Consider the following 120,516-nt stretch of genomic DNA (forward strand, 5'->3'; position numbering starts at 1 on the left):
TCAAAGGCAGGAGAGAAACTCTAGGGCGGTTAATATAAAGAATATATAGGGCTGGCCTGTGTGACAAGTCCCACTAGACGTCTCATGGGAAAACATGCCTTTTTTTTCCCAGGGAGGTTTAGTTTATTCTAGGGCTGCCCACCTCACTGAAAACACAAAACAGGACACCTTCCCATCTGCACTGGCCTTAGTTTGTTGTCATCCCCAGAGGTCCTGACGGCTCAACACAAAATTGATTACTGAAAAAGGAATTTGGTTTGTAAGTACCTGTTACCATTCTCGTATACCGTGTTCACTGTTTTCTCCCCGTCATAATTTGGGCTTCCAGGAACAATGACCATCTTCTTATGAGGGACTACGCTGTACAAGTAACTTTAGCCAATATGATTAATCATCAAATCAAAAGCATTTATGGATTAAAACTATAAACTCCATAAACAGAATATGACGCTTAATTCTTAATTCTTGGCATTTCCTAGTTTTAAAAATTCAAATTGATGAAGTCTGGGTCGCTTTAGATTGCCTTTTCTCATTAGCTAATTAGAGCAAAAAGAGAAAAACTGGACGTTATACAATAATACCTGTCAGGTAAGTATTTATGGTTTATATGACTTGCAATAACCCCTTAATCTTTCTGAGCCCTGTCAGGAAAATCTCTGTAAGGCTTAGAGATTAAATGGTTTGTCCATTTTCACATAGCTGGTATGTGGCTGAACTGGTGCTGAAATCCGGTCTCCTGATTCAAAAATCCACCTCTGTCTCTATTACAAGTTGATTCACAGTCATAGAATATTAGTATTCAAAGGATCTTTAGGAATCTTTTGGCTCAATCCTCTCTCTTTCTCTCTTTTTAATAGATGAAGTTTTTTGGAGTTTAACCTAAGGACCAACAATTAATTACTGACGGAATTGGCTCTAAACCTCAGTTCTCATGCCAGTGTCTTTTCCACTCACCACACTGCTCTCACCTTCTGTGGACACTTGTAAAGGGGGGTTATATTTGTGGTTGTTCAGTCGCTCAGTTGTGTTCCACTCTGGGACCCCATGGACTATAGCACACCCAGGCTTCGCTGTCCTTCTCTGTCTCCTGGGGTTTGCTAGAGCTCATATGAGTTGATGACGCCGTCCAACCATCTCATTCTCTGTCACCCTCTTCTCATGTCCTCAGTCTTTCCCAGCATCAAGGTCTTTTCCAATAAGTCTGCTCTTGGCATCAGGTGGCCAAAGTATTGGAGCTTCAGCTTCAGCATCCATCCTTCCAATTACTATTCCAGGTTGATTTCCTTTAGGATTGACTGGATTGATCTCCTAGCAGTCCAAGGGACTCTCAAGAGTCTTCTCCAACACCACGGTTCAAAAGCATCAATTCTTTGGTGCTCAGCTTTCTTTATAGTCTGTCACATCCATACATGACTACTGGAAAAACCATAGCTTTGATTAGACAGACTTTTGTCTGCAAAGTGATATTTCTGGTTTTTAATACACTCTCTAGGCTATTTTTAACCCAAAGATCATGTTATCTGTTGAATAAATGAGTTATTGTCTTTTAAAAAATCTGATAGTGGAGTTATTTTAAAATGGAGACCTGTACTTTCTGATCTGAATCACTTGAGGACACATCACCTGCCAAATTGTCAAGAATGTTTAACTTCATCATGAGAAAACAATCAGACAATCTAGCAGTAGAACATTGCACAAAATAACTGTTCTGAATTCTTAAACAAAGCAGTGCAGTTGTCTGTTGGTATCAGTGGGAGATTGGCTCCAGGAACTCCTCAGATACTCAAATCTGCAGATGCTCAAATCCTTTATATAAAATGGTGTCATGTTGGGCTTAGTCACGTCTGACTCTTTGTGACCCCATGGACTGTAGCCTGCCAGGGTCCTCTGTCCATGGGGATTCTCCAGGCAAGAATACTGGAGTGGGTTGCCATTCACTTCTCCAGAGGATCTTCCCAACCCAGGGATCAAACCCAGGTCTCCCACATTGCAGGCAGAGTCTTTACTGTCTGAGCCACGAGGGAAGCCCAAGCATACTGGAGTGGGTAGCCTATCCCTTCACCGGAGGATCTTCCCAACCCAGGAACTGAACCCGTGTTGCCTGCATTTGAAGCAGATTCTTTACCATTTGAGCTGTATTTGCATATTTGTGCTTTCTAGGTGACTCAGTGGTAAAGAATCTGCCTGCCAATACAGGCAGGAGGAGCCACAGGAGACATCAGTTCGATCCCTGGGTAGGGAAAATCCCCTCAAGCAGGGAATGGCTATCCATCCCAGTATTCTTGCCTGGGAAATCCCATGGAAAGAGGAGCCTGGCAGGCTACAGTCTATGGGGCCACAAAGAGTCAGACTCAACTTAACACACACACATTTGCATATAACCTGTGCACATCCTCCTGCATATCTTACATCATCTCTAGATTACTTATAATATCTACTACAATGCAAATGATGTATACATAATTTTAATTACAATGTGAATGCTATATAAAAACTTATCAGTGCATGTAAAGTTCAGGTTTTGCTTTTTGCAAATTTCTGGAATTTGGGGGGGGAATATTTTTGATCCAGCATTGGTTGAATCCATGGCTATGGAGGTCCTGACTGTATCATGAAAGTAAAAATACTAGGGCACTTCTTGAATAAAGATGGCTAAAGAAATGTGGTAACTAAATTTTGTCTATCACTGTTGTTTGGATCCTGGATCAAAGACTGAAAAAGCTGCTAAATGCACAACTGGGAAATTTGGTTTTGTGTTAGATTGTGTTATTGTATCAATGTTAAATATCTGGAGTGTTATATCATGGTTATTTTTTAGAATGTCCAAGGTCCAAAAAAAAAAAAAAAAGAATGTCCAAGTTCTTAGGAGATACTCACTAAAGTTCTTAGAAGTGTAGTTCTGTCTGCAATTTATTTTCAAATGGAAAAGAGGGGGGAGTACAGTGTGAGAGAGAAAAAGAGAGAGAACATACAAATCAGCTATAATAACTGTGGCAAGATGTTAATAATTGGGGAGATGAATGTGACAAAATTAGGCAAAATTAACAATTAGGAAATCTAGATGCAGGGCATAAGGTTGTTCACTATATACTGTTTATATTTTTTTTTATAAGTTTGAAGTAATTCAAATTAAGTTGGGGGAAACCCATATTGTTGTTATTCAGTCGCTAAGTCACATCCAACTCTTTGTGACTCCGTGGACTGCATGCAGCACACCAGGCTTCCCTGTCCTTCACTATCTCCAGGAGTTTGCTCAGATTCATGTCCCATTGCTTTGGTGATGCTAACTAACCATCTCATCCTCTGTTGCCCCTTTCTCTTCCTTCCCTCACTCTTTCCCAGCATCAGGGTCCTTTTCAATTCACTCTTCACATCAGGTGGCCACAGTCTTGGAGCTTCAGCTTCAGCATCACTCCTTCCAGTGATTATTCAGGGTTGATTTCCTTTAGGATTGACTGGTTTGATCTCCTTGCTGTCCAAGGGACTCTCAAGAGTCTTCTCCAGGACCACAATTCGAAAGCATCCATTCTTTGGCACTCAGCCTTTTAAGGCATAATCTTTTATTGATTATGTCTTTTTAAGACATAATCTATTGTGAAAACACATGCAAAATTGCAAATGTAGCTAGGAGGACGAAAGAGAAATATACAGTGTTCTGAGAGCCGATAATAGAATGATCCTTATATTATGAAAGAGAAACCTGAGATTCAAATATGTTAATAAGGGACTTCTCTGTTGGTCCAATGGTTAAAACTCCAGCTTCCAATGCAGCAGGCCTGGGTTTGTTCCCTAGTCAGGGAACTAATATCCCACATGCTGCGCAGTCGAAAAAATTTTTTTAATTAAAAGAAAAATGTCAGTAAGTAGTCTAAAACATAGAGTTAGTAAATAGAAAATCTAGGATGATTCCAAACCTATTGCAATTTTTTCTGTAACATCTTGTTTTCCATCCAAGTTTATCTGCATTCCCGGAAAAGAGTTTTTTTCCTTCCTCCTAATGCTTAGCCCCAATTTTTTTTTTTTTTTTTTTTGCCCCAATTTATACTATTCACTCTTTTTTATTTTTGAGACATCTTACTCTCTGTTTACCATCTTCCTGCCCAAAGTCAATTGTTCCTTACTCCTACTTTCAGGTAGGCCTTAGTGGTGGTGGTTTAGTTGCTAAGTCATGCCCAAGTCTTCTTGACACCATGGGCTGTCTCCTACCAGGCTCCTCTTGGGATGTCCCAGGCCAAGAATACTGGAGTTGGGTTGCCATTTCCTTCTCCAGGGCATCTCCCAACCCAGGGATTGAACCTGGGTCTCCTGCATTGCAGGCAGATTCTTCACTAACTGAGCCACCAGGGAAGCCCTCGGGTGGGCCTTAAAGCCTTTTATATCATGAAATGTCCTTGCTTGACCTCCATATTTACTGCTGGCAATAGTTGTATCATTGTATCCTTCTCCTAATGGAGCTCTTCAGGTAGTGACACAGGAGGTGAATCAGATAAGTGCCCCCTCTGAAAATAACAAAAATGCTTGTTACATACAAATACATAGTTTCAGTTCAGTTCAGTTGCTCAGTCCTCTCTGAGGACTTTTTAGGACCCCATGAATTGCAGCAGCCAGGCCTCCCTGTCCATCACCAACTCCCGGAGTTTACTCAAACTCATGTCCATCGAGTCAATGATGCCATCCAGCCATCTCAACCTCTGTTGTCCTCTTCTCCTGCCACCAATCCCTCCCAGCATCAGGGTCTTTTCCAATGAGTCAGCTCTTCACATCAGGTGGCCAAAGTACTGGAGTTTCAGCTTCAGCATCAGTCCTTCCAATGAAGTCAGGACTGATCTCCTTTAGGATGGACTGGTTGGATCTCCTTGCAATCCAAGGGGTCTCAGGAGTCTTCTCCAACACCACAGTTCCAAAGCATCAATTCTTCGCACTAAGCTTTCTTTACGGTTCAACTCCCACATCCATACAGGACCACTGGAAAAACCATAGCCTTAACTAGACACACCTCTGTTGGCAAAGTAATGTCTCTGCTTTTTAATATGCTATCTAGGTTGGTCATAACTTTCCTTCCAAGGAGTAAGCGTCTTTTAATTTCATGGCTGCAATCACCATCTGCAGCGATTTTGGAGCCCCCAAAAATAAAGTCAGCCACTGTTTCCACTGTTTCCCCATCTATTTCCCATGAAGTGATGGGACCAGATGCCATGATCTTAGTTTTCTGAACGTTGAGCTTTAAGCCAACATTTTCTCTCTCCTCTTTCACTTTCATCAAGAGGCTCTTCACTTTCTGCCATAAGGTTTGTGTCATCTGCATATCTGAGGTTATTGATATGTGTCCCAGCAATCTTGATTCCAGCTTGTGCTTCTTCCAGCCCAGCATTTCCCATGATGTATTCTGCATATAAGTTAAATAAGCAGGGTGACAATATACAGCCTTGACGTACTCCTTTTCCTATTTGGAACCAGTCTGTTTTTCCATGTCCAGTTCTAACTGTTGCTTCCTGACCTTCATATGTTTCTCAAGAGGCAGGTCAGGTGATCTGGTATTCCCATCTCTTTCAGAATTTGGGTTAAACAAATACAAATAGTTCAAACAAAAACAAATGTTTGTATTTGTTACAAGCAAACACATAGTTCAAATCTTCTATGTCCTTACTGATTTTCTGTCTGCCTGTTATATTAATTACTGTGGGAGGTGGGTTAAAATTTTCCCAAGAATGTGGATTTGTTGATTTTCTTTGTAGAGCTGTCAAAGGTTACTTTATATATTTTAAAGCTTTGTTTTTGGTGCATACAAAAGTACAGTTGTTAAATCTCAATCATTATTAAGTAAGCCTTTTTTCTTTAGTGAATTTTTTTCCCCTTTAATACTATACTAGGTGTCTCTTGGCTAGTGTTTACAAAGTTTTGCCTTCAGTCTTTATTGTGTGTTTCTTAAGTGTGCTTTTCTAACTAACATACAGTTGGCTTTGTTTATTTAATCTAGGCTGACAATCATTTCTTTTACCTGAAGTATTTAATACAGTAATAGTTAATGTAATCACTCTTAAATTTAGATGTATGTCAGGGTTCTCCAGAGAAACAGTACCATTATCCAATATGTGTGTGTGTGTGTGTGTGTGTGTGTGTGTGTGTGTATACGCACACTTGGCTTATACAATTATGGAGCCTGAGAAGTCTCAAGATCTGGTATCGGCAATCTGGACATATGTCTTCATATGTGTTTTTTAGAAATATATCCTACTTGGTCTTTGTTGAACTTGCTAAATCTATAGATCAAGAAGACATCCTGACTTTACACCCAGGAAAGCCAATGACATAATTAAAAGCCTGAGAACCAGTGGAGCCAGCGGTATAAATCCAAGTTCACATGCAGAAGACATATCCCAACTCAAAACAGGCAGGCTTGATCTGAGGGTTAGCGCTTAGATCTGTCTCTCCTCAAAGATACTATTAGAAGAATATTATTATGACCTTAAATTAAGAAAAAAATTATTTATAATGACACAAAAAAGACTAGCTACAAAAGAAAAGATTGATATATTTGACAAAACTGAAATTAAGAATTTTGCTCATCAGAAGATACTATTGAGAGAGTCAGAGTTGGTACAGGGTTCCCACATACCCTTCATCCAGTTTCTCCAAATGGTTGCATCGTATGCAACTATAACACAGTATCAGAATCGGGAAATTTATATTGTTATGATGCATGTGTATAATTATTGGCATGTTGTTATACACAGGTTCATGCAACCACCGCTACAATCAAGATACAGCACTGTCCCACCACCACAAACATCTCCCTTGTGCTGCTACTTTAGTAGCACAGCTACTCCTCCCCCCCCCCCCCCCCACAACCCGAATCCCTGGCAACCACTTATCTACTCTTCCTTTTTGTAGTTTATTTGAAGAATGTTACAGAAATGGGATCACTGAAATGGTCTTTTTTTTTTTTTTTTTCACTCAGCATAAGTCCCTTGAGATTAAAGGTGTTAACATGTACTAATAATTTTTATTTTGATTTATATTGTTTAGTATTCCATAGCATGGAGGTACCAGAGTTTGTTACTAACTCACTTATTGCTCACTTATGGAAAAAAAAGATTTTGGTTAATTTTGGCCTTTCACTATCACAAATTAGCTACATTTTACACTTGTGTAAAAATTTGCATGTGGGCTCAAGTCATTTCCCTCAGACAAAGGCATAGGCATGTGAATGCTGTGTCAAAAACAAACAGTTAATATCTCTAATTTGAAAAGAACTTCCAAAAGTAGAGAAGAAAAAGTTATACAGTATGTATGTTTCTATTTTTAATAAACTGCCACACTTTTATAGTGTGGCTGTACCATTTTGTAGTCCCATTAGCAATTTCTGAGACATCCAAGTAGTATGCATATAAGTCCTCTTTTAGATATATGACTTTCAAATATTTTCTCTTATTCACTAGCTTGTACCATATTTTTTCCCCGAAGAACAGAACTTTTAAGCTTTGAGGACCAGTCTATCATTCCTTTCATGATTAATGCTTTTTACATCATGTCTAAAAATAGTCGTGTACCCAAGGACGCAAAGATTTTTATCTGATGTTTTCTTCTGAAGGTACTATAGTTTTCATTTTTAAGCTTCTGATCCATTTTAAGTTAATTTTTATATATGGTGTGAAATAACAGTCAAAAATCATTTTATTACACGAATGGCCCCATTGAATGACCTTGGCACATTGTGGAAAACCCACTGAACATATATGTTTTGAACTATTACTGAACTCTCTGGGTGTTCCATTGAGCTATGTGTCTATCCTTAAAAGAACGCTGCATTTTCTTGATTATTGTAACCTTATCATAATAGGGTCCTTTACACCAAATTAATCCATAGATTCAACCCACTTTCAACTAAAATCCCATGCTTTTTGGATAGAAATTGGAACACTGATTCTCAAATTTATATGGAAATGCAAAGGACCTTGAATAGTAAAACAGTTTTTCAAAGGGAACAAATCTGGGTACTCACATTACCTAATTCCAAGGCTTATTACAGTAATTTTTTAAGGGGTTAGGGAAGGATTTCACTGTGGTGTAGATCTCCTCAGCTTCTTTCTATTCATGAAATTCACCATGATAATCACTACAGGTATGTTATGAAGAAAGCTGTTTACTGTCACACAGTGTCCCTTTAATATTATCTTTTAATGGTAATATTTGTTTCTAGTCTCAACATAAGGAAGATTCCTGACTCTTCTGAGACATATTACCTTGTTGATCCTTGTGAATCTTGTAGCTGATTGCATTTCCCTATTGCCTTTGACTGAAAGGAATCTAAGCTAGATTTGTGGCTCTTGTCTAGAATTTGTCCAATATTCTATGGTATGTATTTCTGTATCACAACTATCTCTGGGCAAATTTTCCTATCCTCATTTATTTTTCATTGGTTTTCTACAGTCTTATTCTATTTAGGTTTCTACCCTGATATTACATATGTTCATGTAAACTCTTGCAAATACTATTAGAGAATAGGACTGGGAATGTTTAAACATGTAAGTAAATGTAATAAAATATGGTTCATTTAAAGTGGCACTTAGGGCTTCCCTGCTGGCTCAGTGATAATGAATCTGTCTGCCAGTGCAGGAGACACAGATTCAATCCCTGACCTGGGAAGATCCCACATGTCAGGGAGCAACTAAGCCCCTGTGCTCAAACTATTGTGCACTCTGCCCTGGAGCCCGCGCGACAACTGCTGAGCCCATGTGCTGCTGCTACTGAAGCCTGTGTGCCCTAGAGCCCGTGCGCCACAACAGGACAGCCACAATGAGACGCCTGGGCACCAAAACTGGAGAGGAGCCCCTGCTCACACTATTTAGAGAAAGTCCATGCAGCAACGAAGACCCAGGACAGCCAAAAATAAAATAATTATTTAAAAAAAATAAATAAACTGGCACTTATGACAAGGAATTAGTGTGTATTTCACATTGAAAATTCAGTTTCAAAATTTTAGATTGCATCATTGTCTCATTGTTAAGACAGGTTTTGTTGCATAAACCAAAGGTGAAGCAGTGGAGAATATTTTTAACGTGAATCATCTTGTCTTTGTGTACTGCTTAACACTTAATATTGACCATGGTCAAATAATTTAAACTTTCTCAGCCATAATTATCTCATTTATAATGTGAATGAAGTTGACTTTACTTAATAATCAGTTTGAGGAGGTGGTACCTCTTAGGTGAAAAAATAAAATAGATTATTGCTACTAACTAAATTGTTCTGGAATGTTGGAAAGCTATCTGATCTCTGTAGGGTTTACTTTACTCTGGTGGAAAATAAGATGACTGAACTAGATGATCCTTAAGATCCTTTACAACTCTTTTTGTTTGTTTGTTTGTTTTTAGTTTATTTTTTACTGTGCTGAGTCTTTGTTGCTGCTCGGGCTTTTTCTAGTTTCAGAGGGCAGGGGCTGCTCTCCAGTCGCAGTGTGCGGGCTTCTCACAGGGGTTGTTTCTCTCGTTGTGGAGCTCTGGCTGTGCCAGCTTCAGTAGTTGCCCTACACGGGCTCATTGCCCCGCAGCATGTGGGATCCTCCCCAACCAGAGATCAAACTGGCGTCCTCTGCATTGCAGGGTGGATTCCCAACCACTGGACCACCAGGGAAGCCCCCCTTTACAACTTCTGATTGAATTATTCAACAAATATTTGTATAAAACTGAGTAAAACAAAGGACTTAGCCTTAAAAGGCCGCAGTGCAGTTAGAGGGTAAATGGATTAATTAAATGAAATAAATGCTCTAGTAGGAGATATAAACATAATTTCACTGAGACAGAAGGGAATTATGGGCTCTGATTGCAAAGGCAGAGGAAAATTCAGCCTATGATAGTGACTTTCTCTGTTCCTTATTTTAGGGGGGAAGACATTAGTGTTTCACCATTAAGGATAATATTAGCTATAGGTGTTTTATAGATTTTTTTCTGGATTGAGGAAGGTTCCCCCCAACCATTTTTCATTTGCTGTGAGTTATCATGAGTGGATATTGAATTTTGTCAATTTTTTTTCTGGATCATATGAAATAATCATCCAGTTTTTCTTTCATAGTGTGAAAATATGGTGAATTACATTGACTGATTTTTGTATTATTATATAAACCATGCATTCTTGTGATTAAACCATGATATAGTCTCCATGTTTATGTATCACCAAATTTGATTTTCTAAAATTTTGTTAAGGATTTTTGCACCTATGTTCATGAGGAGTATTGTTCTAAATTTCCTTATAATATGTTTGGCATTGATTTAGGGCAATACTGGCCCCATAGAATGAGTTGAGTTACATTCAATCACCTGTTTTCTTTTCTTTTCTTTTTCTTTTTTTTTTTTTTTGGCTTTCTGGTGTGAACCGGAAAACCTGCTAGACAAATTCCAAAAGAGCTGTAACACTCAGTCATCTATTTTTTAAAAGAGTTTGTGTATAGAACTGGCATTATTTCTTCCTCAAGTGTTTTGTAGAATTCACCAGTGAAGCCATCTGGACCTCATGTTTTCTTTAGGGAAGTTCTAAAACAATGAAGTCAATGTGTGGCTCTAATGTGATGTCCTCTCTCTTATTCTTGTTATTCACAATTTATTTCTTCTCTCTTATTTATATTAATCATAAACAACCTGGTTACTGGTTTATCTGTATTACTGACATTCTCAAAGAAGTAGCTTTAGATTTCACTCACTTTTCTCTTTTGTTTTTATCTTCTATTTCATTGATTTCTGCTCTTATTTTTTTTCTATCTGGAGAATTTTAAAAATTTGTTTTCCATAGTAGAGTTCATAATTGTTGTCTTCCAATATACACAGCAGGCTGAAAGGTCTAAAGTCGGAGAGACTTTGGAAACCCCACATTCAGGTTACAGATCTCTTGGCTCACATCAGAAGTGTCCAGAGACTCTGTCAGTGTTTTATAAAGAAGGCCATCCTGGGCCTTTAGTGCTCATGATCCTCCTCCTTGGTTTTCTTTGAAGTGTTCTTCATTAGTAATTCCAACCTGGATGACTTGGAAGTAGAGATCCCAAGGAAAGACCTTCATGCCAAAACATTTTTCTAACCAGTACTCTTCAAAGTATAAAGTTCAAAGTATAAAGATGAGCATCGATGAACTGTGGTGTTGGAGTCCCTTGGATTGCAAGGAGATCAAAGCCGTCAATCCTAAAGGAAATCAGTCCTGAATATTCATTGGAAGGACTGATGTTGAAGCTGAAACTCCAATACTTTGGCCACCAGATATGAAGAATTGATTGGAAAAGACCCTGATGCTGGGAAAGATTGAAGGCAGGAGGAGAAAGGGACAACAGAGGATGAGATGGTTGGATGGCATCACCTACTTGATGGACATGAATTTGAGCAAGCTCCGGCAGTTGGTGATGAACCAGGAAGCCTGGCGTGCTGCAGTCCACGGGGTCGCAAAGAGTCGGACAGGACTGAGCAACTGAACAGAACTGAACCCTTCAAATTGTCAAAATCATCAAAAACAAGGAAAACTTGAGAAACTGCCATAGTCTAGAGGAGTCTAAAGTGACATGAGCTTAATGGTTTTTGAGGAGAATTTCTTAAACAAGTTCTTGTTGCCACGAGAAACAAAGGAGCCATGGGCGCCTCCAGTCCAGCTGCTGTGTAGCCTCTGTGGCCCTGTGGGAGCCCCACAGTCCCCTAGCTGGTGCCCACATGCCTCATTATTATTTTTTAAATTTTATTTCCTTATTTCTGCTTGCTTTCAGTTTAAGTTGCTCTTGTAATTTATTAAGATGGAAGAATAGGTCATTGATATTAAAGTTTTTCTGTTCTAATACAAACATTTGATGCTATGACTTTCCTTGAAAACATAGCTTTAGTGGCATCCCATAACTTTTGAATAATTGTGGTTCTATTTTCATTCAATCCATAACATTAGACTTTTTCTTTTGTGACCTTTGATCCATTGGTTATTTATGTGTTGTGTTTAACTTTCAATTATTTGGGGAGTTTTTTTCAAATATCTTTCTGTTACTGAATTTTAGAATACTTTAAGTTGAGAGGATGTTTTGTATGAATTTAATCTTTCTGAATTTACTGACTTCTTTTATGTCACAGAGTATAACTGATATAGCTTGGTAAATGTACCATGTACACTCAACAAGAATGTGTATTATGCTATCATTTTGGGTTTTTTGTTTTTGTTTAATTTTTTTATCCCTGTCTTGATTTACTGAAATTTCATTTTTATAAGATGTGTTTAGTTGAGAATTTATTTTGCTTGGACATTGTAGGACTTCTTAAATTAGTAGACTATTAATGACCATCTCTTCAAAATATTGTCTCAAATCCCTTCTTTCTCTTCTTTTTTTCTAGGACTTCAATTTTTCTTGTTAAGTTCCCTCACTGTATCTGATATCTCTCATCAAAAAAAAAGACATTAACTGAAGAAACTGCACTTAAACCCAACACTGACATTTCAATGACAAGAACTTCAGAAAACAGTGAAATGTTATCTCCAAGGTCCCTTGAGAAAATAACTATACTTCTGCTGCTGCTAAGTCACTTCAGTCGTGTCCGACTCTTTGCAACCCCATAGACCCACCAGGCTCCACCAGGCTCCACCGTCCCTGCCATTCTCCAGGCAAGAACAGTGGAGTGGGCTGCCATTTCCTTCTCCAATGCATGAAAGTGAAAAGTGAAAGTGAAGTCGCTCATTTGTGTCCGACTCTCAGCGACCCCATGGACTGCAGCCCACCAGGCTCCTTCTTCTAGATATACTTCAATAAAGAAGGTAAAATTAATATATTTTTAGACGATATTAAAAGAAATTATATTTTTTGAGAAAATTAAAGTTATTCCAACAGGAGATAAGCATTAAAGAATATTCTCTAAATCATTCATCATGCAGAAAGAAAACCCTCTTGCATGAAAGAATAGGTGCAGAAAGTGATGGAGACCAAAGAAAATTATAATTATGAGAATAAATCTAAATCACACTGACAGTGAAAGTAGCAGGTGTGAAGAAAGAACAATGTGGCATTTAAATTATACAGAATTACAATACTAAATGATGAAAATATTGCAAAGGATGTATGTGCATGTTGGGGGATGTATGTGGTAAATGCTGTTACACCGTTCATAAATTCTTCCCTAGGAGGATAATAAAAGTAAGAATGGTTTTGTTAAGGAACTTTTAAAGTAACTAGTAAGAGAATAAAACAGCGAGGCTGCAGTAAGATGCCATTTTATACCTACTAGGATGACTACTAGATGACCTACTAGTAAAGAAGACTGACAATAACGTGTTGGCCAGGACATGGAGATATTAGAACCCTTGAAAAGCTAAGCATGGAGTGACAGTATGACCCAGCATTTCCATTCATATGTATACATCAAAAAGAATTGAAAACAGGAACTCAAACAGAGACTTGTACGTCTATGCTTGTGTGTGTGTGAAGTTGCTCAGTCGTGTCCAGCTCCTTGCAACCCCATGGACTGTAGCCCACCAGGCTCCTCTGTCCGTGGGATTCTCCAGGTAAGAATACTGAAGTAGGCTGCCATTTCCTTCTCCAGGGGATCTTCCCAATCTAGGGATCAAACCCCGGTCTCCTGCATTGCAGGCAGACGCTTTATCCTCTGAGCCACCAGGGAAGCCCTACGTCTATGCTTATAACATCATTATTCACAGTAGCCAAAAGATAGAAACAATCTCAGTGACTCTGGAGATATGAGTGAATAAACAATGTTAGAACTTCAGAAATCTTTGGTTTGGGAAATGTCTTATTGCTTCTTTCATAATTTCTTCTCTCCATGTTCTTTGTTCTTCCTTTGTGAGACTTCTGCAAGATATTTTACCTCCAGGAATGGTCCTCTATAACTCTTACCTTTTCGCTCATATTTCTTTCCTTTTTTGCCTTATATCCTGGAAAATTTTCTTCCTTTTATCTCTCAAACTTTCTATTGAATTTTAATTTTAGAAATCATCATTTTAGTTTCCAACCATTCTTTCTTACTTTTATCATCACATCCTTTTTTTGTTATAAAGGAGGCAGTGTCACTTTTAAAAAATATGAGGATATTAGCAGGAGGGTTAAAATATTTTCCCTCTCTCTGTGTTAAATTATCTCTATCTCTGCAGTTTTTCTTAATGCTTAACTTGATCTCTTTTGCATTACAGGTTTTCCTCAAATACCTAGCATATCTTGGTTTTCAATAAATATCTTAAAATTATGTAGTATAAAAATGAAATGTTTTTAGCACTTGTGTTTGTTTTTGTTTAATTTGTGGACAAAGACTTACAGACAAGTGCAAAAGTAAGTCCTCTTTTGCAACCCACAACTCATTGTTCAGTATGAGTTTTGATACAGATGAGAAGGAACATGATCCATAAAATGGGTGTGTATTGATGAGCATAAAGATTGCTTCCAGGGCTATAAAGTTAAATAAGCTTTTAAATTACCAGCTGTCTTGATCCTAGTACTCAGTTTTAATGTTGACATAAAACAAACAAAGATGGGCCCCTCTTTTTAGGCTTTTATCTTCGGAATACAGTGTCTGGATTTTCCAAAGGTGTTGGCATATCCCAATGATCTCTGTCAAGTTCTAGGGTGTGATAACTTAGGAATTAATATGATTTGAACTTGATAAGCTTTTAGAGAACTAGACATCCCATCTCCTGACCCTAAACAGGATCCTATAGTGAACTGCTTGAGGAAATTGGATCTTAAAGATTACAGGTGGCAAACTTTGAAGTGCACTCCACTGAAGATCAGAGAGGCCCAACTAAAACAGCTGTGGCATCACAGCTGTGGACTGAGCAGAACTTTTTGTAGGGCTGCCTTGAAGATGACGACTTTGGAGGAACTATGGTGACTGGCAGTGGAAAGAATCAGGACGTGTGAAAATCCTTAAAAATTTATTTACTTAAATAACTTTGCCTATGTTATGAATAAAAAGAAACCTTTGTGCAGAAAAAAAAATGAAATGTTTTAAAATTATATAGCATAAAAACTTTAATGTGTAAAAGGATGATGTCTACTGCCAGGCAGGTGTTGGCAGGTGGACTTATTAGTATTTAAAGTGAAGTAGTTAGTGTAAGCTATCACACCAACTACTTAACTAATTCAATCTGCTTTTTCTTTTTTTTCTTTCAGAACTCCCTGCCCTTGTTTTTAGCCTAGCACTTCAAAACCTAGATATTATGCATTCTATTTTTTAAAATATATTGTGTTAGTATTTATTTGGCTAGACAAGGGATCTTTTAATTATGTCATGTGGGATCTAGTTCCCTGACCAGGGGTTGAACCCAGGCCCCTGCATAGGGAGTGAGGTGTCTTAGACACTGGCCTGCCTGCCTGCTAAGTTATTTCAGTCGTGTCCAACTCTTTAGGACTGTATCAACTGTAGTCCATCAAGGTCCTCTATCCATAGGATTCTCCAGTCAAGAATACTGGAGTGGGTTTCTATGCCCTCTTCCAGGACATCTTCCCCACTCAGGGATCGAACCTGTGTCTCCTATAGCTCTTGCATTGCAGGTGGATTCTTTACCACTGAGCCACCAGGGAAGACCTCTTAGCCACTGGACCGCTGGGGAAGTCACGCTGTACATTCTTTGTGTGCTGAAGAGAGGCATAGAGAGTTTTGATCATGCCACATATAGACTTAATTTCTTTATTTTTCATTTCTGCATTTTTTTTTTTTTCCTTGGCCTCTCTTGTCGTTGGCCTGAGTCCTTAGTCTCTGGTGTGTTCTCCAAGGTGCACCAGCTCCCTGATTAGTGCAGCCCCTCTGGTAGTATTTCATGGTGTAGATTTTTCTTCACTCTGCTCAACAGTTAACAGCTCTCTATCTGATTTCTGTCTTCCAGATATTTGGTGGAATAATTTGCTTGGTGATGACCTGCTCCCACTCTTGTTGTTTTGGGTTTGTACCATTTTGATTCCTTTGCCATTTGTCAGGTGATATTGGGCATGAAAAACACACATGACTGGTCTGTTATTCTTCTACTAGGAAGAAATATTTTGTTAAATAACTTTTCAGAGGGTATTTTCTGTATGAAAATTATCTAAAATATACGTCTCTGATGCTAGAACTTTAGAGATTCTGAGAATGAACTTAATGTTGAGGTGTTTAAGTAATTTTGATTCAGTAGGTGGCACTCTTTCCTAGTTTAACTCAATCCTAAATTAGTGTTTGAATTTCAGTTCAGGGTAGAAAGATTTTATTTATCCTTATAATCCAAATAAATGTTTTCAGAATTGGGTTGTCAATTTTGACCAGTTTATATTTTCACAACTTAAAATGTTTGAATTAAATTTCAAAGTAAAGATCTGAAAAAAATCTAAAACTAAAATCTCCAACATTTCCAAATTTCTAAAACAGTAGTGTTAGTAGTGACTTATGCTCTATCAAAAGTTAAAAATAATTAAAATCTTACCAGAAGTCCTGAGTACTAAAGACATTCAGATTCAAGCTGTTAAATATTTTATAAATATCCTCTTATTCCACTCCAGTATTCTTGCCTGGAAAAGTCCATGGACAGAGGAGCCTGGCGGGCTGCAGTCCATGGAGTTACATGACTGAGCATGTGTGCACAAGGGTGGAGGGAGATGGGTTGGTAGCAATAAAGTGGTAGAACTAAAAAAAAAAAAAAAAACAGTCCTCTTATTGCATGGACAGATTCATTTCATTCTCTTTTCTTCTCTATCGCTCTTTCTGAATATTCCCCCAATATATCAGTGTTTTAAATGTACTGATATATTTGTACAATCTGTAGAGTAAACAAAGCAAAATGTCTGTTAACAATCCTATAAAAAAAAAAAGAAAAAATCCTATAATCAAAAATAATAGTCAAGATACATGTTAGGCAGTTAAGTAAATACTAATACGGTTTAGGGAAACATTGAGTGCTTTTGGAAAACTTTACATAATCTATAAATAGCAAGCAAGTACAAAGAAACATCTTTACTTCCTGTTCAGAATTTGCAAATAATTTACCGGTCTGTAAATCACTCTTGAAATTGTAATATTCAATGTTCACATAAATCTTATTAGGTCTGAAGCAAACCATGAAATGTTAGAGCTTTAAGGGACTTTGGAGAGTATGTCTATTTAATGATCACAAACTTGTTTTGTTTACTACTTACAAAAGTGAGCTCTTTAAATATTATGGTTTTTAACAACATTGGAAAAATATTCTAAGAGTTAAAACAACTTACTTTAAAAGTTCACGGGTAAGTGTGTGACCAATTTTGACAAAAAATATAAAAAATATTAGTAATGAGAAGACTAAGCTACTCTGAGAACAATTGTCGGTCAGTCTGGAGACCTCAGAGTGATGCTAGGCTTATGTAACTGTGGGTGAACGGTGACTTTCTCTTTTATTTTTCTATAGTTTTATTTAAAAATATTTACTTTTAGGACTTCCCCAGTGGTTCAGTGGTTAGGACTCCAAGCTGCCAAGGCAGGGGGTATGGGTTTGATCCCTGGTGGGGGAACTAAGATCCCACATGCCGCATGGTTTGGCCAAAATATTAAAATAAATAAAATGAATATGAAGAGGAAACCTTAAAAATGTAAAAATAAATAAATAAATAAAGACACTTTAAAAATACATACATACATAAAAATATACTTTCACAGAACCACGTGGCCTTAAATATATCCAGAATTTGGCCAGATAGCCTGAAATATTTCAGGATACTTTAAGTTTCAAATGCTTGTCTACAAAATTCCAGGCATATTGAGTCTCCTTGTTAGTCCATAAGTTATTTCTGTTTTTCAATAATTGAGCCACACAGATAGTATTTGACCAATTCAAATATATCTTGAAGGTTTCATTCCAAAGACAGAGAAACTTTAAAAAATGATAATACTCATGAAGATTATCCTATGTTTTGAAGTTATCATTCCACTAAAGAGCTCCCCAATTTTTCAAAATTGACTCCATTGACTTCAGAACAGTTTAGTAGTAGGAAATAAGTGGTGTGCCTACTGACTCCTTACCTTCTGTTCCTATTTTTCTCTCTGTCTCTCTGTGTATGTATAATAAAGATTGTAATCTTCAAACTAAACACAATCTGTTTGCAACCTTATAGTCTGAAATCAAGTTGTATAAATAGAATTTTAGTGAGGACCTGCACTGCCTTAACTAAATCAGCAGTGCTGTGGAATTTATAAGATTTTCTTTTTAGTTTCAGATTCCAGTGATACCTTGGTACAGCAACAAGAAAGTAGAATGCTGTGAATCAGTAAGTGTTCTGAGGAGTGCATCTCTTAGATCCTTTTAATTCTTCCCAAAGCTTTTTATCTGAGGAAATATTTTAGTAAATATTTCAACAAGTTCCCCCAACCCCGTATCTCATTGCATTAAACCTCCAATCTTTGCTTCATTTTTTTTTTAAGAGCTCACAAAGCTGACCACATGAGCATACTCTCACTTTCAAACTTCGTACAGTTATGAAGTATTTATGCAATGGATGGCGGGCATACCAGCCTTTCCCTCTGACTTCAATAATTTGGAGAAAATTCCTTTTTTTTCCCCATTTATTGCAGCTGATCCATTAGCACAGCTCAGTATTTCCATGTTTAGAACCAGCTCCTCAATTTCTTATCTACTAGATAGTTAGGCACCACTGGCCCATGTGTGCAGGCTAATTTGGTAAACATTATTTTGCTGCAGTTCCTGGCAGACAGAATTTGGTTTGAAATATATATGTTGGCTAGCCCTAATCTTTCCACAGAAAGTAAAGTTAATTTTTGGAAGAGTTCAAAGATTTAAGACTGAAGATTTCTGTTTTCTTAGTGTGAAATTGAGACTAGGACCCCAATCTTCTTTTTTTAAAAAAATTTTATTGAAGTATAAAAAATGTTTTATTGAAGTGTAGTTTATTTAAAACATTGTGTTAGTTTCTACTGTACATCAAAGTGACTCACTTATACATATATACACACATTTTTCCATATTCTTTTCCATTATAGTTTATCACAGGGTATTAACTCTACTTCCCTGTGCTGTAGGAGGACCTTGTTGTTTATCCAGTCTGTACACAATGGTTTGCATCTGCTAATCCCAAACTCCCATTTTAGCCCTCCCCCAAACCCTCTCCTCCTTAGCAACCACAGGTCTGTAGAACTCCAATCTTCTTATTCAGTAAGTTCAATAAATATTTTAAGTGATATTTTTCTGCTAAAGCGAGAACATATATATTTTGATCTTAGGGTTTTTCTGGACAGACGTGTGTATATAAATAACTATAATACTTCTAATAGAAATATATGCAAAGATTGAAGACAGTACCAAAGTTCTAATGATTATTAGGTCTGTTGTGGGAGTGGGGAGAGAGATATGGCAATTCTTCATGAGGAGGGCTTTGAGGAATGGGTAAGAGTTTGGTGAGCAGATGAAAGTGGGGGTGGGGTCGGGGAGAGGGTGAGAATATTTTGAAAGAATGGAGAGTAGGTGCAAAGGCAGGAAGATACCAGAACTATACTTTTTCTACAGAATGCAAGGAGTTTGAGAAGTCTGCTGAAGTCTAAGCGGGGACAGGGAGTAGGGTCACAGAACGAGGTGGTGTGAAGTGACCCTGGAGAATCTGGATTTGGAAGAGCTTTATTTGCCAAGTTAAGGATTTTGGATTTTATCTTGAAGCTGATGGAGGGTTATTAAAGAATTTTAACTTAGTGTCTCAGTTTCTGCCACTCTGATAGTGGTTGAAGGTGGAGGCGATGCTGGCAAGAGTAGACCCATAGAAACCAGGAAACTATTGTGTGTAATTCAGATGAGAGATATTTCCCACCTCTATGTGAAAATCGCTCAGTCGTGTCCAACTCTTTGCAACCCCATTGACTGTACAGTTCATGGAATTCTCTAGGCCAGAGTACTGAAGTGGGTATAATCTGCCACTCTTCCCTTAAATACAACCCCTGGCACCTGTCCTTCCTGTCAGTCTCACCCCTTTTCTGCTCTGGGCTTCCTGCCTTTGATCTGTTGCCTCTATTGTCTGCCCTGTCATCATGTTATTGACTATTCTGAGTTATTTTAAATCTCTCTCTTCTAATTACTCTCCACTCAGCAACTTCCGAATCTGATGTCTTAGTAGATGGCCTTACCTCATGTTTTGCAGAGATATCAATTCCATTCTTTGAGCGAGCCCTCAACTTGTTCCCTGACGCTAACAAACTTAATTCATTTATACAATCACTTCTTCCTCCTCCCTACCTGTTTCAGTGAAAGGAATATCCCTTCTCTTATCCAAGGCTAATTCTCCCATCTGAGCTTTGAATTTCATTTCTTCTGCCTCCACTGAGCATTTGTTTGATTTCCATTCACCTTTCTCATTTCTCCTGTGCCTTCAATTACCAACATGATTCAAGTCTCCCCTTTTTAAATTCCATATTCTGCTAGATATGTATCTATCTTTCTTTTTACATTTACTACAAATTTCATTAAAAAGTACTGATTCTTGTATAACTACCCCATTTAGTCCTTTCTAAACCAGGACTTCTAAGTTGGAATATTATTAGCATTTGGTTTAGATAATTTTTTGCTGTGAGAGGCTGTGCTGTGCATTTAACAGCATTCCTTGTTTTAAACCACTAGATGTCAGTAACATCTACCTAGTTGTGATAACCAATATATACTATATATCAAATAATCCCTGGCGGTCAAAACCAACCCGTTGAAAACCTCTGTTCTAAAATGTAGAAGAGTTGCTGAAACTGCTCCTACTTACTGATCTCCATACCGTGAAACTAACAGACATTTCATATCCCTCACCATTCACTTCTTTATTGAAACTTTTTTCCTCATTGGTCCTGTTTGTTACATGTTGATCCCTTTTTTTCTGGCCCATGCATAGCCTTGTGGGAATCTTTTTCATTCTTCAACTTTTAAAATAGCAGACTTTCCCAGGTATCTGTCTCATCTCACTTATACTCTGTGTGACCTCATTGGAACTATTCTTTTGACTATCACACTATAAGTTAATGAGTCCAAATCTCTGTTTTCAGCCTAGACCTCTCTCCTAAGCTTCACACATGTAACTTCAACAGCTTATTGGAATCTCCACTCTGGGTAAACTCAACTTGGCCAATATAAGAAGTAATAATTTTCTTTCTCTCAACCTCCTCCCTCATCCTAACCAGTTGAAAGTTCCAGACCCCCAAAGTTGGGTTTTTCAAGCCTGTGTCTCTTTCTTGAATGGTGCCACCACCGAACCATTCACCATAAATCTGGAAGTCTCTGAGATTCTCCTCCTTCACCTCCTATAACCACGTAGTTATTTATTCTTCTTATTTTTTGTTTCTGTCCCTTCCTGCTCATTTCTACTACCCTCACCCCTTTTTACCTGCAATTCCAACTGGTCTTTGCTCCTCTCCTCTTGCCCTTCTCCAGTCTATCCTCTACTTGCCTTATATAACGGTGTCTCTAAGAGTCAAATCTGATTATTTTTCCTCTGATTGATGTCCTTTAATAGCATCTCATAGTTTTAAATATAAAATAGTTAAAATTCCTTTTCCTAGCAAAACTCTTAATACATTTCTGTCTACTTTGCTTCCCTTATTTCCTGAGACTTTCCTTGCAGGATACATTCAGTAGATCTTAGTAGAGAATTTGTTTCATGATGTTTCAACTAGAGGATTCTGTAGCTTAGCATTGCTAATCATTCTGTGGATAATGCCCTGTTTGCTTTATGTAACTGTCTTATTTATGTTGCAAAATTTAAATGTTACCTTCTCTTGGTTTGACTACAGTATTCTATGTGTTCTCAGAGCATGAGTATGCCATCCTATACCTTCCACATTATATTGTAAATAGTGGGCTTGCTTTCTGGGTCTTCTTAAATAGTTCAAGTAGAACAGTGGTCATGTATCTGGTACTCACAATGCTCAGCACAATGTCTAGCACATAGTAAGTACTTGATAAATGTTTGTTAAACAAATGAATAGTACCAAATATATGAAAGACCTGAACTGGTACAGAGTACAGAGAGGAATGAGTGGATTTGCAACATTTGAAATGTTTCATTGGCAGAATTGGAAGTACTTACTGCTTGATTAGAGGTAGGGAGTGAGGAACAGAGAGTCATCAAAGATGACCATTATATTCCTCGTTAGATGACTTGGTCCTATTGAAAGAGACAGTGAAACCTGAGATGGATGAGATTTAAACACTATTTATGTACATTCATTAATTTATTTTGGACAAGATGCATTAGAAATGCCTGTGTACTAACCAGTAAACAGCCATATGGGTCTGGATCCCAGTTAGCACTGTGCAACAGAAGTATCACATGAGTTACTAATGTAGTTAAAAAATTTTAACCTGCTTTTGATTTTTAAAACTTGAGGTATAATTGACATTTTCTTTCTTTTCTCCCCTGCCTTCCTTTCTTTTTGGAAACAGATTTACAAAGCTCAAATCAATTAGACACCTGCTATTTTCATCACTGAAAAATTTTTTTTTAATTTTTAAAAATCACTGAAGATGGTGACTGCATGAAATTAAAAGATGCTTGCTCCTTGGAAGAAAAGCTTTGAGCAACCTAGACAGCATATTTAAAAGCAGAGACATTACTTTGCCAACAAAGGTCCATCTAGTCAAAGCTATGCTTTTTCTAATACTCATGTATGGATGTGAGAGTTGGACCATAAAGAAAGCTGAACACGAAGAATTGATGCTTTTGAACTGTAGTGTTGGAGAAGACTCTTGAGAGTTCCTTGGACTGCATGGAGATCAAACCAGTCAATCCTAAAAGAAATCAGTCTTTGAATATTCATTGGAAGGACTGATGCTGAAGCTGAAACTGCAATACTTCGGCCACCTGATGTGAAGAACTGACTCATTGGAAAAGACCCTGATGTTGGGAAAGATTGAAGGCAGGAGGAGACGGGGATGACAGAGGATGAGATGGTTGGATGGCATCACCGACTTGATGGACATGAGCTTGAGCAAGCTCTGGGAGTTGGTAATGGGCAGGGAAGCCTGGCATGCTGCAGTCCATGGGGTCACAGGGTTGGACGTGACTGAGCGACTGAACTGAACGGAAAGATTCTTGTTCCATTTAGGTTATTACAGAATATTGAGTAGAGTTCTCTATGCTATTCAGTAGGTTCTTGTTGGTTATCCATTTTACACATAGTGGTGTGTACAGGTGAACCCCAAACGCCCCATCTATCCCTACTCCGAACCCCCTCCCCTAACCTATAAGTTCACTCACTGGAATTTGAAAGGAAGTTTTACTGATTCCAATGCCTACATCCGTTTTGCCTACAGCCTATTACTGCATGTAATGAAGCGTCTGTTGTCTCCTGATTTTTATAAAATAAGAAAACGTACACGATTGTACAGTTAGTTCCCAGGATATCTATTACCATTTTTTATCTGATTCTGAAAGCAAATTCACCTCAACGGTGATGAACTCATTGGTAAGGATGATTTGAGTACTATTTGCCGTGAAAGACTAAACCATGACGTTTTTGTTCGTTACCTTAAGTATAGTTAATAATTCTGTGGTTGTAACTTTCGGTTATGAAAAAAATCAACCAAGATGTAGTCAGTATTTTGAACGCATTTCACAAATGAACATAAAATGAGCTTTATGACATCGCTAGGTTTCGGCTACAAACTGATGAGGCGAGTACAAAGGGGGAGGGCCAGGGAAGAGGGGGCCGGACGGTGAGAAACGGGCATCTGAGCAAGCGCAGAAACAAACATGTTAATGGAGGCTTGAAGGCTACTGCGCTCTCACTTTGCGAACTGTCGTAAAGCCTTGAGTGTCGTGCTTCCTCGGTAGAGGAGGGATTGGTTAGGCGGCGGCGACTGGAGAGCAGCAGCAGTGGCGGCGACGGTGGCGAGGTGTTCGGTCTGCGCAGCATAGAAACGCCCGCAGTTTCGGGGAACGAGTTCCCGTGGGACCAAATTAGGCATTCTGAACCCAAGCCGGGTTAGCTGGGCCGAACCAGGCGCTGCCGCTGGTACAGTTTTGGTGGCGGTGACAGACGCTGCTCTTGACCGTAGGGGCCTCTTAGGCCAACATCTGAGGCGCAGATCACTGGCTCTCGACGCATCCTCTTCCCCGCTTACATCTCCTGTCTTCCTTCCTGGGCCAGTGATTCCCAGAGCCTGGGGAGAGGGTGGCTAATGATTCAGGTGAGGGGGGCCAGGGGGGAGGGGATCGATTGGAGGCCGCGCGTGCGCGCAACGGGGGAGGGGCCGGGCTGGAGGGGAGAAAGAGGAAGGGCTGCGGCCGCGGAAGGCTGGGGTCGGCGACCGGCCGGTTACTGCTGGCTCCGTTGTGGCTTAGGGTCTGGGTTTCCGCGGAAGATTTGATTGTGTTTGACAGAGCGTTCGTCTCCAGACACACCCACCCTCCTCAGTAAAGGACGGTGGGTGAGGGGATATCTTTCCCTTTTTTGACCCTCTAGAGTCTTAGGACGGGGGCTGAGGACTGAGGCGTGGGAGTGCGATTTGACAATGGAGTGATGAAGGTAACCCGCACCCGGGGTGTTGGAGGGCGCTAAGTCAGCCCTGACGGTTAGGGAGTTGCCTTCTTCTGTGATCAAGGAAACGTAGACCGCGGAACAGCAGAAATACAGACGCGTCAGATTTTGTAAAGTGTTGGTTGGCTGGTCATTAAAAAAGAAGCTTGATATTTTTATTTTTATTTATTATTATTATTTTTTTACAGAATTTATCAGAGCCGGTAGCAATGTTGTTGTGGAAATATTTGTTCTGTGCTGCAGAAATGAGGTTTGTCACATAGTTCTTAAATAGGTTAGAGTAGATCTTTACAGATAAGTTCTTAACTCAGGTCTAAGTTTTAACATTTAAAAAAATACCAGGAAGTATAGGGTGTTCGTTTAATTTGTTCGTGTTTGTACTGTGGGGTGACTCCATTGTATTGCATGCTTTCCTGTTTCTTGATTTATGTGCAGGATGAATTTAGAACTCTCTGGGGTGATAAGATGCCAGCTGACATAGATTTCATTTTATAGTTCATAACGCTTTTTGAACCTGACTTAATCCAAACTTTATTTCATTTGGTGTTTTATGTTTAATTTTCTTGTTTTAGGGATCTCTTCAACCAAAAAGCACAGACTGGGGAAAAGATAAACTAAGGTTCCATTTCCTTTCGCATTTCTGTTTTTTTTTTTTTGTCATTGCTTTCAAATGTTAGTATGTGATTTGGATATTACATAGACGTTTTGAAATGAGGGTTTCACTAGAGTGAAAGTCTACATTTTGATACTTTGTTACTGTATGTTTTTGGTAAAAATTTTCATGTCAAATGTAAACAATGTTATTTTTCATATTAAACAGTAGCATTTAGTTGTGTTTATGAGACAAAACAAGCAGAATGAGAAAGAAACCCTTTTACTCTGAAAAGAATCTTAATTATTTTTTAATGCCTTGCTTTGTTTTACTCTTGTCCATCTCTTATCATTTAACCTTGGACAAATGACATCTCTCCTGTGCATTTGTTTGCCTCTACAGTTCATACTAGTATTCTAAGAACTGGCAAGGGTATTTATGAATAGGTCTGAATAGTATTGTAGGGAAACTAGGAAGGGTAGAGTCTCTTCTTGTTTATCAAGGTTGCTGTATCTTATGTGTATGCATATTTCTGTCACTTTCCCCCTTATGTTTGGTGTTTTTTGGTCACTTGCATGTTAGTTCTTCACTGGAGTTTTGGTTTTTGAAGAAAGATGTAGTAAGAAATAATTTTGTTTTGAATGCATCATAGTGGAGGTTTCATCTTCACAGATTTCACATCAGTACTCAATTTCTGCAAATAGTTGAAAAATAACTATACTGATCTTTAATATGAGATCAACAATTTACTTGTTTAAAATGAAGGAATAATCAGCAGATATTTCTAAATAGTTATTTTCACTTTAAAATGTAAACTGGAATAAAAACCTCATTGAATCAAACCAGTTAGTTTTTTTCAGATGTTTATTGTATTATTTTGTCAAAAAGGGGTTTCTGTAACATGCTTTACTTAGAGTATAATTATGTGTGTCCTTGTTTTGACTTTTCCTCTAGTGGCTAGGATTTCAATAGGGAAAAAAAGAAGTGACATTACTAAAAATGATGGTAAAGAATATTATAACTTGATATTAGCATTCTATGAGTGACATTATCTTATGAAAGAGTATAAGGTTGGAGACAGGAGATGTGGATTTTAGATGTAGCTTTGCTTTCTGTTCATTAGGTCTGTGACTTTGTTGATGACCACCCTGGGCTTCAGATCTCTCTCAGCTGAAAAAATGAGAAGTGTGGGGCAGATAACTCTAGTTTTCTCCAGGTCTCAAATTTAATGGTTTGCATTTTTAGTTAGGTGTTTTTGGGTATTAATTATATTCATCATGACCCATTCCCCAGAAAGAAATGCTATCTGAAAATGTAAAATTCTTCCATGGTGTATGTATATTAGAGACCGGGTCGGGGGGAGAGAGAAGGAAAAAAGCGAGTGAGCCATAGTCTAGATAATACTTCTGTCCCATTGTAGATATTACTCCTAATTTAATGGCTCTCATATGATACTAAAAAAAAAAAAAATGAAACTTTATTTTACTCCTGGTAATGTGCTTGAAATCATTCTGAATAAATTTTCTTTCAGAAACCTGTAATCATTGTTCAGTAAAAGTCCAGAAATGCTTTTGAATGCCTTATACCTCTATTCTTTCTTTGCTGTATCCCATAGTGTCTTGGTAACAGCTGGCCTGAGTTTCTGCAGGTACTCAATTTATATCATGATGTGAGCAGTGAGCTACAAATGTTTAAAAACAAATACTAAACTGAACTTTTACTGCATTGCTATTTAATCATTCAGTAAGTATTATTGATTGTCTCATGTTATTGACATTATTCTTGGCCTTCAGTGAAGAAGGTACTCTGCCTTCTTGAAGTGGACGTTTTATTAGAGGAAATAATAAACAGAGCAGCTTTATGTAGTGGTAAGTGCCATGAAGAAGACAGGTGCATATAATGGAGAATGAATGAAAGTGGGACTCTACTGTGCATTGAGAGGTTAGAAAGGGCCTCTTTTTTTAGAGGTAATATTTGATTTGCAATCAGTGATTAGAAAGAATCAGGTATAGTGGCAATCTGGAGGAAGATAGCTACAGAGGGAATAATAAATACATTAGATTGGGTTTGATTCTAGAGAATCTACAAGTGTGAATTAATTAATTGGTTTGTCTAATAGATTTTTTCATAATTACTAGTAGTAGTAAAAAGGTTAAAAATATTTATGTAAAAAAAAGAATTTATGTATAGTGACCAAATGTAATGTGTTGACATTATTTAAGTCTTGACTCAAACCAATTGTAGAAAGTAATTTTTGAAGTACTTAGGAGGAAATTTGAAGGTAGATAACTATTAGATGACATCAAAGGATTATTGTTAGTTTTTGTGAAGAATACTAATGGCATTATGTTTATATAAGAAAATGCTCATTTTTAGAGATGAAAACTGAAAAATGAGGAAGAGAAATAAGATGTCTGGTATTTGTTTAAAAGTTATTTCAGAGCCAAAAAAGATGCGAGAGATGAGTGTAGATGATGCAATTGTGAAATAGCCTGATAATTGTGTTGGAGAGGTAGGTATATGCATAGTAATAATATTCTCTGCTTTTGTGAGGTTTGAAAATTTTCATATTTTTAAATGCATTAGAAATAATTGATACCCTATTTAGTTGTCTTCTCCTTTTCTTTCTCTTCCTCTCAATTTTGATAAAATGTAGACTTTTGTTCCTCTTTCTAAACATTCATCATTTATTCAGCAAATATGTCTGCTCTATTTCAGGCCCTGTGTCAGTGCTTGAGTTAAAACAAAGAGCAGGACCTTAAGGCCTGCCTGCAAAGGAGCTTATGGTTTGCTGGATGAATGGAGAATCCCTCAGTGTGGTCTGTGTTGACCTGAAGTCATAGATTTCTGTGTTTTTCTGGGTGTATATAGGATCAGCATCTTAGTGTTTATGTGGTTACTTAAAAAACATTTTTTCTTGAGACTTCCCTGGCAGTTTAGTGGTTAAGACTCCACACTCCCAATTTGAGGGTGGGAGTTGGTGGAACAAGTTCGATCCCTGGTGGGGGAACTAAGATCCCACATGCTATACAGAACTGCCTCCCCTCCCCCTCAACCCCCCAAAATTTGTTCTGTTTTGTTTTTCTAGAGAATTGAGAGTTTAGGAAGTTCTATATGCAGCATTGTGCCAGTCTGAGTCACTGTTGCATTCATTTCCCTTATTCATGTATGTTATAGGGCATCAGAATAAGTAATTTTTTAAACCACCTTTTGACATCCAATTTGCCTTTATTTAAATTTTTTAAATTTTGAAATAATTTCACACTTAAAAGATTAAAAAAATGGTACTGAGAACTCTTCAGTATCCTTTAGTCAGATTTACCATTTTAAAAATTTTGTCTCATTTGCTTTAGTGCTCTTTTCTGAATCATTTGAAAATTGCATGTAATATAACCATGTCTCTAAATATTCTTTGTGTATTGTATTCTTTTGCATTATCACAATACAGTTAAAGAGATTCAGGTAATCTAACACTGATAGTACTATATCATTATCTAATCTCTAGCCTCTATTACAGTTTTGTCCCTTTGTTCCAGTAATAACATTTGTACCTTTGCACCATTGGCTGAGACAGTAAAGAATCTGCCTGCGATGCAGGAGACCTAGGTTCCATCCCTGGGTTGGGAAGATCCCCTGGAGAAGGGAATGGCTAACCACTGCAGTATTCTAGCCTGGAGAATTCCATGGATGGAGGAGCCTGGCAGGCTAGTCTATGGGGTTGCAAAGAGTCAGACACGACTGAGTGGCTTTCACACACACACACACAGCATTTCCCCCATAGGATTTGCGTCAGGATTGCCAGTTGCATTTAGTTGTCATATCGCTTCAGTCTCCTTTCGTCCGGAACAGTGTCTTAGGCTTTCTCTTTCATTGTGTTAACATTTTTGAAGAATACAGGCTTATATATGTCATAGAATATTTCTCAGGTTGGATTTGTGAATGTTTCCTCATAATTAGTTTTGGGCTATGCCTCCCCAACTGGGGATTTTGTATCCTTTCTGGGGTATGATACTGAAGTACATGCCGTTGGCCTGCCCCTCAGTGGTGATGTTAGTTTTTTAGTTTCTGATCATGGTGTTGTCTGGTTTCTTCACAAGGATGTATAGTTATTATTTTTCTTCTTCACCTAATAAGCAATCTGTGGGTATAACTTTGAGATAGTGCAGATATCCTGCTACTAATCAGATCTGTATCTTCATCAAAGTTCCCTCCTGTATTAACATCCATTGATGCTTCTTGCCTGTACTGATGTTTACACTGATGGTTGCAGAATGATTATTTTCTGACTCTTTTCTTTTATGTCAATAGGCATTCTGTTTTAAGAAAGAAAAATCTGTTTATCTCATTGATATGGACTTATGTACTTCCTGTCTTACTCAATGGTTTATACTCTGTTACTGCCTTTATTTATTTTGTTGCTCAGATTGTCTTGGATTTGTCCTGTGGGAGCCTTTCTTTGGCGTCTGTGTCTTTTTTGATATACTCATAATTTTTTTGGAGTATATTCTCTTTTTGCACAGCAAAATATTCCAAGTTTAACTTACATCTTTTCTATCTCAGTCCTTTCTCCAAGGTCCATATAGTGGGGAATGCACTTTGCTTTTGAGTTACTTATTTGTATGTAGAAATAATTGCTTCTTTTCTGATCAGGACATCTTATGAGACACTATATTTAAGATTGACTTTGATAGTGGGTTTATGAAGTAATTACATAAGATTAGCAATTATATTTACCATAAAGCAATTCTTTTATTTTCTTTTTCAAATAAATAAGTTCTGATTTGATCTTAATTGTGATAAAATGAAATAGAAGAAAAAAATGAAAGATTATTTTATGTTATTTGTGTGTGTGTGTGGATGTGGATATGTGGGGGGGAGAGTTTAACCACTTAACCGTTAAAAATGACACAAGATTTACATACTTAACTGATTTTAACTTGAGTTAGACATTCTGGTCTAAGGAAATTGTTGCTTTTGAACTAAGCTTTTAATTTTTTTAAACTAGCTTTTTAAATGAATATTTTTGTTATAATATACAATAATATTTTATGTAAGAGTGAAAACTCACAGGCACATTATTCCAGGCATTTGCTGTTATCTTGATGTATTTCACAGAGAATGTATTCCATTCTCTCACCTGTGTGTAGGTATTTGCCTTATTTGTCTTTTTAGCTTGTAAGTATTTTTCCATGCAATATTTTGAATGATTTTTTATTTTTGAACCAATTAAAATGTACATGGTTTAAAAGTTCCTAATAGCTTATAGTGAAAAAACAGCAGTCTCCTCTGCCACTTCTCCCACTCTCCTAGTTCTGCTTCCTAAATCGGAATATTTTCAGCTCTTAAAAAATTTTATTTGTCTATATTGACCTTTATATGTAAATAATATGCTTGTATATATATTTAGCCACTGTAAGATGTCAGTTTACATTTAAAGAAAATAAATGTCTAATTTTTTAAGATAAAATACATACAAGGAATACCAAATTCACATGGTACAAAGGGTATACAGGGAAAGATGTCTCCTTGCCATCCCTGTCTTCCTACCATGGAGTTCTTTCCCCTGGAGATTTAGTTCCTCTTCTTATTTTATATATATTTCCAGAGCATCAGTTCTCAAAATGTGATCTGTGGAGTCTTGAGAGGATCATCAAATGTTTCAAATTACCTGTTGGTTTGAAACTATTTCATAATAATGCTAACTTATTCTTTGCTACTTTACTGTGTTGACATTTGAATTAGTGGTCCAAGCACAGTGATACATAAATCTTGCTGGCCCTGCAGTGCATATCAAGACAGTGGCAAAAATTGTACCAGTAGTCATATTCTTCATCACTTTACATTTTTGGTTGGGGGCGGGGAACTGATTTCATTTAAGAATATCCTCCATGAAGCAGTAGAGCTTGTTAATTTCATTAATCCTGATGCTTGAGTAGATTTTTTTTAATATTTGTTGTGACAAAATGAGAAGAATGTTATAAGACACTACTGCTCCATACCAAACTATGATGTTTGTCTTGAAGAAAAATATTTGTGTGATTGAGGTGTGAGCCAAACTAGCTAGCTGGTTGCTTTTTTCATGGAACACTATTTTTACTTAAAGAGTGACAAACTATGGTTATTTAAACATGGATATTTGTACCTATTTTCTCAAAAATAAGTGAAATGAGCCTCTCACTTGGACCAGCAAAATTTATTGCCATATAAAATTAAGGCTTTCAAGCAGAAATTAGAATTTTGGAAAACATATCTGCCAGTATGATCTTCGCAACTTCTTAGGACCTTGCTGATGAAATTGATGATATTAACATGTGATTTTTTTTTTTCTTTGCTATCTTACAGTGAAGTGTTTGGCAAATGTGCATAACTCAGCGGACCGTCTTTTTTCAAAAGGTCCATGCATGATATTACAAAATCATGTTGTGGATGTAAGATCTTCTTAAGTGAAAGAGAATAGATTTTAAGTGAAATGGTCTGAAAAGTTTCATTGATATGGTTTCAGAGTCCACTTTGCAACTTATCTTTACAGAATTATACTTTTTAAGTTTTGGCTTAATATCAAAGAAGGATAATATCCACACTTACGTGAAAATACTATTAAAAATATTCTTCCTTGTGACTTTCTTAGTTGTCCAGTGGTTAAGAATCTGCCTGTCAGTGCAGGGGACGGGGATTTGGTCCCTGGCCCGGGGATATTCCACATGCCTTGGGGCAGGTAAGCCAGCAGTGCAACTACTGAAGCCTGCATGCCCTAGAGCCTGTACTCTGCAATAGGAGAAGCCACCGCAGTGAGAATCCTGTGCACTGCCGCTAGAGAAAGCGTGCACACAGCAATGAAGACACAGAGCAACCAAAAGTAAATACATAGTAAAATTTTAAAAAATTCTTCTTTTTATCAGCTACATATTTGTGTGAAAATGGATTTTCATTTTAGATTGAATACAGAAGCAGATATAAGAATCCAGGTTTCTCTGTTGAAGAGATTTACAAAAATGAGCAGCAGTGCCATGCAGTTTTTTTGGAAAATATATTCATAAGTGTTACTTATTAGCATGGAGTGGGTTTATTATTGCTGTTTTTAGAATTAAAATTTTAAAACATTTGCCAACTTTCTTTTATAATATTATATTGATACATACAACCCACATAATAAAAGCTCTTTAGGTTCCTCAATTATTGAGTGTAAAGGGGTTCACAAGTCAAAAAGTTTGAAAACTGCTGCTACAACTGGTTAACACGGAGGATTAAGCAGTTTTTTTAACCTTTAAAAAAAAATTATTTGTCTACATTGGGTCTTAATTGTGGCATGTAGGAGCTTTTTGCATCAGCTTTCGTTGCGGTGTGTGGACTGTCTAGTTGTGGCTAGCAGGCTCAGTAGTTGTGTTGTGGCTTAGTTGCCTCAAGGCATGTGGGATCTTAGTTTCCCAACCGGTAGTCAAATCCACATCACCTGCATTGCAGGGTGAACTCTCAACCACTGGACCACCAGGGAAGTCCCAGGATTAAGCGGTTTTAAGCCTTACCTTTGACTGCTTATGGAAAAGGAGTTCACACTTCTTTCTTTACTGTTTCGCCTAATATAGTTGAATCACAATTTTAGATTATTTTGCTTTATTGTTTTTGTTTTTTTAAGAACATACTTCATATTCCTTCTTTCATTGTATAAATATCAGTTTAACCTTTTACCATAAGAATATAATGGTTTAAGAGGACAAAGGTGGACTTCCCTGGTGACTCAGTGGTAAAGAATCCACCTGCCAATGTAGGAGATGTGGGTTCAATTCCTGGGTCAGTGAAATCCCCTGGAGAAGGAAATGGCAACCCACTCTAGTACTCTTGGCTGGGAAGTCTCATGGACAGAGGAGCCTGATGGGTTGCCATCTGTGAGGTTGCAGAGAGTCAGACACGACTTAGCGACTGAACTACAGGGCAAAGATAGCAAGGGTTTATGTCCTTTGATTTTAGGAAATATTAGCTTTAATAACTTCTTAGTCCTTTTTTCCTCTATTCTGTTTTTATAATTGCTGTCAAATCAGATAATTGCGTTTTGTTGCTGTTCCATACTTGCTGTTAGTTTTGGGTGTGTGTATTAAAAAATACTTTTACTGACAGTTTAGTGGGGATTGCATGGAAATTTGAGATACAGATATGTGTATAATTTACTAGGTTTAAATATAATGTGAACTTTTGCTTTGGTAAATAATAGTAGTATTACTAGGAGCAAGTTATATTGTTGGTATGGAAATGGGCTTTTTTCTTAATTCTGTTGGTTAAATCATATCTAAATATGTGAATAAATCTTTTAAAAAATATTTGCAGTAAATATGTTCACAAAACCTTTTTCTACTTTTAACATCTGTGTTCTTTAATACAAAGTAGTCTTATTAAAATCATGTGATAAAAAATTTTAATGACAGAATTTCTGCATATTGTGATTCATTATCAAGGATTTAATTATAATTTCTCTGAAATCACGTTTCTTTAAAGATCTATATATAGTAACAGATAAAAGTGGTCATTTTATTTTCATAACCATCTTCCTGCCTGCCATTCCTCTATTTGCCATTATCCTTATTCTCCACTTGAGGAAATCTTATTTTTGCATGTGTGCTCAGTCATGTCTGACTCTTTGCAACCCCATGGACTGTAGCCCGCTAGGCTCCTCTGTCCTTGGGATTTTCCAGGCAAGAATACTAGAGTGGGTTGCCATTTCCTTTTAAGGACCAGCTCTTAAGCTTCTGTGGTTTCTCCTCCAGAATCTGTAGCCTTCCCTTTTGTTCTTCTGTAATATTTTGTGCTTTTCTTATCTTTATTTAACAGTTACTTCATTTTATTAAAACTTAAGCATTCCCTCACTATGGAGGCTGAGTTCTGAAAATCTTCCTGATAAAGAGAAGAAATTGTGGTTGAGTAACATAATGATTATACATAAAAATAAGGTCTCAGAACTGAAGTATTGAGTGAACATGTAAAAGCCCTCATAACTATACATTTAGTTTTTATTTATTTATTTATTTTTATACATTTAGTTTTTAAAAAGAGAGACCAAATCCAGCAATTTTTGTAGGAATTAAGATCCAAGTGTTTGTGTCAGACCTGTTTAGGCAAGTCATTTGATTTCCGTAGTTCTCAGTTCCCTGGAGATAATAGTTTTTAGTGAGGATAAAGTGAAATAAAACATGGCACATAGTTTGTTTTAGGCTTTATCTGATCTGGCCCTTGACCACTTCTGATCCCCTTGTATGTCATCCTCTCCCTTTGTTCCCACTCCTGTTGTTTGTACATGTTAAGTCTGTTCCTGCCACATGACATTTCCTTACTATTCCCCCTGCTAGGAATGCTCTTCCTCCAGAACTGTGTAGCTTGGCTGACTGGTGGATGGTTCCTTCTCATGATTGTGTCTTTTAGCTTCTTGTCTAAGACACTGTTGATGGTTAACCTTTACCATTTGTTTTGTTTCCTTAAGAGCACATATTTCTAAAATTATCTTGATTATTTATCTCCTTGTGTCTTGTTTGTCCTCATTTGCATGCAGTTTCCTTGAGAAACTTTCTGTATCCCATTCCCTGCTGATCCCTGTGCCTAGAACTTGTAATGGGCTCTCAATAAATATTTATTGACTGACCACAGTACTTAAGTAAATGGTATCTAATATACGATCAATGATATTGTATCTCTTAACATGTTAATAAACTGTTCTAAATTTAATTTCTTTTACTTGAGTGTTGTTTCCAGATCCTGATCTGCTTCCAGGTGTTTGGAATTGAAAAAGTTTGGGTAGCCTAATCTGTTACTATCCTGCTAGAACTGAATTGATCTTCCTAAAACCTTCTTCCTAGACTTGCATTTACCCATTTTATTCCTGTATAAGTGAATATTTTTCCTCATGGTAGCAGTTATAAGGCCTGGACTTGTTTTTCAGTCATCTGCCTTTATCTTGGAACAAATTTCAATTTAAAAGATTTTTGTTCTTTTGTCTTCTGTCATCTTTATTGATCCCTAGTTGCCTCTTTGTCAGTTGCCACTGTCTTCCCTAACAGGAAGAAGTCACAGTTTATGTACACTAAAACTAAAATCCTGAAGATTGCCTCAAAAGTATATGCGTAAATGTAGGTTAGACTTAACATGTATGGGAATCCATATTAGGGTTAGGATTTCTGTATTTATGTAGAACATGAAATTCTTGGAACAGGGTAGTGTTTTAACTATCTTTTAAATTACCACCTTGAGCAGATACTGGTAGCAAAAAAAATTCAGAAGGTTTTTTTGAGTAAAGTGGCTGACAGCATACTGGATAGTAACTCCTTGGTTTCTCCAAACCAGTACCCTCAGATTGTTTAATAGCTTGCCAGTTTTGCTTTTTGCCACAAAAGATTTTCACTTGCTATCTGAATGCATAGATTCAAGGAAGACAAAAATGTCATTTTGTCCAAATAACCTTGGAAATCCCTAAAGTTGCCCATAAAATGTAAAATATAGATACACAGTCTCTAAAAGCCCCAAAAGGATATTTTTCCTCCAGTATTGGCACAGTTGTGTTTCATTGTTAAACACCAGATGAAGTAGTAGACAGTAGTAGGCTGTGTTTGTGGTCCACGTTCTAGGAAAAATAAATGGCTCTAAATATTAGAATCTGACAAGATGCTCATGTCATGAGCGGTGCATGGGAAGTGAGACCAACTAGAGAGTAGTAAAATATTACGTTTTTGTGTTCATTTTGGGTATTTACTCATTGAGCAGAATAGCAGGCATGATCTACATGGTCTAAATTATTTTTTTTTCTTCATGAGGTTCAGTTTATATGAGTGTACACTCTATCCAGAGGTGTTCCCCAGTCCAGTTTTCAGTATATCTTTACTTTCATTTGTAAAATGTCAGTTTTTCTCTTATGACTCTTTTTCTCATTCTTTGCAACATCACATTCTTTAATAAATATTCTCCAGGTTACATATTTTGACCTAGATCACATCGATAAAGCAGAAACAACTTTTATCAAATTATACATCTTGGAATTCACTCAGGGAGAAATTGTACCCTTGTATACTGTTGCTCAGAATGTTAGATCTTACATTCTCAAGGCAGCTGACATCTTTTCTAATCTAGTTTTCTGTTTTATTTTGTTATTCCAGTCCTTGTTTTTGGGCTTTAACAACTCAGGGTTTTAGACTTATCAACAAGAGGAATTTGAGGTTCTCTCAAATAAGACTGACTTTTGAGGTGGGTGTACGTACAGAATTGAAGCCCTGCAAAAGAAAAAATTCACGGCAGGGGAAGATTGTGGGCTTTTTCTGCCAGGATGATTGCTTAACATTTACAACAAAACTTTGAGGTAAATATTTCCATTATTCAGGTGAGGAAATTTAGGCACAGAATGGTTAGTAATTTGATGAAGGCTCATAGCAATGATGGGGTTGAAGGGATTTAAGTTCTTTAGGTTTTGAGTCAACCTAAGGAAGGAATTCCAGAATTCATTCTGTATTGCCTTTCAGGAAAACATTAAGTTGTATTTTTTTCTCCACTGGGCATGGCTGTTGTCAAAAGAGAAAGAAAGATGGTGTGATTATGAGGGACTTAATTTTTATGTGCTTTTTCTGTGTATTTCAGATTTTTTTTATAGTGAACACATTTAAAAAATCAATTTAATTGAAGTATAATTTTATAAAAAGTATAAGGTACATATTTTACTGTACAGTTCAGTGAGTTTTGGCAAATACATATATCCGTGTAACCAACACCCCAGTCAGGACATAAAACATTCCATTACCCCAGAAAGTTCTTTCTTGTTCCTTTGCCGTAAGTCATCCCTAGCTCCTGTCCCAGGCAACCACTGATCTGATTTTTGACATTATAGATTAGTTTTGTTTACTCTAGAATCTCATATACATACGAATTATATAATGTTGCTGTTTTGTGTCTGGCTTCTTTTGCTCATCAGATGTTTTCTTGCTAGCATTTTACTGTGGAAAATTTCAAGCATATTAAAGTTGAAAGAATTGTACAGCAAATGCCCATTTCCCTATTACCTAGATTCTACAGTTACCAATTTGATTTTTTGTTTTATCACATATCCTTCCATCTATCCATTCCTGTAATCATTCACCAGTCAAGTCAGTTGCTGTTTGTGGTGGTTTTTTTGGCTTTGTATTTTAAATTAAGTTGCAAACAGTGCATTTTACCCCTAAACAAATTCAGCTTCCATGTCATTAACTAGAGTTGAATATTTATATATAGTTCTTTGTTTTTGAAGTAAAATTTACATATAGTTAAAAGCATAAATATTAAGTGTACCATTTAAGTCTTATCAAATGTATACATTTGTGTAATCAAAATCTTATGAAGAGATAGAACATTACCATCACCTCAGATAAGTTCCCTTATGTACCTTCTGTTCAGTTCTTTTCCAGTCCTTTGTAGAATACAACCACTGTTTTGATTTTGTTTATCTTGCATTAAATTTGCCTAACCTAGAACTTCATGCAGATGAAATCAGTATATATAGATATTTTGTATCTGATTTCCTTCCCTTAGCAGGATGTTTTTGAGATTCATCTATAATGTTTACTTGTATCCGTAGCTCCTTTGCTGCTGTTATTGTTGCCGTTTGGTATCCCATTGTACCTATATGTGGAAATTTCTTTATCTTTTCACTCCTTGGAGATTTGTTTTTCCCACTGTTTGGTTATTATAAGTGAATATTTGCATACAAACAGTTTTGTATACCTGTATTTTTCAACCTAGGTGTGGAATTACTGAATCATAGGTTAGATAAATGTGACTTTATTTGAAGCTACTTGGAGTTGTATGTGGAGTTCCAGTTGTGCCACATCCCTTAACACATGGTGTTTTGATCTTCTTAGCCTTTTAGCCCTTTCTGGGTATAGAGTTGTATCTTGTGGTTTTAATTTACATTTCCCTGATAAGGGAAACTATTGAGCATTTTTTTGTGTACTTACTGGCCATTTGTATATGTATGTGTTTAGAAAAATGTTAAATATTGTTTACCTGTTAATGGTGAGCTTGTCTTACTGAGATGTAAGAGTTTTACATATATTCTGGATTCAAGTTGGGTGTGTATTTGTGTAATGTATGCATATAAATTACGTGTTGTTGTGTTGTTCAGTTGCTCAGTCATGTCCGATTCTTTGAGACTCCATGAACTGTAGCACACCAGTCTTCCCTGCCATCACTGACACCCAGAGCTTGCTCAAACTCTTGTCCATTGAGTCGGTGGTGCCATCCAACTATCTCGTCCTCTGTTGTCCCCTTCTCCTCCCGCCTTCAATCTTTCTCACCATCAGGGTCTTTTCTGATGAGTCAGCTCTTCACATCAGGTGGCCAAAGCATTGGAGTTTCAGAGTCAGCATCAGTCCTTCCAATGAATATTCAGGATTGATTTCCTTTAGGATTGGCGGGTTTGATCTCCTTGCAGTCCAAGGGACTCTCAAGAGTCTTCTCCAACACCACAGTTCAAAAGCACCAATTCTTCAGCGCTCAGCTTTCTTTATGGTCCAACTCTCACATCCATACATGACTACTGCAAAAGCCATAGCTTTGACTGTACTGACCTTTGTCAGCAAAGTAATGTCTCTGCTTTTTAATATGCTGTCTAGGTTTGTCATAGCTTTTCTTCCAAGGAGCAAGCATCTTTTAATTTCATGGCTGCAATCACCATCTGCAGTGATTTTGGAGCCCAAGAAAATAAAGTCTGTCACTGTTTCCATTGTTTCCCCATCTATTTGCCGTGAAGTGATGGGACTGGATGCCATGATTTTAGTTTTTTGAATTGCATGTATGTACATGTAATTTTCTCTGTCTTAAGCATGCTATCTTGACTTTTTCTTTTCTTAATGGTATTAATGGAGTAGAGTAGAAGGTTTTTATTTTGATAAAGTCCAGTTTATCAGTTAAAGTGTTTAGTCTTTTTTGTGATCTATGAAATCTTTGCCCGTGGTGTGATCATGTACATTTTCTACTCATTTCTTTTTGAAGTGTTAGCTTTTAGGTTTAAGTCTGTGATCTGTTTGACTTATTTTTTGTCTCATGTGAGGTAGGAGTTGAAATTTGTCCCACATAATTCACTGGTTGTTCCACCACCGTTTGTTGAAAAGACTGTCTCCTTCCCTATTGTCTTGGACCTGTTGTTGAAAATCATTTGATGATATGTGTGAGGCTATTTCTGGGTTTTCCAGTCTATCCATATGCTAATAGTACCCTGTTTTGATGCAGTTGGCGTTAATGTCATCTTGCTGTTTGTTTTCTATTTGTTCCACCTCTTCTGTTCCTTTTTTCTCCCCATTTCTTGCCTGCTTTTATCTTGAGTTTTTTCAGAGTCTGCTTTCAAGGAATAATAGTTTATTTCATATATAATACAAGAAACTTACAGTGGTTTATTCTATTTGCTTCCGTCCTGTGCTTTGCACTATTATATTGACATACATTTTACTTTTGCATGTTATTAGTTTGGGGAGAATTTCTTTGTTGAAATTTGAGAGTGATGTCTAGAGAATTATCCTTGTGAAGGTGAGTATCGATGAGGAAGATGCTGGTAGAACTCACTTTTTCTTATTCTACTTTCATTAAAATGACCACATAGTGATGATTTATGAAAATCATAAATTAAAAATTTTAAATTTGATCAATTCAGAGCAGAAAACTTTGATATTTAAGGCCCCCAAAAAGGATGGTTATATCTTATATACTTTTCGTAGAACTAGACCAGAATTACAACTTGGAGCATTTGTAAGTGACTGTCTCTGAATTACGCAGTTATTGACTTTAGGAAAATTATTTGGTGAAAAATGTAAACATTCCTCCCCTATGTTTTTAATCTATATATAAGGTAAACTTAGTTGTACTTTATATTAAAGTTTATGCTTTTAAAAAATTTTGCTCATCTCATTCTAAACTTTTATTTTCAGGTCTTGATTTTTGTTATTCAGTTTATATGTAATTCTTTTTCAACTTTGTGTCACTTGAGACTATGGTGAACATTCCATTTATGCTTTCATGTGAAATCATTGCTAAAAACAGCTGTTAGAATTCATGGTGTAGGCTAATTTTTAATTTTACTCCTCATTTTATGTTGCTGATTATCTGTACATTTCCAGACCAGTTTTGGGACTGCTCTTTATTCTGTTTTAACTTCTAAGTGTGTTCTAGCTTACAGTTCTTCTCTGTCTACTGAAGGGTAATGAAGTTGAGACTGTGCTGCCTGATGAGAGTGGTAGGGAGCTTAGTGTTACAGGTAGAGGTTAAAGGAGAGCATAGGGCTTTAGTTCTTGTGAAGTAGATTCCTCTCTCTCAGATTAAATTCAGAAAACTTCTGGGAGAAATTTTGTAATTCTGTGGACCTTTGTCTCTTCTTTCATATGCTGATAAGTATCCTAAGAAGTCATCTTGGACTTCCCTGGTGGTTCAGTGTTTGAGAATCCACTTGCCAGTGCAAGGTATATGGGTTCCATTCTGATCCGGGAAGATCCCACATGCTGCGTGGCAGCAAAGCCCATGTGCCACAACTACTGAACTTGAACACTGCAGCTACTGAAGCCCTCATACCTAGAGCTGATGGTCTGCAACAGGTGAAGTCACCATAATGAGAAACCCAAGCACTGCAATGAAAAGTAGCCCCCGCTCACCACAACTGGAGAAAACCTTTGTGCAGCACAGAAGACCCAGCACAGTCATAAGTAAGGAGATAAATAAATGAAGTCATGTTATTTTCTTCTTTTATTCTTAACAGTATTAATAATTCTAGACATAATTGTTTGAAGTGAAATGGCATCTTTGAAGATTATATGCTGTCTTTCAGAAGATCATGTGTTGTCTTTCAGATCACTGGGTTTTAAAATTTTGTAGGTGTACTTCATCATTAAATATGTAGTTAATTCAGAGAACTTCTGCTGTGAAAAATAGGGTAATCAAGTCTCATTCCTTCCCATTTCATTTTTCCCTTTTATTCTTCTGAAAAACCTTCCTTGGTACAGCCTCCCCTTTGAAATTGAATTAGATTCTACTTCAGTGTGTTTCAGTGACTCTGTATTTTAATTACCCACTGATAGGTTTCTCTATCTGCTGCACTTTTCTTGGGCTCCAAAATCACTGCAGATGGTGATTGCAGCCATGATATTAAAAGATGCTTACTCCTTGGAAGAAAAGCTATGACAAACCTAGACAGCATATTAAAAAGCAGAGACATTACTTTGCTGACAAAGGTCAGTACAGTCAAAGCTATGGCTTTTGCAGTAGTCATGTATGGATGTGAGAGTTGGACCATAAAGAAAGCTGAGGGCTGAAGAATTGGTGCTTTTGAACTGTGGTGTTGGAGAAGACTCTTGAGAGTCCCTTGGACTGCAAGGAGATCAAACCCGCCAATCCTAAAGGAAATCAATCCTGAATATTCATTGGAAGGACTGATGCTGACTCTGAAACTCCAATGCTTTGGCCACCTGATGTGAAGAGCTGACTCATCAGAAAAGACCCTGATGGTGAGAAAGATTGAAGGTGGGAGGAGAAGGGGGCAACAGAGGACGAGATAGTTGGATGGTACCACCGACTCAATGAACAAGAGTTTGAGCAAGCTTTGGGAGTTGGTGATGGACAGGGAAGCCTGGCGTGCTGCAGTCCATGGACTCGCAAAGAGTTGGACATGACTGAGTGACTGAACTGACTGAACTTCTTTTTTTTTTTTTTTTTCTGACTGAACTTCTTAAGGACAAGTCTATGTCTTATTCATCTTTTGGGACAGTCTAGCACATTAAGATATTTAGGAGATGTTTATTGCATGGTGTATTTGTTTGCTATAGGTTCCATAACAAAATACCACATTCTGGGTGACTTAAACACCAAAAATCTATTTTGTCACGGTGCTGGAGAGTAGAAGTTCAAGAACAAGTGTGTCTCTATGAGTGTCCAGATTTCATCTTTTCATAAAGGACACCAGTCAAATTGGATTAGGGCCCACTCATAATGACCTCATTTAACCTTAATTGCTTCTAAAGAAGTAAAAGGGCCCTATATATAGTCACATTTTGAGATACTGTGGGCTAGGATTTCAACATATGAATGTAGATGGATCACAGTTCAGTCCATAACACATGAATTTTTTGATTTGGTCTACATTCTAGCTGAAGAAGATTCGTTATGGTCTAAGACCAAACCAAGATTGTCAAGGTTGGGACCAAAGATTTCCAAGTTTGCATCAGAAGAAATGGCTTAATTCTGGTGTTTTGTCTTAATGTAATTGTAGTATATATTTTATGATTAAGACACTGCAACATTTAGTACTTGGAAGTACTACCTAACTGTTCTCCTGTGATAAGTTTTCTTTCCTTTATTCTTTATATCACAAAAACATGGTAAAATACACAGTCACACACAGTATATATTTAATGATTAAGACACTGTTTAACATTTAATGCTTGGAAGCACTACCTAGCTGTTCTCATGTGATATAATAGTTTCCCTTCCTTTACTCTTTATGTCCCAAAAGCATATTAAAACACAGTCACACACACATCTGGGCATGTGTGCTTTGTGTACATGTTGGTTGTTAATGTATGGTTGCTGAACATTTTAACCCAGGAGATACATTTATTAATTGAAGTATTTGGCTTCCCTGGTGGGTCAGTGGTGAGGAATCCGACTGCAGTTCGGGAGACCTGGGTTTGATCCTTGGGTCTGGAAGATCTCCTGTAGAAGGAAATGACAACCCACTTCAGTATTCTTGGCTGGAGAATACCAGGGACAGAGGAGCCTGCCAGGCTACAGTCCATGGAATCACCAGGAGTTGGAGAGTCGGATGTGACTATGTGGCTGAGCATGCACTTGGTAATATCTATGTGTGTTGACTTTGTCTTCTGCTGTGGAGTCATAAAAGCAGCTTTTCAAAAGTACTTCTAAGTGTTTTTTAAAAAGTTAGAAAGCTTTAAGGCATGCTTGTTGTAGGACATCCAGATAGGGAAGAGTCATTAGGTTCTTCTGTTTTATTCTGAACTTAAGAAAAAATGAACTCTCTGGATGCAAAAAGAAAGGGTATCATCAAGAAACCTGCAATGGACAAAGAAGTGTGTTTGAGAACTTCTGCTTACAGAAATTGCAGTCTTCTTAGAGCCTATTCCTCTCCTTCGTTTTCATCTTTGTTGCTGTCATCATCGATAATATTTGTATTATTTTGCTGTAACTGCTGTTATTTCAGTCTTACCTTTCTTTTCTATAATGCTGAAATTTTTGGTAATCATTTGCAGACTGTCAGGGCAGGTAAAAGATTAGGAAGGTTGGAGCCTTTTTCCAAATTGCTTTTGCTGGACTTGGGTTCCAAGTAATGGAAATTGGAGCTTTTAAATCTATTTCTTCCTTGAAACTTCATTAAATATTTTAGAAAATGGATGGACCTGAATCATGCAAAGAGTTTATTGTTGAATTATCTTGGAAAACCTGATTTGAAATGGTAACTGTAGCGCTCCGAAAAGGTTTTAGTCAGAACAGCAGAGTTCATCCTTGTAACAGTTAAAGAATATCAGTGATACTCACAGGTTTTCTGAACTTTCCAATTTCTTGTCTTAAAAATTCTATAGTTCAGCCTTTGTTCTCCTATTTATACGTAGCAACTTAGATCTGAGGAATGATACCCACTAGGGATTAAAGCTTTTAAATAACAAAGCCCGAATCTCTTTCCTTTTTTTTTTTTTTTTTTTTACTATTTGGTTATTTTGCTCTTTGAATTTCTCAAATAAAGACATTATAGATAGAAGTCACCTGTGTTTTCTTTATCAGTTGAAGAAACTTTGCATTTTAGGAATATAGTTTCATATTTTGAAGATATTTTGTATTTTTAAAAACTTTATGCTTTTTACCATTTTTGTGAATTTATTTGCAGTTTTTTTGTACTATTGACATTGTCATCTTGAACATTTTCAATGGAAATTAAGATGATATTGTTAGTCACAGTTGACATGTAACCATGTTAACCATGGTAAGCAACTAAAAATTACCCACATTATTATAAATATGTTTGAAGCATGCTGTATGCTTCTTTTATTGAGAACAGTCTGTCTTCTGGAGGGCTCAGAATCATGATTCAGAATATGAGCTTTTATTCTTTGCTTTATTTCAGTATTGCCCTCAGAATCTTTTCACATAATGTTATTTAATCTAGACAAACTGCTGACTCTTTAGTTATTGGGACAAGTGCTTTAGTTCTTCTGTCTTTTAATATTTAGGTGCTGCCACCAGTGTTACATCTGTTAAATCCAAACAGTACTTACCAGTATTAGCTTATTGGCATTAAATATAAAATAATGTAAAAGCTTATTAGTATTAAATATGAAATAATAGTTTCTGAGTATTGAATTGCATGTGACCTTCCTGATAATTATTTTTAACCTTCATAGACTCATTTCTGTTTAGGTTCTGTTCTCAGGAGTTAAAGTTATATAAATCTGACTTCCAAATAAATGGAGTATTTATTTCTGCCTTATAGAAAGAGAAAAGGGGAGTTTTTTCAACAACATGATAAAACTTGAAGAGTATTTTATGCAAAGGAATTATAAGTTACTGAATCATAAAAGATATAACATATTTTAACATGAGTGTTTGCTTGGGTGGGAGTATGAAGTTTAGGACCAAGTGTGGTATCAGCAAAAAACAACATTCATTCCGAAACAGCATAATTCTGTAGTGTTTTGCAGTTTGTGGTTCTGGCTCGCTTGTTGAGTAGTGCTCTGAAAAAATGTTAAAGGCTTCAAGGTCATATTTTGGTATTTTGGCTTAAGTTTGGTTGATGCTGGATATGCAACCCTTGATTTGGTAAATAAGTTCTCCTTCCTTCACACGACCCTCCACTCCTAAAACCACCTTTTGCCCCCACCACTGCAAAGCCTTCTCCCTGGTCTCTTCTTGTTTTCCTTGCACATTTTTTATTGTTGTATCTATTTATACTCTGCCCACAGAACCATTAAGCCCATTATAGGTAGTGATTCTTGTGTATGCACTTTAACTGGTCATTGCATTTGCCTTTGACGTAGACTTCTAGTCATTCTGTAATTAATTGAATAACTGGGCATACACTATATCAGTGAGAAATTTTCATTTTGACTTTCTCAGCCTACCATCATTTGGATCCACCCTACCTATCTTAAATAGTATTTCCTGCTTCTCACAAGGATGTGCTCACTGCTTTGTTGAGGTTGTTCTCTTCAAAGAGTCTTGCATAAGTCACAGTAATTTTTATTTTTGTATTTTTTATTTCTCTTCTTTGGCATCATTCAACATATGTGACTGTTTATTCATAAGTAAAAGACCAATTCTCTTAAAATTGCTGACAAAAATTAGTTCAAATTGTTAAATTTGCTCCGGTGAAGATTTCAGATCTTATTTAGCAGTATAGTTTAATTCTACATTTAGCTCTTGCATATTGTTAAATTTTGGTAAGGTATTAGGCAAGTTAAAGTAGATACCTTTCCACTTATAAAAGTCTTTTTATTGGCCTCTGTCACTTTAAAAATAAAGAATTCTCAATTCACTGAGTTCCAATCACCAAGGAAACCTGGAGGCCATTTGAAGTTCAGTTTTGCAAAGTGAAAGTTTAAATAATAGTAATATCTAAGAGTAGTTTGTAAATTTGAAGCCTTTTGGAAGTTGACAGATTGATTATTTGAATGCAAGATTGTGGAGGTTTGTTTTCCTTGCACATTTTTTGACTTTTTATTGATACTTTTCATTTAACTCAATAATTATTATACTTTAATTGGTGAAAGATTTTGTGAAATGGTTTGATAATAGATTATTACTTTCCAAGCATGAAAATTTTCTTCATAGAGATAAGTTCAGAAACAACATGCCTAGGATTATAGAGTAGTATCATTAACTAAAAAGGATAATCACCTCTCAAATTTGACAAGTTCATTCAAATTTGCCAACAGTTAATTGCCATCTATCAGTTTCTGCCTTATTTTGTCATTAAACCGTCCAGGACAGGTGGTCATTTCTGGTTACTAAGGAGAAATTTTATGCTTAGTCAAGATTCTCATAAAGATCATACTATCATATATTTGATTTATATAGAAATCTGCTAATAACAAAGTTGTGTCCTAGTCTAGAGGAAAAATAGAACATAGTTCTTTTTTCACTCCTTTAAAAATTCTTCTACTTTGATTTCAGAAGTGGCAAATGATCATTTTATAAAAAATTCAAACCATGAAGGAATTTGTTACATAAAAATACATATGCTCCTAACCTGTGCTTTAAATCTCCATCCACAATTACAGTCCCAAACTAAGTGCATATTTACAAAAATACAAAAGTATTTTCTCCATGCATGTATAAACATAAGTTGTTTTACAAAAAAGGACAACATTTTAACAGACTTATTTGCAATCTGCTTTTAAAAAATTATCGTACAGAAGCTGCCTCATTTTCAAAGGCTGCATAGCAGATTATTTTATGCTTATGCCCTTAATTTTTAATTGATGTGTAATTTATTGATAATATTTTGGTTTCAGGTGTACAACATAGTGGTTCAGTGTTTTTATAGGTTATGCTGCATTTAAAGTTATTATGAAATAACTTTAAAATAATGGCTGTGTTTCCCAGTGCTGTACAGTATATCCTTGTAGTTTATTTATTTTATACAGAGTACTTTGTACCTTTTAATCCCCTATGCCTATCTTGGTCTTCCTCCTTCCCTCTCCCCACAGGTAATCATTACTTTGTTCTCTGTATCTGTGAGTCTTATTTCTGTTTTATTTTTTAGGTTCTACATATAAGTGATAACAGAACATACCCTAATTTTGTCTTTGTTGTAAAATTACTGCCTGATTTTACAAAAGGAAAAAAAGTTTGAGTTCAGATTTGCCCTTTCACTTCTACCCTCCTCAGTTACACACATAGCCATATAGTTGCTATTATTATTATTTTTTTCATTTATTTTTATTAGTTGGAGGCTAACTACTTTACAGTATTGTAGTGGGTTTTGTCATACATTGACATGAATCAGCCATGGATTTACATGTATTCCCCATCCCGATCCCCTCTCCCACCTCCCTCTCTACCCAATCCCTCTGAGTCTTCCCAGTGCACCAGGGCTGAGCACTTGTCTCATGCATCCAACCTGGGCTATTATTTTTAATTAAATATTATTTGAAGTTTCTAGTGAGCAAAATGATGAGAAACTGAATATAGACAGTATGAATTTGAATTAATCTTTAGATAAAATTTTAAAAATTTATCTTCTAATTTTTAACAGAGCCAATTTGGAGTGTTTGCTGATTCAGAAATGTGGTATCTCTCCACTTATGAGGAGTGTGTTGTACAGTTCTATAGTTTATTGCATATAGGCCTTTTTTTGTCGATTCTTTCATTTTTTTCTTGATAGAATATATTTTATATAATAGGTAATTAGCAATATCTTTATATCTCACTTTTCATGTTGTAATATGAACTCCAAAGTCCAAGCCAATGCACAAATGCACAAATGTTAGACATTTGTGCATTGTACCCTATAATTTGTAATACTGCCTTCCTAACCAGTTGAAATTGACTGCCAGATACTCTTCAGACTTGGCAGGATAGATACACCCTTCGTTTTGCTACTGGCCATGATAATAACACAATCATGACTACAGCAGTAGACTTTTTATAATATGTTGAACTCCACCCAGTTTGTACTGATAGGAGACCTAAATAGGTGCTAGCTGAATTTTTCTTTGATGACTAATACTTAGGGATTTTAGAGTACTTTAAACAAGACAAACAAGAAAATCATTAAGTTCACTGAGTAATAGAAACCTATTATTTGAAAGACATTTAATTTCTCTTTTTCCAAAAGTAGTATGTCTTGTATTAGAAATTAGGGAGCTGAAGTGTCTTGCTCCTCAGCTAATCCTCCATAGTAAAGGAGAGTTTAGAATATTTTTTTCTTAAATTTATTTTTTAATTGGAGCAAAATTACTTTACAGTATTGTGCTGGTTTCTGCCATACAGCATCATAGAATTTTTAGCGTTCATAGGTTTTGTGCCAAAAAACCTTTGTCACTTTAAGGTTCCGTAGAAACAGATGATTTTATGCCTTTCTTTGACTCTAAGGATTTCATTTATCTTTAGTTATAAGGGAAGACCTTAAAGATTGTGTACCTTATGTGTATAACTGCTGCTCTGAAAAAGGAATAACAGCCATTATGCTAGGCACTGTGGTAGGTACTCTCATTAACCCCAAGTACTTTTACGAGGTCGGTACTATTATTGTCCCAATTTTATAGAGGAGAAACAGTGTTAGTTTAAATAATATGCCTTAGGTTACATAGCTAGTCACGGCCAGAGACTTGAATCCACGTCTGTTTAGTACACAAATGAAAACACTTAACTTTGGTTGACTATTTACTCCGTTTTGTCAGTGATCCCACTTAAATGTGGATTATAAACTTCCCTTTCACTCAGTATCTTTTGTTGTTCAGTTGCTCAGTTGCGTCCTACTCTTTGTAACACCATGGATTGCAGCACGCCATGCTTCCCTGTGCTTCACTATCTCCTGCAGTTTGCTCAGACTCATATCCATTGAGTCGATGATGCCATCCAACCATCTCATCCTCTGTCATCTCCTCTTCCTGCCTCCAGCATGAGGGTCTTTTTTAATGAGTTGGCTCTTTGCATCAAGTAGCCAAAGTATTGGAGCTTCAGCTTTAGCATCAGCCCTCCAGTGAATATTCACAGTTGATTTCCTCTAGTATTGACTGGTTTGATCTCCTTGCTGTCCAAGGGACTCTCAAGAATCTTCTCCAGCACCACAGTTTGAAAACATCAGTTCTTTGTCACTCAGCCTTCTTCCTTTGGGCTTCCCTGGTGACTCAGCTGGTAAAGAATCTGCTTGCAATGCTGGAGACCTGGGTTCAATCCCTGGGTTGGGAAGATCCCCTGGAGAAAGAAACATCTACCCACTCCAGTATTCTGACCTGGAGAATTCCATGGACTATACAGAGGGTCGCATAGAGTCAGACATGGCTGAGCGACTTTCACTTTCAGCCTTCTTTATGGTCCAACTCTCACATCCGTACATGACTAAAAACCATAGTTTTCACTATATGAACCTTTGTCAGCAAAGTGGTGTCTCCACTTTTTAAAATACTGTCTAGGTTTGTCATAGCTTTTCTTCCAAGGAGCAAGCGTCTTTTAATTTCATGGCTGCAGTCACCGTCTGCAGTGATTTTGGAGCCCAAGAAAATAAAGTCTAACTGTTTCTATTGTTTCCCCATCTATTTGCCATGAAGTGATGGGACCAGATGCCGTGATCTTCTTTTTTTGAATGTTGAGTTTTAAGCCAGCTTTTTGATTCTCCTCATTTCACCTTCATCAAGAGGCTCTTTAGTTCCTCTTTGCTTTCTGCCATTAGAGTGGTGTCATCTGCATATCTGAGGTTATTGATGTTTCTTCCAGCAGTCTTGCTTCCAGCATGAGCTTCATCCAGCCCGGCATTTCACATGATGTACTCTTGATTTCCCTGGTGGCTTAGAGGGTAAGGCATCTGCCTGCACTGTGGGGGACCCGGATTCGATCCCTGGGTCGGGAAGATCCCCTGGAGAAGGAAGTGGCAACCCACTCCAGTGCTTTTGCCTGGAAAATCCCATGGATGGAGGAGCCTGGTAGGCTACAGTCCATGGGGTCCCAAAGAGCTGGACATAACTGAGCGACTTCACTTTCACTTTCTTTCTTTTCACTCTTCTAATAAGATAAATAAGTGGGGTGACAATATACAGCCTTGACATACAGCCTTGGCATACTCTGTTGTTCCATGTCTGGTTCTAACTGTTGCTTCTTGACCTGCATACAGGTTTCTCAGGAGGCAAGTAAGGTGGTCTGGTATTCCCATCTCTTTAAGAATATTCCAGTTTGTTGTGATCCACACAGTCAAAGGCTTTAGCATAGTCAGTGAAGCAGAAGTAGATGTTTTTTTGGAATTCTCTTGCTTTTTCTGTGATCCAGTGGATGTTGACAATTTGATCTCTGGTCCCTCAATTTGATCTCAGTATCCTTTGAGTACATATTTTCCCTTAATATTTTCTCGAAGTTCTTAAATTCACTATAGCTTTTTTGGTTATTATTGTAATGCCTTTATTTCCTCTAGCTTCCTAGAATGTTTTGGAGATATAAAATATCGTGTTGAAATCTTCCTCTTGGTGGTTTGGTTAGTCAGCTAGTTCTCTACCCTAAGTCATTTGAGGTCAAGTTTGTACTGGGAGGGTGGGGCATAAGACTTTTGCATTCAGAGAGTAAACGTGAGATGAGATAGTCAGACCATGTGAACTCTAAATGTAAACTTGGTGCTCTCTGTGCTTCTTGGTTCCTCTTTACCCTTTCAGGGGAGATAATGATCCTGAGCAGACCTCTCCTAAGGCAACTTTCAGAGTCTGACAGTTCTAAGCTCCATTGTCCTATATCTTCATTATCCTATGTCTTCTTTCCTTTTTTTTCCATTTAATTATATGAAAGGGACTTCTGGGCTTCCCTGATAGCTCAGTGGGAAACAGTGCAGGAAGCCCCAGTTCAGTTTCTGGGTTGGGCGTATCCACTGGAGAAGGGATAGGCTACCCACTCCAGTATTCTTGGGTTTCCCCTGTGGCTCAGCTGGTAAAGAATCTGCCTGCACTTCGGGAGACCTGGGTTGGGACGATCACCTGGAGAAGGGAAAGGCTACCCACTCCAGTATTCTGGCCTGGAGAATTCCGTAGACTGTGAAGTCTATGGGGTCGCAAAGAGTTGCACACAACTGAGCGACTTTCACTTTAACATATGAAAGAAAATAAAGAGCAAACTTATTTCTAGTTCATTTTCTGAAAACTTCTAAAACTTTAATAGAAAATTTAAAATTATCTTATGTATTCCTTTTAAAATCTTGTTCTTTAGAGTTCTGTAAAATTATTTTTATTTAAAAATTTAAAATATTGTGTTAATCATAAAAATATATTTATCATTGGTAGTGAAGGTTCATACCAATAATGATGACTCTTTCTAAACTGTATCACTGTATTGAAGTAACAGCTCCTGAAAGTTGTATTGATAAACTTAGTGGGTTTTTACCCCCATTATTAAACTTATAACATCACATAAGCTTAATTTATAATGTAAATTGCCAAATCCTAACCCTAATTTTTAGTTTTGAAAGTTAGCCTTTTTAGCTGTTATCGTCTTTCACGCAGGATTTACTACTCATTCTGTATCCTAAACTAATATCAGGAGTAATTGGTATGCTGCTGTTATGAATAGCAGTAAAATGAATGAATCAAACCAGTACAAAGAAGAACTAGTATTATGGTTTCAGTATTGAAACACTGTATAATATCAAACCATTCATAATACAGCCAAGGAACTAGATATATCTAGTACAAAATTACCTTTATAAATTAGATCAACCAATAATTTTTACAGAAATAAAATACTAGACGGTAATCTTATTAAATAGCAAGTAGTTCAGAGCATTCTTTATTGATCCTTTGTCAATTTTGTTGCTTTTTTAGTTAAAAAATATAGAATTGATATTTATTTCTTTTCATGACCTTGCTCCTCTTCTTTTTCTTAGTTCAAAGTAGAGCATACATTTGTACTCCCTTGGTGGGAACATCTCAGGTAATATGGGATGTTAGTATTGCATCTAAGGACTGCGTGACAGCGGAGGGAACAGTTACTGGCATACAAATGCACATACATGCGGCACCATACTTACTTCTCTCCCTTACTCCACACTTCTCTCTCTTACTCCCTTTCCACCTTGAATTTGGCAGACAAAATTCACCAAAAATCAGAGCAGAGTTAACATAAAGAGTTCATTATTTTGGCCTTGGGGCATAAACTAATGGAAAAGAAATTGAATTTAGTAAATTATGCTGTGAATCATTTCTTTGTAAATTCTCTTATGGATTCCAGTTCTCAAAATTTATCTTGTTCTTTTGGCAGATTTTTATTGCCTCTCAGGATCTGCTTTGCCAAGACCCAGAGGGTGATCGTAATGATCTGAGGCCCAGAAATCTTGATTATGGCTTTACTTTTTGGCAACAGCTTTATTGAGATATAATTCACATACCATACACATTTCACTGTAAGTGTACTGGACTCAGTGGTTTTTAGAATATGAACTGAGTTGTACAGTCATCAAAGGAGTCTTTAAATAAGTGGTCTTCTATGACTTTTTTTTTAGCATGGTGTTTTTGAGGTCTGTATAATGTTGTAAAGTGAATCAGTACTTCATTTCTTTTGATGATTGAGTGTTAATCAATTTTGTGGACTTACTTATTCATCAGTAGATGGACATTTGTATTGTTAACATGTTTTGGCTCTTGTGAGTGGCTATAATGGTACTATTAATATTTGTGTATAAAGTTTCGTGTGGATATATATTTTCACTTCTCTTGGGTTATGCCTTGGAGTGGAAGTGTTGGGTCATATGATAACTCTGTGTTTAATCTTTTGAGGAACTGCCAAACTACTTTTCCAAAGTGTATGTACCATTTTACATTCCCACCAGCAATGTGTGAGGCTTCCAGTTTCTTTACTCCCTTGTCAGCATTTGTTACTATCTGTAGTTTTTATTGTAGCTCTCCTAATGGGACCTACTTGAATCTTGAATCACATATACCTGTGCCTTACTGTGACTTGTTTTTCTTGCATTTAATTTTGGTGATCCTTGTATGACTAGCTGCCTCTTACAGTTTGCTCATTGCTCTATACATATGTAAACCCATCTTTTGTTCCTCCTTTACTGCTGATCCTGCTGAATTCCAGACAGGGCTTGATGATTGATCTTGGATACAACACTACCTGTCCTTGAAGAAGATAGAGATTTTGATAGCTTCGTATAGAAATAGGTTGTTTCAATTTTTAATCACTGTCCTCTCTTTATCTATTTGATAATAGTTACAAATGAAAACATATACCTGTGACATTGTTTATTCCTGTAATTGTCAATTGTGGAGAAGAAAAATCTTGCTACTAAATATCTATCTTGTTTTCCTCCTTTTTTTGGAAGTAGTTTACAAAGTGGGTGTTAAGTACAAAAATCAGCTGTGGTGTTAGAAGTTAGGATAATAGTTAAAACTCTTGGTGGGTGGAGTGACTGGAAGGGGATTTCTGGAATGCTAGTTATCTTAGTTATCTAGTTTCTTGATCTTGGAGCTAGTTACATAAGTGTGAGAATTCATTGGCTGTAAACTTAGAATATATGTGTTTTTGTTATACCTCAATAAAATCTTAAGTTAAAATTGTTAACATTGTTTAAATCATTTTTAGCACTAGTAAAGGTCTTCATTTGTCTTATTAACTACCTTTTAAATGAGTATATTTCCATTTAAAAAATGTATTTATTTTCAATTGAAGGATAATTATTTGACAATATTGTGTTGGTTTCTGTCATAATCAACATGAATCGACCATAGTTGTGCATATGTCCCCTCCGTCTTGAACCTCCTTCCCACCTCCCATCCCAAGAATGTATTCCATGTTGAGGTATGATATTTAATACCTTACATTATCACCATTCTTGTATATACACTGCTTTGATGTAGATGTTTTAATTTCAGGTTCTCTTGTTAGGGCTTCCCAGATGTGCAGCTCATAATTTTAGAGATACAATGATTTAGGTTTTTAGATTGGCTGTTGAGAGTTTGATTTTTATGTTCTGCTGTGTTGCTTTACCTGAGTGATCTGAAGCAAATCAGTCTTGGCTTTTTTGTTTCTATATGTATCTAAAACTTCATGAAATGTAGTAGTTGTGTCTACTGTCTATTGGTGAGTTGAGTCTTGTTAAGAGACTAGAGTAGTGCGAAGGAAAGAACCACAAAAGAGAAGCTATATTTATATTCATTATTTATAGTAATCATCTATCACAGTAACCATCAAGATGTACAGAAAGTATTTGATATAATTATCACTTTAAAATGTGATAAAAACATTATTGACTAATCAAAGTCTTTTGAATTCTGATCCTTTTATCTGTTTTTACTATAATAGGTTTTGGAGAAATTGATTTTGACCAAATATATTATGCTGCTGATGTTAGGAAGATACAATAAGATCAGCTTTTTGAGTAAGATAAGTTTTGAAGTAGACTTAAGTTCTAGGTTCTATGATCTTTACTCTGTTTCTAAAAATTGGATCTGTAAGAGGTATCAGAAAAATGACTTCTTATAGCCATTTTATATCCTGATGAGAAAAAGGCATTTCTGCCCTATTTCTGCCCTATTACGTGCTTCCCTGTTGATGCTTGTGATAGAGAACCTGCCTGCCAATGCAGGAGACTTAAGAGATGTGGGTTCGATCCCTAGGTTGGAAAGATCCCCTGGAGGAGGGCATGGCAACCTACTCCAGTGTCTTTGCCTGGAGAGTCCCATGGACAGAGGAGCCTGATGGGCTATGGTCCATGGAATCACAAAGAGTTGGAGAGTCGGACATGATTGAAGCAACTTAGGACGCACGCACAGGAATATTCTCAGTGGATATGAGAACTCTGTAAATATTATAATAAAACGCATTGACAATCTTTTAAATATCGTGTTGTGTCTTCTAGGCCTTCCTTAAAGTTTCCCATGTCTCAATGGACTCCTGAATATAACAAGCTGTATACCTTAAAAGTGGATATGAAGAGTGAGATTCCTTCTGATGCACCAAAGACACAGGAGAGTCTGAAAGGGATCCTCTTGCATCCAGAGCCCATCGGGGCAGCCAAAAGTTTTCCTGCTGGAGTTGAGATGATTAATAGTAAAGTGGGGAATGAATTCTCTCATTTGTGTGATGATTCTCAAAAACAAGAGAAGGACATGAATGGTAACCAACAAGAGCAAGAAAAAAGTGTTGTTGTGAGGAAGAAACGCAAAAGCCAGCAGGCTGGCCCTTCATACATGCAAAATTGTGCTAAAGAGAACCAGGGAATATTAGGATTGAGACAACACCTAGAAACACCAAGTGATGAAGATAATGATTCCTCTTTTAGTGATTGTCTTTCTTCTCCTTCATCTAGTCTGCATTTTGGAGATTCTGATACTGTGACTTCAGATGAGGATAAAGAAGTCTCTGTAAGACATTCCCAGGCAATTTTGAGTGCTAAAAGTAGAACTCATAGTTCACGGTCCCATAAGTGGCCTCGGACTGAGACAGAATCCGTTTCAGGATTGTTAATGAAAAGACCCTGTTTTCATAGCAGTTCATTAAGGAGACTTCCATGCAGAAAGAGATTTGTGAAAAATAATTCCTCCCAGAGGACACAGAAACAAAAAGAGAGGATATTAATGCAGAGGAAAAAACGAGAAGTGTTAGCCCGAAGAAAATATGCGTTGCTCCCCAGTTCTAGTAGTTCCAGTGAGAATGACCTCAGCAGTGAATCCTCTTCCAGCTCATCAACTGAAGGAGAAGAAGATTTGTTTGTTTCTACCAGTGAAAACCACCAAAACAATCCAACTGTTCCCTCAGGTAAAAATTTTGTTCCTTAAATTTAGTATAGCATGGAAGCTACTGCATTGTGTTTGTCCTTATTTTCTTCTACATTTGGTGATTTCGTTATATTTAAAAGGAATATGAGGCTCTATTAACTTTTATGTTTAACTTTTATGTTTAAGCTCTATAAATTACCAAATTTATTTAGCCATGACCCCTCTTCTGAGATACAAATGTTTAAATTTTCTAAAATTTTAAATAGAAAATTGTAAATTTTTCTATTTTTCTGACGAAAATGAAGCAAGAGATTTTATTGAGGGTTGTTTTGAAAAAATTTTCTTTTTATACATATCAGATTATATTTTATGAATTGTTGACTTACCGTACAGTTTCTTTTTTTTCCTGTAGTGCTGCTGTAATATGTTTACCTTTTATGAATACCTTTTTAGGTAGCTATGTGACAGATTTCTTTTACATTCAACTGCAGTAGGGACAATTCTGGTCACTAAAAAAGACTTATATTTCCTTAAGTACTCTGTTCTTTCTGTTTACTATTCCTTTGTCATGTTCTTTATAACCAAAAAATAATTTCAAGCATTTGAGAGGTAGCTTTTATTGTGATACTGAAACACAAACTTTTAGTCCTGACAGCACTCAGTCAAGCCTGTGATTAGTCAGTTAAAAATAGATTAATCATTAGCTGGAGTGCACCCCTCACCACAGCAAATGTTACATTTAATTGGAATAAGTTTATGTATAGTCTCTGAAGTGTATGTTACACATAAACCATTTTTGCACTTCATAGTAACTTAAGGTAGTTTGATGAAGTGAGCATTGAGGAGTCAAGTCTGAACTGAGGTAAAAGATTACTTTCTTGTGAAATTATAAGGAAAATGGGATTTGAGAGAGCTTGATTTTTATGGGGCAAAGATCATGGTTTCCAATTACTGGCAGAACTTTCCCGGTCTTTGCCTGGTGTATTCCTGTTGAGGGCAAAGCCCACTAGCCTTCTCTGCAGATGCCCATTTCTCCCTCTTCTCTCCTTCTATATGGGTCCCTTCCTTTTTTAAGACTCCCTCTCCTCTTCCATGTTTATTTTTCTATCCTTGCCAGAACACTGAAATCAGCAACCTTGTTCTTAATTTTAGTCTTAGCTATGGTTAGTTCATTTTTTTTTTAAACCTACCCAAATACTTGTTTTTAAAGAAGTTCATTGAGATCACTTGAAAGAAGGTTACAGCAGCCATTCCTTGAAGTTTCTTGAGAAAGAGGGAAGTGATAATAGGAATTGTCTTGCTTAAATGTCACATTTTACATTTTTCTCAGGTAATTGGAAAGTGAAGACTAGATTGGGGAGTAGGAGAAACATAATCTAGTGTCTGCTTGAAATCAGTGAGACAGCATGGTTGGTTATGTAAAGCAGAAGTTCCAAGGAACTGGTATTTGTAAGGAAACATAAGAGTAGAGTAAATATAGGTCTGGATCAGTGTCTTTATCTAGGAAGAAAGGAGTTTGTATATCCTCAAATATCCAAGATAAATTCAAACTCTTAATTCATTTTAAAATCTTGTTTAGTACTGTTGTAGCATGTGGGTTTTTAAACTTTCTTGTAAGAATTACATTATTTTCAAACATTACCCTTAATGGTTTGTCTCTGAAAACAGATCCAAAAGTTGAAGCCAAATACTCTTGATGTTTTCTCGTTTTTAGACCATAATTTTGTTTTAAATTAGTTTTTAATAATAATATTCGTTTGGTGTGAAATTTTAAAAATGCCAAGAAAGTATAAAGTAAAAAGTAAGTTTACCTCTTCTTAGGTTCCAGTTTTGCTACCCAAAAGTAATCAGTTAGCAGTTTCTTACTTCTTTCAGAAAATGTGGAAGTATATATAAATGTAGATAAGTAATGTGGGTTTTAAAAATATCAGTATGTATAGTTACCTCATTAAAAAAAAAAAAGCTGCATAGTATTCCCTTTGTATACGTGTTCCACAATTTATTTAATCAACTTATTTTTGTTGATATTTGCTACATTCATCAGTATTCAGCGTTCTGCATGCATTTTTTATATGTCTAAGTAAGCATATCTTAAGGAATAATTTGAAAAGTATATCACAGGGTATATGCATTTTAAAATTGGTAGCAGTTGTTGCCAGGATGCCCTCCAAGGAGTTTGCCTCAAGTTCTTCACGCCCCAACAATGGAGGATATCATGATAGTAAAAATACCTAGTATTGGAGACTTCCTGGTAGTCCCATGGTTGGGATTCTGCCTGCCAGTGCAGGGGACACTGGTTCAATCCCTGGTCCAGTAAGATTCCACATGCCATGGAGCAGCTAAGCCTGTGAACCACAACTACTGAGCCTGCAAGCCGCAACTACTGAAGCCCAGGGCCCAGAGCCCATGCTCCGCAACAAGAGAAGCCACTGCCATGAGAAGCCTGTACACTGCAACAAAGAGAAGCGCCTACTTGCCGCTACTAGAGAAAGCCCATGTGTAACAATGAATTTAGACCCAGTGTAGTCCAAATAAATAAATAAAAATTTAAAAAGTACCTAGTATTTGTTGGGTATTTACTCTGTGCTGGTAATGTTCTGGGCTTCCCAGGTGGCGCTAGTGGTAAAGAACCCGCCGGCTCGTACTGGAGATATAAGAGGTGTGGGTTTGATCCCTGAGTCAGGAAGATCCCCTGGAGAAGGGTATGGCAACATACTCCAGTATTTTTGCCTGGAGAATCCCATGGACAGAGGAGCCTAGTGGGCTATAGTCCATAGGGTCACAGAGTTGGACATGATTGAAGCAAGTTAGCACGCATGCACAGTAATGTTTTAAGTGTTTTATATGTGTTCTCATTTAATCCTCCCACTCTTTGGAGGTAGATTCTGTCATTATCATCTTCATATCATAGAGAAGAATTTAGAAGACCATTTTAGAATAATTTATATACAGAATAGTTAAATATTGATGGGACTTAGCTGTATTGTCAAACATTTTTTTCTTTTATTCCACTTTATTGTATTTTTTTATTAATCTTTATTTTGACTTTTTATTTTGTATTGGGGTATAGCTGGTTAACAATGTTACGATAGTTTCAGGTGAACAGCGAATGGTGTATTGTCAAAAATTTTTGAGTGCTCTCAAAAAATTGACTTCTTTAGGTTCTTTGAAGTAGGGTTTTCTTCTAGATATGTTTTTAGCGCTGGCTTTTTGACTCCAGGTCTAGTGTGTTTTGGTGTGTGTAAATGATCAGGGGAGGATTTATATACTAAACTTTAGTAATATGATTTGTAATGTGGATGGGCATTATCTGGAGTACTGGGACAATTTTTTCATAAGGCTATTCATCAGTGCTTATTGATTATTACTGTAGTGAACTGATGGGAAGAATGTTTTACATGTTAAAGTCTTTTGTTTAACCTTCGAACTCTCTAAGGCAAAACTCTTGTAGATAATTGAAGGGTTTTGCCAGATTACCAAGAATGAGTTATTTAAGTCAGTACTTTATATTGTATAACAAATTAGTTCATATGTAGTCAGCAGATTTCTGTGTAATCCCTATTTGCCTTTTGCTTTATCATTATTGTCTTTTAAATTTATTAGAGCTCTCTATTCAAGCCTAGAAAGCCAAAATGATACACAACTTGAGTTGTTGGACATTGAGTTATTTCTCTTTGCCAATTGGGTAGAGTTTATACATCCTGTTTTGTTCTCAGTATTTGCCAAGAACTTCATGTTTTGAAATAACCTAGTGGCAGCTAAGTTTCAGAGAGCTGTTCAGTGTGCCTTCTCTGAACTCCTGTTTAGATTTTTATTATATAGTACCATAGGCTTTGGTTTCTCCCAATTAACTGTGCTTTTGAGGACCTCCTGATTTTACTAACTTTAAATTAAATATTTATAGATTTTATTTCTTCCAGACTTGAAGGAAATGTAAATACCATATATGTCCCCAAATAAGAGAGCTAGAATATGTCAGTTCTACTTTCCTACTGAGGAGAAAAAAAAAGTTTTGACTGTCTTGAAATATATACATTTATGTATACATAAATATATACATTTAACTATACTTCTATAGTTAAAGAAATCATTTATCTAAAGTAGTAGTTTTAAAACTAAATCACTAATTTATTTGCATATATAAAATGTTGAATAAATATCAGTTTAGAAATATTGCATGTTGGTACTCACATTTCCTGATAATAGGAATTATAATAATAATTATTACACACACACCTTAGGTACCAGTGACTTGGTAATTACTAGAACCACATTTTAAGTTGGAGAGTTTTCAAGATCGTATTATTCTCATCTTTGTGTAAGATATAGCACTTGCTGACTCCATGAGTGATACTGTCACTGGAAATTTTATCCCAAGCTACATATACCTTTTTTCCTTACATTATGACTGGAAAATCCCTTTTTCATAGGTGTTTTGTTTTGTTTTGTTTTATATCTCATAGCTGTACACTTTATTTACAGCTTTTAAAAATATATCCAACAGGTGTATATTCATATTTTGTGACTGTACTCCATACTGTATTGACTTAAGGGTTTTACAAGTGTACTCAACTTGTAAAGATGCTCAACCCTTGGAATTGTAAAGTCCTTACACTGTGAATTATATCTAAATTCATGAATATTTCTTTTCTAAAAGTAACAGTTTTTGTTGTTATTTTATAATTTTTGCATGGGAATTTTCACACTTTTAATATAAAAATGTATAAATACACAATGAACTCTTACATATTCAGAATCTAACTTCAGTTTTCAACATTCTGCCATTCTTATTTCATCTCTTACCTCTCACTTGTATTTTTCTCTAATGGAGAGTTTCAGAACAGTTTCTGACATCATATCATTTAATTTGTTTTATATACTACATATTTCCTACAGACTGGTAGATCTAAAAGCTTGATTAGATTCAGGTTCAGTTTAGCAACATTTCCTTGGTGGTGCTGTGCACTTTCTGTTGTATCACATGTTAAAATTGATGAGAGGGTTTAGATTGTGTCATCCTGATCCTTCCACTATAAAATTTCCCATCAACATTTCATAAAATACTTTTAGCAGCTTTGATGATCTTATCTATATTCATTTACTATTTTTTCAGAATAAACTAGCAATATTTAAAGAGATTTTTCATTTTCAAGTACCATTTTGAGATCATGGATTTTTGGCATAGTTGATGTGTTGCAGTCTTCTTATTCTTTTTGATGTTCAAATAGTTTCATCTTTGGCCAGTGGGAGCATTTTCAAGTTGGTCTGTGTCCTTCTGATACCATTCAAGTAAACTTTGATAATTTCCTTCTCTCTGATATAACAAGATAGTCCAGATTCATCCTTTTCATTTCCTGTCCCAAACCTGGAACTAATCATTCCAAGTACTCCTGATTGCTTTTTATTGAGAAATGATATTTGGAAACTATACACTGGGAACAAAACTGCTCATTGTTCTATTGGGTTATCATTGCTTTTCATCTTTTTTAATGGATGTAGTTTGTAAAGATTATAGAAAGATAAATCATTAATTCACGTGACTATTTCCACTGAAAATTTAGGATTGAGGTTTTTATGTAAGCTTGTGTTTTACTTTTTGATCTGTTTACTCTTACATTGAAAATCTTGATTCTTAACAATATTAACTTTTATTCTATACAAATCATAAATACATAGACAAGTAAACATTCATACATGAATTTAAATGAAAATACTTATTACTAACAATAATTCTGTTGAATATAATGCAAAATTTTTTCTGTGTGTTTCTTTCTTGGCCTTGGCTGGTTTTCTGTGTGGTTATTGCCACCAATTTAATATGCATTTAGGATCATTTGTTTCATGGTTGCTGCAGGATTTTGTATTTTTCTTTTAAAGGATTTGTAAAAATTTTTACTTTTGCCTTTTAATTCTGTGAAGCACATACCTGGTTCTGAAGTCAAAATCACTGCAGACAGTGACTGCAGTCACGAAATTAAAAGATGATTGCTCCTTGGAAGCAAAGCTGTGACAGACCAAGACAGGGTATTAAAAAGCAGAGACATCTCTTAGCTGAAAAAGGTCCATATAGTAAAAGCTGTAGTTTTTCCTATAGTCAGGTATGGATGTGAGAACTGGACCATAAAGACGTCTGAGCACTGAAGAATTGATGCTTTTGAATTATGGTGCTGGAGAAGACTCTTGAGAGTCCCTTGGACAGCAGGGAGATCAAACCAGTCAATCCTACAGGAAATCAGCCCTGAATATTCATTGGAAGGACTGATGCTGAAGCTCCAGTACTTTGGCTACCTGATGTGAAGAGCCAACTCATTGGAAAAGACCCTGATGCTGGGAAAAATTGAGGACAGGAGAAGGGGGTGACAGAGGATGAGATGGTTGGATGGTATCACTGACTCAATGGACATGAATTTGAGCAAGCTCTGGGAGGTAGTAAAGGATAGGGAAGCCTGGCATGCTGCAGTCCTTGGGGTCACAGAGAGTCAAACACGACTAAGCGGCTGAACAAAATCAAAACTTTTAAATAAGGTGCATTCATTGAGGTCTAGTTTTCCATCTCTGCCCTCTCTTCCTGTCTTTTTCTCACTAATAGTCATTTCTCACTATTTTTGCCTTAGTTTGTTCCATTTTTTCTTTTCAAAAAGATTAGCAAATGTATATATATGTATGTGTATATATGTTTACATACCCACATCCTCCCCTTACGCACAACATAGCTCTCTTTTTCACTTAACAATATATTCAATTGTTAGAGTATAGAGATATATTAGAGGAATGAAAAAATGGATATGAGATGTAGGCTTTCATTCCTCTATTCATTCTTTTTCATTCATCTTTTATTTTTTCCACAGGTCCACAGTATTTGTTGTATAGTTATATCCTAATTTGTTCAACCAGTCTCCTATTGATGAACAATTTTGCAGACTTTTGCTATTATGAATTGGCTTGCAATGAATAGCTTTTTATATATGTCATTTGATAGTTTATGCCATTGTATCTTTGGGATAGAATTCTAGGAGGGGATTGTTGGGTCAGAGACAAAAGAGTATGTTATTTTAAAAATACGGCCAAATTTCTCTGTGAAGAAATGTAACCATTTTGGATTCATCAGCGTTGTATGAAAGTGCCTATTTCCCCAAAGCCTTTCCAGCAGCATCTGTTGTTAGATTTTAATTTTTTGGCCCATTTGATAGGGAAGAAGTAGTATATCAGTGTATTTTAATTTGCATTTTTTATGAGTAATGTTTGTGTGTCTTTTCATGTATTTAAAAGTTATTTTCATTTCTTTTCTTGAGATCAGTCACTCCATTTCCCTATTTTTCTCTCAGAATATTGGTCATTATTCCATCCATTTTTTTTTTTCATTTATTTTTATTAGTTGGAGGCTAATTACTTTACAGTATTGTAGTGATTTTTGTCATACATTAACATGAATCCATCCATTTTTAGAAGTTTTTTATGTATATATTAGAGAGATGTATTTTATATCGCACATTTTCCTCAAAATTGTCTTTAGTTTTTGACTCTGCAGTGTCAAAAATTGTTTTGGATTAGTCACATTTATTGACCTTTACTGTTTCTGTGTTTTTAATCATAGTTAGTAAAGTTTTTCCCACTAACCCATTTCCCTCTGGCCTCTGTATTGTTTACCTTTTTTTCCCCCCTTACAAAGCACAGACCTATTTGATGTTTATGATGTGGAGAATGGATCCTTTTTTTTTATGTGACTATCCAACTGTCCCAAACCAAACCATTTAAAATGTTCTTTCTCCTATTGACTTGAGATGCCACCTTTGTCATATGTTAAATTTCCATAAGCATTTGGATCTATTTATGGAGCTTTCCTACCATTCCATTGGGCAGTCTGTCTGTCCGTGTACTAGAAGCACAGTTTTAATTATAGACTCGTTCATATTTTCCTGATTATTTTCTCCTGTTTTTTCCTCCAAGTGAACGTATAATCAACTTTTTATTTGAGGATGGTGGTAGTGGGGAGACACATGACAATATATTTTTTGGAATTGTATTTGTAGGCTAAATTAGAGTGAACTGACATCTTTAAGATTTTGGGTGTTCCTATTCAGAGTATGGAATGTCTTTTCATTTACTGAAATGTAGTTTTGATCTTGCAGGGAATGTTTTGTAAATTTTTTATCAGCTTTATTGAGGTATAATTTACCTATCATAAAATTTATCCATATTGAGTATACAGTTCAGTGGCTTCGTAAAACTTAGAGCTGTACAGCCATTGCCACAGCACAGTTTTAGAGCATTTCCATTAATCTCAAAAGATCCCACCTGCCTGTTTACAGTTAGTCTCTGTCCTACACTTACTTCCTCATACAACCTCTAATCTGCTGCTGTCTCTGTAGACTTTCTTTTCAGGACATTTTCATATAAATGAAATCATACTATAAGTGATCTTTTGTATCTGGCTTCTTTCACTTCCCTTAGTCTTTTGAGGTTCATCTATGTTGTAGCAGATATCAGTAATTAGGTTCATTTTGTTTTTATTTAATTCTATTCATTTTATTACTTAGTTCCTTTATAGTATGCCTCTGTATTGATAAGCCACATTTTGTTTACCATTTGTCAGGTGGTGGACATTGAATTGTTTCTAGTATTTGACTATTGTAAATAATACTATTTGTGAACATTTGGATACTGATTCTTTGTGTATGTATATGTTTTCATTTCTGTTGAATAGATACCCAACAAAAGCATCCCAAAGAAGAGTCAAAGCTATTAAACCCTAAGTAACTTTGTGACTACAGAAGATGGAGGCAGTAGCAATGGCAACTGTAACAGGAAGATTCTTTTGATAGTAACAGGCATCAGCTCCTTGAGTATGCGTTTCATGATGATATATTTTATGTAAAGAGTCTGAGTTCAGATTTGGAATTAGGTGTTAATTCCAAGTGTTGCTTATATTTGTTCGACAAGTCATTTAAACTTTCTAAGTTTCAGTTTCTTATGGAGCTAGACATGTAGAATATTAAATGTGGGACAGAGTATATGCTCACAAATTGGAAGCTCTTCTTGTTATTGGCATCATACCAGACTTAAGACACAGGGAAACGAAAATAACAAGTGATATGGAGGGATTCTTGAGAGCAACCATGATTGTGAGAGCAACCATTGTTTTTGTTACCATTGTTAGACAAGTGATATGGAGGGATTCTTGAGAGCAACCATGATTGTGAGAGCAACCATTGTTTTTGTTACCATTGTTAGACTATCCAGGTTGTTACATTTTATTTTGCTCATGAAGTACAAATAAAATAAGTAATCTTAAGAGAAATAGCTAAGTCACCTGCAGTCCCATCACTTTTAGTTACACTAAAGTTTCCTGTCATTTAATATTTCTATGTGTAAAAGACAACATAAAAATGAAATTGGTCCAATAAGAAGTGACCTGTTGATTTTTTTAAAGCTATATTAGGGTTAACTTAATAATTTCAGGGATATTTCCTTTAAATTTTGTTTTAAATAATAGTCATTCTAAAGATACCCAAATCTTGCCTAATTGTGATAGTTATTTAGTTGCATAATTTTTGTGTAGTGTGTTCAAGTAATACTTATAAAGATTCTTTTTGGAAAAATTACATTTAAGCAAATAGAGGAACAGTGCCTAAATGAGTTACTTATATAACTTTTAGTTATACAACCTCTATATTCATAAAAAATGATACAAATTGAATTTTAATGCATTAGCAAAGCTAGCTTTGTATCATTTATCATTGGAACTGATGTTTGACTTTGCTTAACTATGTGAAAGGTGTTTAATATTACCTTCAGGCTGCAGTCCATGGGGTCACAAAGAGTGGGACACAACTTAGTGACTGAACAACAACGTTAGGTGATTTCTTTACAGACTTGTAAAGAAATTTCATATATACATACCATGGAGGGAAATCACCAATAAAGTTGATATGCAGATGTAGTTTTTCTCCATGTAAAATGGTAATGTCTACTTGATAGGTTAAAATTAGGGAGTTTTTTGTTTTTTTTTTTGAATCCATGGTGTTTTATTTTTATATATAATACTTTTAGTTCTAAATATATGACTGCTGGGAGCTTTTATCTTAATCTGTATCATGTATGAGATATGAAGAATTAGAAAAGTAATTTGGAAATTGAATTGAGAATATTACTTTAAGTAGACACTTAAGTGCTGCAGTTTTATTGTTCTTTGTGTTTAAGATATTTATGATGTTAAAAATACATTTAGGGACTTCCCTGTTGGTCCAGTGGCTGTAAGACTATGCCTTAGCAATGCGGGGGGCCTGGGTTTGATCCCTGGTCAGGGAACTATATCCGACATGCTGCAAATAAAGGATCCTGCATGCTGCATCTAAGACCTGGTGTAGCTAAGTAAATAAATTAAAAACAATTAAAAAGAAAAAAAAAAAGCAGAGAAGGCATCTCCTGGTTTCCCATATGTAAAAACAAAACAAGCAAACGAGAAACAAACAAAAAAAATTTGACCTGAACATGTCTATGTGTATAGTCTTTAGAACTTAGAAACTACTTTAAAATTTTGCACATCTCATAGTTTTTAAATCTTAATTTTTTTTCTATTTAGAGGATAGAACAGTTTATAAGTATTCCAAAATAGAAATGTTATGGGATATTTTAAAAATAACTATTTCTCCAATCATAACATCTTTCATTGCCTCTGTGCTTTACTAGTGCATGCCTTATTATCCTCTTTGGAGTATCAGTATCAGAGAACATGTTATATATCTAATCATGGACATGTAACCTCCTCCAAATACTGGCCGGCTTTTGAAGTAGTGCAGATATTTGATGATAGAGCTATATTACAAATGAAATTCCAGGATGTCTAGGAATGGTGCCTCAGGTGAAGGAATGTAGACTGTGTCAACTCCACACTGAGAAAAAAGTTGAGCCATTTGTTATCATGTGGTAAGCAAGCGTTCTGTCAGAACTGGATAAAATTGAATATACACTATCAATGGAATGCCAACATACTCATAGAAAATACAGTGAGAAAAAGGTAACATGTTTACAAAAGCAGCAAAGAGAATAAAGTGTCTAAGAATAATCTCAATTGAAGTACATTTGGCTTCTCTGAAGAAAATTATGTAACTATAGAATTACATTTATAATAAAACCATATTCTCTGTTTTTTTAGGGGTTTATAAATATGATATTGGTAGATGACAAGATGTGATCTTGGATGGAAGTATAATAGAGATATCAGGGCTTTTAAAGTGATGTCTAATGCCTCCACTCCAGTCCAAATCTCAGGAATTTTTCTCTCCCCTTGATTGATAATCCTGAAGAATAAATAAGAAAACCTGATTGTACTAGGTATCAAAATAGAATTATTTTAGTCCTTTCAACCCACAATTATAGATCTACATGCTCAGAAGGTGAATTTAGACCTTTTATATCATGTCAGACACAGAGATTAACAAAATGGATCACAGACATAAATGTTAAGAGCTAAATTACACAATTGCTAAAGAAACATACAAATTCTCAGTCACTGTTGGTTATGTAGAGGTTTAAAGAGTCACCAAAAACATGATCCATTAAAGAAATTGCTGACATGGCATTTCATCAAAATGAAAGACTTCTTTTCTTTTTAATTTTGTTTATTTTAATTGAAGGGTAATTGCTTTACAGAATTTTGTTGTTTTCTGTCAAACCTCAACATAAATTAGCTATAGCTATAGGTATATCCCCTCCCTCTTGGACCTCTCTCACACCTCCCTCCCCATCCCACCCCTCTAGGTTGATACTGAGCCCCTGTTTGAATTTCCTGAGACATACAGCAAGTTTCTGTTGGCTATCTGTTGTGCATTTGGTAATGTAAGTTTCCATGTTACTCTCTCCATACATCCTACCCTCTCCTCCCTTCTCCCCATGTCTGTAAGTCTGTTCTCTATGTCTGTTTCTCCATTGCTGCCCTGCAAATAAATTCTTTGGTACCATCTTAAAATGAAAGACTTCTATGCTTCATAAGACACCATTAAGAAAATGAATATATAAGAGCTTTTATAATTCAACACCAAAGTCCAAGTTAAACACGAATGAAAAATCTGAATAGATATTTTGGCACAGTGGCTAATAAGCATTTCAAAAAATGCTCAACATTATTAGTTATTATAGAAATGAAAATTAAACCACAATAAGATACTACTATATATGCACTGCTGCTGCTGCTGCTAAGTCCCTTCAGTCGTGTCCGACTGTGCGACCCCATAGACGGCAGCCCACCAGGCTCCCCCGTCCCTGGGATTCTCAAGGCAAGAACACCGGAGTGGGTTGCCATTTCCGTCTCCAATATATGCACTAGAACAGTTATAATAAAAAAGAGACAATAATAGTTCATGGTAAAGATGTAGACAAACTGGAGCCCTCATTTTCCTGGCAAGAATGTGAAATTGAACAATCACTTAGGAAAACAATTTGGCACTTCATTAAAATGCTAAACATAAATTTATGATAGTATTTAGAAATTGCATTCCTAGGAATTTACCCAAGAAAAATGAAATCACATGTATACATGAAGTACATGCATTTATTTATAATAGTCAAAAGTGAGAAAAATTTAGGTGTCTGTCAATAACAGAAGAATGGATAAACTGTGATATATTCATATGATGGGGTACTTACTCAGCAGTAAAAATGAATGAACTATTGATATGCCAGAAAGATGAATAAATCACAAAATAAGTATGCTTAGCGAAATAAGCCAGATATGAAAGTGTCTATAATGTATCACTTCATTTATATTGAGCTTTTGAAAATACAAATCAATCCATAATGACAGAAAGCAGGTTAGTTGTTGTAGGGGTGGTTCAGTCGGACACACACTCAGTCGTGTCCGACTCTTGCGACCCCATGGACCATAGCCCACCAGGCTCCTCTCTCCATGGGATTTCCCAGGCAAGAATAGTGGGAGTGGGTTGCCATTTCCTTCTCCATGTTGTAGGGGTGTAGGGATGCTGTAGGTGAGTGACTGAAATAGGGCTCGTGGGATCTTTTTAGGGTATTGGAAATATTTTAAAACTGAACTGAGGTGATGGTTATGCTTCATGAATGTACTAAAGTCAGTGAAATATACACTTAAAGTGGATGAAATTTTAAGCTCTCAATATAATTTTTATTGGAAAATTCTTACCTCAAGCATATCTTAGAAATTGTTGGCTGCCCTTTAGACAGGTGATAGCAATGAAGAGAAAAGACTGTTTTAAAAAAGATAGTTTAGCCCTAGATTTGTGGAAAATATAGCAAGAGAAGAAATGGAGCGTAACTTTTATCTTATTTTTGTTTAACCGTCGTAACCAGTTTAAAGGGTGCAGTTCAGTAGTTTTAAGAATATTCACATTGTTGTGAAATGGATCTCTGGAACTTTTTCTTCTTGCAATCTGAAACTCCATACCCAATTAACAGCTCCCTTTTCCTTCTTCCCCCCTCAGTCCTGGTAACCACCATTCAACTTTATCTGTGAATTTGACTACTTTAGATAGTCACCCATAAGTGAAATCATACAATGTTTTTGTGAGTGTGTGTGTGTGTGTGTGTGTGTGTGTGTGCATGTGGGACTACATTATTTCATTTATCAGGGCCAAATTCTAGTAATAATCTTATCTAATGCTGGAAGTAAAAATTAATTCTAGGTGAAGTAAATACTAAGGAAACACATTGAACCCAAAATAATGTCTTCTAGATAAGGAAGCATTTTCCAAACTTAGAATACTTTAGAAAAGATTGTGTACACATGAAAAGATGCTCAACATCACTCATTATCAGAGAAATGCAAATCAAAATCACAATGAGGTACCATTACACTCCAGTCAGGATGGCTGCTATCCAAAAGTCTACAAGCAATAAATGCTAGAGAGGGTGTGGAGAAAAGGGAACCCTCTTACACTGTTGGTGGGACTGCAAACTAGTACAGCCGCTATGGAAAACAATGTGGAGATTTCTTAAAAAACTGGAAATAGATCTGCCATATGACCCAGCAATCCCACTTCTGGGCATACACACTGAGGAAACCAGATCTGAAAGAGACACGTGCACCCCAGTGTTCATCACAGCACTGTTTATAATAGCCAGGACATGGAAGCAACCTAGATGCCCATCAGCAGACGAATGGATAAGGAAGCTGTGGTACATATACACCATGGAATATTACTCAGCCATTAAAAAGAATTCATTTGAATCAGTTCTAATGAGATGGATGAAACTGGAGGCCATTATACAGAGTGAAGTAAGCAAGAAAGATAAAGAACATTACAGCATACTAACACATATATATGGAATTTAGAAAGATGGTAATGATAACCCTATATGCAAAACAGAAAAAGAGACACAGATGTACAGAACAGACTTTTGGACTCTGTGGGAGAAGGCAAGGGTGGGATGTTTCAAGAGAACAGCATCGAAACATGTATATTTATTATCAAGGGTGAAACAGATCACCAGCCCAGGTTGGATGCATGAGACAAGTGCTCGGACCTGGTGCACTGGGAAGACCCAGAGGGATCGGGTAGAGAGGGAGGTGGGAGGGGGATCGGGATGGGGAATACATGTAAATCCATGGCTAATTCATGTCAGTGTATGACAAAAACCACTATAATATTGTAAAGTAATTAGCCTCCAACTAATAAAAATAAATGAAAAAAAAAAGATTGTGTACAGAAAAAGATTTTGTAGCATAAAACTAAAAAGTCACTGTATTTCTTAAAAAATACTGTATCACACAAATAAAAACAACCCTGAAGAAAGTGTCCAGAGAGTGTAGTGTCTTCATTTTATATGTTAAAGGGTTAATATCTTACAGAATGTGAATATCTTACATAAGATCTTAAACGACTACTTCCAAATATTACAGTGTTAATGTCCTTATATGATATGCAAATTCATATGGAAACTACTAAAAGTTTGTAAAGCACAAACAAAAATCATAAGAAGAATTAAAAATAAATATGTACAGATTAAGTAAGTACTGGAAATTCCCTAGTGACCCATTGGTTAAAAAACCGCACTGCCAGTGCAAGGGGTTCGATTCCTGGTCTGGGAAGATCCCACATGCCTCAAGGCAAATAAGCCCGTGATCTGCAACTGCTGAGCAGGCACTCTAGAGGCCACACGCCACAGTTCCTGAAGCCTGCGTGTCCTAGAGTCCTGTCCTCTGCACGAAGAAAAGCCACCACAATGAGAAGCCTGTGTACTGCAACTAGAGGGTAGTCCCTGCTTGCTGCAACTAGAGAAAGCCTACACACATCAGTGAAGACCCAGCATAACCAAGAATAAACAATAAATAAAAATTTAAAAAAAAGAGTAACTTTTCACTATATGTAGTGAACTCTGGCTTTAAAAACTTTGACAGATAAGAGTTTTACTTTTGTGACTAATTTCTGTCAAAATTTTTTGTCTATAAGTTAGCTGACAGGCATATGCCCTTAATTTTTTAAATTGAAGTATTTACAATGTTGTGTTCATTTCTTCTGTTTGGCAAGTTGATAACATTACACATGTATATACATTCTTTTTTTTAATATTCTTCTGCATTATGGTTTATCACAGAACACTGAATATAGTTCTCTGTGCTGTACAGTAGGACTTTGTTTATCTCATATACCCTTCAAATATATTTTCTTCTTTCTAGGAAATATTGATGAAGATGTCGTGGTGATAGAAGCTTCCTCCACTCCCCAGATCACTGCCAATGAAGAAATTAATGTTACCTCAACTGACAGTGAAGTGGAGATAGTAACAGTTGGGGAAAGCTATCGGTAAGATTTTAATTCCTAGTTGTATATTTGAAGTTTTAAGTATAAATATTTAGACACATTTGTGCTGTAGATATCTTCATTGTTTTACTTTTGTTTTTTAAACCTAGTTTGAGTATTAAACCAGGTTGTTAAACCAGGCTGAGTTAGATTCATCTGGGAAGATTATAAAATGCATATTGTTGCTGGATCATGGCCCAGACCAGTTGAACCAGAATCTTAGGAATCAGTATTTTTTAAGCACCCCAAGTATACAATGAGAGCTGAGTCATTGCTCTAGATAAATATTGATTTTTACTTGGTGTTTTATAAAATTGAGTTTGTTTTATGATTCAAAGTTCACAAACTCCTGGTTTCTCATTAATACCAGTGATATTTATGCTTTTAGATTAGGACAACTTTGTATAAAACCTCTTTTAAAAATTTTTTGTCCTTCACTCAGTAATTTGTTATAAGCTCTGTAGTGAAAAATGAATGGGATATCCTTGTTTGTTTTGATAAATAATTGAAATGACATTGTCCTTTTGAGAATCACTTTGACCAAAAAAGAGAGAGAGAAACCCTAATACTGTATTCATTTTGGGCTTTAGATGGTTACAAATACTGATAAAGGAAGCAGTGAACTGCTCCTCTCTTTCATTTCATGCACAAAACTAATCTATGGATGAATCTTAATTTTTCTGTTGGAATGAATTTAGAAATGCATTTGCTTATTGTATTTTAATATTATTGATTGAAAAAAAATGTTCATGTTACAGTCATATCTAGAACATGCTGCTTTGCTTAACACTTTCTCATTGGGTACTGCTCTAATGGCATGGAAGAGAGCACTCTATAACATATCCTTGTTTAAATTTAAATGATTTTCCCATACTTGAAGGAAAATTGATACTTCATGGTATATGCCATAGATACCTGTGACTGCCCATAGTGCTTGATACAACATTAACTTGGTTTTTATGAGCTATAATGATTATTGAAACTAAGAACTTGTTTTTTCATGGAATTGGAGAGCTTTCTTACCATGCAGATGTTTAAATACTCAAGCAAATGCATTTACATAATGGTAGACAGTGCTCTTGAAAAAGACGTATAAGCTCATTACTCATATTTATTTTCCTTCTGGTTACCTAGAACATAACTTTGTCACTTCAACTGGCTCCTTGCCCCTCCTCTAAGAGAGAATGTATCCATGTTTCAGATCTCCTTGTGTCAGGATTTGACAATTGCCACTAAGGCCTCTCTGAAACTGTTCCTTATACATCAGGATTTTTGCTGGTACTTCACTAAACATTATATTTGTAGTTAGTACATCCTGTGAAGTTTTCACCAAAGTACTGCAATGACCTGGAAGTTTCTTCAGCTGTTAACAGTTTCTCAGAAATAATAGGCTGCTCGGTTTCATCAAAGACTCTTGGTTTCTCAGGAATTTTAAATGGTGATTGTTCTCCTTATCTAAAACTATTTTATCTTGAAGCATTTGTTTATCCTCATGCCTTAATATGTACAATTCTTGTTGGAATAAACTGTCTTTTTTTCTTTTTTTTTTTAATCTGTTTCTGAGGATTTAACCTCTGTAGTCCTATTACTTGAAAATTTAATTTTACAATTTGAAGTTCTTTCTAAACTTCTAGACTCTGTGATTGCTGAGGCCATTTTCAGCTCAGTTTGAACTTTGGCTTTCTTCTCTGAACTTCTCTGTATGAACTTTGAGTGATCAATTTCATATGCAGACGACTACATGTTAGTGGATCTAGCTCACTTTTTTCCATACATGCTGACATACATACATATAAGCATATAGGCAGGTTTTTTTTTTTTTCATTTATTTTTATTAGTTGGAGGCTAATTACTTTACAATATTGTAGTGGTTTTTTGCCATACATTGACATGAATCAGCCATGGATTTACATGTGTTCCCCATCCCGATCCCCCTTCCCGCCTCCCTCCCCATCCCATCCCTCTGGGTCTTCCCAGTGCACCAGGTCTGAGCACTTGTCTCATGCATCCAACCTGGGCTTGTGATCTGTTTAACCCTTGATAGTATACTTGTTTCAGTGCTATTCTCTCAGAACATCCCACCCTCGATATAGGCAGTTTTACATTCATTTTGGGCAGGAGGGAAAACCAACTTTGTAGCAAACCCCATCTTCCTAAAACATTTATTTTTTCTCCTTGGTTCCTGAGAACTGCATATTCTATATACCATCTCTCTGTACCTTTAATCCAGATCATTACAGTGAATTCTTTACAATTTTTTAAAAATAAAATACATGCCTATAAGTAATTTAGTACAATACACATAATTAAAAGATGATAAAAGGCGTTCAGTGTTGAGGGTTTGTAGTTATATGCCTTTAAAGCATAAAGTGGCTCAAACAATGATGTTATGTATAGCTGCCAAAGTATAGTTAGCTGCAGTAAACTAGCTACAACTATCCTTAATTCTCCTGATAGCAAGAAATCTCTCGTACTTCAAATCTCTTTTAGGACAGTCCCAGAAACAACTTGGTTCTGGACTCCCAACACTGAAGATCATGTGAATGTTATTAAATATTTAGGGTGTTGATATTTTTGTTACTATATCTATGGTGAATAAGTTTAGGTATTAACATAAAATGTAAATGATTGATTATAAGCCAGGTGACTATTCAAAGTACACCTTGAAAAGAGAGCAGCACTCTTGAAACAGAATCCTATATTTTACACCAATGATAGGCCTAGCATATTTTTCATTTTCTTAGGTCAGTTGGTTGATGAACATTTATTTGTTTTTTTTTTTTTAACATTTATTAAATATTTAATTCAACAGATGTTTATTGAGTGCTCGGCATTATGCTAGTCATAATTTTAAATTCTATTGTGATTATCTTTCTGGAGAATTCTTGCATGAAGAATTTCACAACTTATTTTGTAAGAAAGGCTTATGATTTCTTAGGTGACTAAAAATTTTGTTATTTAGGTCTCGGTCAACCCTTGGACACAATAGATCTCACTGGAGCCAGGGTTCAAGTTCTCATACAAGTCGACCACAGGAGCCACGGAACCGCAATAGAATGTCTACTGTTATACAGCCCTTGAGGCAGAATGCAGCAGAAGTTGTGGACCTTACTGTTGATGAAGATGGTAAGGTGGAATGCTAGCAGTGTGGAATTATGAAGACAATTTAGTAAAATGAAATATCTTAATATGTTATAAACCTTATTGCTTCTTATCATTGGTAATAATAATAATATGTCAATAATATATTATTAAATTACAGAGAAGTTAGCAGATATCCTAATGTTATTTTTCAATTGATAATATAACTCCAGTTTGTAAGTTGTGTCTAAAAGTTCTTTCTGGTTATTGTTTCACTGCTTGGTAGTTATTTTCTTAGAAACAATTATTTTTACAAGTGGTAGTTTGATCTATCCTCTGACTTATGTGTTACTTTCATTTATAATATTGCTGTCATACTTTAACTTTACTATGAAAAATGGAAACAACAGTTTTAAAATACAGAACAGAAAAGCAGTGTAACTGAGTTTAAATGATTAATACTAGTTATCTGAGATGTTGAATTTGCTTTTACAAGTTACGTTATCTTTCAGTGTAATATGGTTACTTTATGTGCTGCTTAGCTTTAGTGTTTCGTTTCGGCTTACAGGGCTTCTATAGCTCAGATGGTAAAATACCTGCCTGCAATGCAGGAGACCCTGTTCAATCCCTGGGTCGGGAAGATCCCCTGGAGAAGGGAATGGCAACCCACTCCAGTGTTCTTGCCTAGAGAATTCCATGGACAGACCATGGGGTTGCAAAGAGTTGGATATGACTGAGCGACTAAGACTTACACGTCACTTCTTTGGCTTACATACAGCTCTACCCACGTAACTGAGGAAACAACACTAGAGTTGGAAAGCAGAGGTTAGGAAATGTGGTAAGCAAGTATGAATATATGAATACATTTGTGAATTTTCCCTCAAATTGAGAATTACCTTCAGATACTGATAGTTACATCTTAGAAGGAAATGGTCAGCAGCTCTGCTTAATGAACTGTGGTAACCTGAATGGAAAGGAAGTCCAGAAGGGAGGAGATATATGTATATGTATGGCTGATTCATTTTGCTGTACAGTAGAAGCTAATACAATATTGTAAAGCAACCATACTCCAATAAAAAATAAATTAAAAAGAAGCCCTCAATCATAATGTCCTTAATATTTGGTAAGCCATATATGGATTGGATCCTTTACCATCCGTGCCACAAGGGAAGTCCATTAGTTTTGGCAGTTAACTATAAATTAGATAAAGAATACATTTGTTAGGTCAGAAGAGTTAGGGGCCTTGTGCAGTCAACTCTAATATTGGCTGTTGGCAGTTTGGATGATCATAACTTTCAGAGTACCAATACTTTGGAGTTAAGATGTTTATGAAGAGAGAATTTATTCTCAATGTCTACATTTCAGTTAACAATGTCTTGGTTTTTATTTTGGAAATACCATAAATCGTCTGTAAGAAGTGGTTAATATAATAGGGATTTATTAAAGATTATCCAATTAAATATCGATGACTCTTTTGGAAACTTTGTGTTTTCCCATGTGACACCTGCCATCTAAGTAACTTTTTAATCCACTTGAATTTAGTTCAAACAGAATACTTTTATGTTAAAAGTATTCCAGTGATTAGTAGATAGACTCCCTTCTCTCAGTGGAAGGCTTCCATCTTACTAAAAATAAATCTAAAACATAAGTTTAGTTAGAACAGTGGTTCTTACCTAGTGGCCGTTTTGTGTGCCTGGAGACCTTTGGCAGTATCTGCACACTTTTGATTGTCAGAGTGGAGGGAGAGTGCTACTAACATCTAATGGATGGAGGCCAGGGGTGCTGCTAAACATCTTATGATGCAAAGGATAGCCCACCTCTAAGCCACCACCTCCAATCAAGAATTATTCAGCCAAAAAAGTCAATACCTCTGACTGAGAAACAGATAAACTATTGGCAAATAAACAGAAGTTCCTTCCTCTCCCTTTTAAGTTTAGGCAAATATATTTCTTTAAGCATCTGAAGTATAGGGTTCCGTTTAGACTAACAGGCACTATTTGTTTTTCAGTAATCAGTCTCCTGTACTGCATTGTATAGAATGGTTGTCTTCTCATTCTATTCTGTATCACTTTTAAATATCTTCTTTACAATTCTAATTACTGTGACTGTGCTTTGGACAGATTTATTCCCATTATTAATTATTAAAGTCATTTAATAATTAGAATCTAAAATAGAACCCATTTATAAGTTAAGGTCTACCTGAAATTTCTTTTAATTTCTACTACAGAAACTTTAATTTTTATTAGAAAGCACTGATAAAAATATTTGCAAAGAATTGGGGGAAAACATACAAAAGACATGTAAAAAATTAAAATATATTAAAAATCACAGCTAATGTTTATTAAATGACTTCCATTTTTAAAGCATCATATATAAGTGCTTCATATGTGTGATCTCTGTTCATCCTAACAACAGTTCTATGAGGAAAATTTTGTGCTTTACTAGTTCTATAGATGAGGAAATGGAGAGTAGTTAAGTAATTTCTCCTAGATCAATCTGTCAGTGGTGAAATCAGAATTTCTATCCAAACTGTGTGACTCTAAAATCCATAGGTACCAGAGAAAGTACAATTTGTGTGCTGTGACCATGTGTGTGAATATAGCAGAGGGACTTTTACTTTACCTCTCTGTGATCAGAAAACTTACATGGTCCTTACCCAAAAAAACTGTGTTAGTCCTTTGAATTATTGGAGTATGCACATATATGTTTAAAAATACAGTACTGTTTCATTTTAATGTTGATTTAACTTTACGAAAGCTTTTCTTTTTAAACTATATATTGTACTTATCAGAGGGTTCACATTTTAAGTTTAATAACTATAAAAATATTAGCTTTTATTAAAATGTAACGCGTTGCCTAATTTGTTTTGAAATGCTAAATAAACATTTTGTATTTTGTAGAACCTACTGTAGTGCCAACCACTTCTGCGAGAATGGAATCACAAACCACAAGCGCTTCCATTAACAATTCAAATCCATCTACCTCTGAGCAGGCCTCTGATACTGCTTCAGCTGTCACTAGTAGCCAACCCTCCACAGTGTCAGAGACTTCAACTACTCTCACAAGCAATAGTATGACTGGTACTTCTACAGGAGGTATGTTTAAAAAATAAAAAGGGGCGGGGAGAGACTGTTTGCTAGAAAAAGAATGGTTGTTATTAAGATTTTAGCCGTGTTAGCAAGAGTATATTCTTAGAATAAACATCATATGTTAACAAAGTTGTCTCTATTAGAATTAGACTATGACTTCATATTTGAGTTCCTGTGTGCTATGTTACCAGAGTATTATAGGTCAACTGAAAGAGATGGGGGAGAATTGAATGGCTGACACCAAAAATACAGTCAACAAAAGATAAAAATGAATAGGACTTGATCAGAATTTAAAATTATTGTACATTAAGGGTAATTATAAGAAAGTGAAAAGATAGCCTACAGAATGGGAGAAATATTTGAAAATCATATATTTGAGAGGGGTCTGGTATCCAGAATTATAAAGAACTTGCACAGCTTAACAGTAAAAAGAACAACCACCCCGTTTTTAAATGGGCAAAGAATGTACATAGCTGTTTTTCCAAAGAAGAAGGTCATTTATATAAGTGACCAAGAAGCACATGAAAACATTAGTCATTAGGAAAATGCAAATCAAAACCAGAATGAAATTCCACTTTACTCCTACCGGGATGCCTATAATTAAACAAAACAAAGGCAAGAAACAGGAAATCAGAAGATGACCAGTGTTAATAAGGATATTGAGAAATTGGAACCTTTATTAACATCTGGTAGGAGTTTAAAATGGTAGAAGACACTCTGATGGTTCCTTATAAAGTTAACCACGGAGTTACCATAAGACCCAAAAATCGACTCCTAAATATGTCTCCAAAAGAACTGAACGTAGGAGTGGGAGTTTTAAGAAGCTTGACAATGTCCATTTCCTCAATTTTCTTGTTTATTCTTTTGGTGTCGTGTCTAAGAAGCTATTGCTTAGCCCAAGGTCGCAAAGATTCACTCTTATGTTTTAAGAGTTTTATAGTTTTAAAAAAAGGGAAAAATAAATGCAAGAAGGGCCCCCTGGGGAGTTAAGGGAATATGCTGGTGCTGATTGTGTGCAGTATGAAGCTGATGGTCTTCTCAATAGTTCTAAAACAGTTTCCTTCTTGCAACAACACGTTGTTTCCTCCTTCATCCCTAGGAGTTTGGGATTAAAATATATACACTTTGATATATAAAGCAGATAACCAACAAGGACCTACTGTATACCTCAGAGGAACTATACTCGGTATCTTGTAATAATCTATAAGGGAACAGAATGTAAAAAAAGAGTACGTGTGAAAGTGATGTGTGAAAATGTTAGTTGCTCAGTCATGTCCAACTCTTTGTGACCTCATGACCATAGCTCACCAGGCTTTCTCTGTCCATGGAATTCTCCAGGCATCTGAGCCACCAGGGAAGCCCACCCACTTCACCCCCCAGAAAAGAATGTATATATGTAAATAACTGAGTCACTTAATACCTGAAACTGACACAACATTGTAAATCAACTATATATCAATAAAAATTTTTAAAGAGCAAGTTTTATAGTTTTAGCTTATGGATTATCTCTTAAGTTTCAGTTAGCAGTGCAGTTCTGGTTCTTTCCTATCAGCTGTTTGACTAGGTCTTAAACTAGCCGTTTTTCTCTTCTGAATGATGGCACAGAGATAGGAACTTGCTGTTTACTAACAGAGACATCATAGACCCTATAGATCATAGATTGCCTCTATCACCAATAATAATAGTAATCACCATTAATAATGAAACCACCATATATTTTATATCAAAATTTTTTTTTTGCTTTTAATAATATGTTTAATTCTTCTATCCTTATAACTTAACATTGAGCAGATTGGAAAACTGCTTGTGTCTGGTTTAGATCTCCCTTCCCTGGAAACTTAAGGTGAACCTTGAGGAAACAAGGAGGTTTCCTAGGGGAGTCTTTTTAAATACTGCATTTTTTAAAAAATAAAATGTAGGCAGAAGTGAAATGGGTTTTTATTTCATTTATTGATTGCATACTCTTTTCTGGTTGCATTCTGTACCTTATGTTTATCTAGATGTTATCTGAAACAGTCCCAACTTTATTTCAAGACAACTTTGAAATAAAGACAACTTTGAAACAGTCCTAACTTTATTTAAAGAAAACTTTATCTCAGTGCTTTTATTTATGTACTTATTTTTTAACACCCTTGTTTAGTTAGGATTCACATTTAATCTATTAAGTAGTAACATCATTGCATGAGTGGACCCTCTCCATGATATTTATTCTATCTTTTTATGATGGCCCTTTTGATAGACTTAATCATGTTACATTTCTCTAGACTAGGAGAATCTTGTTCAAGACCAAGTTGTTCCTCTGTATAAATCTGATAAAAGCACATACAGATAGTCAGACTATATTAGGAGCATTCAGTTCTGCTGGCTTCATTTCCTTCCAGGACTGTAGAATATCATTTATCTATTTTCTTCACATCCTGTCTTTTCTTTGCACCTTTTTGCATATGTCCAGCCTTGAATCACTTGAGCGATCTAGCTTCTTTCTTATCCAGGTTTCTAAATGGGGCTGATAAAAATCATAGAACCATGCAGATCGGTGCCTCCTGAATTTATGGAATCAAATCTTGGGCTGTTGGTAATAAGTTGTGATAGTATGATATACCTCAGTTAGTTCCCTTCCCTTTCCTTCCCCTCAGTGTCTATTCCAAAATTGTCTTATTTTTCTTAAGACTCTTATTTCTGGGGGTGGAAAGAGGATTAAAAAAATAAATGAAGGTTCTCATGCATGAATACGTGTAACTTCCAGCCCCTTTATTAAAAACTTTTGTATGTAAAAAAAACAAACAAACTTTTGTATGTTTATACCTATCCATATCTCCTAACTGCTGGTCTCTTAACTCCCTTCCTGTAGCTTCCAGTTTCTTTATCTTTGCTCTTTATCCTTTTTTGTGTCCTTGACCTTGTTTTAATCTTGCCTGTGTGTTCAGCATCTGTGCTGATTTCATTCCTTTCATACATGTACATGTGCATTTGTGTTAAGTCTGTGTACACCTAAGGGATCTTCTTCACCTTAAACTCCTTCATTTAACTTTGACTCCTTTTAAAACAAACAGGGTGTTTAAAAATCTGGCAGTAAATTTTCTCCTCATCTTCTTTTCTCCCAGAACTCTCTTCTCATCTCTGTTTTCACTGATCCATCTCATAACTGTAGGTGTTTTCACTTGCCACCAGTAGTCAATGACTCACCGTTTTGTGCTTCCAGACTGCTCTCCTTGTTTTAAATTTTCATACCAGCTTCCTCTCCTCTGGACCATTCTGCAGTCACCTAAACTCAGCATGCCCCCAGTCAACTTATCATCTGTGTGATTTCTCAATGTGTTCCTAGCATATGCATACATATCTTGTGTATTCATTTATCCAGCAAACTATTTATTGATTGCATGCTATGTAGCAGGCACTGTTCTAGGCACTGGTAACACAATATAAAAAGAGCTAACAATTGTAGCGGATAATATTAGCTAACACCTCTGGAACTCATAATATTGGTTAATAATTTCTTTATAGTAGCTCTGACTTTTGTAATAACCTATGAGACAGATTCTATGATTATTCTCATTTTGCAGGTGAAGTAACATTATTCTCATTTTGCAGGTGAAGGTTATATGACAGTAGAGCCAGAATTCAGACCTACATAGTCTAGCTTGAATCCTGTATTCTTCTTTATGCCAGGATATCTCAGCCTTGGTACTCTTGTCTTTGGGCTGGACAGTTCCTGTAAGGGCGGGCAGGCTCTCCTGTGCATTGTAGGATATTTGGCAGCATTCTTGGCTTCTCCCCACTGAATAACCCATAGTGCCCCCTACCCTCCAGTTGTGACAGCCGAAAGTATCCCTGGTTGTTGCTGGATACTCCTTGGGGGACAGTGTTGCTCTATACTGTGCTAGAACCCAGAGCTTCTGTTACAATACTGGTTGATTTCTTTTTAAATTTTTCTCTGTGCTTGATGATGAGCTCCTTGAGGACAAAAGATCAAGTCTTCCCTTTTTTAGCACTAAGCTGCTCCCATGCAGGTATGCCTCTTTTCCCTTGCGAGGTTAGCTTAAATTTAGCAAGTGCTTATTGATCTTCCTACATTGTAGCTTGTTTCTAGTTGCTAGAGATAAAACAACAAAGGCAGACAATATCCCTAAATTATTTTAATGGTCAAGACTTTCCTTTTTACTGTTGTATTTTCCAGTACCTTTATAGATCCTTAGCCATGTTATTATTATATGTAAGACTTGCCAAATAAATGAATAAATGCATGAGTACATCTCGGTAATCTTCCTAGAATTACAGTAAAAGTACTTTAACCAGCTTGATGTCACTGGGATATGGAGTTAATTTCTCTGATGTAGATTTGTGATGGTCTATTTTTAGTGGACACTCAGTAGTCTAATTTTAATTTTTAAAAAAGGCAGGGTTTATTTGCTTAATCAGATATCTTTGTATTTCACCCTGCTCTGGCAGATTTCTTTGGTTATTAACTCTTGAACAAGAGGATATTCAGTTGTCTTTACTTTGGATTTCTACCTTGTTTGAGCAACAAAGAGCTTCTGGACTGTAGGAAAACAGATATTAATTTAATTGGAAGTCAAAACTGTACCCTAAGAAGTAGAGCTATAAGGTCAGTCCTCTTTTGAGGGGCATACTGTTAATCATTTAACCCCTTAAATATGTATTCAGAATGCCTTAAGGATATTATCGTTATTGTGCTTCCTCTTCTCTCACTGTGACCTTTGTTTTTGGAATAATTGAAGACCAAGAGGGCAAGTCATTTTTAAACAGATAAATGTCATATCTATCACTTTGGTCATGCAGTCCCTAGGTCTCTTGCTCTGGTTACAGACTTATCTCCTGAGTCTTAAGAGTTTTTGGATTTGTAAAACTAATGTGTCACAGTTGGAAGGAACCATGAAGGTCATTTAGTCCATCCACTGAATGGATTTAGTGTCCTAAAGGTTTTTTATTTTCTTTTCTGAAGTAACACATAGTAAATGACATTTACTTGTGTAACATTTTGACATGGGGACTGAGATATAACCTCAGAAATGTTGTAGGAAGTGAAGATCCTATAATAATGATATTGCTATAAATATTATAGCCTATAGAAAATAGCTACTTTTGATTCAGCATAACTAAGATAGCTGTTGATCATAGTCAGTTCCTAGTATGCCAGTTGTGATTCTATCCAGGTTACTTAAGAAATTTGAAATGCAAATGAATGAAAGGGATGTAGTTATCGAACTGACTTTGAATCTGCTATCACTTATGTTTTAAAAGTGAACAACTTGTTGACTTTTTATCTTTTTTGGTTTTGTTATAAATTACTTGTGATTTTTAACCTCTCAACTTATGATAAGAAGGTAATACTAATTCCAGGAGGCTATTAGAGATTAGTGTAATTCTTTTCTATCTGAGTTTACAGACTCCTGAATTCTAGTTCTCAGGTTAAGAACCTATACAAAAGGGCTCAGGAAATTAGCCCAAATAGGCCAGAATAGGAACTTGAGGGGGAAAAACAACAATATTCAGAGATTTAGAATAGAAATACTGCCTAACAGGGTTTAGGAAGAGTTTAGGTTTGCCCAGAAGAGAATCAGCAACAGCAGAATAGGACATGTATAGGAGGGCAGACCCTGGAGAATTACAGGGAGGTGTACTGCAATCACACCCATCAGTCAGAGCCACCCAGATTCATTTATGTGAGTCTGTAAATTCCCTTCATTGTTTTAGCCAGTTTTGGTTGGATTTTTTGTATTGTTTGTAAATAACCAGAAGATTCCTAATTGGTACATTGACCCAGAAGAGAATAGCTTTGTATTGTGAGCCAAATAGGAATAGGGTATCCCTGGTATTGGTTACTCTAGAAATATGGCTGGAACACAGGTGTACTCTCGAATCCTAAGAATTCTGAGGAGATGCCTCATGAGTCATGTGGGGGAAAGGAAGGACAGGCTTTGGGTTTTCTATTCCTCTATTTTTAAGTAAAAAATGTATCTCCATTTTTATCTTTTTTTAATTTGCACATATGTAGTTTGAGGAAAGGGTGCTGTTTCTTAGAGGAGTTTGAAACACTAGGATAAACCTTCTGGGGACACATTTGCTTTTCTTCTGGCCTGGGAGAATGTACCTTCAAAGTAACTCTGGGCATGTGACAGAGCATAATTAGGACTCAGATGTTTTGTACCTAGAAGATTATTATCTTTTCTAAGAACAACCATGCAGGATAGTTACTGCTACATTTAATAGGTGAGAAAGAGATTAAATAACTTTCTTAAGATCACATTACTCAAATTAGACAGGCTCAGGATTAGAATTTAAGCCCATCTGACTCCATTCTTTTATCCCACTATTCAACTTTGAGTCACAAAATTATTACAAGAGACTTTTAATTTTCAACCAGGTAGAATCTTATCATTTCTTTTGTTGTATTGGGTCTGAGTTTAGAGACCAGAGAAAGGGAAAAGACTTTGGACGTTAGTGAGACTTAGCCAGATATGCTCTGAGTTGGATAGTTATATCTTTAAGAAGTTAAGATTTTAAGAAGTATGACATAGTAGTCTTCATTATATAGGAATGATTTATAGTATTAAGAGCATTTGTTGTATATAGTGAAAGGACTCCCATGATACTTTGGAGTTTTTAAAATACAATTTAAAACTAATAATTTATTTTAAAAAACTAATAATTTATCATGACCTAGGAAAAGGTGATTTATTGCCATATTTAAACATCATGGTTAATATAAGCCTCTTGAAGCTTGGAAGAAAATCCCAGTGAAGACCACTGCCTAAAATTACAGGATATACATGTTAAGAATGTGACTATATCACATTATTATTTACAGATACTTGAATTCACTAATCACTTATTATCTACCTATTTATACACAAGGTTGCTCAGATGGTAAAGAATCTGCCTGCAATGCAGGAGACCCGGATTGGTCCATGGGTCAGGAAGATCCCCTGGAGAAGGGAATGGCTACTTTACTCCATCCAGTATTCTTGCCTGGAGAATCCCATGGACAGAAAAGTCTGGTGGACAACAGTCCATGGGGTTGTGAAGAGTCAGACATGACTGAGCAGCTAAGCACACACACATATTTTTTACACAGTGATACTTGATCATTTAATTGATCTGTGCATTTTTTCATTTCAAGATGACTCGAGGAGAACTGCGTCTAATGCTGTAACAGAAACTGGCCCTCCTGCAATGCCTAGGTTACCTTCCTGCTGTCCCCAGCACTCGCCCTGTGGAGGGTCATCGCAGAATCACCATGCATTAGGACATCCACACACAAGTTGCTTTCAGCAGCATGGCCACCATTTTCAGCATCATCACCACCATCATCATCCTCCCCATCCAGCCGTCCCAGTGTCTCCTTCCTTTAGTGACCCTGCGTGTCCTGTGGAAAGACCTCCACAAGTACAGCCACCTTGTGGAGCAAATAGTACTTCCAGTGCCAGCTACCATGACCAGGTATGTGGAATTTGATGAGTTCTTCTTAATTTTTTATTTTTTATTTATTTATTTATTTATTTTTCTTTAATTTTTTAAAATTGCAGCTCCTTCCAGAGAAAAAAATCTAATGATAAAGTTTATGTACCAAATAAGTCATTCTTTTTGCCGCTACAAGAGTGGCATAATTTAATGACCTGTGATTTTTTTTTTAATTAAGTATTTAAGATTTTCTCATGTTGTAAATGATTGCAACCAATTGAGGGGACCAGGGATGTGGATAATTGGATACTATTTTTTATTCTGGAATGTTTTTCTGTGTTTTTAGTTAAATATAAGTGGATTTAATGTTTAGGATTTCATTTCAAACAAAGGTGTTGAAACTGCAATGTCAGCCTCATTCATGAGAAATGGGGGAATTCTCCCAGTTTTTTCCTCCTCTACCTCCTCTTCTGGAGCCTCCCGGTAATCTCCACTCATCTAGAAATAAACAGACTTCTCAGCTGCAAAACCATACAGGGAGGAACCTCCTGTTTCTCAGGAGCAGATTAGGTTTTTAGTTTCTGGGAAATTGAAATGTCAGCAAAAAAAATTATCAGTAATTTTAAAATTACTGATAATTTTTTTTGCTAATTAAGTAAATTGGTTGATATTATTAGTGAGTACTTAAAATGTCAAATAGTGTTAAATTCATATTGGTGATCACGTGGAGTAAATAAAGTGAGGTATTATGTGCTATTTTAACTTTTGCTGTATTGTTTCTGTGTATAATTGTGATGTAAACCTGGGTGGTGCATACTTTAAAAAACAAAATGGGTAATATAAAATGGTAAGTGACACATGTGCTAAAAAAAAAATGGGCTAGAAAAAGTTAAAGTGAAATTCAGAGTAACTGCTCCACTGTACCCTCTGGCCTTTCCTCAAGTACATTACTTGCTTCGTCTTTTAAATTTTTGATGATTATCTCTTCTGGTTCTGACAAATTAAAATTGAGAAAGTGAAGTGTTCCCTTAAGAAGAAACTAGCTGCTGATATAAAAAAAAAATTGAAAGGGTTTAGTAGGAAATGTGATTAAAGAGATTTTAGATGATGTTTTGGCTCTGTTAACAGCAGTTCTAAGTACTAACATCTGTTGATTGACTATACCTATTCTACCTTTTGGGCCTAAAAAAGCAACCTGAGTGACTTAATTGTAGGTAGAATCTCTTATTGTTTTGTGTCAAATATAGGTGTGACCTGCTCATCTCTCTCTCTCTCTCAAGTGTTAGTTGCTCAGTCCTGTCTGACTCTTTGTGACCCTATGGACTGTAGCCTACCAGGCTCCTCTGTCCACAGAATTCTCCAGTCAAGAATACCGGTGTGGGTTGCCATTTCCTTCTCTAGGAGATCTTGTCTAACATCTGTCTCTAAGTAGAAGTATTTGGAGTATACACAAACCTTGAGGAAAATCAGCAGGATCAGGCATTCAATAGTGATAATGGATATGAAGCTAAAGAGTGAGGTTTTGGAGACATGAACAGTTTGAGATTTGTGTAGCTCTTTGTAGGACTCTGAAATTAACCACATGTACATGAGATAGTCTCATATAGTCTACATTTGAGACCTGTGTGGACATAGTAGGAAGCTGAGGAGAAGGAGACTAATCTTAGGATTTATAATTGTGTGGTGTCTCATTGTCAAACTGTAGATAGGCAGAGAAAGATTGGGGAGGATTAATTAGTCTTAACAACAGAGAAGTTTTAGTAGTCACTTGACTCTCATCCTACTCCTTTGGGTGTAACTTTCTCTTTTGATAGAATAGTTTAATTAGTGTTATGCATTATTTATGATCTATGTAAAGGGCTTCCCTGAGAGCCCAGTTGGTGCAGAATCTGCCTGCAGTGCTGGAGACCCTGGTTTGATTCCTGGGTCGGGGACATCCGCGGGAAAAGGGATAGCCTACCCACTCCAGCATTCTTGGGCTTCCCTTTGTGGCTCAGCTGGTAAAGAATCAACTTGCAGTGCAGGAGACCTGGGTTCGATCCCTGGGTTGGGAAGATCCTCTGGAGAAGGGAAAGGCTACCTACTCCAGTATTCTGGCTGGAGAATTCCATGGACTATGGGGTTGCAAAGAGTTGGACACGACTTAGCAACTTTCACTTTCACTTTCCCTGGTGGCTTAGTGGTAAAGATGCCTGCAATGCAGGAGACCAAGGTTCAGTCCCTGAGTCAGGAGGATCCCCTGGAGAAAGAAATGGCAACCTACTCCAGTATTCTTGCCTGGGAAATCCAATTGACAGAGGAGCCTGGTGGGCTACAGTCCGTGGGGTCACAAGAGAGTCAGATAGGACTTAGCGACTGGACAACAAATAAGTAATATTTGCTATTTCTGTACCATCTTGCTTAACCCCACTTTTCCTTCTAAAATAAGAATTGAGTGAACTCTTGGAATTGTGAAGAAGAGGGTTCTCTCTGTTGGTTTTTTCCCCCCTTTTTATTCTCTGCTTTTAACTTTACCCTCGGTTGCTTCTAGGAGGACCTTCACCCTACCTTACTCACTCTTTGGGAGTTTTCTTAATCACTGACTGGAGAAGAAGATAGGAAATTTGCTCACCTTCATAGTATGTTAATATTCCAGTCCATTTGCCAAATTTTAACATAAATAGGAAATACACAAAGGATTTGAGTCATCAGTAATAATTCACAATCTTAAAATATTGTTCTTAAACCTTATTTATCCACATTAGAAGCTGATATTGTATTTGCCAACTCTGAAGAAAGACGTCAGATATTTACTTAATTGATTGTAGACACATAATGTACAAGAGGAAAGTAGTTCTATTGTCCTTCCCTCATTCTGTACCATCCTCCTCCTTCCCTTTTAATATCCAGAGTTTCTTATGTTTCTTTTATCCTCTGAACAGGGTGGCCATTGAAACCACAAAGACCACTCTGTCTCTAAAAATAATAATAATAAAATAAAATTAAATTTTAAAATATACTAAGACCGCTATGGTTCCTCACTGGACTAAGTGACCTGGGCCTCTATTAAATGCATTACCCTCGCTTTCCTCACCTCTAGCCCCCCAGCTTTCAGTAGTGAACAATCCCTACATATTATTCCATATATAACATCTTCATTTTCTTTAATCACATTTAAAAAATTGCAGCTGTACTGAACACTAAGCAAAGGCTTATACTTAAAATAAGAATATAAAGAAGCAATTCTGTTTCTGTTATCTGCTCTAGAGTAGAAGGTAAAGCGTTTATTTTCCTTAGGACTTTTCAAAGTGCTCTAGTAGGGATGGAATTTAGACTGTTTGATTTTTCAACTTGGTAAATGATCCTTCCCTAAAATTATCTTACTAATAAAAGTAATTGTGGTTTAATTTTTTTTAAGTGAAAAAGGTAACTAAGAGGCAAAGCTAACTAATAGTTTTAGCTTGAATAATCTTAGACCCTTTGTTATCTTGGATAATGTTTTCACTATTTGAGTTTTAGTTGAATCCTTGCTGTGTACAGTTTAAAAATGAGATTTTTACCTGAAACCTTGAATGTTTTCAGTGGCATGATTATATGTTTTCTGAAGGAGTCCTAAATTACCAGTCAGAGTTTTGGTGTAAAGGAGGATATCAACGTATGATTTAAAAGTTTCTCTCTTAAGATCTAGTATATGGAAGATAAATAGATCTTAAAATAATACATTAACTTCTGTTCAAGCACTATCACATGCTTGATTATTTAAAATTGATTATAGTTTTTAAGTGGATAAGCACTATAATTTTTACAATCCAAGATACACGTAGTATTTTTTGGTGCTCAGTAGGTCTTCACACTCAAAATTTTACCAGTTTCAAATTTATTGATTCTATTTTTCTAGATTACATTGAGTACTTTTATAGTATACCATAAACAATGTTTTGACCAAATTTTAGAAAGATAAAACATAGTTCCTCTTTATACAGCAGGCATTGCCAGTAGACCTGAGCAGCAGTGGTATCAGAAGTCATGGAAGTGCTGGTTTTCATGGAGCATCTGCATTTGACCCCTGCTGTCCTGTTTCTTCTTCCCGAGCTGCAATCTTTGGCCATCAGGCTGCTGCTGCCGCTGCCCCGAGTCAGCCATTATCCATAGATGGTTATGGATCAAGCATGGTTGCCCAGCCCCAGCCCCAGCCCCCTCCACCAGCCTCACTGTCATCTTGTCGACATTATATGCCACCTCCTTGTAAGTATAAATTTAATAGGCAAAGAACTTAGAGGCACATAAATGAAGCATTGTACTGTCCTCCATTTAATAAGCTTTCAGTAATTCTAATTTATAAATTTCTAGTATTTCCTTGACCTAAAAGTGGAGTGTATTTTTCCCATTTCATCCTTCCTTCACCTCACATACCTAAAGAGGTCTTCTTAAGCAAAAACGGCAGATGGCAGATGTTGTTTTAAAAGGTCTGGGAAAATAATAAAAAGTATCATATTTGTCTAATTTACATTTTAACATTTACATTTTAATGTCTATCTATTAGAAGTACATTGAATGGTACTTTAGATTCCTATAAAAGGAAATTTTAAGGAATTTATATTTATCCTTTAGTATTAAAAAGAAATTGGAAGGTTTAGTAGTTGTTTCTATGCATAGGAAATTAAACTTTAAGAATTCTGAAACTTAACTGAGACACAGGAGAAAATTCCTTGACAGAAAGACAATTGTAGAAAGGTTTTCTGTACTCTTTTCATGCAAGCAGTTAAAATAGAATCAGATATGACTTTTCTAAGAAATTGAAATCTATAAGATACAAGAAATGAGAAATAACCTTAGGCTGTGTAGCATATATTTATTGTTTTGTCAAATCATAGGCTAATAATCAGATGGAAACTTATTAAATATTTTGATTTTTAAAAAAAAAGCACTGAAAATTCATGCCAGGAATAAAGCAAAACATTGGCAAGGAAATTTGCTTTTGTCCTCTGATTACATATGAGGGATAATGTTCAGTTATTTATCTTCTTACGATTCCAGCCCTATAATTTTAAAAAATCTGTGTCCTGCATACACAGCTAGAGTCAACCCAAAATTTGTACAGTGAAATCTGGTGATACATCATTTATCTTTTCAAGAGTGCAAGTTTTTGCAAAACATTAACCAGTGGACAAATTCCGTGTGTGAACACTGGCAGGATGTGCAGGCTGTTCTGTAATAGTTGTTGATATTCATCTTTCATTTATCATCTTTTATTGGGAACTCAAAATGTGTGGTTTTCTCCCCCTCCTCTTTAAAAATAATATATTGAAGCAATTGATAAGTGTATCCCTTGCTTTTTTATGTTCTAATCTAAAAAGTTAATGTTTTCTTTTTATCATAAAAATAACTTGTGTACACTTTAAGAAATTCAAACCACAGAATAATATAAGAAGTTAAAAATCCTTCTCCATTCTTCCCACTAATCCCAATACCTCAGTGGTAGCAACTGTTTATAGTTCATTATAAACTTTAGAAATTTTCTTTCTCTGCACATGTTATTATGACACATCTCTTATTATGACATATCTCTCCTTTTTTAAAAAAATGGGATCATATCAAACATAGTATTTGCCTTTCATTTTTTATTTTTAAAAAATTTAACAATACATCTCAGATTTTTGTAGTACATAAAATTCTAGCTCATTGTTTTTAATATCCTCATAATATTCCATTGTATATTGAATTAGTCCTCAATTGATGAACATTTAAATTATTTGTAGTTTTCTACTAGTCTGTAGGGTAACTTCCTAGAACTGAGATTGCTGGGTTAAAGTGACATGCTAAACTTTTAAGAAACAATATCAAGAACACTTTTTGTTTGTCTGTTTATTTTTACTGGCAAGAACACATAATACAGAGAAGAAGGGAAATGGTCTGTGGGAATGCAGAATATATCACCTTTATACAATGATTAGTGATTATTTTGTTTAGATAAACACTGCATCATAATGATGGCTGAAGTTTTCACCACACACAAAAATTGGCAACTGTGTGAGGTGATGTATATGTTAATTAAATTGATTGTGGTAATCATTTCACATGGTATAATGTGTCAAATTATCATATTATACACTTTAGATATATTGTTTTAATTGTTATTTATACCTTAGTAAAGTTGAAAAATGATTGATGAAGAGTTAAATAAATTGATTAATTCCAAAGCAAAACTTTAGCATTTTGTGATATTTGTGAATATTATTTCTTGTATAATAATTATATAGTTAGAAAACCTTGCTGTGAAACTGGGAAAAATGCTCTAAATTTGAGGAAGAATAGTTAACAGTTAGAGAATTTAGTAACTTCTTTTTTGATGACTAAGAAGTACTGAGCTTTGTGACTTCTTAGAGTAAAACATTGATTTGAAAATACAACTTTTAGAAAATTAGTTTAAAAATGTCTTACAATTTAAATTGAGCTCAGTGAAAGTTTCCTTTAAATATATGCTAACAAGTTTTCCTTTGACGTATGGCTGAATGAGTCTGTGGTTACCTAACTTTCACCCCTGCTGCACAAATCAAAGCAATTAAAAACTGAAGGTAATCTTTCTGTAAGAAACTAGAGAAATGCTATGGCTCCATACCAGACTACCAAGAAAATCTTACAAGTGAAATGAAATTAGGGCTGAAATCCAAGGAGGAGACAAACTTATTTTTAGACCTCAAACTGATGCTCATCTCTTAAGAGTAAGAGAGAAAAGTATTCCCTTAAGGGACCTTTCAACAGTCATTTTGCAATGTAAAGATTCAGATTGAAGAAATGGGTGAAACCATCTTTATAAAGGCTGATTTTCATGGCAAGTAGCTAGCAAATATGCCCTCTCCTTAATGTAGCACAAGAAAAATAGCATGGGGCAGGGAGAGAAGTGCAGTGGTGAAAATACATGTTTACAGGTGTGCCTAGGACTTGCAAGTTCCTTTCCTCTCTATAGTGCTCTATAACCATTAATGATTAAGGAAAACATGATTTATGTGTTTATAAATATATAATTTACACATTTGATTTTACAAAAGCAAAATACTTATGACAGAGTAAAATTACCAGGAGACAATTTGGAAAAATGTTTATACTACCTTATGACAAGGAATACTTATAAATCAATAAGAAAAAGGTGAATTATAAGCTAACAATGTGAATAGATAATTCTGGGAAGAAATATAATTGATTCATGAATACAAAATTTTTTTCTGATTAGCATGTAAAATATGTGACAGTCAGGAACTCTCATGTACTGTTGATGGTAATTAATTATGGTAACTTTTGGGAAAGGTGTTTTGTCAACTAGTATCTGAATTTAGATCAAATTGCCAACATCCACTGGATCCTAGAAAAAGCAAGGGAATTCCAGAAAAACGTCTACTTCTGCTTCATTGACTACACTAAAGTGACTGTGTGGATCACAACAAACTGTGAAAAGTTCTTAAAGAGTTGGGAATACCAGACCACCTTACCTGCCACCTGAGAAACCTGTATGTAGGTCAAGAAGCAACAGTTAGAACCTTACAGGGAACAACTGACTGGTTCACAATTGGGAAGGAGATACATCAAAGCTGTATATTGTCACCCTGCTTATTTAACTTATATGCAGAGTACATCATGCAAAATGCTGGGCTGGATGAAGCACAAGCTAGAATCAAGATTGCTGAGAGAAATATCGATAACCTCAGATATGCAGGTGATACCACCCTAATGGTAGAAAGCAAAGAGGAACTAAAGAGCCTCTTGATGGAGGCGAAGGAGGAGAGTGAAAAAGCTGGCTTGAAACTCAGCATTCAGAAAACTAAGATCATGGTATCTGGTCACATCACTTCATGGAAATAGATGGGGGAAAAAATGGAAACAGTGACAGACTTTATTTCCTTGGGCTCAAAAGTTGCTGTGGATGGTGACTGCAGCCACGGAACTTAAAGCACCTGTAATAGTATAGCATAGTAATAGCTATGACAAACCTAGACAGCATATTAAAAAGCAGAGACATCACTTTGCCAACAAAGGTCGATATAATCAAAGCTGTTTTTTCCAATAGTCATGTATGGATATGAGAGTTGAACCATAAAGAAGGTTGAGCACTGAAGAATTGATGCTTTTGAACTGTGATGTTGGAGAAGACTCTGACAGCCCCTTGAACAGCAAGGATATCAAACCAGTCAATCCTAAAGGAAATCAACCCTGAATATTATTGGAAGAACTGATGCTGAAGCTAAAGCTCCAATATTTTGGCCACCTGATGCGAAGAGCCAACTCACTGAAAAAGACCCTGATGCTGGGAAAGATTGAGGGCAAGAGGAGAAGGGTGCAAGAGAGGATGAAATGGTTGAATGGCATCATTGACTCAGTGGACATGAGTTTCAGCAAACTCTGGGAGATAGTGAAGGACAAGGAAGCCTAGCGTGCTGCAGTCCATAGAATAACAAAGAGTCGGACATGATCAACAACAATAATCTGAATTTAAATTATTCTTTCAGACTCAGAACTGCTTATAGGAATTTATGCTATAGAAACTTTCTGTGAGTGGTGTGTATGAGTGTGTGCCTTTGTGTTCAGACACTCGTGTACATGCATGTATGAAAGAGAGCACAAGAGGAATTATACACAGAGATGTTTATTGCAGCTTTGGTTTGCTTCCAGTTTTTATCAATGGCGATTTGATAATGGCTTCCAGTTTTTATCAATGGCAATCAATAAATTTAGGTGCCTTCCTGTAATGAAATGCTGTGAATGAAGTAAAGCTATATATATTAACTTGAGAAGATACCTATGATTACTCAAAGAAGAAAGCAGGTTGCCAAACAAGACTAAGCAGACTCAAGCATTGATAAAGAATTTATAAAATAAAAATACACTAATATGTTTGTAAAGTATAACACAAATGTATTATGGCAATATATGTTTAACCTTGTGGTGCTTGTGCTTTTCTTACAGATGCTTCTTTGACAAGACCACTTCATCATCAAACCTCTGCCTGCCCCCACTCTCATGGAAACCCTCCTCCTCAGACTCAGCCTCCGCCTCAAGTGGATTATGTTATTCCTCATCCTGTTCATGCTTTCCATTCTCAAATATCGTCTCATGCAACATCTCACCCCGTGGCACCCCCACCTCCAACTCACTTAGCCAGTACAGCTGCACCAATCCCTCAGCATCTTCCTCCCACACACCAGCCAATTTCACACCATATTCCAGCCACAGCACCTCCAGCACAAAGACTGCATCCTCATGAAATGATGCAGAGGATGGAAGTTCAAAGGAGGAGAATGATGCAGCATCCAACGTATGTTTTATGTTTTTAAAAAGATAATCACCCTTTATTCTTTTTTTCCATTGGTTTTTAAGACTGTAAAGTCTTCAGAAGTGATATAGCTATATTTAATCCTCAGTTCACTAGGAAATTAATTTTTTACTAACCAGAAGGTCTTATCCTGAGTTGTAGGTGCCGACATAAAAATTTTATATCAGGTTATTTCATGTGAAAAGACTATAAAAACAAAAAGAACTTTATGTTTTCTTTGGAAAACTCAGGACCTGATGTTCTAATTTGGGGCAGTGTACTTTGTTGGTCTTATTCTGCCTGCCTATTAAAGTTATGTAGGAAAGTGGCTACACTGGTTCATCTATATATTGTCTGTAGCTTCTTTTACACTACAAAAACCACAAGTTGAGTAGTTACAACAGAAACCATGTGACCTAGAGAGCAAGCAATATTAAGTATTTGGCCCTTACAGAATGTTTGCAGATTCTTGATTTAATGATCTGGCACTTGTGTAACTTCTTTCTTTAGTTATATAATTTAAGGTTATATTTAGAATCTGTGACTATTTCTGTCATTTTAATATAGTGACCCTTTATATAGAAAGTTGCTAATTAATATTTCTATCTTCCAGTATCTAGAAAATTGCTTGTTCTGAATCATTAAGGTTAAACATGAAAAATCTGTATTTGTGTTTGAAACTAGTAGAAAACAAGAATTAGACTATAGAAATGAATCCCTAGAAATGTTTTTGCTCAAGTGCCATTCGTTTAGAACTTTGTGACCATTTGTATTTGTAAATTTGACAGACTTTAGAAAGAGAAAATACAGTAAGCTGGACTGATGAATAAAGAGTGTGAATAGAAGTAATACCAGTTTCCCAGATGTGTTGACATGTATTTGCATGTGTTTGAAGAAAATACACAGGTTAAATTTTTTTTCTTAGAAGTTTTTTTTTTTTCTTAGAAGTTTTATCCATTAAAATGGATGAATATTATTACAGCAAAAAGATGAAGCAAGATAGTTTCCATTTCTTAAAACAACTTCCTTGTGTCCGTAGCATATGCTGGAGTATTAATTTTTAAAATTTTATTTTCATGTAGTTCCTGTTATTCTTTTTAAAATATCTGCTATATAAAGATTATAAAGATACTGTTTTTTCCCTTGGATGATATTTGGATTGGAGACATTGAAATAAATGAGTAGTGAGAATTTGTGGGGCTATGGTTTCTTGATTTATTGTTAATCATTAGGTTATTTTATATTGCATTTTTCTAATTTATTACAGAGTTAATTTCAAGGCTAATCTATAGATGTTTATAATATTAATACTAGATTGTTTCTTTCTACATTAAGAAATAACCAATTATTCAATTATTTCCAGTGGTCTTTTTGTGTTCTGTGTTTCCAGGCGGGCACATGAACGCCCCCCACCCCATCCACATAGGATGCACCCAAATTATGGTCACGGGCATCATATTCATGTGCCTCAGACTATGTCCTCACATCCTCGACAGGCTCCGGAGAGATCTGCCTGGTCAGTATCTTGTTTATTTCGGAGCTATGATCAGTTTCTTGTGGTAGAAAAGGTTGGAAGAGATACTTTGTAGGGTAAGGGTAATGTGGGGACTTACCTGGTGGTCCAGTGGCTGAGACTGGACTTTCAATGCAGGGAGTCTGGGTTCAATCCCTGGTCAACGAACTAGATCTCACATACTACAATTAAGAGTTCGCATTCTGCAAGTAAATATCCCACATGTCACAACAAGATTGAAGATCCTGAGTGTTACAAGTAAGACCTAGCACTGCAAATAGCTAGATATACAAAAAATTTTTTTAAGGATAATACAGAGAAACTGAATTCCAGTTTAGCTGTGACTCACTGTCTCTGGGTGAGTCATAAGAGACTTGGGGAGGAAAGAGTTGCAGCTTGAGTTCTAGGGCAGGGAACCCTGTCAAACTGGAGTAGAGCTTTTTTGTTGTTGTTGTTTCTCAGAGATCTACCATCAAAGTAAAACCCCTAAATTTTTCATAACTTCTTTATCCATCACCCCCACCTTTTTACTCATGTTTACTGTACCTCCCTTAACCCCTGCTATTGACAAGGGAAATCCAGCCTGGATCCTCCAGGCTTGAGTTGTTTCCTAGAGAAATGGGGGCAAATTTGCTTTGATTTTCTTTCTGAATCTGTTGTCTGTAGGTAGTTATTGAGATCTTGATCCACAGTCACTTTTCAGACAAAATATAAAATGAGAATAAATAATTGAAGATTTGATATTTACCAGTTTTACTTTCTAAAATTTTGTTTACCCTTGCTTTATAAGGTATAGAAGTGTTTACTCTTCGAATTATCCTTGATGCCAACAATCCAGAGGCACTATCCAACAAACAAAAGACCTGGGAGCAACATTCATATAAACCAAAAAAGTAAACTCAATTGTATTTGCTTCTCATGAAAAATCAGACTTTTAGATTGGAAGGAAACTTAGGGACACTCATTGTATGTCCTTCCTTTGTAAGGATAGAAGTACCTGGATACAAATGCCTTGCTCCTCATGGTCACAAAATTGAACCTTTGAATTTTAGTTTCTAAAATGAACTTGAAATTATTAGTTAATATCTTTGGGGCTAACTTATCTTTTTTTCTCAGCTAAGTAAGATAAGAATCTTCAGGTGACGTTAAAAAATGTAAACATACTCCTGCATTTCTATTGATAATAGACACTGTAAGCATGTCTAACATTTAAACTGTTCTCTTTTGTCAGGGAACTGGGAATTGAAGCTGGAGTAACTGCAGCTACTTACACACCTGGAGCGTTGCATCCTCACTTGGCCCATTACCATGCACCACCTCGGCTTCATCACTTGCAGTTAGGAGCTCTACCTTTAATGGTAAAATAGGAAGATTTCAAAATTCTAACATAGTTGCCTTCAAAAACTGTTCTTCCTTTTCTAAATTATTTTTTGGAAATATTTTTAATGTATTAGTTGTTAATAGGTGTTTCAGTAGAGGATTAGAATTATTATTATTAGATTGAAATTGTGCTATAAGAAGATATTAGATGCAGTAAAATATGTGTTTGTATTTGCAGTGTTGCATATACTCTTCTTGATGTAAAAAATGACATTTTTTTCCTTTTATATCGACATGACAATCTTTATCCACTTTTAGTGGGACATGTGCTTTATCATCATAAATGCTAATGGGTCTGTTCTAATGCATTCATACTTTCTTTTCAGATCAGTAGAAAAACTACTAATTGTAACTGATTTGAACATATTCAGATTTTGTTGACACCAGTTTGAGTTCTAAAGAGCAAATTCAGCAAAAATTGAGTTTGCTTTTCACATAATTCATATTGCATAGTACAGAGAAGTGAGTAGTTTTGTAGGGGTAGAAGTATTACAGAGAAGGTTTCCAAGACACTTTACTATACATGCAACTTCTAAGTAAGCTTTGGAATAGAGAATGGTGCTCTTAAAGTGGCTACATCATGTAAAGAGCTTTCAGATAGCATAAGCACAGGAAAATCCTAGTTGCTGTTTCTAGATCTTAGGGGTGAAGGTCACTCAGCAATGAAATACATGCCCTGCCAGGAAACTAGAAATTAGACTCCATTGAAAGAGGAATGTCTTGATCATGTTTATGTTGTTAGAATGATTTAATCAGATTGTACCTAAATAGACCATCTCTTCAGTTGTGTGGAAAATAGGTTTCATGGTGGAAGGAAGGACACATTATAGTAGAAGAGATGAAAGTTGATGAATGCTTGAACAAGGGCAGTGGCAGTTGACCTAAAAATAATGGACTCTGTTTGAGTAATATTTAAGATGATTCCCAGATATCTAGCTTTGGTTGTTAGGTGTATGGCGCTGCCGTTCACTAGTTTGGAGAATATTAGATGAGGATTTAGGGAAGGGGTTAGGTGAGTTAGATTTTGGACATATTGAATCTGAGATACATGTGTGTCAGGGTGGACTGTCCAGTAGGAAGTTGGGTTTATGGTCTGAATCTCCAAAGAATAAACTGGTCTTTGAGTTAAAGATAGGTTGTGATCTGTCAATATAAAATATTACATGTGTCACTTGTCTGTCATATTACATGAATCCATGGAAGAGGATTAGATTTCTAAGAAAAATGTGCAGACTGATGAGAGATTGAAAGAACCTTGGCAAATAATAATACTGTATTTAAATGATAATACTGTATTTCAGGGCCTCCTGGGTGGCTCAGTGGTGAGAGGAACCTGGCGGGCTACAGTCCATGTTGTCACAAAAGAGTCAGACACAACTTAGCAACTAAACAACAACAACAACTGTACTTCAAACAAATAATTCCAAGAATTGGCTAGGGTAGTTGAGGAGAAACAAAGTTAGAATAATGTCAAAATAACATGGTCAGTAGTGTTTCATCACAAAAAAGTAAAGTTTGAAAAATGTTGAATGCATTTGGCATTAGAGTGGTTTTTGGCAGCTTTTGTCAAAGTGATTTCAGTAATGATGAGGGATGGAGGTTGGAGTGCCTCTTAGATCACAGTAAGGTAGGGAAAGTTAAAATATGTGGGAACTGAATATAAACTACTTGCCTAATAAACTTGGCTGTGAAGGGAAAGTGGGAAATAGCATTGGCATTTGGTCCAGGATTGATTATTGCTTGATGGCTCAGATGGTAAAGAATCTGCCTGCAATGCAGGAGACCTAGGTTTGATCCCTGGGTAGGTACAATCCCCTAGAGAAAGGAATGGCTACCCACTCCAGTATTTTTGCCTGAAGAGTTCCATGAATAGAGGAGCCTGGAGGGCTCTAGTCCATGGGGTGGCAAAGAGTCGGACACGACTAAGTGACTAACAGTCTCACTATTAGGATTAGAGAACCTGGGTTTGGAGAAACATGAAGGTAATTTTAGGTTTAAGACAAAACAGGGTAACATTAGGGAGGACTTGTTTGAAGATATCCAGGAAAAGGGTGGGTAGCAGTTAGGGATGGTCCAGGTTGGGGAAACAAGAGAAGAGGGGAGCAAATGATAGAGCTTACCTTTGGGTAAGAGAAAGAGGAAGCTTATCCCTAAAAGTTAGAGAAAGAAGGCTATGGAGGGTTACAGGAGAAGTGCAGCTTTAAGTAATTTGGAAGGCAGAAGTTCCTTTCTGATTTTTTCATTTCTCTTGGAGATGTGTAGGAAGATAGGTTATCTGCTTAGAGCTGGATACTATTGATCTTGATTATAAGGAAAGTTGCAGATACTTAAATAATAGGCTACTTAAAGGGTAGAAATTATTGCTTATTTTAAATTCTTTTCCATGTGTGAACTGTCTTTTAAAGTTGTAAAACATGCTAGAAGTGTATTATGATTTAGTGGAAGCCAAATAAGTCTGGAGATTTGTTTATAAAAATGCAAGAATGGTCTCAGAATATCCCCTTCCTAACACTACAGTCAGCTCTTGTTATTCATGGTAGTTAATGTACTATAGAGTTACTGTGAATTGAACCATTATTCCCAGGGTGAATATAGCCCTAGGTTATTGCAAGCCTCCAGTCCCAACAACCAATGCATAACCTTGTTTTAAGTATTTTTCTGTTTAGAGACAACTTATTTGATATATACTGTTGATTCATTGACATTGAGCATATGGCCAAGCTCATGACACCATAATTCATGCCTGAACGAAGCTTATGTGCACATATTTTCTCCATAAGGCACATCACAGCCTTCTTGCACTTAGGAACCCTAGCTAACAATTAAGCATTATGTTTGGGGATCAGTTTAAACAACAAAATGACCTATAAAAAGTACAAAATTGTGAAAAACATTGCACTTAACACATTGCAAAAAAGACACTTGTTTATACAGTGTAAGAACTGAAACGAATGGGCAGGGTCTTGTTCTTCCTCAACTGGGAGAACGTATTGGGCAGCTCAGATTTTTTTGCTGCTCTGTGCAGGTCTGTGAATGACTTGTGAGAGCACAACTATTTATTTTGGAGTTACAAGCAAATTCTGTCAAGTAGGTGAGCTCACAAATAAGATTGTGAAGACTGACCTTAGCTAACAAAAAATTAAAAACTGTTAAAACTTCACTAATAGAACCAAACCAAAAGAGCAGCCAAAGGTACCTTTGGCTATTTGGGGGTTAGAGAAAGGGAAATAAAACTTTTATCCTGAAATTAAGTTTTGTTAGAAAATTTTATGCATTTCTATTTCTTAATATACTGTACAATAAAGCTCTCTGAAATTGACCAGATCTTATAAAAATTTTACTCTTTGTATGTTTAGGCTACTAAGAACATCATTCTTAGGTTTGAGTATTCTCTACTTAGGATTCTTTGTGCAAAATAAATCAAGTAGAAGAGAATCTGTTATCTCATGGAACTGCTGTTTCTATTTTTTTCCTTCTGATGATAATTTAAAAGTTATTATAAACGAGATCATTTTTGAAGAGGAACCTGTTAACGGAATGCCTTTTTTGGAGTTATGTATTCTTCCTGAAGTTGATTTTTTTGAGAAGCTAGATGGAGAAAATTGAGTATCTGAATTATTCGATGGTAGCAGTAAAACTTGAGCCTGTTCTTAATTCATTTAGCTTACCTGTTCTCTTAAAATAGGTTCCTGACATGGCAGGCTATCCTCACATTCGTTACATTTCATCAGGCTTGGATGGAACATCATTCAGAGGTCCTTTCAGGGGCAATTTTGAGGTATGTAATAGCATTAATGATATTTGCCACAGTATCTGTAATGCAAAAAGAGAGTATATGTAATATTAATAGTTATAACTATAGCATTGCTGCAGTGACTGGGGATCAAAAGGCAGTAACACATCTATATTGCTTCTAGGGATTGTTATAGAAAGATTTATAAGTAATATTAATCAGCATCAGAAATTACCCGAATATTGAAGAAGAGTAATTGAAAATATCTAATAATAGAAGAATGTAGAAATTTATTAAATAAATATAAATATCAGATAAAGAACCATACCATTAAATGTGCAAGAAAAACCTTAATGCTTTTTTTTTTTTTTTTTAAATAAATGCAGTACGTGGAACTGTGCTCAATGTTTGTGGCAGCTTGGATGGGAGGGGAGTTTGAGGGAGAATGGATACGTGTATGTGTATGTGCCAAGTCCCTTTGCTGTTCACTAGAAACTATCACAACATTGTTAATTGGCTCTACCCCAATACAAAATAAGAAGTTAAGAAAATTTTTAAATGCACTAGACTTATATGCTTTACTGAACCCGTGTGATGCTTGTAATACATTAGAATTTAGTGATAACATTTTTTGTATAAATTTACTCTTTGCAATATATCTGGGAAATAAGTACTATCAGTTTTTTGCTGATAGTACATTGTTTTTGATAGTACTGATATTCTCCTGGGTGGATGAATATAATTTAACCATTCTTCTAGAAAACATTTAGGTTTTTAAAATATTTTTCTACTATAATCAATGCCTAATGCTTTTTGACTAAGCTTAGTTTTTAGAGAAGCATTGCTATAGAAAAAGAAACCTAAGTAATTCAGTTTTTTGCTAAATATCTGAATTTTCTGGAAGAACAGATCATTTAAATATGATTAATGTTTTGTTTCTTCATGTCAGTTTGGAAGTTGGAGTCAAGAACTATTGTTTGACTTGTTTCCCTATTTTACTGCAGTGACTTCATCTTCTAGATGCATACATGCTTACTGACTTATATAGGATCATGTGGTAATACGTTGTTCTAGTCTACAAAGATAACTTTGCCATACCACTTCAGTTAGCTGAGAAATAATTACAAACAGCCGTTTGCCTTACCATATATGGGTTTTTGAATACTCTATTTACATTGCATGTTTATAAATATGGTACTTTATTGCTTTTACAATACTGACTGTGCTGCTCAAAGAATAATCATACTGGCTTTTAATACTAGTTATTCTTCTTCAGGAACTTATTCATTTAGAAGAAAGATTAGGAAATGTTAATCGTGGAGCATCCCAGGGGACAATTGAAAGATGTACATATCCACATAAATACAAAAAGGTAAGCATTTATTCTATGAAACATCTACATTATTGTTGAAATGCATAACATTTAATATCATGGACTTTTTTCAAGTTTGTGGAGTCTATCAACTATATTTTTTTATTATTAAAACAATATATGCATATGGTTAAAAAATTTAAACTGTAAATTGAAGTATGTTACTCTAATGATCCTAGTTTTCCTTCCCAGAAGAAAAATCATGCTTAAAGATTTCTTAGGTAATCTTCCATGCATTTTTAATAATGTGCATATGTATATATTTTTTCTTCCACTTTTAAAAATAACTCAAAGGGGATAATATACATACAGTTTTTGTCCATTTTCTTTTTATCCTATATCAGCACCTACAGATGACCCATATTCTTATTAATAGCTCACACAGAACTTCATCCTATAGTGGTACCATAATTTAGCTAGTCAGTTGTTTGGACGGGAACTTAATTGACCTACATTTCTTATATTCTACCCTTATATTCCTTATGTAGTGTTACATCTAGAAGATGTGGAGTAGGCATGTTAAATAAATTTCTTTCAACAAACTGTTATATACTATAGAGACTAATGAAGTGTGAAAATGACTGTTTATTGTATTTTTCACTCTTTTCCTAAGAGTATTAATGGGGTATTACCATTAAATGTAAGTCCTCTCAACTGTTTAAGCTAAATACTGTAACTGACGTTCATTTTTTAACATTATCTGAAACATTTATTAATGAAACGAAGTTTATCTGGCTGTGCCTCATGATGGGACAAAATAGTATATATGATCCTGATTGTGGGTTAGAAATGATAGATTTCAGACTAATGAATTTCTGTTACTTTTAATTTTGATGCTGATTATTTAAGGGTCTTAAGAGAACACTTCGTTGATAATAGTCACTTAATTCATCCTTTAATTCATGGCAATTTTATCTGGGAAATATATTGTGGGTGAATGTATGGTTTTGTTTTGTTTTTAAAATAAACACAAACTTTACTCAGTTGTTCAATAATGTCATCTCTACTAACAAGGTAACAACTGATTGGTTCTCACAGAGGAAACTGCACTGCAAACAAGATGGGGAAGAAGGGACTGAGGAAGACACAGAGGAAAAATGTACTATCTGTTTGTCTATTTTAGAGGAAGGTGAAGATGTGAGGTAACTAAACACTAATTATCTAAAATTCATTGTCAAAACTGTACAAGAGATTTTATTTGAGGGGATTCTCTTGTCGCCCAGTAGTTAGAACTCTACACTTTGAGCTACTGAGGTGCTGATTCAGTCCTTGGTCGGGGAACTAATCTCCCACAGACCTGCAACACAGCCAAAAAAAGAGGAATTTTATTATAAAGCAGACCAGAAACCAAATAAAGATTACTCTTAGCGTACCCTGTTACCAGTCTCTGATATGTAGAATTGCCTTGTAATGTGAATTAAACAGTAAAAAGATTAAGTTTCTGTATTAACATCAAAGAGAAATATACTACCTATTTTAGGGCCACACCAAGACTTGGCCAGGGAGATTTTGTGGTCAGTATTGTCTTATCTGAATCTTGCAGGACAGAGAACTTGAGAGGTGAGAGACTTTGGAGGCCAAAACATGTATATTAATGTTTCTCCAAAGCTTAAAGAGAGGGATCCAGATTAGCTCCATGCAGTTTGTTTTACATCATCTTTTATAAAGTGATCTTGTCCTAAAATTTCCTCTCAATTTGTAGACTGTTTTCTTCTTGCAACTATGTGATTTAGAAAATATTATTATGCTAACCAAATATTTTAGACTTTCCTATTTATAATCTGTTAAGTAACTGTTTCGTTCCTATTCTGTTTTTTCTAATGTAACATAATCCCATATGAAGCAAGTTCTATAACATATATAACACCGGTATCATATTTCTTCAGTTGACTAAGAGAGAGAGAAAAGTTATAAACTTTTATTGTCTACTATATCACATAGAAGGTTGTTTGAAGTTGTTTGAGGGTTTGAAGCTGTTTGAAGGTTGTTTGACTTATTTCCAATGAAGATTTATAAATATAGATAATTGTTTTTTACAGTATTGACAATACTGTGCAGGGAGAAATTAGAACACCTCTTTTTAGCTATTTTTACAAAATATGAATTCTGAAATGTATGACAACTCAACGGTGGTGGAAGTTGAAATTGACACTTAAGTCAGTAACCTTTACTCTACTGTTAGATTTAACATTAGCATGTTAGTGCATGGAAGCTTTATTTCTCTATTTCTAATTAGTAGTGTAGTGTACTAAAGCATACATATCTGTTTAATCTGCTTTTAAAAGAGTAGCATAGTACGATATAACATGAAAACGATCTCATGAAACAGTATTATTAACCTTTAATCAATCATGTACTTTAATGTGTTAAAGAGATCCTCTAGACAGAAAATAATATTGCATATTAAGACATTCCTTAATTAGTATGATATGGCTGCTGTATGTCCATATAATTCTTTCAAGAGAGAATTAAGTGAGAATTTTTTTGAAAGTGCTTCATAAATACAGTGATTTGATATTAAAAATATATTTACAGTATTATGTTGTGGGGAACATATTGCCAACTGCAATACATTGGCAGCTCATGTATAGAAACAAAGCTGGAATAATTGTTACTATAGTTGTTGTTCTTAAAATTCTTGAGATTTTATATAATTTGATTCTTTAGCTGTGATATTTAATTGTCTTGGTCATTAATACATTACATTGCCCAAAGTATTAATTTAATGTAGGTATATAATCTTGAGTAGGGAGGGTTTTTGGGTTTTTTGGTTTCTTTTTTTTAACAGAAGAGAAAATGTTTAGTAACTTCAGAACATTACTGAAGTACTGTATGTATCATTTGTTTAAATGCCACTGCACTTGTCTTAAAATTAACTTTTGCTTTTTGTTTTGTTTGCTTATGATAGACGCCTTCCCTGTATGCACCTTTTCCACCAAGTGTGTGTTGACCAGTGGTTGATCACCAATAAGAAGTGCCCCATTTGCAGAGTGGACATTGAGGCCCAGCTGCCAAGTGAAAGTTGACACCATGTTTCAGAACTCTTACCCTCCCTCTCATTCCCACCTTCCTGGTACTGCAGTCAACCAAAGATGGCATGACTTACCTGCGCAGATTCGGAAGCCTTGAACTTAAGAGTGCTGGCTCTGCTACATGGTACAACTAATGCTAGACCTACAGTTTATGTATACAGTTGATTTTGATGTATTTATAAAAGCTTTTTTTTTCTAGATTTGACATTTTTCCTGTATCATTTTCCTGTATTTTTGCATGGTTCCTTGTATTGCATTTCTTTGCACATATTATGGGCTTGTGACCCTAAACTTGCAGGCAAGATTAGCTGCTTTAGTAAGTAGAATTTTGTGGTCTTTTTGTTTTTTACATAGTACCAGGTCTTGAGAATTATGAATTTTTTTTATCCATTACTAACGTTTAATTTAATCAATCATGTACTTTAGTTTAATGTATAAAGATCCTCTAGAAGATGATAATATTGTGTATTAAGACATTCCTTAATTAGGACAGAACGGCTGCTGTGTATTTACCATATGGAGTTCTGAGTTCAACACCACCCTCAATACCGGGGACAGAATACAACCATTTCAACCAGATGCAGGTGGTACTCACATCACCAGAGCGATCAATAGAATTCTTCTTGGTGTATCCTTTTCCTTTTAGCACAATACAGATAGAGTTGAATATTAATACCATACATTTAGACTGCTGTTCCTATTGTATTTATCTTTTTCCTACATCGTTTAGAACTTTATTTCCCAGATTCAATTTTTGCTGCTGTGAAACAGCTCTGATGAACACTAAATATTAATTTCAATTAGCTGGATTGTATATACTTGCAGATTTAACAAAATTTTAGGGAAATTGAAGACATGTAGAATTTCATTCAGTCTTCTGCTAAGCACGCATAGTAAAGATATCTGCTTACATTGATTTTTGTAAACACATTTAGTCAGGATTTAGAATTGCAGTCATCAGCAGGTATCTGCATTCCTAGATCTTCTAAAGGTCCCAGAATCACTTTTAAAGGGATTTTTATTAGTTTAAAGATAAATAAAGTCAGCTGAATCTACATGTCTCTTGTTTTATTTCTCTTTAAGCTTGAAAACAGTAAATCTGCAGATACTGTGAGGCACAAATTATACTGTCAACCTACTGTTGCTCTGGTTTTAGACTCCCACTTCATACATTACCAAGAGTCGATCACTGATTTAAAAATTTTAATTTCTATAGTTAAGATTTACTGCATAATATAGAATATTAAAGTTAAGTTAATGTACTAACATTTCTCTTTTGGAGAAAGTTTTAATCCACTTCAGGATGCATATTATCAAGATACTTTCATATACAGGATAGCCTAATTTTATTTGTCTAAATATGCTTAATATGCCCCAGATTGCAAATGCATCAGTCAGTAACATCACTGTCTGTATGTGGAAGACATGTTCCCATGGATCATATGTGAAGATGTCAATAAGCTTGCATTAAGCCACCTGCTTTGTAAGTGGATTGATTAATAAATAACTTATATTTCTATTGTCTTTGTGTTTCATAATTCATTTTTATAAAACTGCCTACACTGAACATTATGGGATTCAAAAACAGTGATCTCACTCAGGTTGACATTTGCCTAATTTTGTTTGTATTCATTCAGTTATGGGTATTTGCCCTTTTTATGTATTAGTAAATGTTACACTGAGTAACTGTCAGTATCAACATGCTTCAGCATAGTATGTGTTAGAGATCAAGGGTGGATTATGGTTAAGAAAATTGGATATAAAATAACACAATTAATAAGAATACTAGCAGCAGTTGTAGAAGGGTTGTGGGAGGGGTGGCAGAATGAGAGAGAGAAAGAGAGACTTTGCCATCTTACTGAGGAGAAGAGCTAGTAGCCTGTATTCTGGTAGCCTAGATGTAGGACTTTAGCACTGGAAAAGCCATGGTCCAGGCCAAGGGATAAGATGGGGAGAATTCTATACAACGGAGTCCTCTTGATGCTCCCCAAAACACAAATACATATAGATTTCTCTATTTTTTATATTACATCAGATTTAGATGCACAACTAAATTGTTGATTTGTTTAACATTTGCTACTGATTTTTTAAAAATATAAACTATCATTACTTTAAAATACTTAATGCAAGTATTTGTGGCATATACCTGAACTATGTAGGAGCTTATTAAGCTACTACAGTTGCAGGAAAATGTGATTAGTGATGAACCAAATATGGAAGGAAATTTTTAGTATTTTACCTTTTTGTGCTTTGTTTTGGTGTCTTCCATATCCTGCTACATCTTATGTCAATGTGAAAATTTCAGTGATAGCTATCCAAATTCTTTGAAACTAAAATTCTTTTGTCAGCAAATCCTAATGTTGATTTTTGTTAATATGGAAGTGATAAAGTGATACTTGAGGCATTTTTCTTATCTGGTAATTTTTAGCTGCTAGCATGTTTCATCATTTGAATCATAACAATTTGACAGGAAACTAGCTCTGTTTTAAAAATGCTATTAATATCTGTAACACAGATTAAAATGTAGACTCTGTGGACATTTCATTATTAGTTTTTCATAAATGAGAATAACTTAGTTTTGTAGAAAATGCAGAAATTACATTGACAATTACTCAGTGTAACGTTTACTAATGTAGAAAATGTAGAAAAAAATAGATTTTTAAAAAATTTTTATTTTATATGGGAGTATGGTTGATTTATAATGTTTTGTTAGTTTCAGGTGTGCAGCAAAGCAATTCAGTTATGTGTATTACATGTATCTATTCTTTTTCCAAGTTCTTTTTCCATTTAGGTTATTACTGCATCCTGATTTCTAATTTAACTTCCAAAACTTTCTGGAAACACAGTAAATTTTCTTGCTTATTCAAGACTTCACATGTCACAATACTGCATGTATTAAGGTTGAAATATTTTCTCTCAGTTACAGATTTCACTCATTTCCTTAGAAATAAGAGTTATGTCCAAAACATGTTTCTTTTAAGAAAAATAAATGTTACCAATTCTGTGGTTGTGCCTTCTGGCCACAATCTCATCTCTCTCCTCTGTATCCTGTACAGATTCACAGGCTACACAGCTGATCTTTCGAAATTTTGAGAAGAATATAGTCTTTGGTGTCAGACAGACTTGGGCTTTGAATTGTGTAACTCTAAAAAACGTAAGCTTTCTGAACTCCATCATTCTTACCTATAATAGAAATAGTTTGTTAATAGAATTGAATGAGATGAGTATAAAGAGCTTTGCATATAGGATATACTTAAGAAGTTAAGTTCTCCCAGTGCTTGCTCCGTCCCACCCCGCCACCCAGATTCGCTTGTCCTTGATAACAAATAATAGCAAAGGCAGGTGCTGGACCATAGATCAGTGTTTACTGCAATCTTTCTCTTACTGAGTCCAACCAACTGATTACTAGATAAGAATGAGCAATCGTTTTCAGCCCTTCTCTGATAGGTTGGCCTTTTTTCTTCTACCAGAGGAATGGAAGATTCAGAGCACGTGTGCTTTCTTCCTTTGCTGTGAAAGCACATGAGGCACATAGTTGCCCATAAAAACCATCTAATGCTGTGTTTTAGGCTACTGCCAGTGGATCAGAGTTGGCACAGGATATGAAACCATTCACCCTTTCTGAGCTAAAAGAAAATAAATATTATGGAGAAATTAACAGTTAGAATTCCTCAATCTCTACTAATTTCCCCCCCATCAAATTGTGTTATATAGAAATCTGGTGCCTGTTAACTGTTAACTGAGCACACTACTGAGCTGCGTATGTTGTTGTATTAGCTGCTTCTAAGCTTTATTCTTAGGCTGAGAGCTGTGACTGTGTAGAAGGTGTAGGTTTCCAGGGGAAGCTTTTGATTAGCCCAGACAAACTGCATGTCTCTTGTAATCCTTTATCATCACTACAGAGAATGGTTCACTTCAGTTCAGTTGCTCAGTCATGTCCAACTCTTTGCAACCTCATGGACTGCGGCATGCCAGGCTTCCCTGTCCATCACCAACTCCCAGAGCTTGCTCAAACTCATGTCCATCAAGTCAGTGATACCATCTAACCATCTCATCCTCTGTCATCCCCTTCTCCTCCTGCCTTCAATCTTTCCAAGCATCAGAGTCTTTTCCAATGAGTCAGCCCTTCACATCAAGTGGCCAAAATATTGGAGTTTCACCTTCAAGCATCAGTCTTTCCAATGAGTATTCAGGACTGATTTCCTTTAGGATTGACCAGCCTAAACTCCTCCTTGCAGTCCAAGGGACTCTCAAGAGTCTTCTCCAACATCACAGTTCAAAAGCATCAATTCTTCAGCACTCAGCTTTCTTTATAGTCCAATTCTGACATCCATACGTGACCACTGGAAAAACCATAGCTTAGAATAGACAGACCTTTGTTGGCAAAGTACTATCTCCGATTTTTGATATGCTGTCTAGGTTGGTCATAGCTTTTCTTCCAAGGAGCAAGCGTCTTTTAATTTCATGGCTGCAATGACCATCTGCAGTGCTCCTTGGAGCCCAAGAAAATAAAGTCTCTTACTGTTTCCATTGTTTCCCCATCTATTTGCCATGAAGTGATGGGGCTGGATGCCATAATCTTCGTTTTTTGAATGTTGAGTTTTAAGCCAGCTTTTTCACTCTCCTCTTTCAATTTCAAGAGGCTCTTTAGTTCCTCTTTAGATCTATGTATCTGAGGTTATTGATATTTCTCCTGGCAATCTTGATTCTAGTTTGTGCTTCATCTGGCCTGGCATTTTGCCTGATGTACTCTGCATTGTTAAGCAGGGTGACAATATACAACCTTGATGTACTCCTTTCCAAATCTGGAACCAGTCTGTTGTTCCATGTCCTGTTCTAACTGTTTCTTATTGACCTACATACAGATTTCTCAGGAGGCAGGTAAGGTGGTCTGGTATTCCCATCTCTTGAAGACTTTCCACAGTTTGTTGTGATCTACACAGTCAAAGGCTTTGGCATAATCAAGAAATAAAACAGAATGTTTAGATTCACTAATTTTCATTGTGTGCTATGCCAAGTCAGTTTTACCTTAGGTGGCAATATTCAATATGTGTGCGGGGTGGGTGGGGAGACTTTGAAAATAAAATTCTACGGATTTTTACTGATCCATTGTGTTATTTAGAAAGAAAGAGTTTGGCTTCTGCAAAGGCCTATGTGGCTGGCAGAATAGCTCAAGACACTCAGATTTCCAACCTGGCCCATAATATGGGATGCTCCAAACCTTTTATCCTAAAGGTTCTGTTCTTTAGATTCTCAAGAGCCTCTTTTAAGAAGAGTTTTGACAAGAGAATTGGAAGAGATGTGGTAGTCTCCCAGCTTGCCCTTAAAAAGAGATGGATGTGTTTATTGAACTATCTAGAGACTACCATTCTATTAGTATTTGCTTAGAGAATAAGTTATGATGTTCCTAGGTTCCTCGTTTACTGTTAGCTACACATGCCCCAAATCCCAAAGCTTTGTATTACCTTCTGTTGCTTGGTAACCATAAAACTTAGTGGCTTAAGCACAAACATTTTAGTTTCTGTGGATCAGGAATTTGGAAACAGTTTAGCTTGGTACTTCTGGCTCAGGGTGGCTCATGAAGTTACAGTCCAGGTGCTAGCTGGGGCTGCAGTCATCTGAAGTCATTGCTGGGTCTGGATGATCTCCTTGGAAGATGGTTCACTCAGATGGCTGATGATAGGAGACTTGGTTCATTATTGGTTGTTGGCCAAGAGACCCCACCCCACTTCCTTGTCATAAGGGCCACTTCATAGGGCCACTCAAATGTCTTCCCAGCAGGCTAGCTGGTTTCCCCAGAGCAAATGACCACAAAGAGAGAGCAAGGAGGAAGCCACAGAGAGATTTTTCATCTAGTCTGATGTTATATACTCTCATTTCTGACTCATTATATTCATTAGAAGCAAGTTACTAAGTATAGCCTCTACTCAGGAGGAGTTGACTGGGTTCCAGCATTTGAAGGAAGGTATAGCAAGAATTTGTGTACATATTTTTAAAATGATACAGTTAGTAACTGTCTTATCCCCTATATCAAGACCCAGTCTCCAGACCTTGGACTTCTGTGGCCAGAAATTCTATGAGACCAGCTCAGGGCTTCCTAGGGCTCTCGGTTATATCTGATCCATGGTTCAGCACTAAATAAACTGCCCTCAGAAGACAGCCAAAGGCAAGAACATGGCTCAGGCACTGAAGTTTCCTGTGTGAAAAAAATTTCCAAGAATAATGTTTTTGAGATTCAGCCTTTACAAATAACTGTAAATCCTACCTATTGTGCTGTGTTTTCCTAAGCTGTGAGACCATAGTAAGCAATAAGATACAAGACTATTCCAGCAAACAGAAAAGCTTATTTGATGTAAGGATTGAGAATACCGCCAGGTAAATATGTCTGTTACCTGTTATGTAACAAACCACACCAAATCTTAGTGACTTAGACACAGAATTTATAATTGCTCATCGTTTTAAAATGTAGGCAGAGCTGGGCAAGCATAGCTCATATGTCAGTGTAGTGTGACTTCTGTGTTCTTCATGTGACTGCATTCATTTGGGAGCTCTACTGGGACGCAGTGTTCAGTGTGGCCTCCCTTTGATGTCTGATGCTTTAGTAGGGTTGGCTGGAACAGCTGAAGACTCACTGGGCATTTCTCTCTCTTGATGTGGTCTCTCTAGTGAGGGATAGCTAGAGCTCTTCACATGGTGGGTCAGAACTCTAAGAAGAAACCTCCAGGCTTCCTAAGACCTCGGTCTGGAACTCCACAGTATCATTTCTGCCATATTCTGTGAGTCAAAGCAAGGCTAGTCCAGATTCAAGGGGAGGGGAAATAGACTGTGTCTATTAATAGCAGCAGCAGCAAAAAAATTATGACCATCTTTAATTTATCACTGTGAGATAAAACAAGTGCTATTGCTTTGTTAGAATTCCTAGTACAAACTTCCTGAACACATTTATTTTTCTCCCCAAGTCGAAGTTTAGTATATGTGGTGGTGGTTTAGTTGCTAAGTTGTGTCCGACTCTTGCGATCCCAGGGACTGTAGCCTGCCAGGCTCCTCTGTCCATGGGATTCTCCAGGCAAGAATACTGGAGTGGGTTGCCATTTCCTTCTCCAGGGGATCTTGCTTACCCAGGAATTGAACCCAGGTTTCCTGCACTGCAGGCAGATTCTTTACCAACCGAGCTTCGAGGGAAGCCCGACATATGGAGAAGCCGTATATGCAAACAGTCTATTCTCTGAAGTGTAATCATGAGAGGAATCAGTGGTGGAGGAACTTTGACTTCCTTATGCTGAGATTAGAGAAAAAGAAATTGGAGATTGCTAGATGCTTCTTTTCTTTTGACTGCCCTATCTTTGTGTAATTTAGAAATTCTTTCTGCAGTGTTCTTGATAGATGGTTATTGTGATAGTTAATTTACTGTGTCAGTTTGACTGCAACGTTGAGTGCCCAGACATTTGGTAAAACTGTTCTGGGTCTATCTTTGAGGGTGTTTCTAGATGAGATCAACATTTGAATCTGTAGACTGTGTAAAGCAGTTTGCCCTCCCTAATATAGATGGACCTCATCCAATCGGTTGAAGGTCTTAACAGAACAAAAAGACTCTCCTCTTCTCCTCCTGCACCCCATGAGTAAGGGAGAATTCTCCTCTTTACTACTTTCAAGTCAGGACATTGTTTTTCTCCTATCTCTGCTCTCAAACTGAGATCTAGGCTCTTCCTGGATTTCTAGTCTACCAGCCTTTGGGCTGCAACTGCTCCATTGGCTCTCCTGAGTTTCCAGCTTGCAGACAAGATTGTGGACTTGTTAGCTTTCATAATTGTGTGGGCCAATTCCCTATCTTTCTATCTCTGAAGAACCCCAACCAATCCAATTATGCCTATAGTTATATTCTTCCAGGGCTGATGAGGTCACTACTTATTGAAGAAGCACTTTTTTTTTTTTGGTAAACTGTTGAAGTCATTAATTATTTAAAAAATCATTAATTCTTTTCTTTTGTTACATGTTCCTACAATGTAGGATCCTATCCTATATTTTGGAGCAGTGTAAAAATAAGTGGTTTCTTGCTATATACTAGCTCTTCAGATACTATAGGACAGCTATCTTGATTTATTTGGGTCTTTTCCAAGTAGACTATCCTTAGAACCCTTTTGTTTAAACTGGATCATAAGCCTCTTATCTATTGTCACTATTTTTTTGATATTTCTAGTGGTAAAGAATCTGCCTGCCAATGCAGAGGGTACAAGAGACACAGTGTTGATCCCTGGGTTGGGAAGATCCCCTGGAGCAGGAAATGGCAACCCACTCCAGTATTCTTGCCTGGAGAATCCCATGGACAGAGGAGCCTGGTGGACTACAGTCCACACACACACACAAAATATGATACCTGAAAGTGATCATCACTCTGGATGTGACCTAAGCATTAAAGAAGTACAGAATTAATCTGAACTTACTCATGCTAATGAGTTAGGTCTTGGAATGGTGGTATTTTCTAAGGGTGCACAGGTTTCCTAAACAACAGGTGTGAAAATGGAAAGAATGAGTTGAAAAAGGAATACAAACTGAAGTGAAATGAAACATAGTCTTCACTCTACCTTCTGTGTGAGAGTGGGATTGGCTCTCATGTCCCAATAGGCCTACATACCCCGCAGGCACAGTTTAGCTCAGCATGGGGTTGGTTAGTGAAAAGAAAGCTTGATATGCCAACTGGGACATTCTCTGCATTCTGTAGCTCCTCAAGATTTCACCAAAGCTGATTAGTATATGAGACAAAAATTAGAGTGTCTTACAATGTTTATCTGGAATAGCAGAAAAGAGAAAATGCATGAATAATGGAACAGCATAGTATTAAAACTTGAGTCAATGGTTTATTATCCTCAAGGGACCTCATATTTTTATACTCACCTTCTAAAGATGAGTAAATTTTACTGTTATCCTTTCATGGACCTTATACTTTAAGCACCATGAAGGCAGGAACTCAGGTTTGTTTGTTTGTTTCAATCTTTTGGCAGCATCATGCGGCATGTGGGATCTTAGTTCCCCAACCAGGGATTGAACTGCACCCCCTGCATTGGCAGCACAGAGTCTTAACTACTGAACCGCCAGGGAAGTCCCAGGGGTGCAGTTTTTAATGACCCCCCTGTTTTTCTTCTAATTAGCATGCGCAGCGCCTTGCTTATACAAGGCATTTAGTAGATTAAAAGAACAAAACAAACAACAAAGAAGTTTGGATGATCCACAAGCTTGAGGTCCAGATTTTAAAGAATCCTTTTCAGTGGAGGCTCATAATAGAAAGGTGTTTATTTCTACCTCTCTGGGTCTCCCTGCTACTGAACAGACAACAGACTGGGACATAACCATACACCCTGCCAAGCCAGCAACAGATTCAGTTCAGTTCAGTTCAGTCTCTCAGTTGTGTCTCTTTGCGACCCCATGAATTGCAGCACACCAGGCCTCCCTGTCCATCACCAACTCCTGGAGCTTGCTCAGACTCATGTCCATAGAGTCCGTGATGCCATCCACCCATCTCATCCTCTGTTGTCCCCTTCTCCTCCTGCCTTTTCCAACATCAGGGTCTTTTCTAAGGAGTCAGCTCTTCGCATCAGGTGCGAAGAACTCCAAAGTACTGGAGCTTGAACTTCAGCATCAGTCCTTCCAATGAATATTCAGGACTGAATCCCTTTAGGATTGATTGGTTGGATCTCCTTGCAGTCAAAGGGACTCTCAAGAGTCTTCTCCAACACCACAGTTCAAAACCATCAATTCTTCAGTGCTCAGCTTTCTTTATGGTCCAACTCTCACATCCATACATTACTACTAGAAAAACGTAGCTTTGACCTTTGTCGGCAAAGTAATGACTCTGCTTTTTAATATGCTGTCTAGGTTGGTCATAGCTTTTCTTCCAAAGAGCAAGTGTCTTTTAATTTCATGGCTGCAATCACCATCTGCAGTGATTTTGGAGCCCAAGAAAATAAAGTCTGTCACTGTTTTCATTGTTTTCCCATCTATTTCCATGAAGTGGTGGAACTAGATACCCTGATCTTCACTTTTTTTTTTTTCATTTATTTGTATTAGTTGGAGGCTAATTACTTTACAATATTGTAGTGGTTTTTGTCATACATTGACATGAATCAGCCATGGATTTACATGTGTTCCCCATCCTGAACCCCCCTCCTACCACCCTCCCCATGATCTTCACTTTTTGAATGTTGAGTTTTAAGTCAGCTTTCACTATCCTCTTTCACTTTCATCAAGAGGCTCTTTAGTTCCTCTTCACTTTCTGCCATAAGAGTGGTGTCATCTGCATATCTGAGGTTATTGCTACTTCTCCCAGCAATCTTGATTCCAGCTTGTGCTTCATCCAGCCTGGCATTTCACATGACGTACTCTGCATATAAGTTAAATAAGCAGGGTGACCATATACAGCCTTGATGTACTCCTTTCCCATAACTGTTTCTTCTTGACCTGCATACAGATTTCTCAGGAGGCAGGTAAGGTGGTCTGGTATTCCCATCTCTTGAGTTTTCCACAGTTTGTTGTGATCCACACAGTCAAAGGCTTTGATGTAGTCAATAAAGCAGAAGTAGATGTTTTTCTGGAATTCTCTTACTTTTTCTATGATCTAAAAGATGTTGGCAACTTGATCTCTGGTTCCTCTGTTTTTTCTAAATCCAGCTTTAACATCTGGAAGTTCTGAGTTTATGTACTTTTGAAGCCTAGCTTGGAGACTTTGGAGCATTACTTTGCTGGCATGTGAGATGAGTACAATTGTGCAGTAGTTTGAACATTCTTTGGCATTGCCTTTCTTTGGGATTGGAATGAAAACTGACCTTTTCCAGTCCTGTGGCCACTGCTGAGTTTTCCAAATTTGCTGGCATATTGAGTACAGCACTTTCACAGCATCATCTTTTAGGATTTGAAATAGCTCATCTGGAATCCCATCACCTCCACTAGCTTTATTTGTAGTGATGCTTCCTAAGGCCCACTTGACTTCGCATTCCAGGATGTCTGGCTCTAGGTGAGTGATCACAACATTGTGGTTCTCTGGGTCATTAAGATCTTTTTTGTATAGTTCCTCTGTGTATTCTTGCCACCTCTTCTTAATCTCTTCTGGTAGGTCCATGCCATTTCTGTCCTTTATTGTGCTCATCTTGGCATGAAATATTCCCTTGGTATCTCTAATATTCTTGAAGAGATCTCTAGTCTTTCCCAGCCTATTGTTTTCCTCTATTTCTTTGCATTGATCACTGAGGAAGGCTTTCTTATCTCTCTTTTCTATTCTTTGGAACTCTGCTTTCAGATGGGTATATCTTTCCTTTTCTCCTTTGCCTTTAACTTCTCTTCTTTTCTCAGCTATTTATAATGCCTCCTCAGACAACCATTTTGCCTTTTTGCATTTCTTTTTCTTGGGAATGGTTTTGATCACCGCCTCCTGTACAATGTCATGAACCTCCATCCATAGTTCTTCAGGCACTCTATCAGATCAGATTACAACTTCATGGGATAGATAATGGTGACCTATTGGTCAGGATGAAAGTAGTCAGTCAAGATGGATGCCAGCAAAGGAGAGGAAAAAGACTTTCTTTTTGTAAGAAAAATGACCTGCTACTCCCCTCAAAGAAATTAGCATTGAAAGCTACTTATTTGTTGTGACATTTGAAAGAAAATTTTCACCTAACCATTCAAAACTTTTAAGTTACCTTGCAGTTGTGTTCCCTTGTCATCCGTATTTATAGTCACCAAGATTCTGTGATTTCTCCTGAAATGCCTCGCATACCTGTTTTCATTTTTTTTCTCCACATTCATACAAATCAGATTTTTAGTTACATCTCAGCTAGGAAAACTTTTTCCATAGTCCATTCTTCATGCTGCCCCAAGGGGCAGCATTCTAAAACTAAGTTCTAAGCAAATTATCATCCTTCTTCAAAACTTTCCATGGTTTCTCATTTTCTGGATCTTTAGCTTAGCAGCTTTATCTTTCAGTTCAGTTCAGTTACTCAGTTGTGTCCAACTCTCCGCGACCCCAAGGACTGCAGCATGCCAGGCCTGCCTGTCCATCACCAACCCCTGGAGTTTACCCAAACTCATATCCATGGAGTCGGTGATGCCACCCAAACATCTATTCCTCTGTCCTCCCCTTCTCCTTCTGCCCTCAATCTTTTCCAGCATCAGGGTCTTTTCAAAAGAGTCAGCTCTTCACATCAGGTGGCCAAAGTATTGGTGTTTCAACTTCAACATCAGTCCCTCCAAAGAACACCTAGGACTGATATCCTTTAGGATGGACTGGTTGGATCTCCTTGCAGTCAAAGGGACTCTCAAGAGTCTTCTCAAACACCACAGTTCAAAAGCATCAATTCTTCTCACTCAGCTTTCTTTACAGTCCAACTCTCACATCCATACATGACTACTGGAAAAACCATAGCCTTGACTAGACGGACCTTTGTTAGCAAAGTAATGTCTCTGCTTTTTAATATGCTGTTTAGGTTGGTCAGAACTTTCCTTCTAAGGAGTAAGCGTTGTTTACCTTCATGGCTGCAGTCACCATCTGCAGTGATTTTGGAGCCCCCCCAAAATAGTCAGCCACTGTTTCCACTATTTTCCCATCAATTTGCCATGAAGTGATAGGACCAGATGCCATGATCTTAGTTTTCTGAATGTTGAGCTTTAAGCCAACTTTTTCACTCTCCATTTTCTCTTTCATCAAGAGGCTCTTTAGTTCTTCACTTTCTGCCATAAGGGTGGTATCATATGCATATCTGAGGTTATTGATATTTCTCCTAGCAGTCTTGATTCCAGCGTGTGCTTCATCCAGTCCAGTGTTTCTCATGATGTACTCTGCGTATAAGTTAAATAAGCAAGGTGACAATATACAGCCTTGATGTACTCCTTTTCCTATTTGGAACCAGTCTGTTTTTCCATGTCCAGTCCTAACTGGTGCTTCCTGACATGCATACAGATTTCTCAAGAGGCAGGTCAGGTGGTCTGGTATTCCCATCTCTGTCAGAATTTTCCACAGTTTATTGTAATCCACACAGTTAAAGGCTTTGGCATAGTCAATAGAGCAGAAATGGATGTTTTTCTGGAACTCTCTTGCTTTTTTGAAGATCCAATGGATGTTGGCAATTTGACCTCTGATTGCTCTGCCTTTTCTAAAACCAGCTTGAACATCTGGAAGTTCATGGTTCACATACTGCTGAAGCCTGGTTTGGAGAATTTTGAGCATTACTTTGGTAGTGTGTGAGATGAGTGCAATTGTGCAGTAGTTTGAGCATTCTGTGGCATTGCCTTTCTTTGGGATTGGAATGAAAACTGACCTTTTCCAGTCCTGTGGCCACTGCTGAGTTTTCCAAATTTGCTGGCATATTGAGTACAGCACTTTCACAGCATCATCTTTTAGGATTTGAAATAGCTCAACTGGAATCCCATCACCTCCACTAGCTTTGTTTGTAGTGATGTTTGCTAAGGCCCACTTGACTTCACATTCCAGGATGTCTGGCTCTAGGTGAGTGATCACACCATTGTGATTATCTGCATTGTGAAGATCTTTTTTGTACAGTTCTTCTGTGTATTCTTGCCACCTCTTCTTAATATCTTCTGCTTCTGTTAGGTCTATACAATTTGTCATTTATTGAACCCATCTTTGCATGAAATGTTCCCTTGGTATCTCTAATATTCTTGAAGAGATCTCTAGTCTTTCCCATTCTATTATTTTCATCTATTTCTTTGTATTGATCACTGAGGAAGGTTTTCTTATCTCTCCTTGCTATTCTTTGGAACTCTGCATTCAAATGGGTATATCTTTCCTTTTCCCCTTTGCTTTTTTCTTCTCTTTTCACAGTTATTTGTAAGGCCTCCCCAGACAGCCATTTTGCTTTCTTGCATTTCTTTTTCTTGGGGATGTTCTTGCTCCCTGTCTCCTGTACAATGTCACAAACCTCCATCCATAGTTCATCAGGCTCTCTGTCTATCAGATCTAGTCCCTTAAATCTATTTCTCACTTCCACTGTATAATCATAAGGGATTTCATTTAAGTCATACCTGAATGGTCTAGTGGTTTTCCCCACTTTCTTCAATTTACATCTGAATTTGGCTTAACGAGTTCACAATCTGAGCCACAGTCAGGTCCTGATCTTGATTTGCTGACCAGATAATCAGATAATCAACCAGATATCAGATAATCAGTCTGATTTCGGTGTTGGCCATCTGGTGATGTCAATGTGTAAAGTCTTCTCTTGTGTTGTTGGAAGAGGGTGTTTGCTATGACCAGTGCATTCTCTTGGCAAAACTCTATTAGCCTTTGCCCTGCTTCCTTCTGTACTCCAAGGCCAAATTTGCCTGTTACTCCAGGTGTTTCTTGACTTCCTACTTTTGTATTCCAGTCTCCTGTAATGAAAAGGACATCTTTTTTGGGTGCTAGTCCTAAAAGGTCTTACAGGTCTTCATAGAACTGTTCAACTTTAGGTTCTTCAGTGTTACTGGTCGGGGCATAGACTTGGATTACCATGCTATTGAATGGTTTGCCTTGGAAATGAACAGAGATCATTCTGTCGTTTTTGAGATTGCATCCAAATACAGCATTTTGGACTCTTTTGTTAACTGTGATGGCTAATCCATTTCTTCTAATCCATTTCCTGCCCACAGTAGTAGATATAATGGTCATCTGAGTTATATTCACCCATTCTAGTCCATTTTAGTTCACTGATTCCTAGAATGACGACGTTCACTCTTGCCATCTCCTATTTGACCACTTCCAATTTGCCTTGATTCATGGACCTAACATCCCAGGTTCCTATGTAATATTGCTCTTTACAGCATCAGACCTTGCTTCTATCTCCAGTCACATCCACAACTGGGTGTTGTTTTTGCTTTGGCTCCATCTCTTCATTCTTTCTGAAGTTATTTCTCCAGTGATCTCCAGTAGCCTATTGGGCACCTACCAACCTGGGGAGTTCATCTTTCAGTGTCCTATCATTTTGCCTTCTCATACTGTTCATGGAGTTCTCAAGGCAAGAATATGAAGTGGTTTGCCATTCCCTTCTCCAGTGGACCACATTCTGTCAGACCTCTCCTCCATGAGTCGTCCATCTTGGGTGGCCCTGCTTAGTTTCTTTGAGTTAGACAAGGCTGTGGTCCATGTGTTCAGATTGGTTAGTTTTCTGTGATTGTGGTTTCAGACTGCCTGCCCTCTTATGCCCTCTCTCAGCGCCTACTGAATTACTGGGGTTTCTGTTACCTTGGACGTGGGGTATCTCTTCACGGCTGCTTCAGTGAAGCGCAGCTGCTGCTCCTTACCTTAGACGTGGGATATCTCCTCCCGGCCTCCACTTCTGACCTTGGACTTGGGGTAGCTCCTCTCAGCCGCCTACAAGCTGGAGTCCAGAGACG

General features: G+C 36.3%; 1 protein-coding gene and 2 non-coding genes across 9 annotated transcripts; 2 read left to right on the plus strand and 1 right to left on the minus strand.

Annotated features, from left to right (window-relative positions):
* Nucleotides 1-10,352: 10,352 nt before the first annotated feature.
* LOC133067533 (U7 small nuclear RNA) lies at nucleotides 10,353-10,414 on the minus strand. The gene has a single exon (XR_009695317.1). It is a non-coding gene; the product is annotated as a U7 small nuclear RNA (small nuclear RNA).
* A 3,815-nt stretch (nucleotides 10,415-14,229) lies between these two features.
* Nucleotides 14,230-14,356, plus strand: LOC133067564 (small nucleolar RNA SNORA40). The gene has a single exon (XR_009695344.1). It is a non-coding gene; the product is annotated as a small nucleolar RNA SNORA40 (small nucleolar RNA).
* A 9,398-nt stretch (nucleotides 14,357-23,754) lies between these two features.
* On the plus strand, nucleotides 23,755-106,668 carry RNF111 (ring finger protein 111). 7 transcript variants are annotated; one of them, XM_061157263.1, is made up of 14 exons: nucleotides 23,755-24,126; nucleotides 54,611-55,509; nucleotides 71,116-71,242; nucleotides 74,202-74,365; nucleotides 77,221-77,415; nucleotides 84,551-84,870; nucleotides 88,794-89,055; nucleotides 93,769-94,117; nucleotides 95,478-95,630; nucleotides 96,859-96,985; nucleotides 100,693-100,785; nucleotides 102,017-102,112; nucleotides 103,127-103,254; nucleotides 105,021-106,668. In XM_061157263.1, the coding sequence occupies exons 2-14, from the start codon at nucleotides 54,630-54,632 to the stop codon at nucleotides 105,136-105,138; spliced, it is 3,012 nt and encodes a 1,003-aa protein (XP_061013246.1). In that variant the 5' UTR covers nucleotides 23,755-24,126; nucleotides 54,611-54,629; the 3' UTR covers nucleotides 105,139-106,668. The 7 variants fall into 7 exon arrangements, with proteins under 7 accessions (XP_061013246.1, XP_061013249.1, XP_061013250.1 ...); XM_061157266.1 differs by having other exon boundaries at nucleotides 103,151-103,254; XM_061157267.1 differs by having other exon boundaries at nucleotides 95,505-95,630.
* The last annotated feature ends 13,848 nt before the right edge of the window (nucleotides 106,669-120,516 follow it).

The sequence above is a fragment of the Dama dama genome, chromosome 12 (assembly GCF_033118175.1).
Source record: "Dama dama isolate Ldn47 chromosome 12, ASM3311817v1, whole genome shotgun sequence".
In the NCBI taxonomy this organism is placed as follows: Eukaryota; Metazoa; Chordata; class Mammalia; order Artiodactyla; family Cervidae; genus Dama; species Dama dama.

Coding starts and splice junctions, on each gene's coding strand:
- RNF111 (XM_061157263.1), top strand. CDS start 54,630: ATGTCTCAATGGACTCCTGAATATAACAAGCTGTATACCTTAAAAGTG. Junction 55,510..71,115: donor CAATCCAACTGTTCCCTCAG/GTAAAAATTTTG, acceptor TCTTCTTTCTAG/GAAATATTGATGAAGATGTC. Junction 77,416..84,550: donor GACTGGTACTTCTACAGGAG/GTATGTTTAAAA, acceptor TTTCATTTCAAG/ATGACTCGAGGAGAACTGCG.